At 37.8% G+C, this 144,179-nt stretch overlaps 4 protein-coding genes across 4 annotated transcripts in view; 2 read left to right on the forward strand and 2 right to left on the reverse strand.

The window, feature by feature from the left end:
* The window catches only part of LOC139708457 (small ribosomal subunit protein eS10-like), a 12,130-nt gene extending 10,085 nt beyond the window's left edge, over positions 1-2,045 (forward strand). Inside the window, exons 4-5 of the mRNA XM_071620410.1 lie at positions 86-141; positions 1,936-2,045. Coding sequence (XP_071476511.1) covers positions 86-141; positions 1,936-1,974 — 95 coding nt within the window. The 3' untranslated portion in view covers positions 1,975-2,045. The remainder of the gene's footprint in view (positions 1-85; positions 142-1,935) is intronic.
* A 14,402-nt stretch (positions 2,046-16,447) lies between these two features.
* On the reverse strand, positions 16,448-21,222 carry LOC139708466 (uncharacterized). The gene is made up of 4 exons (XM_071620419.1): positions 21,062-21,222; positions 18,261-18,534; positions 17,705-18,109; positions 16,448-17,077 (listed from the first exon to the last, which is right to left on the reverse strand). The coding sequence occupies exons 1-4, from the start codon at positions 21,220-21,222 to the stop codon at positions 16,448-16,450; spliced, it is 1,470 nt and encodes a 489-aa protein (XP_071476520.1).
* A 37,803-nt stretch (positions 21,223-59,025) lies between these two features.
* LOC139708467 (uncharacterized) lies at positions 59,026-75,199 on the forward strand. The gene is made up of 4 exons (XM_071620420.1): positions 59,026-59,145; positions 60,023-60,091; positions 63,752-66,177; positions 75,157-75,199. The coding sequence occupies exons 1-4, from the start codon at positions 59,026-59,028 to the stop codon at positions 75,197-75,199; spliced, it is 2,658 nt and encodes an 885-aa protein (XP_071476521.1).
* A 40-nt stretch (positions 75,200-75,239) lies between these two features.
* LOC139708468 (melatonin receptor type 1B-B-like) lies at positions 75,240-96,785 on the reverse strand. The gene is made up of 5 exons (XM_071620421.1): positions 96,395-96,785; positions 95,016-95,152; positions 78,521-78,790; positions 75,667-75,924; positions 75,240-75,359 (listed from the first exon to the last, which is right to left on the reverse strand). Exons 1-5 carry the CDS (start codon positions 96,783-96,785, stop codon positions 75,240-75,242), a joined length of 1,176 nt encoding a protein of 391 aa, XP_071476522.1.
* Between the last annotated feature and the right edge of the window lie 47,394 nt (positions 96,786-144,179).

Below are 144,179 nucleotides of genomic sequence, written 5' to 3' on the forward strand. Positions count from 1 at the left end.
TGAGAACGTCCAATATAGGTGCTTATTTCCTGTACCATGTGATTACAGAAAAGCCATATCAAATCCATTTATCCTTCTCTTTCAGGTGGACCAGACAAGAAGGGAGATGCGGGTGCAGGGGCAACTCAAGACTTCCAGTTCGTAAGTGTGTTTTTGAATCATTTCCGGTAATGTGAGGCATTTAACTGGTTGTGGGTTCAAGTTGCTGCTATGGTGCTAGAGCTGAGTGCTCTTTAGTGAGAGGTAAAGCCCTCTAAGAGCTTGTAACAGCTCAGTGGTGAACAGCGCACATAAGTTGTCTGTAGAAGTCACTGTAAAGTAACTGAAGTACTAAAGGTCGTGTTCGAACACTCAAAAGCAAACCAGTGCAATGCGCACCGTACCAATACTGTGCCAGATTTGGAGCATTAGAACGTTCTGTGGAGAAAGCGTACCCCACGAGTTATTTTTAGAGGGAGTCACACATTTTGTAGCAACAGGGTCATTCACCTGGTGTGTTTATAAGCTACAGTTTACAGATGTCCCAAACAAAGGAGTAAAATCTTTGCATTATGACATGCAGTACGTATGTGTTATCCTCTTTCTTCTCATGCCAACTTTTTGTACGGTTTTGATACGCTTTTGGAGCACATTGGGAAGTGGTCCACTTTTGGCTCACTACAGTAAGATACCGTATGCTTTAGTAGAGCACTCTAATGCACCCATAGACATCTAATAGTAGGTTCTGTTACCTCTGTGGTTGCCTTACCACTCTCTGATTTTTGTGTCACTGCTGTAGCTGAGATTGGAAATTCACATTGGAGCAGAAGTAAATGTTAACTGTTTGGAGGATGTGCCGGTTTCTCCTACCAAAGTGATGAAATAGTGTGCATTGATAATAATAACTGTCACTTTTGAAGTGCTAAATTCAGGAGTGTAAAACATTGATACACAACTGAAAATGTTGATTCAGTACTGAAAAATTGAATTAAGTTGTAACAAAGGGTGTGTTTGAGCGCTCTCCTATTTAGAAACAAACTGTAATGTAATGTACAGTCTGTACCGAACCCATGTCAGAGGAGCGCTAGAACGCTCCTAAAGTGTACCGTACCGTATTGTACCGAGCCAAACGTGGACCACTTCCCAATGTACAGCAAAAGCATACCAAAAGATCGCATATGAGAATGCACGTCACATGTATATGTCATAATGTAAAGAAATCATTCTCTTTGCTTGCGACATCTGTAAGTAGTTCAAGGGCACCGGGTAAATGACCTGCTTGCTAAAAAGTATGTGACCCCTTCTAAAAATATCTCATGAGGTAAACTTTCTCAACAGAGCACTCGAACACTCCTAAATTTTGCACAGTTCAGGACGGTACGCTTTAGTTCAGTTCGCTTTGGTTCGCTTTAGAGCACTCGAAAGCTCCCAAAGTTGCTGCAAAGTTGTGTTGACTGGAATATCTCATACAGTGAGGCTGCATAATTGTTTTCTTGAATTATCATTGTTTCTTGTAGGATTGTCATTTTTGATTACATTGATGTCACCTTTGAAGTAAAAGCTGATTTATGTGATACTGTAAAAGTGGATATTTTTGCGCAACTAATGTTTCGCTCTCAGCCGGGTAAGAAGAGTTTTGCACGTTATTAATACCCCAGAATCAAGACATCAAGTACTGAAACGTATGGCAAGCAAAAATATTTGCGTGCTTTTATTTTCGCGCTTGTTTCTGGTTGCGCGAAATGTGCAAAAATTTCAACACTCTGAAAATTTCCGCTTTAACAGTAAACATTTTTGGCTGTTTTAATCTGTCACCTGCTCACTCATGACAGTTGAAGTTGTTCTAGACTTGCGTGTTGCCATCATACAGTGTATATTGTATTTTTGAATGCATTTATTTTTCTATGTTGTGCAAAATGGGTGATTTGTGTTCTTTTGATGTGTTTGACTTTGCAGAAAGGAGGCTTTGGGCGTGGCAGATCACAGCAGTCATAAGCCGCTGTCTCAAGGAATCGCCGATGTATTGTGTTCAGTGATTAAAATCATGTTGTAATATGTAAAACACATATCAGAAGCCATGGCTGTGTCATTGAATCTGTGTCATGCGTCCAAGTTTTATGTCAGGTCAAAACAGCACAGGGCACCTTGCCAAATTGTTTCTGTGATTGTGAGTGCACTGTTTGTGTGTTTTTGCAAGGGATTATGTTTTTTTTTTGCAAGTGATTGTTTTGCCTATCCAGTATTAAAAGTACACATACACATATATTTCTGTATTAGAATGATGTGTGTCTGTCAGTGTGTCTGTTGTTGTTGTTGTTGTGTGTGTGTGTGTGTGGTGTGTTTTTTTTGTGTGTGTTCTTTTTTTTGGGGGGGGGGTGGTTCAAGGATTGATCATCCATTATTGCACCCTGATGAAATTGTACAGGTGACTCCTGGGCCCTGTTGCATAAAAGTTATAATCAAACGCAAGTCAAGAAAATTATAGGCAACTTGATTTTCAGCCAATCAGAATGGAGCATTCGGGACTTAAGTTTGATCCTCTTGACTTGTGTTTGATTGTAACTTTTATGCAGCGGGGCCCTGTTACATCAAGGTCTTTGGAATGACAGTTTTCTTTTGTAATATCAAAATTTTGTTCTAGCAGAACAGATAGAACAAAAAATCCAATGTGTAAACAGAGTTAATATTTTGGTGTGTTGTTAAAGTCATGGAAATAAGAACTTGGTTAGATACAGCATGGCATACATACAAGTACACATTGTACAGTGTTGTAAAATCATTTAGGGAACTGAATTTCATTTTTTTTTTGTAATGAAATTTAGCTACTTGTATTTTCATATTCGTCGTAACAGGAGTGCCCTTTACATGTTTATATGTACTGTATTATATAATTTTCAGAAATACAGTGTATAATGAACCATAATATCAAGTCAATTTAGATGGGATTTTAGGAAGTTTCAAGTCTCAAATCATGTCAATTATGTCACAGAGCACAACAGACACACACACACACACACACATTCCTACACAATGACTACGTGTATTATGCATTCACGAAACATTACAGAAAGTGACATCACATCATAGAGAATTGAGACTTTGAGGCCATATGTGTTGCATCTGGGCCCCATTTCATATAAAGTTGATATGATAGCAACTCTTGCTGGAATGGCAATTGTCATGATAACGACAAGAATCCAAATTCCTGATTGGCTGTTGCTATTGGAAGTTGCCATTCCAGCAAGAGTTGCCATCCCGACATTTTTTATAAAATAGGACCCTGGTTTTAACAAGGTGACAATTATAAATTCATGTGTCTGTTAACATGTGCGAGGTGATTGATACATGTAAATGCATTGGGATATCAACCCAATAGGATGCACATCACATTTGCGTAAGGAAAGACAATACATGCTCTTAATTGAAAGGAACATCGCCTGCAAATATTAATTTAAAAAAAAATAGTTCCCCACCCCCTTCACCCAGAATCATACACGATACACCACCCACTTGTGTTCAATAAACTTGTAACAATTTTCCCTCGTGCAGAAACACTGATAGCCAATAGGTAAAAAGACAACAGCGTACCTCTCCCACAGGATGATTTTCTGTTGAAGTAAAGGAAAACAATACAGAACACTGAACCAATAAAGAAGAGAGTACAAAAACATCAAAAAGATAAATGACTTCAGACACTTTTTGTATAATTCAGTTATTTGCTGTGTTTATTATACTTAATGGTTGTTAAGGCCATTACTCAACTTGACTTTGCACTCCCCAATACAGGTACATACACAATAATATTGTATATGGGAATATTACGTCCTTCGTCTCTATTCTACTTATCAGCATTCTTCTTAGCTATTATGATGATGATGATGATCCACAGCATTTGTATGGCGCCATATATCTGTCACAGAAACATTATTATTATTACTGTTATTATTATTATACATGTATTTATCATTACATTATGTATTCAGGTACATGTATCATAACAGAGTGTGTAATCATCTCTACTTTTCAAACTTTCAAACAACAAATGACATAACTACAAAATTGCACTGTATACAGCATTTATGCACAAAGCCGTAATTCAATCCTGAAAGTCAGTGAATGAGATAACTTGATGCCATAAACTAATGAAAGTGGGACAGGAGAATGTATTCTCGTGGCATCCCCAGCGCTGCAGTTAGAGAAAGCGTTTCTATCACTAGTATTCTCATCTTGCTATTATCACATTTGCACCTCGGATACTAGTATTTAATGCAAATCTGTTATGTTAAAAAAAAAAAAAAACATGATTTGAGTTCGTTAGAATATTAGATGAAGTCAAGGCTCCGTTCTTAAAATAATACCATAATCTAATGTATATTTCAACAAATTTGTTTAGAAATCAAGGGACGCATCGAACGAGTGACAAAAAAAAAACAAAAAACTAGAAGGAAATCTTTACTATGACAAGCACCTTGAGACCAAAAGATAAAGTGTGTGTTGACATGAAAAGGTTTTAAAGCTTTTTAAACATTACACTGTATCGTATATACATATACTAGCATGAATGATTAATACAACTGCTTGACTTGTGCAATTTGTTTAGGTATGTTATAGTCGGCTAGCAAACAGTCCTTACTGTAACAATAAATTGTATATTATTATACACTGTGCATTGCATCTGTACTGTACACGAACCAGCACACTCGGCAAGATTTGCTCATGTACCGTATTATTTATAAAACACGTTTACACATATTCAGGGGCGGATCCAGGAATTCCGTGAAGAGGGGGCGCGTTTACAATGTACAAATTAAAGGGGGGCGCACGCACCCCTCCCCCATTTTTTTTTCTTTTTATTTCTTTTGTTTCAACAAAAAATAGGGGGGGGGAGGGGCGTGCGCCGGTTGCGGTCCTCCCTGGATCCGCCCCTGCATATTGACAGAAGTATTCTACTGCGTATTTTGAAGAATCTCTCTATTCCAAGTTCTCACCCGTCCTTCAGTTTCCAGGCAACCCAATAGGTTCATAACGCTGGACATAACGTTTGCATCAAGAAGATCAACGCAAGAAAGTTCACCTGCGAAGATTTATTCGAAGTTCAACTAGAAAATACATGTACAATAGTTCCTCATTCCCACAAACACGGACCACCCACTGGTGTTCAATAAAGTTGGAAGCATTTCTTTCCCATTATAGTAGAAACACTAACAACGACACATCACAAAGCAACGTTCCCTGTCCGCAGGGGGTCATTTTCTTTTGTCTGTTTTATAGCACGACAAAAGAACATACGATAGTAGGCCTACACTTGTGTTTCAATTCAATACAACGGAGTGATTAGTTTTCATTTCATTTCATCGTGTCTCGAGTCACAACTCTACTTGATCATTGACAACCCAGTTCCCCCTTCATTTTCATTGCAAAAACAAAACAAACAAAAAACAAAAACAAATCATAAAGATAAAATATTCAGTTATTTAATGTGTGTTTATTACACTTTCATTAACTTTGATCGTTAACTCTGATCGACTTGACATTGGACACATAGTGTACATTTTATATTATGCACAATTTACTGTAAATTACACATCCCCTGGTCTCTCTCTGTCTTTGTTCCTTGGCCTTGTAGTCGTTTGTTTGTTTGTTTTTCGTTGTTTTGTTTTGTTTTCTTGGTTGTTTGGTTTTTGTTTGTTTTGTTTTTATGTTTGTTTTATTGTTGTGTTTTTTTTTTTTGGAGGGGGGGGTATTTGCACAGGCATATAGGCGAGTACAATGTATATAGGCCTATATAACCTTATAACATCTTTCCTTTTCAAACTTTCTACATTTAACACTTAACTTTTTACTGTACATTATTTATGCACAATTCTAAAAATGAGTGGACAAGATTACTTGGTGTCAGAATAAACTGATGAAAGTGTGGTGGGAGGCATGAATATTCTGGCATCCTGGGCGCTGTCCAAATTCTCATCTTGCTATTGTTACATTGGAACCTCTGAATAGAGCTTTAATTCATGGGAATTTAGTTAATGTAGCATTATTAGTAGAACACATCAGTGAAAGTTTGAGAAAAATCGAACAATCCGCTCAAAATCTATGATTTTTAAAGTATCTGCGCAGTCACTGCTGGATGAGTAGACGACTACATTCTATGATATGTTACATGCGTAGAACGATAAAGGAAAATACACTGTATAAAGAGAATTTCACAAAATCTCAGTTTTGAAAAAAGTGCACGTATCCTTCACTTGTCACTTAATTCCCTGCCTTCTGAAGGAGGCAAGTCAAGTGTTCTTTTATTATGTGAGAAAAGTGAAAATAATGTGTTGCATCTTCTGTATATGTTCTTTCTCTCGTTCTACAAAGTCATGTGACGTCATAAGCTGTAGTAGTCTTCTCATCCAGCAGTGACTGAGCAGAAACTTCAAAAATTCACAACTTTTGAACGGATTGTCCGATTTTCTTGATACTCTCACTGATGTGTTCTACTAGTGTTGCTCAGGCGTTCACTCAATCCACATGTCTGTGAAGGATACTGTAATGTATAGGGTCTATGTATGTTGGGCTATATACATAAAATGTGTGTGTATGTGTGTGTGTGTGTGTGTGTGTGTGTGTGTGTGTGCGTGTGTGTGTGTGTGTGTGTGTGTGTGTCTAATATATAAGTGGATTTCGTGAGAATACGGGTATTCCTGCAACTGAAAGTGACATTAGGGCTGAAATCGAAAGACAAGTTTTGATTCCACCTATATAGCGGAATGTAATAAAAATAAAAATGTGTAAGCGTTACACCGTATACAGATGCAACATCGAAAACTTGTATGTCTTCTAGAACTATAGATGATCATAATCAATGTACAATTAGACAGCATGATCAAAACCACTCGTAATGATTTTCAGATGAACAGGTGTTTATAAAAGTTTTATCAATAGCAGAAAGAAATTGCACGTAATGTTTTGCCTTCTAAATTACTGCCTAAATTTGGCCTTTGACTATGATAATTATGTGGCCCGGTATCACAAAACCAACAAAAAGTCGCCAGACATGGATTTATACTGAAGGGCAGATTCTAAAATGACGTATAATTCAATTCAAATGGACTCTCCAACTTATCTAAATACATGTACTGGAAAGAAAGCACACACACTCTGAAAAAGTGTGAACTGAGAAAAGAGGCTCTGAATTACTGGGTCTATAAGTGCTTTGATTACTAATCTTTACCAAGCCCTGCTAGCTGCGCGATGAAAGGCACGAAAAGCAGGATGTAAACCATAGGCAGCTGGAGCAATAACAATGAAGGGATTATCAGATTAAGCTGAAATTGGGCATGTTCAATTAACACATTCTCTCCATGACTAATGTCAACTTTCAAAGCAGTAATCTCATCCTCTCAAAAGTTATTAGACTTGAAAATGAAGAGTGTGCAAAGGATTTCAAGAAATGAAAAGGGGCCTCTAAGACATACCTGATCATTCTACTCTCCCGCAAGAACCGGAGTTTCCCATTCATGTTATGATTCCAAACTAAAGATTAAGGTAGAAGGAGAATAGCTCTTTCAGAAAATATGAAAAACTCCAAATTGACTCCGTTGACCCATTTTTACCTTTTTTTTTCTTTTTTTTTTAGTCCTCACGTGAAATCAAGGGGTGCGACTTTTTGTTGGATTTGTGATGCACGGTTACATACGGGCCTAAACACAGGCATGCATATCTGACATTCTGATATTGAATATTCAAGCTTTGTACTATTCGGGTTTTTTTTTTTTCCAAAGACCTTTTTTTTCTCGTACCACTTACATCACATTCAGACAAAATCAAATGAATAGAACATCATAGCTTCATCACACAAGTTTTTGTTTGATTTTTTTTTTTGTCTGATATTTTCTTTTTAAGCTAATGCCGGGTGTAGGCTACAACGAGAACAGTAAACGTGCGAAAACAGCTACACGTGGAGGAATTTGTCAAACTGCAATGCAAAAAAAAGGGGGGGCTGCGATTTTGTTGGGAAAAGCACGTATCTCGAGAAAATCACTGATATTTTCAAGAGAAAAAAATATTAATGCGTGTGTTTGTGTGTGTGTGTGTGTGTGAGTACTAAGATAATTGTATGGCTTATACAAGCAGATAAGAATGTGTCAAAAAGAATAAGTCGAAAGAGATAGAAAGGATATCAGTATTTGCAAAAGTTTGAAATGTTATTTTTCTCAAATATCTAAAAGTGCCCAGCAGATTTATAACGTACATACATACATACATACATACATATATATCTATTCAACTTTCGGCCTTACAAGGTATAGTCCTCTAGCACGTGCAGTTGAGAAGAAACTTGACCCAGTAATAAGAGAATGCTGCATGGTGACGTTGTCGAGATTGGATCCACGATTTATCGTCGAAACGCCAAAATTGGCTATATCCATCCAGTAGAGGGCACCCTCGAAAAACTGTGCGTCATAAAGGAACTTCCACGTGGTAAATGGGGGAGGTGTGACCTCCACTTGTGTCCCGTCGGGTAAGTAGAAGATGTTGAAGGCTAAAGTGGCCAGTGTTCTTTCGTTGGCGGAATTATTGTATGAAACGTAGAACAACCACTGTCCTAAAAGAGCACAGCGAAAGAGAGAGAGAGAGAGAGAGAGAGAGAGAGACGGAGAGAGAGAGAGACAAATGGAGAGTCAATTTATCATTCACAACCTGTTTATCACACTCATGAAATTCTTCCGTCGAGATGTTTTTTATTGCAACTGATACAAAATTGCACTGTCGGGCTAGGTGGTCCAGTGGAGATGACGCCTGTCCGCAAATCAGGAGATCGTAGGTTCGGGAATAAGTGTAATTAAGTATGCCATATCCGACACTTAAAATCATAATCATTCAACCAGACCTAGCTAACATTAAGTGGGTGATGTTTGTTCATCCGAAAAGAATCTTATTTCATGTTAGGATTAATGATGACTGTCATCACCGTGGGGGTGGTAAATCGGAATTCATTATCGACTTTTGTATGAGTTTTATTCACGTTCAAATTCAAATAATTTTGCATAATCAAAAAGCTATTAAAACACTCATTAAACCTGTCGCGCACCTGTTGTGTCAATGGTCAATACGTCGCAACAATGGGAGACCTGGACCACAAGGTCGTGTTCTTCATCTCTTAGCAAACTCTTCTTGAAGATGCCCTCCTCCGTGCTCCAGTACAGGTACCTAAACATACAGTAGAGATTAAGATATGTGTTGCTGCTACATACTTAGCAATGATGCGGACTGGCATTTGTGTGTGCGTAGATTTTGGTTTGGTCACCAAATAGAGGGCGCACCTCAGGGTTGTTCTTCTTCTTCTTCTTCTTCTTCTTCTTCTTCTTCTCATGATCATGATGATGATGATAACGATGATGATGATGATGATGATAATGATGATGATTAATAGTACTATTATTATTAATATTATTATTTTCATTGTTATTTTCTTTATTATCATAATAAGTTAGATGGCATACGATTCGTGTGCGGAATATTGACGCCATCTACGTACGTTCTACGTTCTGTTTGGCGCCTGTTCTCGTTTTACTTCTCATGAGGGATCCTAAGTGATTAGTCCCGCGTCAGTGAAATGTTCCTCCCACCTGAGGAAGAACATATTCCGGAAAAAGTTCTGCAATATTTCTGCAATACGTTGCAGAAGTAGCTATGAAGTAGCAAACACTAGCCGCCATAAGCTTTTATAGTTAAGAAAGGAGTGCATGTTGGAAGAATAAAATGCACACTGTTTATGTTTGTTCAACTGAGAGACCAAACCATATCATGACATCAAGTGAGGACGATTGAAGTATTGTGGTCTTAATGCTAAATACTAAAAGTCAATTCAATTTTCATTCCCATCAACAAAAAGTAACAATAATAATGCAAAATTTTCATCTTGTCAACAAAAAAAAAATGCATATCATGCATGAAATATACTACAAAAACATATCATACAAATATGTATGTATCGGTAAAACGATGCACACTTTGCAATTATTGAAGCGAGAATAAATGAAGCGATTGAAAATCCGAGTAACAAAAGGCATTAGAATGTACCTTCCTCAGACTGAGCACAATATTATGTTTCCCTTCAAATACAATGTCTTCTGTTTATAATCGTACGTCAGTACTCGCATGGAATGATGCAAGTTACTCTCAGTCTTCTAAAAAAGCATTTCAAAGTTATGCTCGGTCCAGCATTGTCAAGGGATCAGGGGTGCATTGATAACTTACAGATGGTTGTGCATTTGATATTCGTCAAGCTTCACAGAGATTGTGTCTTAACAATGTTTCTCCACTCCCTGACTTCAAACACGCATTATGACAGCTAGATCTCGTCTTTGCCGATGCCGGGAAGACAAGATCTAGAATTTTGCCTCATGGCCTTCCCGGATCCTATATAGGAGATCGAGAAGCCGAGATAATGATAAATGTGCATGTATATCTCGCCTTAACTTGCCTCGTCGCACCCGAGTAGTCGAGATGACAAGATCTTTGCCTTTGCCTTTTCGTCTTCTCGGACCCGAAAATATCGAAAAGGCAAAGGAATTAACTTAGTAACAGTTTAAAGATTCTTGTCAGTTGGGGACTCGATCCGAGCTCCTTTATTTCAATTCATATGCACCAAAATCTGAGCCATCGCACCATTATATAAAGTAGTGAAAAATGGACAGGAAGAATCCATTCCCTCTATACTTTTACCCAGCATACAAGAAGAAGAGAAGAAGAAGAGAAAGAGGAGGAGGAGAAGAAGAAGAAGAAATTCTCTTTGCCGACTTGGCCTTGAATCTAGTTTACATGAAAATGTTGAAGGGGTAAAGATGTCAACAATCACACAATGCGGAACATGAATAGTCATAATTCGCAAATTTCATGTCTGTTTTTTTTTTCAGTATAAGAAGTTTAGCTTACAGGGCTTTGTGCACGATGGTTCCGTTAGTCAGTAGTTCTTATTACTGCCATATGAAATTATATAGAGTAGAAAGTCACTTTAAATGTTAAGCTTTCATCACTTAGGAGGAAATCCAGTTGAAATATATAAGTTGGTCTGATAACAAAGAGTAAAATATTATGAGTTCAACGGTATAGTTTTGATCGAATTCAGATGAAAAATGAGGAAGCTATGACATTTTGAAGTTTCGCTATTTTGGGGGAAACAGTTCTTGAACAGTCAATATGAATATGTAAATGGCGAAGTGAGCATGTCATTCCCTCACAACTTACCACATAGTTTGTACATAAAATTTTGAAATTTCCAGTTTTTCATTCAAACGCAGTTATGTCAGAGGGTCAAATCCTCGTACCTAACCGATCACTATTCCGAAGTTATTCAACCAGGAATAACACCATGTTTCAGACTTCAGTGACAGAAACATTGAATTTTCATCATTTCTTTTTTTTGTGTGTACACGATCAGTTGAAAATTGTGAAGGTATGACATGGTTGGCTCACTTATTTGCATATTCATATCCATCGTACAAGAACTGTTTTGCAAAAATTAGCAAACTTCAAAATGTCATAACTTCCTTATTTTTCATCCGATTTCAGTCAAATCTTTATCGTTGAACTCGTAACATTTCACTCTTTTTTACCAGACTAAATTATATTTGGGCTGGATTTCCCCTTTAACTTCTCCGAAATAACCCGACTTACCGTCCATTCTCATCCACTACCAAAGCACGCGGGGAACGTATTCCAGATACAATTAGGTTCTGCGAGAAATCAAGCTCATTTAAAGAAGAGATTGTGTTGTTCTTAGGAGATGAGAAGCAAATAGTAGATGAGATCTTGTCAATGGTAATCCAGTCAAGTCCTGAGGCGATAATGATAAACATAAGTATAAACATGATAAACAACGTAATTAAAAATAAACGCACCAAAATGCACATATAGTGTAAAGGAATCAATGTTAAACTCTAAATATCAAGGTAATGTTTTTATGTAACTCCTCATAAAAGTGTGCATTAATCTCCATTTTTATCTTTCGTTTGATATAAACATTCATCATCATCACAGAAATATCAAGTAGGCCTACGGTACATTAATGTCAGAATATCATCACGTGAATGTCAAATATTTCAGTAAATTGAATAAAGAACCTATTCTTAGTCAACCAGGTTTTGTTACAACGAAAATGATGCCAGTGTTGTGAGCTTGTCCTAAGTGATGGGCAACGCAGAAACGTAATTTTACAATAAAACTCATAACAAGACAGAAATAAAGAAGAATAAAAAGTAAAATGAATGATAAAAAGAGAGGAAAAACTGCCGCTATGAAGATGGGGTAAATGATTCATCTAAATCTTACTTCACCTTTAATAGGTGATTCATAACTTTTTTTTCAAGTTCATGTATAGCTTTCTGCAATTTCTTCATGAACTAATTAACTTAAAAAGGGAAAATAATATATAATTAAAATAAGATGAAATTTGGGGTACGTTTTGACATCGTAATATGGATAACGCAGGCTTGTCAAAATCAAATTTGATTTGTATATTTCCTTGCAAAATTTTTAATAAGGTCGCAGGTGTTGACAAAAACAGTAAAACCTAAAAGCGTGTCAACGCTGAAAGAAATCTATGATATAATGTGACCGTACATCATAAAACCTATTACAAAAATAATGTCGCACCGCCTGATTTTCGTGAGGACTCAAAATAGGTGAAAGGGGTCTTTCCAGTCAGTCTTTAGTTCTTCATATTTTCTGAAAGAGCAATCATTCTTCTACATTACACTAAAGGTGGGATCATAAAACGAATGGGCAGTTGTCTTTTTATTAGTTTTTCTAGAACATTTATTTTGTAAAAATAGTATGATTAGCAATGTCTCGGAGGCCCCCTTTCATTTCTTAAAATTCCCTTACGCAATCTTCATTTTCATCTCTAATAACTTCTAAAAGGAAAACCCTACAGCTTTGAAAGTCAATATTCAGCTGATTTTAGTAATGGATAGATAGAATTTCAGCTGAATCCCTTCATGTATTGATGCTATGGCGTTTTACATTCTTTCCTTTGTCTTTCTTCAGTGCACAGCTAGCGCGGCTTGTTAAGATCAAGTGCTTGTAGGCCTCTCCGTACACACTATAGAGTGTGTGCTTTTTTTCAAAAGATAGGTTTGGAAAGTCCATTTCCCTATTTATTGATTTATATATCATTTTCAAACGTAAAGTTTGCTCTTTCACAATTTGTCCTTAGCGAAAAACCCATGACTGGTGACTTTTTCGTTGGTTACATAGAGAGTCACATATTATGTATAAAAGAGGTGTAATTGAATACCTAAATATAAAAACGACCCAATTCCAAATTTGGCTATTGTCTTTGGAGACCCTTTACGGGTTAATGCAAAGATAGATAATCAGTCAAATTAATGTTTTACTTAATTATAAATGAGTATAAATAACATTCCACTGACTGAAAAAAAAATGAAAAATTAGGAAATTATTTAATGGTTTCTATTTTTTTTCTTCTAAATTTTCTGTAATGGACTTGCCCCCAACCCCCCCCCCCCCCCCCAAAAAAAAGGAATGTATATGAAAAGAATAAAACATACTTTTCCCTTTAGTCAAGAAAATACGCTCGGTGTCGTTGTTAAAGAGACTGGCTCGCCATATTCCATAATTGGGATATTGTATTCCTGTCCAGTAAATGTTTTCCCGCCAAATGTTAGCGGTGATATCAAACGGCTGAACGATCACATCCCGAAAGATGCTGATCATTGACGAATTCACCTTCCAGATTCTTTTTCCTTTGAAGTCTGCGATGAATACCAGAACACCTGTTTAGATGATAGATAAAAACAAAATAGAAGGAAAAATGTCTGGAATCCTGATATCACTTAATTATTTCATAATCCAAGTGAATAACTGAAATACATGAACGTGAGAAACTCATTATGCAGCAACATAGGAGTACAAAACAGGAGAAAAATCTAATCGAATCATATCATTTTACTATGAGTAGGAGATAAACGTATCCATATTTCATAGGCTGGATTAGGCTACCACGCACGGTAGCAACCTGCTTGGATTACTGGAGAAGTCTATTGGGCTGGACACAAAGCCCGAGAGATCCCCGAGCGATGCCCTGTCGATTTCCTATCGGTCACCGGTCGATTTCAGGTCAAAACTTGGCAAAATTGGGTGATCTCTACGTGCAGAGACTGGGCAGTGGCGGAATGAAGATACACCGACAACCGGACGTTTTTATTCTATTTTGTTTGTTTATCTATTTTTTCAAGAAACCGCTGGCTGGTCAGCCAGTGATGAGCAGGACATCTGCCGGTGTCCCGTGGGCTTATAGCCAGTGGCCCGCAGGTCCGAGCCTCCTGGGTATAGATGTGACTGCCACTTGGCCATCAACAACAACGCGTTTGCTTGGACAGGCCAACGAGGTCTGCTACACCGCGGATTCCAACCTCAACGATTACGACAGCGAAATTCAAAAGCCCAACACCTTTGCGATGATAAACTGTGAAACCATAGATTTTTGGATATTGTGATGAATATCTGTATTGTATTAAATTTGTATAATTTGTCACGTGGGAGAGACATGACTTGTGTGCAAAGTTCATAAGGCCTGTATACGAAATGACTTTCCTTCAATCATAAAGGGACCCTAAACCCAGAGGGAAATGTGGGTTGAGTGAAAGCAGCAACATTAGTAGAACACATCAGTGAAAGTATGAGGAAAATCAGACAGTCGATGCAAAAATTATGAATTTGTAAAATTTTGGTGTTGGAAACGCTGGATGAGGAGATTACTTATAGATATTATAACGTCATGTGTGGACAACAATATCAAGACAATATAAAGGAAGTTCCAGAAAAGTCACTTTTCTAGCATAATGGAACTTGACTAACCGCTTTTAGAAAGCAGAGGGAATAATTGCTACCCTTATGTCAGTATCAAGTTGATGGAATGTGTAATGTTCATGAAAAATGAATTTTTGTATGAAAATGAGTTTCTTTGCTTTTGTCATTGACATTTGATTATTTCTTTGCAACTGATTGACAAATTGCCCTACATCGACGTCAATAAGCACTGAATTGATCATTGTTTTAGTAGTAGCCATGATAACAAAATCATGGGTGTACATTTTCGAGCTGGATTCGAACCTACGACCTCCTGATCTCTGGAGAGGCGTCATCTCCACTAGACCATCGAGCTTCCGCCCGACAGCAAGTGTTGGTTCCAATCCTTATAGCATGCAGCGGATATTGCATAATTATTGAAATTATGAAAATGAGTTTCTTTGCTTTTGTCATTGACATTTGATTATTTCTTTGCAACTGATTGACAAATTGCCCTACATCGACGTAAATAAGCTCTGACTTGATCAGTGTGTTAGTAGTAACCACGTCCGGAGATCAGGAGGTCGTAGGTTCGAATCCTGCTCGAGTATGAACGCCTGTGATCTTTTTTTTTTTTAATCATGGCTACTACTAAAACACTGATCAATTCAATGCTTATTTACGTCGATGTAGAGCAATTTATCAATCAGTTGCAATGAAAAACATCTCGACGGAAGAATTTCATGAATTTGAATAATCATTTCTTGTTCTTATTAAAAAATAGTCAGTCTTCTTCTTCTTCCAGTCTGGTACAGTCCGCCACTGACGTATTATCGTACCTTATGCTTGTCAAGTGCTGGGTGTACAGTGTGCCGGTAAAAATCCTCTATAATTTTCTATGTGCAGCTAAAAACAAGACGAAAGCTCATCGGAGCTTTACAAGTTGCACCTCCTTCTTGAAGATCTCCAAGGAGGTGCAGCTAATGGTGGAAGGTGGTAGGGAGTTCCACAGCCGAATAGCATCTGGGTAGAACGTGGTTTGAAACAAGTGAGTTCTAGCAAATGGAAACTGAAGCTTTTGTGGGTTTCCGCGTGTTGACTGTCCTGCAACTGGTATGAAGTAGGTGACTGGAAGAGCTACCAGACCATTGAGAATGCTCTACATCATGTAGACTTTCTACTGTGCTCCCCTTTCTTGAAGAGTGGTCCACTGCAGTTTATTGAGCATGGCAGTAACACTACTATCTCTGTGATAGTCACCCAGGACGAAACGTGCACTGCGGCGTTGCACCATATCCAGCTTTCTGATGTTCTCTTGTGTGGATGGGTCCCAGACTACCGAGGCATATTCAAACACAGGGCGAACTAGGGTCTTGTATAATAATGCCTTTGTCTTTGGTGGGCAGGCTCTCACATTTCTCTGCAAGAAGCCCGGGACTGAGTTGGCTTTCTTGGTGGTGGCATTTACATGGTAATTCCATTTCATGTTGTTTTGAATGTTAACTCCTTAGTACTTTGCAGTTTCTGTGACTTGTAGACGCTCTCCATGAAAGAAGTATGGAAAGGAGGTTCTGGATGACGCTCTTTTATCGGAGACATGCATGACCAGGCACTTTTGCGGGTGAAGTTGCATTAGCCAGTCTGCCTCCCAATCTTGAAGTGCGTCTCAATCCTTTTGCAAGCAGTCCGCGTCCTCCTTACTTGCCACATTCCTGTACACTCTTGCTGCAGTCATCACAAATAATCTTACCAATGACTCAGATGATACGCGATCAAGAAGATCATTGATGTACAGTAGGAAGAGGAGGGGTCCAATGACACTCCCTTGGGGGACGCCTGATGGCACAGAAGAGGTATGAGATGTGCATCCATCAAGTACCACCCTTTGTGATCGGTCAGTAAGGAATTCTTTAATCCAGTTGTGGGTGTTACCCCGGATTCCATAGAACTGAATCTTATGTAGGAGTCTTCCTTGCGGGATCATATCAAAAGCCTTCGAGAGTTCTAACAGGATCATGTCTATCTGGTTCCTTGAATCAATGCTGTTGGAGAGGTCATGAATGGTGTGAAGCAGCTGAGATGTGCAAGATCGCCTCTTCCGGAAACCATGTTGAGTTTCAGAAAGAATCTGGTGGTTGTCAAGGTGATCTAGAATATTGCTGCAGACTATGTGTTCCAAAGTTTTGCAGACAATAGAGGTAAATGACACTGGACGGTAATTGACTGCTTTGCACCTCTCACCCTTTTTGAATATTGGAACGACAGCAGCTTTCTTCCAGTCCTCAGGAACGTCTCCCTGAGATAAAGATGCATGGAATAACAAACATAATGCTGGTGTTATTTCCAAAGATAGCTCCTTCAGCAGTTGAGCAGAGAGTCTGTCTGGTCCAGTATCCTTATGTATCTGGAGGGTAGAAAGTAGTTTGAAGACACCAGCTGGAGATATCTGATTCTTGTTTCATGTCTGGAAATGGACTTGGTCCCTTGTCTTTCATGGCTGACAAATCTTCATCCTTGTTGAACACTGATGTGAATTGTTGATTGAGAATGTTGGCCTTCTTGGTGCTATCTGAGTGTATCTTTCCTTGGATATGTCTTTCAGAGAAGCTTCTCCAGCGCTATCATTCCTTTTACTATTGACAAAACTCCAAAATCTTTTGGAGTTTGGAGAGGAGTCAAGACTAATGATGTTACTGATGTACTCGTTGTAAGCCTGTCGGGACGATTTCTTGATTTCCTGGTATTTGTAGAAGTCCTGCTGTCTCCCAGTTGCTTTAGCACGATTAAATGCCTTCTGTTTTCTTCTAGACAAACGTTTAACTGCTCTCGTGACCCAGGGCTGACCAGATGTTGTTTTTGCTGGTACATGGGTATCCAACAAGTTCAGCAGGCTAGTCTTGAAAGAATTCCACATCTCATGTACCGAGCTCTGTTCACAATATTTGATCAGGAAATCTTGCTGAAACAGTCGGCAGTCCCTTTTCATGTCAGAAAGATTGGCCTTTTTCCACAGGTATATCTTCTTCTTCACTGGCTTGCATCGTTTGGCTGATACATCAGAATCAATGCTGACAATGTCATGATCTCCGAGTCCTGGTAGCAGAGTGCATTTGTTGATCAGCGTCGGCCTGTTGGTTAGGAAGAGATCAAGTGTGCTGTCTCCATGTGCTGGGGAGGAAACCATCTGCTGCATGTTGCAGTTCTCGATCATGTCCAGAAACCTGTTGTTGAGAGGAACCGGATTGCTGTGGCCACTGACACTCAGGTCTTCCCAATTGATGTCAGGCAGGTTAAAGTCGCCCCCTATCCACAAGACAACCTTTTTGTTCTGAAGAGATAGTTGCTCGATCGTAGAGCATACTTATGTTATCCATATACTGTACGTCACTGCTTGGTGGGCGATACACTGCACCTACGACTAGACTAACGCCTTCACCAAATGACAGTTTGTTGTAAACTTGTTCTCCTTCGTCACATACCTTGATGATGTTATACACAAGGTCACGTCGTACAGCAATCAGGACGCCACCGTACCCATCCTGCCGATCTTTTCGAACAACATTGTAATTTGGCGGGAAGATCTCAGATGTGTAAACAGAGCTGTTCAGCCAAGTTTCGGTCCCAATGATGATACTGGGTTCAGTTGATTCAATCAGTACTGCTAATTCCTCCTTCTTGTTCTTTAAACTCTGGAAGTTCACATTGAGTATTTTCATGTTGCACAGTTGTTGACCTTGCTTGGGTTCCTGCTTCCTGCAGCGAATAGGGGAAGATGAATGCTGCGGAGAACCAAGACTAGTAGTAGCTGAAGAGGAAGAAGTGTTGCGTGTGTCACTCATGTCTGCCTTATCATTCAGCAGATCCAATCCTTCGATACTGTTTGATGTTTCGATAGGTGTGTGCTCAAAAAGGCTACTGGAAAACTGTGGGAGGCCGCATTTAGCACAGTGCCAAGACACTTGTGACCCTTGGAGGGCATCATACACCTGTGTTGACATGCCCATGCATTCTACATGATACCATCCATCACAGTCGTCACCGGCTACCCCGCGTTGCTTCCATTTAACTGCCCGAGAACATATCTGGCAAGGATATTTGGGCATCTTCGGGCCAGGATTTAGTTCGACATCCGAGGCAATAGAGATGAGAAGGAAAATAAGATACAGGAGGCTGTGATTCTTACCATGTTCAGAGGCAGAAATAATGCACACTCTTACTTTACAGCCTGGAGCACAAGCTGACAAGTGGAGACTTTCCTGGAGCCAACTGTTGGTACTAGTTGAAGGGTGGGAAGTATAGTGTAGCTGTACCAGCCTTGAAGTTGAAGTGATGGAGTCCTGCTTCTCTTCTACACTAGTTTTAAGTATCACATGGTTGTAATGGATGTTGACAGTTGTAGATGACAAAAAGAGCCAAAGGAGATAATCTACGAGGCCTGACATGATGATGTCCTGCAGGTTGAAGCTACCAGTAGGACTCTGTGGCTCTGGTGCAAGATTTCATCCAACTCTCAGTCTCACGCCATGACAAAGTCAAGTGAGATGGAAAATACCAACAACATCAATATAAAAATCAATTCAAATGAACTATGTATGAACCTGTATCTCATGTCCAACAAATAGTTGCAGTATCCATGCACCTGCACATGTAGAACACAAAGGCAGGATTAGCTGTCTTCACGCTAAATTCACAGGCTCAAAGGGGCAGTATCCAAATGTGTGGTAGCTGGCCTCTTGATTCAAATTGACGCGAGGGAGTATGTATGGGACCAGAGTTGATGCTCTGCTTGCTGAAATCCATGTCCAGGTGAAAAATACAATCCACGAAAATCTAGGAAATCCTACTGAAATGATCCATGAGATACCATCCCTGTGTTTCTTTAAATGCTTTCCAACAAGGTTTGATAATTATATCCCTCAATACTCCATAAAAACACAAACAAGTGAGATTTATGACAACAAATACCAAAACCACTGCACACTCAGCACTGACGTAACACTCTAGTTGCAGTTGACGGCAACCGCTCGGTTAAATCGGTGCCCAAATGGTTGCCGCCAGCAGCAGCTGGGCACCGAATGCATTTCGGATGGAGTGAAAAGCGAGCAGGCGCCACCGTAATTTGAACTCCGCGGCAAAACTTCATCAGCAACGGAGTGATCCCCTAAAAGTTTACGAGGAATCAAAACAACTGCCTTCTTTCAAACCTTATGACTGAGACTTATATCAGCTGATAATGTGTCTTAATGTTGTAAAAAAGAAAAATTCAAAAGTAGGTGTTCATTAAACTCTTTTATTTTCTGCTCCGTCCTTTAAAGAAAATATGAATCACTTAAGATATTTTAATTTTCTTTTTCCGAGTAAGCAAATGCAAACTTGAAGCAGTTTCTACATTTTCTTTGCGAGGCAAATGCTATCAAATTGGGTTTTTTTTTTCAGTGCCATTTCCATTGTAGAAAGAGCTAGAAATGTCTATGCGACTGGTGTGCCTCAGCAATCATGGTAATATTGCGTGGTTCTCGCATGGTCCAGAGTACATCTTGACAACGTAAGACGACAGTTTCACATAATACACACACACACACACACAAAATGAAATCACATGTTTGTCACTAATATGTTCCGGATTTACATTCCTTGAAAAACCGACGAAGAAGGGACGGTAGGCATTATGTTATTGTGCTTTGTATTACGGCAAAAAGCTAGATCAAGGGGATGACTTTTACTGGATAAAGGAGGTATCTTTGCGAAAATTGATAAAATTTATATAGCTTTGACAATAGATTTATTGGGACAATCATATCATAAGTTGTTACTTTTGAATACGGAAAGACCAAGTATTCTCCAGTTAAAGCAAAGAATGAGTATGAGGAGTGACGGTTGTTAACTGTATAGCGTCACCAAATGCGCCAAATCTTGACGAAAACATCAATTTTCGTAAAGTCCAATATCACACTTCTATCTGACTGAGAGACGTTTGTAAACCAATTTCCCCTTAAGTTCCAGTTCGTTTGAATTCGTTACTAATTGACGAGATCTACACGTCCATATCGACCTCCGATTCTGCATGATCGATATAGAATCTGTTCATGTGGGGCCTACTCCAGTGAACAAAGTCAACACACCGTTTGTGTTTAGGAAAAATTCGCTGACTGCCAAATTCTAATAAAGCATTAGTTGTTGACTCCAAGACATTAGATGGTTAGAGGATAGTGCATTAATCAGCGAATTATCTGACCCCGAATATCTCCTGTTGAATACTTTACCTTTTAATGGGTCTGACATTGTTGGGGTTGCATCTCCGATTGATTCTGATGTCACGCCAGTGTGTGCCACGTCCTCTGAGGTAGCCTCACTCGTAACAAGATTTGTTGGAGGAGCATTCCTCGACGTCGCTTCGATGGTATCCACGCCCTTTCGAGAGGTATTCCCGATCGTATCCATGATCGTTGGTGACGCAGTCTTCACCGTATCTATGTTCGTATGGTATAGAGTGTCGATCGCTGCCACGCTCGTTGGGGAGATGGTCCCCGCTGAGGTAGACTTGAACCTGCCTACACTTGTTGACGTATGCCTAGATACCGGGCTAAGCTCTACTCATTCACAAGAAAAAGTTGAAATAAAAACTGATACCTATATATAGAGAAAAAAGATTAGTCATACGTATTTCTGTGTTTTTTAAATATCCATCACATGGTGCTGCCTGCTCGCACTCTTTACCCATCTTCAATTATTCTTCTTTCTCATTGTATCGTCTTGTGTGTCGAGTTACAGTATCTCATTAGTAGTGGTGGTTTTTTTTTTTTTTTGCCTCTGGATATTCTCTAGTTTGTACAGTTTATACTTTCCGTTGACACACACGTACTTTTGGACATAATTTCATTGTGGCATTGACATCCTCGCTCATTATTAAAAAGCTGGTGGTGTACACAGTACACGGCACAAAGTGTCAGTTTGTGTTTGATGTGTTTGCTTGTTTGTTTGTTTGGCTGTTTGCTTGCCAGCTTGCTTTGGTTACGTAGCTTGTGTGTCAAATAGAAAATATCAAAATTCTGACAAAAGGCATGCCAGCATGAGATTCTTTTACAAGGAAACAAGTTTAATAGTAAAACCTAAACAACGTTTTGTACCCGCAAATAAAAAGTGAGTGTATATTACATTATATATATATATATATATATATATATATATATATAGAAGTATTGGAAGAAGTTCACTCGGTTGACAGCAGGTTCATCCGTATTTATTGCTTCTCGGAGTTTCATGCCACCTCCATGAGGCGCAATCATCAGGCAATCATCATGCGCCTCATGGAGGTGGCATGAAACTCCGAGTAGCAATAAATACGGATGAACCTGCTGTCAACCGAGTGAACTTCTTCAAATACTTTTATCTAAAGCTTTTCCTTTGAGGATATCGAGCACTCTTCAAAGAAGGATAGAATCACCAAGTGTATATATATATATATATATATGTGTGTGTGTGTGTGTGTGCGTGCGTGTGTGTGCGTGTGTGTGTAATTTCCTTCAGGGCATGCATTTGCGTATGCATTTGTTAAGGTGGGAACATGATGTATACCGAGGATGATATGTGATTTTCTTTTTCTGTCTTGATTTTGCCGTATCTGCGAGTTATTATCACATCGTTTTCGTTTGTTTTTTTTTCCCTCTCTATTGCTTCTGCCTTTTCCATATCATTTCCACATTATGACTAGGATGTATTTTATTGTATGGGAAATAAAATGACATTTACACGGCTGAGTTATTCAAGTGTAAAAAAAAAAAACCTGAGGGCTGAGGGCACGGGGAGGGTGGAGGGAGTGCATGCTGGAGTTGTGTGGGTGTGTCTGTGTGCATGTATGTATGTTTTCTCGCAAATGGCCTCGTTTTCTCTTTTTTTTTTTAGTCGAGAAGCAATGAAATTTGCCCCGTTTTGTGTGTTTTTTTAAGCAAATTATCTATTATGTTCCCGTTTTGCGGGCTATTTGCGAGAATATGTGTTTAAAAAAACAAAAAGCGTATTTCGTTTCCTTCGTTAAAAGAGTTACGATGTAAGTTTGACATTAGTTTGCACAATGTTGGTGTTAGTGCATTTTGTGCTTATATAGTGTAAGATTGACGTTATTTTGTACAATGTTTGTGTATAATGCAGTTTGTCTTTGCATGATGTTTTGTTTTGTTTCTGTGAACGTTTCTGTTTCTGTGATATGAAATTGAACGAAATTCGAATAAAGACTTATAAAAAAAAAGTTTTCAAAATCTAAGCAATGTGAAATTGATAAAATTACTTGACACTAAAAAAAAACAAAAAGTGAGTTTGTATAGAAGGTGTTACAAGCGGTATCTTTATAGCAATGCACATAAAAGAGGGGTACAATTCTTTGAGAACTCAGCTCAACCCCTCCCCCCCCCCCCCAAAAAAAAAAAAAAAAAACCTCTAAGCTGCAATGATCCACATGCAATGTCCATTTCTATTAACTTGTATTAAAAAAGTCACTTCTGTTGTTAGGTAGTCTTTATACAGTCACCAGACTGTGATGATTTTTTTTTTGACGACACCTTTTAAAGTAATGTTTATATCGATTTTTTTATTTGTTTGTTTGTTTGTTTGTTTGTTTGTTTGTTTGTTTGTTTGTTTGTTTGTGGTGTGTTTGTGTGAATGTGTGCAGGGTATAGTCTATGCACATTATGTGATGTTTTTGTGGTTCTAGAGGCCGATGATTGCCTGCTCATAACACATTATGGGCATGCCAAGTTAACATGAAATAAAGTGCTGAGATCCTCTCCTCCCACTTTACCTCTCTACCTATCTTTCTCTCTCTTTCTCATGAACAAAATGTTTGATATAACACGTAAAATCAAGAATGAGCCATACAAAGACAATGTTTTCGACCGGAAGAATTACCGTCAGGGTGGTGAGACAAATGATGAATGCTTCTACCGTGAAACATGCTGGAGTACCAACTAGCACCAAGAAATAGGCATCAAGAATGCGAATACCTGTGCAATTGATACCCTCTGCTCCATCAGGGCAGTGACAGGTGTAGTCAGTAACTGTCTCTTCGCACCATCCATTCCCACACGGGTTCTTGCTGCAATCTTGAGAACAGAGAAAGGGCGATAGAACCTGTTGTCGAAATGCGCGTGAGACTTCATTATATAAAAGCAAGGTCATTTCGTTAAAAACAAAGACAAAAATTATTCAGATCATTTAATTGATCTTTAGTGCTTGTATGTGTGTGCTTCTATTTTGTATTCTTTTCTATTGCAAATATGACTTCTTCACATTCTAGGTGTCATAGAACTTGCCTACTTCACTACAAGGAAATAATGGTATGTATATTTGTTTTACAGTGTATAATAAATGTTTAACAATTTTGTTATGTCGTCATGAAATTCACTTCTTTATTCTCACTATTTTTTTTTAATGTCAAATCTTATGCTGTAAGCTCACACTCTCAGTCTTCGGACTTTTGATGAGAAACAATAAATACCGAATTGAATTGAATTTAATTGAATTGAATTGAATTGAAATGAATTGAAAGTCAGATAGAATGTAAAAGTTATATTGCTAATAGTGGTTTTCCACTCGTTTTCTTCTCTTTTTTTTTTCTTTTTTTTTCTTTTCTTCTCATGATCTATGACGTTGTATGGGTAATGAGACGACACACGAAATAAATTGTCGCATAGAAATGTGCTTATATTGTGGCCACTAGGTAGGGAGATGTAAGGTCTAGGAGGATACATTTGTTTTTCTGAAAGACCACGAGTAGAAAGAATCAGTTTTTAGGTACTTGGATTGAGTTGCATGATAAGGTTTCACCAGTTGCATAACAAGATGTAGAATAACAAGCTCATTAATAGTGCAATGCAAGAAAAAAGTCAATTCACTACAGTTATCTGATATAGGGCTTAGGTGAATCTCACGAACAAAAATGACAGGAGAAGAATGGACAATAGGTGTATACAGCGTTGTTTCGTGTCCTTGAGAATGTTATACAGCTGACTTGAAATAGAAATGAATGAATAATGACCGTGGAATCACTTTCGAAAAGAAATCTTGGTCATCTTTTAGTAGGCGGTACGAATCTTACCCGGTATTCTACAGAAACGACGACCCTCCGGAATACTTGGTCTGTTCCTTCTCTTACAGTCGAGGCGGGCTATGAAAGATGGGTATGGCATTAACTTCGGGATGGTTCCATTTGTACAACCCTTGCCCATCGGGAGGGTGTAATTCAGACCGTAGCCATCGGAGCACGAATATCTACGCCCTTCATGAGCTCTGGCGGACACTGCAGCTGTTAGAGAATAATATTATACATCCGTTGATATATTAATGATATGTATATATTATAGATATAGCCGTAGATATCGTTATATACATCTGTATACATCATAATTATATTTATACCGTCAGCAAAAAGAAAGGAAAGTAAACACTTTTTCAAGTTTATATTTCTCATAGAATATTTGACTAAAACTTAATGATTATACCATATTGAAGGTAATTTAATTGGCTATCAGCTTGATAGGTCAATATAAAGGGAAACTTTACGCATGAGTGAACACCTTTGTTTTTCTCTTCCAAGGCACAAAAGTAAAAATTGCAAAACTGAACAAGTTGTCATTCATGCATAAGTGCTCTTCCATATAGCAATAAGAACAAAAGACAAATTTAACGCAATCAGATACATGAAATAAGTTGCCAAAATAAACCTCTGATCTCTATGACATCTTTGAAGTCCAAGATAGCAATAAAGGCCAAAAAATAAGGGAGAAAATGAAGAATCTTGGGTCAAACCCAAATTCAAATAAAATAAGAGAAGCAATATTAACAAACATGGTTGAAATTTGAATTTGTTTTCAAATTAGGGAAATTGTAAATGATATCTGGTTTTTAAATCTTTTTATCACATGAATTCTTAATTACTAAATGAAAATAATAAAATAAAGGAATTCTGTTTATTCAATCATCTTTATGCCAGTTTACTCCCTATATCGTTGAAGTTTAAGCCGACAGAAAATTTTTATTTTCCCCCTTTAGTTTCCCACTTTGTTTTTGTTTGAGGTTATAAAGAGAGAGATAAAGAGAACAAAAACCTGATTTTGCTATTTCATTCATGTCTCTCATTGTGTTAAACTGGCTTTTTGTTGTCAGTGTTAATGAAAGACAACATGTCAAATTTTACAATTTTTACTTTTGTGCCTTGGAGGGCAAGAATGAATGTGTTCACTCATGCTCAATTCACTCAAGTTTCCCTTTGTATTAACCTACTAGCTTGATAGCCAATTAAATTACCTTTGATATGATATATAATACATTGATTTTCATCAAAATCTTCTGTGAAAAATATGAACTCGAAAAAGTGTTTACTTTCTTTTCTTTTTCTTTTTTTCTGAGTGTATACCAATACAAGTGTTTGTGGTATGTGCGTGGGGTGTTTATATAACGAGCATACTTAGTAATTGGTAAAAATATGTATACATCAATAGAAATGATAATCTGAATGATAACTGCTTATGTTTCTTATTCTTGCAACTCTGATTTTGATGGTTCTTAATTAATCTTGTTGAATATTGCCAGCTTATAGACTAGACACGATCCCTCCTGAACTATATAACAGGTTCACGATCTAGGTCTGACACCTCTTACCTAACACACACACACGCAAGTCTAGACGCTCAAAAAACACCAAGTATTGTTATCATAATCTACATTGTTTTATAGCTTCTTTTCAAGGTGATATCATTTTGTTCATGATATTGTGTAGCATTTTTCCCAATACCACCATGGTTGCCATAATAATCATTAGTGGACCTTCGAATATTATGCGATTTATAATTTTTCACGCTCTGATCATTTACGATTGAGATTATGCCCACCTTTATATCTTATTTACCATCTCTATGTCTACATACCATTAACTCTTTATGTGTCACGTTCGCACGTCCAACTCAGTCGACGGCGTGCCAACTTTGCATAATATTCTGCTCAAACGCACCAATTCGCCCAATCTGATCAATAAATCGCCAAATGCCGCGGTACAACGAAAGCGTTTCTCGCGCTTCCATTCCTCTCACATATAGCTTGCTTTTTATGTAGTGATTGATTATCAAGAGGTGTTCTCTACCCCTGGATTTGAGGTAATTTCTAAGTTTCTGTCACTGTTTTGTGTGCAAAAGTCATGCCTTTGCAGTAATGCAGCTACTGTGGTCATGTGAAAGAAAAACAATGATAGATTTGTCATACAATAATACATCTAAGCAAAAGCTTGACAATTTTACTCTACAACTTTACTCACTATTTGTCTAGATCAACAGAAATCTATAGAAGTTACATAGACTTGAAAAACAGAATGTTTTCTCAAAGCATGAAACCGGTATGAGTGTCTCAGAATAATGTGCCACAAAGGGGGTTCCCACCACGGCACAGGAAGAGTTAAACCATCATGAGACATATTCAACAATCAATATTAACGTCAGTGTTGTCATTGTTTCCATTGCAAATCTGACGAAGGGCCCAGACCCGAGAATTAATTAAACGGGTTAGTGCAAACACATGTCGACTCCCAATGGCATCCCATCTATCTGTTGTCACTACACAAAAGTTTAAGAGGAATGAAACCCAAATATATACTGGTCATGTAGGCCCTATGCGGGATTTGTGATTGCTAATTAAATATTGTAGTAGAGCGGCATAGCTTGAAAAATTAGAGGAATTGTGCATTTTATGATAAAAGCACCAAATTTTGCACACATGTTGACAATTACATTTGAAATAAATTCAGATATTGGGCCATCGTAAATAGCGCCCTCAACGACCATGGCAGCCATTTTTCGAAATGGCCGCCATAAATGCCAGTTTTCGTATAAATCTACACATTTCAGAAGGGAAAATCAATAAGATTTTGCAAACGAGTGGGAAATAACATTCAAAATAAATTTGGATATTGGGCCACCGCAAATTGCGCCCTCGACGGCCTTGGCAGCCATTTTTCAAAATGGCCGCCATAAATGCCATTTTTCACCAAAAAATAAAAATTTCAGAAGGGAAAATCAGTAAGATTTTGCAAGCGAGTGGTAAATAACATTCAAAATAAATTCAGATATTGACCCATCGTAAATAGCGCCCTCAACGGCCATAGCAGCCATTTTTGAAAATGGCCGCCATAAATGCCATTTTCCTAAAAAATTTACAAATATCAGAAGGGAAAATCAATAAGATTTTGCAAACGTGTCGGAAATAACATTCAAAATAAATTCGGATATTGGGCCATCGCAAATTGCGCCCTCAACGGCCATGGCAGGGATTTTTCAAAATGGCCACCATAAATGCCAGTTTTCGTAAAATTTTACAAATTTCAGAAGGGAAAATCAATTAGATTTTGCAAACTAGTGGGAAATAACATTCAAAATAAATTTAAATATTGGGCCATCGCAAATTGCGCCCTCAACGGCCATGGCAGCCATTTTTTTAAATGGTCGCCATAAATGCAATATTTCGCAAAAAAAAATAGAATTTCAGAAGGGAAAATCAACAAGATTTTGCAAACGAGTGGGAAATAAAATTCAAAATTAATATAGATGTTGGGCCATCGCAAATTGCGCCCTCAACGCCAATGGCGGCCATGTTTAAAATTGGCTGCCATAAATACCACCTTTTTCTCTGAATTTACTTATTCCAGAAGGAAAAGTCAATAAACTCTTGCACTCAATTTAGAAATTTCGTTTGAAATATATCTTGCGCTTATGTATTACATTATTGTAAATAGCGCCCTCAATGGCCATTGGAGCCATTTTTCGAAATGGCCACCATGGATTCCATTATTTTTTATTTCCTGATTTCATAAAAAGTTAATAAGATTTTGCACACAATTTGAAAATTATGTTTGAAGTAAATATTTGTATTAGATTATTATAATACTGTCCTCAACGGCCATGGCCGCCATACTCCAAAGTGGCTGTCATTGTCATAATCATTTTGTTTTAAAAAATGGTAATTTCAGAAAGAAAAATCAACAAATGTGTATATAAATTGAAAGTCATGTTTAAAATCAAACAATATATCTAGATTGCATTAACTCTAGAAATAAACGAAATAAAACGAAATGAAATAAACGGTCAATTCCTCAAAGAATGACATGCTCTTTCATATTTCATAAGAGGTTTCTCATATCTCACCATGTTAGAAACCTGAAATTAGGTCTCAACCAAAACAGTACGATCCCTTTAAGACAGATACGAAAAAATGGGCATTCATTTTACGAAAAAAGTTAATTTACTTGCTTTGCCTCCATAAAAACATATACTTTTGATATCCATACTGTTAGCCGTCACACACGAAATACTGCAATTAGAACTAGAATGAAAACATGAATTTAGAACTAACCCATCAATGAAACTTATTTTAAAATCTAAATTTCTTTGAACACCAGATTGCATTTGTTTAGATATAATGGCTGTTTAGCAGTATTCTATTGCTTTCTTCTTCTGGAAAAAGCAAATAAAAAAAGGAGTGTGTGGAAGCTATTTTGACAAAGAGCTGCCGTAGCCGTTGGGGACGATGTTTAAATGGTGGCTCAATATCTTCATTTCAAATTCAAATTGAAATTCAAACTTGAATTTATTTGAATGTCTTTTGTCAATATGCACAAGAAATTGTATTGTCTTCATCTGGCATTATTATATTTTCAAGAAACAAATAGCATCTATAGTAGCCATTTGGAAAATGGCTGCCATGGTCGTTGATGGTGCCATTTGTAATGACCTCATATATTATTTTCTTTTGAATATGATTTTCAACATATGTACAAATTTCATTGATTTTCTCTCTGAAATTAGCAAATCTTTCAAAAAAACAAAAGAAAAACAGAAGCAGACATCCATGTTGATCAGCATGGCCCTTAATTGCGCCTTAAAGAAGACCTTATACTTACATTTATTTTTTAGCATAATTTTCAACTTGTTTGCAACGTCTTATTGACTTTCCCTTCTGACATCAGCAAATTTATGCCAAAAAAGGGGGCATTCATGGCAGCTGTTTTGAAACTTGGCTGCTATGTCTGTTGAGGGTGTACTTTTGGATGGCCTATTATCAAATTCAGTTTGAATGTAATTTTCCACCTTTGTGGAAATTCTGATTGACGTCTGCAACACTTCACGAAAAAAAAAGACATTTATGGTGGCCATTTTGAAAAATGGCTTGCAATGGCTATTGAGGGGGCAATTTGCAATGGCCCAATAAGTTTACTTTTGAATGTAATTTCCCACCTGTTTGCAAAATCTCATTGGCTTTCTCTTCTGATTTTAGTAAATCTTTTCAAAAATATAGCATTTATGGCGGCCATTTTGAAAAATGGCTGTCATGACCGTTGAGGGCGCAATTTCAGATGGTCCAATATCGAGATTTATTTTAAATGTCATTTCCCATTTAGGCCTACTACCAAAATTTCATTGACTTTTCCTTTTGGAATTAGCATTCTTCTTAATGAAAAAGTGGCACCTATGGTGCCCATTTAAAAAAGAAATGTCTGCCATAGCCATTGAGAGCGCAATTTTCAATTGCCCAATATCTGGATTTATTTTGGATGTAATATCCCGCTTGTTTGCAAAAAAGGAAAAAAATAATTGGCTTTCCCTTCTGAAATTTGCATTTCTTAACAAAAAAATATGGCATTTATGGCGGCCAATTTGAAAAAATGGCTACCATGGCCGTTGAGGGCGCAATTTTCGATAGCCTAATATCTAGATATATTTTGAATGAATTACAATTTATGGGCAAAATCGTATCAACTTTTCCCTTCTGAAATTTGCAAAATCATCGAAGAAGTGGCACATTAGACAGCCATTTTGAAAAATGACTGTCATGGACGTTGAGGGCGCAATTAAGAATGGCCAAATATCTAAATTCATTTTGAATGTAATTTCCCACTTGTTTGCAATATCTTACTTGCTTTTCCTTCTGAAGTTAGCAAATATTATGAAAAAAATGGCATTTATGGCGGCCATTTTGAAAATGGCTGCCATGGCCGTTGAGGGCGCTATTTCCGATGGCCCGATATCTAGATTTATTTTGAATGTAATTTCCCATTTGTAACCAAAATCTTATTGACTTTTCTCTCCTAGAATTAGCAAATTTTACGAAAACATGGCATTTATGGCAGCCATTTTTCAAAATGGCTGCCATGGACGTTGAGGGCGCTATTTACGATGGCCCAATATCTAAATTTAATCTGAACGTGATTGTCAACCTGTGTACGAAATTTGGTGCTTTTATCACAAAATGCACAATTGTTCGGCTATGCCGCTCCACTATTGATAGGACACATCATCAAAGTTTGAGGAAAATCGGGCAATCCGTTGAAAAATATGAATGAAAAAACATACATCAGTAGCATTATACGCAGAAGACAGTGCGATTGAAAATGAATTATCTAACCGTCTGTCTTAGGTGGAAGATGAAAACAATCACAACCACCTTGTTTATTGAGGAAACACAAGATAAAATTAGGGTATTAGATAAAATCGTGAAAATAACTCAATGTTTGAACTACATCAGTCACAATTTACCTAAAGAGACGAGCAGTAGCGTACAAACGATGTAAAAAGACGTATTTGCAAGTCCCATTCCGATGTAGTTATCTGTAGAGAATATACATTGGCAGAAATAAATTACTTTGAATATTAACTCTGGTCGATTCAACCACAACACTTCTTTGAATGTGTACCTGTTATAACAGTTAATAGCGTGAGAATCATCTCTAAAACACACACACACACACACACACACACACACACACACACACAGAATCAATATTTCAAACAGATATTAGCAGTCGGAAAGGTAACTCTGAAACCAACAAGAGATAAAAAAATGATGAAAATAACAAGCAGATAACGACAAACATGAAGAGATAAAGAGCTAAAAGGAGAAAGCGGTGATGGGATAGAGATACTAGTTTAGAGAATTTGCGAATTGCCAAGAGTTGTGACTGTAATTGCTGTTTATAAAGTGTGGCTCCCCTAAAACTCTGTGGAAGGGATGGCATTTATAGTATCGGTTGAGATGGGGCTTCAGGTTTCCAACTTTTTTGTAAGACAATGAGAGACCTTTTATGAAATATCAAAGAGCAATCAATTATTCCCAAAGAAATTCAAATTTTATTTGATGAAGATCGGTTTTGAAATGACTGAGATATCAACAACAATAAAAAAGAATGAGATACTAATAAAAGGTGGGACCCACCTTTAATTGAAACCACTTTGTTTTACTTTTTTTTGTGTGTGCATAACATCAGCCATTTACAGTATTTTCAGTAAAGTGAATGAATAGCATCTCCTGGTTGATACATTAGGCTGACATCACACGTTTTTCTTTTCTTTTTTTTTATTCCCTACTGGATTTGCGCTTTCGTCAGTCTCTGGTGAGCGCCACCCTCTTTTCATTTCCAACCTCATTCATTAAAAAAAAAAAAAGCAATTGCCTTGGCAATCGCGATGGGTATAAACAAAGTGTGAGAGTGTTTAATTCTGCTGCTTTGCTTGGGTTAACAGCATCCCACCAATTAATCCATCTCGAAAGCCGTTGCCTAATGCTCAGTCACCATTCAAGAAGGAGAGAAATGAATAAAAGTGTCACGACAAAACATTATATTGACAACAATCCGTAGCGTCATTGGCAGCACATTACAGCAATATGGACAAATCAATATTTCAGAATTAATTTCGAGAGATATACCTACCATGAACATAGAGCAACGCTACCAGACATTTGCCGACAGTAAAAAAAAAAACAAAACAAAACAAAACAAACACATTCAAAAGTAAAAGAATAAAATACATTCTTTTACTCTTTGTTGTCGGTTTAGGTCTTTAACACACTGCAAAAAGTCCGGTTTTAAATAGTGAACACCGAGCTGGTGTTAAATTTTCGGTGCTCATTTTATGGTGTTAAATTAACACCTACGGGTGTAATTTCCAAATTTTAAACTGTTTTTTGAAGAGTTTCTTAGTAACTGCACTTCTTGTTGATTTTTGATTTGAACAAGACGATCAAGAATTTTACAATAAAATACTCGATTTTTGAAAAAAATATGAAAATAAATTTACACCAAAGTAACACCAGCTGGTGTGGTCTCTTATTGAAGCTGGACGGGTGTTAAACCATTGATATTAACACCAACAAATATCAAATCAACACCATGTGATGTCATTTTTTTAATTAATACCAGTACAGTGTCAAAATAACACCAGGTACAGTGTCAAATTAACACCACGAAGTGTCAGGTGAACACTTTTCAACACCATCACAGTGCATTTTTAACACCTGTGGGTGTGGTCCTTTATTGAAGTTTGATCGGTGTTAGATTTAACACCCGCGGTGTTAAATCTAACACCGATGTTTTTACAGTGCAGGTGCCTTTTGATATGTGTATGACAGGGTTTTTTTATCTGTCATTAGAGAAATTGCATTGCATTATTCATTTTGCACACAGCGTTGTTAAGTGCCATCAACAGCTAATCAGTGTATGACAATACATTGATAAGCATTAAACCTTGTCATGACAAGGCAGGGCCGGCGGGAACCCCCCCCCCCCCTCCCATTTTTTTTTTCCTTTTTTGCACTATACCAAGGAATACCTAAGGTGTCACCACTTTGCCCCCTCCCCCACTTTTTTTTTTTAACCCCGGATGTGCGTAAGTGGTACTAGACAGAAATTGCGCTGAAGGCCTTTTTTTTTTTTTGCTTGTTAGCTCATGGAACACGAAAGTGGGACCCCCCCCCCCCACACACACACACACACTTTTGAAAACGTTCCGCCGGCGGTGCAAAGGGTTTATGGCTTTGAACGATGACTATCCACTAGGCAACGGTTTTGTCTGATACTTCTCATATTCAACACATATGGTAACTGAAACACCTTTGATCGCTTTGCCTGAATAATATACTCCTATTAAACGGAAAGAGTTACGGATAGAAAGTACAGAACGTTGCTTCCTTAAAAGCAAAGCTTACCCCCTCCCCCCCCCCCCCCTCCGAAATTTGTACGACTTAATTCAATTTGACTTTAATTGTCAATTTCCCTCTACTTTGCCCTCTGTGCATGCAAAGACAAACAAACAAACAAACAAACAAAACAAGGCCTCGGTTAGAGGCGTCCTGTATGAAAAAGCGAGCGAAACTAATGTTCACTGATGAGGAGTGAATTTCAGGAAAAAATGAATTTAGAGTGAAATCTTATTTCACTCCTTCAAGAGTGAACACTGTCACCTGTTGTTGTTTGTTTCATATTCACACACATATCTCATCGTCATCGTTTTCAAATACGACGTGAATATACCACAACGTAACGATAAATGTGAATTCAGGCACTTCAAATTATTGCACGATACTCATACGTCGTCAATCCAAACGGGAACTCTATATAGTCTGAAAGGAGGATCAGCAGGTAACAAAGAGGGACCGCATTTTAAAACTCCATGAGACGATAACACAATGTACAGTATTGTTTGCTGATGGCTTTATTTGCCAAGTCGTTTATTCTTCTCTTCTCTTTATTTTTCTTTTTTTGGTCATAATAAATATGTTTCACTGAAGTGAAGTCGTTCGAGTGTCAGCTAAGATATTTGACTTTGTCAAATGCGATTAATGAATGTAATCTGCAGTGATAACCATTAAATTCAAAAGGTTGCGTATGTATTTTTCCTCCATCTGATTTGCAAGTATTTATGAAAAAAAAATCCTTAATCAACTATTGTAATCTTTAACTAGAGATCATCAAACGAACGGAAGTCTGTATTTTATGTCAATTTTCTCATCAGCCTGTTCATCTGCACAACATAAAACATACCTGAACATTTTTGTGGACACGGACCAAAAAAAAAAAAAAATGATTTCAAGCAAACTAATAATATCCTGCATAAACATGGAAGTCATTTCATTATTGTGTAGCGATTACAGAACATTTTCTAAGATTTCCAAATCTAAAAATAAATCATATTAAAGGTAGCGTGTGCAGATAATATTTGCATATAATCTAAATTTGTTTCTTCCTTCGGCGAACTGGGGTAGCAATGAACCAACAAAAATGAAAAGGATAAGAGGGTCTTGTATCAGGTGAAATTTCTCTTTCTCGGTCGTGGGCTTATTAATAGTACTGGAAAAGTACATTCCTATTCCGAACGAGAAATCTGACATATTTTTGCAGGTAGACGCTATAACAGGTCAACGTAGTGAATAAAAGGCTTAATTATAACTTTGTGGAGCTTTGATAGGATTAGGAGGTTGTGTTCTACTATTTTAGTCGATGAGGCTTGAAATTGACACGAAACAAGCTATAGCCAAGATGAGACGAATTGTGCTAGATGCAAATTCCTGTCTTGGGAAATTAAAGCATTGACGTGAATACACTTGTGTTTTGTAGCTTTAAGCAAAACAACCTTTGATTATAAAGACTTCAAACGAAGAGGGAGGATAGTCACCGTACAATGTGGTAGAAGGGCGTGGTCGAGAGCTATACGGAGAGCTGTCTGCGCAATCCGGAACAGTCGGAGCTCAAACATACAAGCAATTCCAGTGTAAAATCAAAAGCAAATTCGATCAAAGTCTAACATAGTTGATTGCAAAGGATGGCGCCCTGTTTGACAGCCATTCTCGGTTGTCATAATACACCCCATCATCTTCTACGCGGTAATCCAACGTGTAACGTTAATATGAAGTGTTTAAAAACGTATGAATCCCCTTTGTGGGTACTCCGATGCACCCATTAGACCCAACCCTACCACTATAAAGCAGAATATCAGAATACCCTTTTAACGTTCACGCCCAATGTCATGTGTTTATGAAATCTTAAATCCTTTCACCGGTGTCTATCTTTTGAACGAAAATTTTCAATTAAAATGTCAATATCTGACGTATGCTATATTGAAGTGTAATACGTCAGTGACATAGTGACTGTGGGAACGCGATGCAGCGTTCTTTATAGTCACCATAATCCCAAACCCAGGTGGTGTATCAAAAGGATCCTAGTGCCTCAATTTGAAGCTCTATTGAAATACATTGAAACCAATCCTCTTCTGTACGCCGATGAACCCGTTAGACGCAACCCTACCACTATAAAGCAGAATATCAGAATACCCTTTTATCGTTCACGTTCAATGTCATGTGTTTATGAAATCTTAAATCCTTCCATCGGTGTCTATCTTTTGAACGAACATTTTCAATGAAATGTCAATGTCTGACGTATGCTATATTAAAGTGCAATACGTCAGTGACATAGTGATTGTGGGAACGCTATACAGCGTTCTTTATAGTCACCATAATCCCAAACCCAGGTGGTGTATCAAAAGGATCCTAGTGCCTCAATTTGAAGCTCTATTAAAATATATTGAAGCCAATCCTCTTCAGTTAAGGAAACCTTTCGTACCCATGTCAAATAAAAGAAAAAATAGTGGACAAGTACGATCATCCTTGTTTGCCACAAGAGAGTATAGGGTCACATTTAAATTCCTTGCTGTTCTGATTTAACTGACTTTATTCATAATGCAGATACCTTGAAATTGAGCAAAGATGGGCACATGATAAAGGACATTTTCAAATTCAACTCTGATTGTATAAACTTCCAGTCATTCGTGAGAGCCTCTTAAAGGGATGATATAGTATTGGTGTGGTGAGTAATCAGCTTTTAACTTTTTGCAAGATATTTAGAAACCACTTTATGAAAATGTTTGAGAGCATGATATCTAAGAGGAATTCAAGGTTTATTTGATTAAAAGCAGTCTTGAAATAGCTAAGATAGCCAAAAAGAAAACAAAATAAAACAAAGCCATCCTAATAAAAGGTGGGTCTCACGTTTTATCAGGATCACTTTGTTTTGGAAATCTCAGTTATTTCTATATCTTTTGTGTTTACCAAATAAACTTTGAATTCTTCGAATTATATGCTCTTTCATATTTCATAGGGTGTTTCTCATTATCTTTAAAAAAAAAAAAATCATCATCAAAAACGTTCGAAACGTAAAGCCCCATCTCAACTGAAACTGTATCATCCATTTAAGCCATTGTATGACTACCGATGGGGTTTCTCAGGCTCCGACAGCAACTTTCAGGCTGACTTTGGCGAAATCTTTGACAAGCCCCCCCCCCCCCCCCCAAAAAAAAAAACAAACAAACAAACAAACAAACAAACAAACAACAACAACAACAACAAATACAAAACAAAACAAAACAACACAACACACACACACAAACAAAAACAAAACAAAGCAACAACAACAAGCAAACAAACTAAACAAAATAAAACAAAGCCACAGCCCGAAGATCTTACGAAGGTTCATTGTACAATAAAGATTCATAACTTTGTGTCGCCTTCCAGTGGGGTTCGGGCGTCATCATATGACTTCTGTAGGCATCACGTAGGCATCGCATTTGCTTCCGCTGTCAATCGGCATTATTCAAGTTCGAGGCCAACTTCGTGCGAAATGGAATAACCCATATTTTACTTGACCATTCTGTGTCTGTTTCGGGACAGCACGAGACTCTACTTACAGGATCATATACGCAAACTTAGTCAGAATAGCTGATCAACATGAAGTGCGTAGGTTGACTACCTTTGATTTTAATGAAACCAAAGTTTTCAGTACATAGCAAAATCGCATGACATTAAATGAGCAGCTTACCAGGAACTTTTTTTTTAATTCCTCAAACGATTAAATGGGATTCATGAAGTTCAGTGAATTGTTATTGAAAGCACTTTGTACAACACTCTGCGCAAAATGAATTCTTCAAAATCACTTCTCCTAATGAAAAGATTCATCTGAGGTGAGGAAAAACTTCCAAACTTACAGAAACTGCAAAAAGAAAATAAGAGTATTGATTACGTCTTGTGATGTTTCTAGCTGATACTTGATCTCAGATAAAAAATGAAATACAATGTACGATAATTTATCGTTTTGCCCGAACACACCGAAGCCTTGTGGTATTCTTTGCATGCACATGATTTAAAAGCAGACAAAAGTTGACAATCATACTCCATCCAGTCCTGTGAAGTTCTCCCAAAATGTATTCTGCACCAGTCCCTCTTACCGCTAAAAAATAATCCATGCAATCCTATCGTACTCTGTAATCGACTAGATTTAGTCATACCTTCTTGGATGACAGGTTGAACCCCTCCCATCAGGTTGGTTTCTTATTTGATAATATAATAATGTTATCTTGCCCTTTGCTTTGATTTTTTATTTGTCCTGGGTAAACCCATCTTCTTTCTTATTCGTTAAGAATATCATGTTTTTTTGACGTTTGGTTACAGTACACATTTCATTGATAAGAAGTGTTTTGACGCAACCTCTGCCATTAAAGCAACTCCAATTTTTGTCTTCAGCGCTTTCATAAGTTTGATTATTTGTTTTCAAGGCACACACACACACATACACACACACACACTTAAATGACAAGCTCTTACTGGGCTCTTGCGATCTCCGCGGATGAAAATTAACCACCACGTGCTTACAAAGAAAAAGAATTTTTTTTTTTTTTTATGAAAACAGCCATTCACTTCACAGCTTCCTTTTTTTCTGCAAATCTTTCGGTAAACTAATGTAGATGACAAATTCAGATTCAAATTCATAATTTTCACTGGTCTACACGTGACATTAGTCTCATATTGCTGTCTACGATATTACCATAATTATATTTATGCAAAACAATACAGGCAGACAACGTACAAATAATAGCATCTGTACAATTGGAAATAATGTATTCAACAATGAAAAACACAGAACTATCGTAAGACGTACTGATGAAGATCATTTGTCTGATTCCAACCAACGTGATATAACTTTGTTCTTACCTGTTACTTTCGCCGAATAGATGTGTCCGTCTATTCACTTCCGTTAACAGGGATTGATGCACAGTGTCTACTCCTTAAAGTCCCTGACGGTTTCTTTTGCCGCGATAGCAACATTCAAGTGCCGTCTTTACCACTGTAAGGTATTTTAGTCAACGCAAAAGCTTGTTGTAATCAGCACCAGTTTTTCATGGATTTATGAATGCGTGATTCCACGTTTCCAGAGAATATAACCTGTTGTTCTGCCGTAATTCTGTCGCACCAACGATCGCAAAAGTCGATTAACTTATGACGGTGTCGCAAAACCAATGATGAGTATACTCTTCGAATTAATGGCTGTGAACTACTCTGTCTTGGATTGTTGACATCAACAGGGAGAGCGAAGAAACATAGATATTCATTTCGTGAACGTTTGATTCGTTTTATTTGTTTTGAAGAATAGTTTTTGAAGTCTCCTCATACACTGTGTAGACTTGGAAAAGTTTGACTCTTCAGCACTATTGTATTTGTACGGAGTCTGAAGTAGAGAATAAAGAGAAAACGTGTCATTTGATTTTCACAAATTCTTTTATTAACGAATTTAAATGACACTCCAAGAATACAAAGTTAACTCTTAATGTGCCACTCCCAAAACCCCTAACGTGCCAGAGGTTTTTACCTAACGCCAGAACGTTTCGAAACTAGACTGACCATGAAATTTAAAACCGCCGTATCTCTGAAACTATTGACTGTTTTGACTTGAGTTCTACACAACATATATCAAGAAATGTTTGCTCTTTCTTGTCATGCAGTCAGTTTGCCACACTATCTATCTGAATCTGAAATATTGCAGAAATATTTGATACATCAAAAAAATTATTAGAAATTTTTGTGTAGTATGGAAAAAAAGAGTCAGTCTTGTTTTTTCTTCAATGGAACGCTCCCTTGACTCTGTGAGAAAGTTTAAGAGCAACATTTCCTCTTTCAAATGATAACAAAATTGCCTTCTAGAATTGTATGATTCCAAAGATACTAGCAGTTTATTTTGTCTTAGCAATTTCTCTTTCTGCCTCAGAAATTCATTCCCAAATCTGAGTCCTTTAGTCCCAGATCCTGTATTTGAAACTAAAGTAATTGTCCCGGGCCCTGGAATAGTGTCTTTTGTCCACCTGAGAAGGAAGAACCTGCTAATCCTCCTTTTGTCTACGCGGACCGCGGGCGGGCGTACTCTATTGAAATCGGCAGGCCTTTGTCCACGCGCAATTCCTATGCTAGCGTGGGGACGATTAGTGACGTTCACCAAAACAAAAGGATGAAAGACTTGACCGACGAACTAAAGCTGACCCTCTTTGAGGGAAAAATCAAAGCAGCTTCCCGCAGGACAGCGTCCAAGCGGAACAATGCGAGTGGAACCGCATAGACAATACACCCAGAGTCAATAGCATACACACGCGCGGTTTACCTATGAGACTTTTGATCCATACACATCTCGCAGAGGGTGCCCCCGCTGCGGATTTTCCCGATGTGAAAAAAATACATCTAGCTGAAAAATCGTGTATTTACTCAAAATTTTCCAATGTAAGCATGCTCATATTTTTAGTGGAAACGACGGCTATGCTAATCAGCTACCAGTACATATCATTGGCAGTTGCTTGGTGTAACACATTACGGTACCACAAGAGCTTAGATGATCAATGCTTTTATCGCTGTTCTTAGTCGCCGATCGGCGACCATGGCACATCAGGACTAAGGTCGCCGTTCGGCGACCATGGCACGTTAAGAGTTAATGTGTTCTGAAAACTACTCGGCTGATGTCGTTTGTTGCTGTTGCTATCTCAAGTCACACTAACAGCATGTAAACATGATGTTATTGCCACCCCATGACGAGGAGGTTACGTCGCTCAAGGAACTGACCAATAATGAAGCGTGTACCTCTTTCTCTCTGCGTTCATTGGTCGGTTAAATCATAATGGCATGAATAATTATGTTGCATGGTGTGATCGTAGCCTTTTTTTAAAGGTCTTCGCGCTGTGGTGGCGTTGACAGAGAGCGAAGGAGCCTATAACACAAGCTCGAATGAGATCAGGGAAACTGATTGTTACTCATGAGAAGGAGGAGCTTAGGGCAGACGCAATTCCTATTCATTCATTCTGTTATTCAATTCGACTTATGAATTGTGAGATTTGCAAATTGCACAAGGTGTTTATGCATGATTCAATCCAGTTCATCTATAGCTCATGTCAATGAAAAAAAAAACAGACAAGGAAGCATTATAGAAAGCATACATTTTCGAAGCGTCAACTGTTTGTAAGAAAACTTTAAACACAAGTGAATCATACAATACATCTATAAGGAATAAAGAGAAAAATACATACGTTGCAAAGTTTGCAGAAAGGCAACTTTGATGATGAAAAGAATGATTTATACTTAAAAGCAGCGGTTGATAACGATGACTACCCAATACCTATAATGTGTAAAAAAAAGAAAAAAGAAAAAAAAAAGACGTTGTCCAAAATATGAAGCTCTGTTAAACTTCAATGTAGGTGTTAATGTAACGCAGGTAATATACGTAAAAAATATTGGAACAGTATCTGACTGTTCTTGAGTACAAAAGAAATGCCATCTACCATATTTGCCTTTGCTACTCCTCCACCTTAATTTTTATGTTTTAGTTTTTTTAATTATTTTTTTATTCCTAAAACTTGTATACATATATATATATAATATCTATATATATATATATATATATATATATATATATATATACATATATATAATATATATATATATATATATAATATATATATATACATATAATCTAGCTTTGTTTGATGTTGCTGGTTGCCATGGCAACCAGCATAGAAAGAATTGAATAGACAATATTGTCTAAGGATTACTCTTTAATTTGTATCATTAAGATTAAAAAATGCGAATAACTCAAGCTAGTTTGAAGGACTTCAAGAAGTTTAAGGGTTGACAGTGATTTGATTGAAATAATTCACTGCTGCTTGCAGTGCACATGTATTGTAGAGTTCTAATACGATTTTGTGTTGGCTTTGATTTCACATAAGCATAATTGGGTGATTCAGAAAAAAAAAAATCATTGTTTGATTAATACGTTACCATGAAAACAAGACAACTGGTCTTTGACATTTACCGAGCAAATAGACAAAGATGCATAGAAAACCCCACAAGGCAAAATAACTCATTAAAATGATGTAGTGATGAGGGGTTACGTTAGCAAATACCCGGGTGCATTAGCACCTGCAATTTTCATTGATTTGGAAGCCAAGCACACCTACTTAAACGCATTATGGCAATAATACTCTCAAGCATGAAGGTTACCTCGAAAATATGCATATCTATTTTAAACAAGAGTTATAGAAAATTCCACTGCATATAGGTAAAACAACATATTGAACGATATTGTGATGAAAGGACTGATTATACCCTGACTACTGATTAGCATGTGTAGGTCCATTGATTTGTAAACTATAAGCACAAGTATTTCAACGAACTGATTTTTGTGTTTCTATGGCAACTGTCGTATATGGCATAATCTTTACCTTAAAAACAAAAAAAAATGCACTGCATATAGCAAAGAAGAAACTTTTTCTATGTATTGATTTGTGTTGCGTTTTGATGTGAAATTGCTCTTATTTATCCAACAACAATTTCTGTAATTCAAAACCGTTGCCATAGACCCCACCAGGTTTTAGGATGACAAAATATTCAAATGGTAAACTAAGTTTCAACTTCAAATACACATTTTCAGGTTTTTTTATTATACCTTTATATCAAGTTATGAATATACAAAGGGCCTACAATATATATTATGTAGATGTATTACATTACGTAGATTTTTAGAGTATATACATATACATTATACAATATACATTATTGTCTGTATGTCTTACATGATACATTTATATATTTTCTATTACTTATAATGTTTGATGTATATTTATCACTCATAGGCCTTTTTAGGCCGGCCGTCCGTGTGACGGGTGTGATTTTTAATACAGAATAAACTAAACTAAGCTATACATATTGTAGAGAAAGAGAGAGAGACAGAGAGAGAGAGTTACGGAATGTTAGATAACAAAGGGAACAAACCTGCCGTTACACATGAAACAAAAGAAATATTTTAGTTTGAAGCATCCCTTCATTCCACCAGTCAGTGAGTCATACTCAACCAGTCATTGGTTTGGTTTCCAGACAACCCAATAGAGGTCACTCCAGCAACACATTTTGCATAAAAAAGATCAAAACATGTTCTTTTACATGTTCCAAGTAATGAGAAAACCGTACCAAACCCAACCCCTTTACTCCACACACACACACACAAACACACACACACACACACACACACACACACACACACACTCACACACACACACAAACACATGCCAACAAGACCACCATTCAGTCCAGTGATGTTTATACATATATAATGAAGAGTTTGTTCGCAAAAACCGATAAGTCCATTTTTGAAGATTTTGAAGGACGGTCTCTGTCATAAAGTACAAAATAATACCTTTTAAATGATATATTGGTCACTACAAGTTATGGTCAAAAGAAACAAAAATTTTCTTATTATTCTCTTTATTTTTCTTGACCTTTAATCGCACATATTCTCCATTTGGCAAATATGGACCTATTGGTTTTTGCAAACAAACTCTTCATATATATTATATATATATATATATATATATATATATATATATATATATATATATATATATATATAATTTCTTTTTGTTTTCTTCCAGCAACCGATCTTCATTCAATGAAACGTCAGTAGACTTTTTATATCATCCCAATCACCTTGAAGGTAAATAGGGAAATGGAGTTCTTATGCTTTGGAAGGAAACATCGCGAATATGATAGTAATTCAATCTACAAAATTTGTCAGCTGGATATAATCTAAGAAATTAAGAAATTAACCATGAATCCATCAAAAAAATCATGGGGGACATTACGTCTTCTGGGCTACTGTTTGGGACCCCGTACAGGATGAAATGACTGGCTTTGGTGTTTTGGGTATCTCCGTTGTGTTCTACTTCAATTGCAAATGAAATTGGCCATGACTCTTTTTACACCTCATGCGGGGCAATTCTTGGCTACTGTCTGGGGCCAAATGTAAGAAGAAATAACTGGTTTTCATGTTCTGCATATCTCAATTGTGTACCATTTCCAGCACAAAAGAAAACAGCCATGACATTTTGCTAGAACCATTTGAGGCACTTCTGGGATACTGTCTCGGGCCCCGTACAGGATAAAATAACTGGCTTTGGTGTTTCGGGAATCTCAGCTGTAAATGTTGTGTACTATACTTCCATTGCAAAAGAAATGAGCCATGATTATCATTATTATTTAAGGTAAATAAAACCAGAAGGAGGGGAACACTTCAGGACTACTATTTAGGGCCCCGTACTGGATGACATAGCGTTCCGGGTATCCCTGTTGAGTACTACTTCAATTGCAATAAAATTAGCAATTACTCTTAAAGAGGAATACTGGTAAACCATGTATGGGTTAAGCACCTTTGGGCAACTGTCTTTGGCCCCGTACCATAGGCGCCGGAAGTGGGGGGGGGGGGGGGGGGGGGGGAGGGGCAAAACGCATTTTTGCCCCCCCCCAAAAAAAAAAAAAAAAAAAGCCCCCCCCCAAAAAAAAAATCATAATAATAATAATAATAAAAATAAATGAATAAACAAAGAAAATAAAATAAATATGTATATATATGAATAAAAGGGAAAAAATATGGCTACAAACGGCAGCTTTTGGACTGTAAAATGTCAAAATTTTCAAGCTCGCTCGCTTCGCTCGCTCGCATTGAATCGTTATGCCATTCTACTAATGTTGCTGAAAGTAATTGCCAGTAGTTGCGCCCGATGCCCCCACCCCTTAATTTCCAAAGCGAAAGATAAATATAGCTACAAACGGGAGTTTTGGGACTGTAAAATGTCAAAATTTTCAAGCTCGCTCGCTTCGCTCGCTCGCATCCAGCAGTTGAGCCCTTAATTTCTAAAGCGAAAGATATAGCTACGACGGCAGTTGTTGGACTCTAGAATGTCAAAATTTTCAAGCTCGCTCGCTTCGCTCGCTCGCATTGAATCGTTATGCCACTCTCCTAACGTTGCTGCCAGTAATTGCCAGCAGTTGCGCCCGATGCCCCCCTTAATTTCCAAAGTGAAAGATATAGCTATAAACGGGAGTTTTTGGACTGTAACATGTCAACATTTTCAAGCTCGCTCGCTTCGCTCGCTCGCATTTGTTGCTGCCAGTAATTGCCAGCAGTTGCGCCCGATGCCCCCCTTAATTTCCAAAGCGAAAGATATAGCTACAAACGGGAGTTTTTGGACTGTAAAATGTCAAAATTCTCAAGCTCGCTCGCTTTGCTCGCCCGCATTGAATCGTTATGCCATTCTCCTAATGTTGCTGCCAGTAATTGCCAGCAGTTGCGCCCGATGCGCCGCCCCATTAATTTCCAAAGTGAGAGATATAGCCACAAACCCCAGTTTTGGGACTGTAGAATGTCAAAATTTTCAAGCTTGCTCGCTTCGCTCGCTCGCATTGAATCGTTATGCCATTCTCCTAATGTTGCCGCCAATAATTGTCAGCAGTTGCGCCCGATGCGCCCCCATTTATTTCCAAAGCAAAATACATAGCTACAATTAAAACTCCAGTTTTGGAACTGTAGAATATCAAAATTTTCAAGCTCGCTCGCTTCGCTCGCTCGCATGTTATTGTTATGTCATTCACCTTATGTTGCTGACAGTATATAATTTGTCGATCGTTTCACACCGTCATTCCATAATCCATGTAAGGAAAACTTACAATGTTCCTCAATGACTGCGTTGTTGAATGTATCACATTCCGTAATGTATTGTAGTCCCATTATTGCTTACGCACACACGCACAAGCATACAGACCGTCAAAATTACTTTATGGTTCCCCCCATGTTTCGACCCACCGTACGCCACTTTACATATACATATATATATATATATATATATATATATATATGTATATGTATATATATATATACCTATATATATATATATATATATATATATGTATATATATATATATATATATATATATATATATATACATATATATATATATATATGTATATGTATATATATATATATATATATACGTATATATATATATATATATATAGATGTGTGTGCGTGTGTGTGTGTGTATGTGTATATTGAGTAACATATGTATGGTCTAATCTTGAGCCCCCTCCAATGTTTGCCCCCCCCCCCCCCCCAATCCAAAACTGCTTCCGGCGCGCCTGCCCTGTACTACCTAAAAATACTGGCTTTAGTGTGTCGGGCAATACTCTTGTCAAACGTTCATTGCAAAAGAAACTAACCATGACTCTCCTTAAAAATCATATGGAGTTACTTCTGGTCTACTGTCTGGGGCCCCGTATGCAGCATGTACAAGATGTTGTACAAGACTTTGGTGTATATGGGCATTTCTGTTGTGTACTTCTTCTATTAAAAAAAGGATTTATAGTATTGACTTTTTCAGCTAATTAAAAAGAAAAATCATATGGGGACTCTTAATTGTGGGCTACTGTATATAGGGCCTTGTACAGGATATGATAACTGGCCTTGATGTTTGGCGTATCTCAGCTGTACTAACATAATTGCCCCCCCCATAGATAGATAAATAAATAAATAAATAAATAAATAAATAAATAAATAAATAAATAAATAAATAAATAAATAAATAAATAAATAAATAGTCATGACCCTTTTCAGCTAAACAAAATCATATATGAGATGGCAGTTCTGGGCTACTGTAGGTCCCCGTAAAGGAAAAAATACCTGGCATTTGTGCTTTGGGAATCTTTGTTGAGTACTTCTTCCTTTACAAACAAAGAAAGCAGCAATGACCCTTTCCAGCTGAACAAAAAAAAAAAAAAAAAAAAAAAAAAAACACATTATGGGTGGGGCACTTTGGGGCTATACTGTCTGGAGCCCCGTACAGCATAATACAACTTGCTTTGGTGCTGTGGTTATCACTTTTGCGTGCTACGTCCATTGCAAAAGAAATTAGCCGTATATCAGGATAATGATTGGCTTTGGTGTTTCGGGTATCTCTGTTGTGTACTTTCTCCATTGCAAAAGAAGTTAGCCATGACTCCTTTTAAAATCATTCAGGGGGCACTTCTTGGCTACTGGCTGAGACCCCGCACACACACATACGCACGGACACACACACACACACACACACACACACACACACACACACACACATACACACACACACACACACACGCCACCATCCAGTGGTGTTTAATAAAAAACTTTCTTTTCTTTTCTTTCAGCAGCAGCCGATCTTCATTCAATGCGACTGCCGTGGACTTGAAAATGGTCACAACTTTCTTCAGTGAAAGTTCCAACTCCCCTTACGTTAATTATGCAAAAACATTGGTAATATTACGTCATGATAATGCAACATAGGCCTATCCCTCCCAAGGGTTCATTTTTTTATACGACCCCCATCCCCCCCCCCCAAAAAAAAAATAAAATAAAAAAAGAATGTGAATGGACAGCTCAAGGCAACAGAGAGATTTTATTGGTCTCAACGTGTTTAATCAGACAACCTTCTGAATCGTTCTCCACCATCCCCTTCCCCCTTCACGCAAAGATAACAGAATACTGAACCAATGAGGAAGAGAGTGCAAACACATAGAAAATAGACTAAACATTTTCGTATCATTTAATACGTTTATTTATTTCATTCTTTAATCAACATTAATCGTTAACCTATGATTAATAGTTACTAATAGCATTTCACTAATGTACACATAACAATACATACTTGAATTAAAAGCACATGTGATATCTATATAATATGCATTCCCCCATGAAGTGTCAAAGGGGGAATTATATTTTCGGGTTATCTCTCTGCCCGGCCGTCCTCTTGTCAGTGAACGATTTTGTGGTAATGTAATAAAAAAACCGTTTTTCATATCTACATGAAACTTTGCATGACTCGGCATTACAAAACAAACAAATAGTCGCCAGACATCGATATTTAGTTAAGAGTACATTAAAAAAGAGCAGACTTTGAGTTTTAAAATGATGTATAACTAAATTCACATGAACTTTTCTAACCTATCTAAATATTGGAAAGAAAGCTCACACTGTAGAAAAGTCTTTAGCGAGAAAGGAGTCTTTGAAGTATAGGGTCTATTTAAGCGCTCTAACTAAATATTTAATACCCAGCCTTTCTGTTTACAATGCATAAACCGGGACAAAAAAATATATATATAGGATTTACAACTTCATATCAACAACGGTGAAGAGATTATCAAATTAAGCTGAAATTGTTCATGTTCTATTAGCACATTTTATTCATGACTAATACCAATTTTAAAAGAAGGAGCATTATCCTTTCTAAAGTTATTGGAGTTGAAAGTGAGAAGTGTGTAAAAGGGTTTTTATGAAATGGAAAGGGGACTCTCAAGACCCACCTGTAAATCACACCTTTCAAAAAAAAAAGAAGAAAAAAAGCGTCATAATAAAAAAAAAAACTTCTAAAAATACAGCAAAATTGTTCTTTCACAAAATATGAAAAACTCAAGATTGACTAGGTTGACCCATTTCACCTATTTTGAGTCTTGACACAAAATCAGTGCGAGTGACTTTTTGTTGTTGTTGTTTTGGTTTTTTTTTTAAGATACGCGGTCACATGGGTTATACGAGTGGACGAAGCTGCGCCTATCAACTTTGTGGGCGCATGCGCGTAACGTTTGATATCAAAGTGAAATTCGTTCTCCTGTACTTCTGCAATGCCTTAAAGTTATCATGGACCTACAAACGAATGGACATTCAAAGAATGCAAAAACTTCGAAGTACTAGATCCGAGGCTACCCGCTCACACAAATGACCTTTACTTGCCTGTTTATAGCAAGACATATACTTATCCTTTTCCCTTGCTGTCTGCTTTTACTCTGGAAAAAAAAAAATGTGGGGAAAAGGTGGAAAATGATATTACAGATCATAATCAATTAGCTAAATTGTTAGGTTTCTCTTTTTTTAAGTACCTGCATTTCGCTAATAGAAATGACTGAGTGGTGATATACGAATACATACCACAGCTGCACATGCATTTTCCTTGATTTAAGATTGTTATTAACTTATGCGCATTTGGATTATAGAGTTTTCGAAAGCTGCGCTGTGTTTTGCTCTTGCTTGCTGGCGGCGGAGATCATAAGATCAAAGCAGAGAGGAATGTTTATTTTTTTGTGATACTTTTTGACGTAGACAGAGACATGTATTAACTAACGAAATGATGAATATCCATATGTAGGTCAGAGGTTTATGAAGTTACAAAAGTGCATTCGTGAAACAACATGTGTACGTAATTGTATTACCAGACACAGATTGGGCATGGTAAGCTTCTGCCAATGGCGTCAAAGGACACGTGAAAATAACATAATTTAACGGTCAAGTGTCAAAGGTCAGGGTAATAATTATGCTAATATTCACTATTTACGGCTGAAATTACACTATATTCTCCGTAGGTTGGAAATGACGTGTTATAATATAGATATACACAAAGACTTGCATTTTATACATACATCACCTTACAATGATTCCGTAGGGAAAGATGAAATCCATTTTGTTATATTTTGAAAATGGAACAAAGTATTACCATAACAAAAAATTATGTACATAATAGCGTAGTGTTTTGTGTGAGAAAGCTATTATATGGGTCATGGAGTCAAAAGGAACAAAAGACTGTCCAATTATTGCAAGTAACATCACTTAATGCCAATACTATTATGTACATACTTCTACACTGTAGACTTATTGGGCAAATAACGCGGCATAGTGGAGGCATATCAGTCGCCATAACCACATTTCTAGTTGTTGTTGTTTTTTCCCACAACTACATACACGTACATGTACATTTCTACAGTAGCAACCGAACGACATACAAGTGTAGGCAGGAGCATACCGTACTTATATATACATTCGAAAATCACTGGATATTTAAACACATTACGGTACATGATTCATTCTAACCATCGCAGGTATACTAAAGTCATTGAAAGATGCTTTTTTTTTCGTAGCATTTCATAACCAGATGAATACAGTATCTCATATTCACAACTTGATCACACAAGCTCTTGTTTAGATTGGTTTAATTCTTAAAGGTACATGACATGTGTACAACGGGAAACTGTAACCCAAGACTAAACAGCACGTGGAGGGATAAGATCTTACTCCTCAATGAGTACTTTTGTAAAGCAAACTAAGTGTCGGCGATTTTGATTGGAGCACCAAACTAAGGCCTTACAAGGTATAGGCCTAGAGCACGTGCAGTTGAGGAGAAACTCGACTCAGAAATTAGAGAATGCTGCAACGTGACGTTGTTGAGGGGTCCGGCATTTATAGTGGAAGAGCCAAAATTAGCTTTATCCATCCAATAGAGGGCGCCCTCGAAGAACTGTGCGTCACGAAGATTCTCCCACGTGGTAAATGAGGGCGGTATAACCTCCACTTGTGTCCCGTTGGGTAAGAAGGAGATGTAGAAGGCTAAATTATCCAGTGTCCTTTCGTTGGCTGAATCATTGTATGACACATAGAACAACCATTGTCCTAAAAGAGCACCACGAAAGAGAGAGAGAGAGAGAGAGAGAGAGAGAGAGAGGAGAATGTGAGATTGCGGTTGAAGAACAAATTAGATAGTCCCTTACAAAGAATCGATCAGAGTCGAGTGCGCATATTTTGGAAAACCCAAAAAATTTCCCTGGACTTTTTAGGGCGAACCACTCCCATCCCCCTTAATTTCTAAAGGTAAAACGATTTTTCTTCTTATTTTGAATTTTAGGTCGATTTTATATCCGCGAAAATGCTCAAAAGGATGCAAAAGAGATTTAAAGTTTTCCAAACATTACACCGAGAAAGGATGTACCATATTGCTGACTTTTAATTCTGGAAATGCAATAACTCCGTAGTGTGGGAGAAGGGACACACCCTAGGCCTTTTCTTCACTTCCATCAACCTAGTTCATAGTGAAGACGCACATATTGATCAAAAGGTGACAAATACCATGATTTCATTTTGATAGCGATTTACATTGCATCTGAATTATTATTATTATTTTTTTCTTTTCTTAACGTAGAAATTAAAATCATTCCTGAAAGTGTGTTTCATATTGTTCAATTTCAATTCTAATGATGAAAAAGCTCTCTCGTGTTGAAGAGATTTCTTCCTTCCCACTTACGGTGGTCCATCTCCTTGAATTTATAGTACATAGTGAAAAGGTGCATAAAGCGGATCAAGAGTTGGCAGACGCCATCAACACGATTAGCCATTCAAACATTGTCCCTGAATATTCGTTTTACTTACTTTTAGAATTGAACATTTTACAAAATTCCACCCATTAAGTGTGCGCCATATCGTTCAATTTCAATTCTAAAAAGCAAAAGCTACGTTGCGTGGGAGTCAAATACGAATTTAGTACGTGATACTTTTTATAATCACGGGATTATATTATGCACTTTACTCGGTTGACTGTCGCGCACCTGTTGCGTCAATGGTCAAAGTGTCGCAACAACGGGAGACCTGGACCACGAGGTCGTGTCTTTCATCTCTTAGCAAACTCTTCTTGAAGATTCCTTCATCCGTGCTCCAGTACAGGTACCTATAGAAATACAGTAGAGATAAATGCAAGTGTTGAGGATAGACTGAAAAGAAGATCTGTCATGACTGTATGATGGATAGTGACTTTACAACTGTTTTAAGAGGAATTTACTCAATGAGATCATTTTGATGAGGAGGATTCAGTCGATGCAATAATTATAATCGAGAGGACACATCGGTGAAGTGTGCATGAGGAAAATCTGACCATCTGTTTAAAAGTGGTGAAGTGGTGGTTGTATGTATCTCGATTCATTGCCGGATAAGAAGACACCAATTTGTGATGTCATCGTAGCAGAAGGATTTTAAAAGTAATAATAAGTTGTACAATTCACACATAATTATGACGAGAATTCCACAAAATTGCATTCTTCTGAAATGCACGTATTCACTCGACTGGATCCTGACGTAATTTGGCTTTAAGGGAAAAATTATTCCTTTGCCTTCTGAAACAAAAAGAAGTGCCTTTCTATTACGCTACAAAAAAAAAAGAGAAAATGTTCCCCATATTTTCTTTATAATTGTATCGTTTTACTACTCTTCAGAGACATCACAAACTGCCTTTAGCCTTCTTGTCCACAAATGGATTTTATCAAACTGTAGTTGGCTGTTACTTGGACATGACATGATATCAAAGTCATAGCACCCATTTGATCTTTAACAAGATGTTTGATAACTTAGAAAGTGTCCATCAGATGATACTCAGATGATCTCAGTTATGGCTGAGTGTGATATACAATTTTGTTTTGGATGATTTAGCCTGATATGTGTTGATATCACGAATTGGTGTGATGAAATTAATGTCTATCTTTGAAGTTAGATTTAAGATTGTATTCATGTTCCAATAATCGCTGTACTTCAGAAATACTTGAGCGCACGGGTATAGACTGCCGCGAACAAATTTTCAAACGGTGGCCCAAGATAATCAGACAATGGCTGTGAATCCCATACTGTGGTCCAGGATACTAGGTTAAAGATGAATGCTTTAATAATAACCTTGATAAAGAATCGGTTGTCCGATGTTTATCAAACTATAATGATGTGTCCCAATGATATTTCTCAACTTTACGGCGAAATCACACATAATGACTATAAGATCTCGTCTTTGACTTTGACTTCTGTGATCCGATATGTTGAGAAGACAAGATCTAACATTCTGGTCTCAGGGCTTTCCTGGATCCCAATAGATTAACAAGATAGGAGACTTCCGTTATAACGAACTCCAGACCTCGGAACCGGCAGTTTTCTTTCGTTTATAACAGAGCAATAGCAATAAAGTATATATATATATATAATATATAAAAAACCATACAGATGATTACTGTAGGACCTGAATTTGTACTTCTTTGTATCTATACATTTCGATATAACAGTGTTCGTTATAAGGGGAGTCAGGGGCGGATCCAGGAATTCCGGAAAGAAGGGGCGCCTTGACAGAATCAAATGGGGGGGGGGGGGGGCACGCCCCCCCCCCCCAATTTTATTCTTTTTATTTCTTTTGTTTTAACAAAAAATAAAGGGGAGGCGCGCGCCCGGCGCGCCCCTACCTGGATCCTTGTCTTCTTGTCTTCTCGGAGCCGAAAATATAATATCGAGCACTTGCGAGGAATCAACTCGGTTATAGCAATTATAGGCTTGGAAGTTGGAGTCAGTATAGGATTCGAACGGAGCCATTTTATTGCATGCTGTTGGAACCACAATTTGAGTCACCTAACTATCCTAACAATTTATTAATGAATAAAAAGCACGGAGAGTCCATCCCCCTTCCATTAAGAAGAAGAAAAAGGAGAAGAAGAGTAAAAGAAAATCCTCCTTGTGGTATAGGCCTTATCTACTTTTTTTATTAAAAATGAATATGTCCACACACAAAAAAGCAAATCATGAACAGTCATTATTTGCTTACCTTTTATGAAATTTTGATATTAAAGTTTGCAGATCTGTTTATATAATGTATATATTACTGTTTCTATCAGTCAGTATTCCTTATTGCTGCCAGCTACCATCTATACAGTGGGATATTACTTTAAATTTCGAAATCTTTAATTATTCAACTATACTTCACTCACCGTCCGATCTCATCCACTACCAACGCACGCGGGAAACCTATTCCAGATACAATTATCTTCTGCGAGAAATTAAGTTCACTCAAAGAAGCGATGGTGCCGTTCTTAGGAGATGAGAAGTAAATAGTAGAGGAGATCTTGTCAATGGTAATTCAGTCAAGTCCTGCAACAAAGAAGATACGGCTAAACACAGTAACCAGGACAACAAAAAAATAAATGCACGCGCATGCATAATTGCGTATTAAATAAATATAAGTGTATGAGCAATTGTTATTTTGTAAACCTCTAAATACATACACCCCCCTAGCATGTTTATTTTAATCTCCCTGTGGTCATCATTGTAAGGAAACATACATGTTTGCAGAAACATAATGTATATAGGTGGTCCTTCAAAAAAAAAATCAGTGAAGGTTTAATGTTGAAATGAATTACATAAAGAAAACCTTTTTTACAAGTCACTCTTTTTTGACATGAAATGATACGAGAAACTGCCCTAACTACAATAACTGCGTACTGAGTGATGGACTACGCAGAAATGTAATTTGAATGGAAAAAGTTTGAACAAGCAAGAGGCAAACAAAACTACGGAACAGAAAGAAAGAAACGAAAAGACTGCAGAAGATGAGGTAGCCTTATCCAGTGATCTAAAGTGATATATGTACCGTATGTCAGCCCCCCCCCCCCCGAAAAAAAAAATACAGCGGGAACCTCCGCTGAATCAATCCAAATACAATTTTAGGGTATGAAACTATAACTTATTACCCACATCTTAATAATACAGAAAACCCCTTCCGATTTGCTTCTGTGGTCAAAGAGAAATGAGGATTTTGTAGAGCACATCAGGAATCCCTTCCCTCCAAGTTCTGTCTATTGTGTTTATACATTAATATGCACTTCCAAGAGCATCCATGTGCTAAACTTGGAAGAATAAGACCCATGACATGTTTTACAAATATCCACATTTCTCTGTGATCATTTAACCAAATTCATGGGGTTTTCTGCAAAATATAGGTAAGATGTTATATTTTTAGAGATTGAAATAGCATTCAGAAAGGTTGATCATTTTGGAAGTTATCAATGCGAAAATCCGATTGAATCTTTTCTTCTTCTTCTTCTTCTTCTTCTTCTTTTTTTGTGGGGGGGGGGCATACTGTATACATCATGTTATTCATAGATACGCGCTTTTCCACTCAAGAGAATACGCTCAGTGTCGTTGTTAAAAAGTCTGGCCCGCCATATTCCATGATTTGGGGAGTTGAATCCTGTCCAGTAAATCTTTTCCCGCCACATATTAGCGGTGATGTCAAACGGACGAGGGGTGTAGTTCCGGAAGATGCTGATCCTTGACGAATTCACCTTCCAGATCATATTTCTACCGAAGTCTGCAATGAATACCAGAACACCTGTTTGAATGATAGATGAAAAATGAGAGCGAAAATATTATCACTGAATAATTCAGTGATCTAAGAGAATGTATGGAGTATATGTACGCGAGAGACCCACTGGGAAGCATGAAATGATTGCTATGACACAACGCTTGGAGGTGTTTTACTGCTACATATGTGTTATTGATCATTGCGTCTCTTTGATATTTCACTACAGACTAATCATGGACTTTATGGCAGGTATATTTGACACCCTGTCTATATAATGTACTTTATATAACGCCTGAAGAGATCCTTGTCATTTGATTGGTTGTATGACATTGATCATTCGTCCCTTTTCACTATGACGTCATCATCCGTGCAATTGTGGCTCCATATTTATAGTGCAATTTTGGATCCGTACAATTTTCTCCACTGCACTTTTGCGCGTTTGCAGTGTGTGTATGCGACACCGCGCTAGCGTAAACAGTTTGTAAAGTGCTCAGTGAACACTCTCTCGATCTCAGATTCTCTCTTGTTTTTACATTAATAAAATATCAAAATGAAATGATCTATTTTAGCCGTTACATAAAACAAATAATACATGTTTTTAATTTGTGCAATGGACAGAATATACGTGTAAGGTGAAAGATTTTTTTTTAAATCCATTTAACGAGGCGCAGCAGAGTTGAATGGAACATTTTCGTCTTTCACCTAATTAAATATTTTGTACATTGCACTCATGAACATTCATTATTGGTATACCAATGGCTGATATGGTTATCTACACTTGGTGCAGATCCACTGCGGCAAGTTCTATATTCGTGGTAATGGATTAATCAACAATAAACAAGAAATGATCCTCACATAGGAATACACATAGAGACAAGAGGGATAGAACATTTCAAAGAACTCGTGAATAGACACATGAAGAAACACCGGTTATAGAAGTAGCAAAGAATCGCCTAATCGAGAAAAAAATGATTGCACTTCCCTATTTCTGTTATTTTAGATGTTCTCTGAATCAAATCAAACCTCATGCTCTGATAGTTTTAACATGACATGTTTCACTTGCTGTGCGTAGATAAAATACAGGTCTTATAAACCACAAAGCATTGTCTGGAAAGAGGTCACAGCCTACACCCTGTCTATAGGTTCAGGTAGTGTGTGCCAGCAGTAGTCTTTATTCAACCATTGTTTACTGTTCAGACAGTGACTTGGTCAAGGTCAGTCATATATCCTCCCAGAGAACCAACACTACCACATCCTTGGAAGAATATGATTAATTCTTTTTTTTATCAGACATACAGTACATGTTATTGTAGATCAATGCTATTGAGGGACTAATATTTACAGGAATTATATGTTGAAAACTTGTATCAAGATATAGCTACATTTGAGATGAAAACTATCTTGTGCTTAGAATTTCCCATTTAAAGATATCAAATGTTTATGGTGTTACAGTTGTTCAAATTCGGAAGTAGCGATACTTTCTGTCTTGGGTTGATGTAGACCACTTTGAATATTTTTGTCTGATGTTTTGATGGTGAAATAACTGTGTCTGAAATATGGTGTGCTTGAAATTTTGGATAAGGATTACAAATTGAGGAGCATTTGAGCAGGTGATGATTGATGCCAATAGAAACAGGAAGCGGGTTCATTGAAGAGTAATAAAGCACCTGGCCACACATCGAAGGTGATGATTTCAGTGCTAAACTGTTCAAAACTGACCAAGATGCTGCGGCAACCCTTTTGAAATCTTTCTTCCAGTAATATTTTGGAGGGAGAACAAGTAACGAAAGACTGGACAAAAGGATCATTGTCAAAGAACCCAAGAAAACTGCACCAAACAATTGCACCAACTGGAATAACTCCCCTCCCTGTGCCTGTTTATTTATAGTGAGGTCGTAGAAAGATTATCATACAACGAAAATCGGATGCTGTGGACGGAACTCTGTATCTAGACCAGAAGAAGCAGGTTTCAGGGGGAAAACACACAGGTGTTGCATCGACCAGATGTTCACGCTATATACCCAACATCATCGAACAGTGCACAGATTGGAACGGGCACTGTATGTCAACTTCATTGACTTTCAAAAGGCTTTCGACAGCATCCACAGAGACAATCTTGAACAAATACTTCGACAACATGGAATTAGAAAAATTGAAATGTCCAGCTCATAAAAGGTTTCTAAAAACATGATTCCTGCATTGTTGGAAACAACATCCTAAAATACATCAAGGAGGAAATAGGCGTGAGGGCAAGGATGTGTGATGTCTACCATGTTGTTTAACATATTATGGTCATTGACTGGACAATGATGGATCACAGAAAGAAATCCGCAGGAATCTCTCCTTTGGATGACCTGGACTTTGCAGATGATCTGGCTCTGTTGTCACATTCGCATGGTCACATCCAAGAGAAGACTAACCCTCTGTCTACATTTTCAGGTCAGCTTGGACTGAAAAAGAAACAAAGGAACACTGAAACTACTAGTCTTTAACACTTACAGCCCAAATCCAGTCAAGGCTTATTATTAGTACGAGCTTCCCAAGACAGAACAGTTCACGTTATTATATGGACAGACTGTATACAAGGCAAGAACAGTTATGAGGAGTATGAATAGCATCTGGAAATCACAGCAGTACACACTGAAAACCAAACTGAATATGCACTATAGCTGTGTGCTGTCAACCCTAATGTATGGATCCGAGTGCTGGCTAATGACCAAAAGGTAATGCTGGCAAACTATCGGTATTCCACACCGCATGTCTGCGGCGAATCCTGCGCATCTATTGGCCCAACAAGATCTCCAACCCGCAACCTCTTCCAGCAGTGGCTCAATGAGAAACTGGAGATCCGTTAATCAGCAGGGAGAGATGGAGATGGATTGGACATGTCTTAGGGCACTTCGTTGGACACCTGAGGGAAAAGGGAGATGGAAGAAATAAAACAGACATGGAGAAGAACAGTGGGGATTGAAATATCAGACCACAGACAGTCCTGGGCTTCTCTTCAGGGGAAGGCCAGAAACAGAGATGGGTGGAGAGCCTTCGTTGCTGCCCTACACGACAGGCCAGGGGGTGTGAAGGGTTGACTTGACCTGACCTGAAGTGACCTGACCTGACCTAACAAATCTATTGCAAAATTACGACTCTGCTTTGTATCGGACACCGACGGCAGGAGCGTACACTGGTTGCGTCTTCTGAGATAATTATCTTTTGATGATTACATGTTATTCAATGGAAACTTGGCCTACATAATTATTACTTCCCGTTTTGCTTCTTTTTCACTTAGCCGAAGCCTCTTAATTGGACTGATAAAAAAAAAATTATTATCATAGTAGGGGAGAAAGAAGGAAAGATTTAGTTGAATATTGTGCTATAAAAAGATGAAATATAGATATAGAGAAAAATATGAACATGTTATTAGCATCCGATGATGTGAAACAATATAGCACAACCAGTATGGTAACGTTTTGGCAACCGGAAGACCAAAATGTTTTCCTGTTTCAGTAGTGTGTAGTGAGGAATGAGGAATGGTGGCTATTAACCCTCCGCTTGCCGCATTAATTTCTTGTTCATTCGTATTTGTGTGAGACCAGTGAACATTTAACTCGTTGACACACATCGTGTTAATTGTATAACAGTAAAAAAAAAAAATGGCCGGATCTCGATGGAAATATTAATCTTTATAGAAAGTGCAACATCACACTCCTCTCTGATTGAGCGGTTTTTAAGAATGAATGAAATGGGATGTTGAACGTATATATGAGTCGTTATACCCTCACACACGGGACCTTCATTTAATGTCCAACCCGAGACAGTTTTGATCCCCTACTATACAGGGGACGGCATGATCAAACTCAAAATTGGTCAGCTAGATTCAAGTCCGTTGATTGCGAGGCAGACGCGCTATCAACTCAGCCACATTGTCACCTTGCAGTAACGATTGTGAAACGATGACTTGAGATTGGCTCGACCTTATGGACCTTTATATTGGTCGACATACAATGAGCTCATCTACTCCATGGAATAAAAGTTTGTGTTTGGGAAAATTTCAATGACTGTCAAGTTCTATGGTTGTCGACTCCAAGACATCAGGTGGCCTAAAGGAATTATTGACTTACCTACATCCCGATTATTGTCACATGCTGTGAATGCTTATAGTTACCTGTTAATGGGTCTGATGACATTGTTGGGGTTCCATCTTCCATTGATTCTGATCTCATGCTAGTGTGTGCCACGTCCTTCACGATAGCCTCACTCATAATAAGATTCGTTGGAGAAGGATGCCTCGAAGTTGCCTCGATGGTATCCACGCCCTTTCGAGAGGTATTCCAAGTCGTATCCATGCTCGTTGATGATGTAGTCTCGATCGCAGCCAGTGCCGACGAGTCTTTGAGCGCGGCAACCACGCTCGTCCTTGCGGTAGCCTTGGTCTTGTCTACGCTGGACACCGGTTTTAGCTCTATCAAGTTTCCAAAAAAAAAAAAAGGGAGTTGTAAGAAACGTTATCAATTATAGAAAAAGATCACGTAATTCTGTGTATTTACATGTCCAATATATGATTGTCCCTGCTGAAACTTTATTTATCTTCAAGTTTTCTTTCTCATTGTGTTATCCTGTGTATCGAATTGTTCCACCACGTTTTATTCTTTTTTAGATAGGCTCGCTCTTATTTTCCTTAAGATGTTTTTTCTTATATTTCTATTTCCATTTATTATTATTAATTTGTATGTGTGTGTGTGTGTGTGTGCGTGTGTACCGAGTAAAAAAAAAAGTTTATTTCAAATTTATCTAAGTCCTCCTATTTTGGCAATGATTGTGCACTTTCTTTTGACAAAATTAGCAATATGAAAATAAACTCAACTCACCTATTTGTATTAGAGAACCTTTATTGACGATCTAAATATATTACGAGTTCCAGTGGTGCCGGGGGCTTAAAAGCTATGTTTCATAGCAACAGATGATTTAAAGCCAATGCTTGATGGAAATAATCATTTTCATCCCGCAGGTAAAGTGTATTAACCATTGTTAACTTTTTTTCTCTCTGATTGAACGATACCATGATACAATGGCTTATTCACTATCGCTCATATAAGGTCTTATAACATTAATGACTAGGATGGCGTGATCTCACCGTCAACTGAGATGGGTCGACAAACAATATTGTCATCTATTCCAGGAAGTGAAAATGGCATTGTTTCATTGACAGGGAAAAGTTCGATGACTGTTCCATTCTTCAGTCGGATTGGGCGACAAGGATTCACGTCTATCTGCGACTCAATTCGCGTAAAATTTGCAGACAGGGACGTCGTCTGCCGGAGACATGACAGTTTTCCCGCCAATGCTGCAGGATCTCAGAGAAAGAGAAGTAAGCGGGGCAAGAATCAAGATAAGGAGAAGAATATCGAAGGGGAAAGAAGAAAGGGAAATACAAGACAATCAGGAGGGGAAAAGGAAAGCAGAGTAGAAGACCAATTAGTAGAAGAGACAGAGGAAAGAAAGGGAGAACAGGAATAGAAGTAGCACAAATAAAAAGGGAACAAAAGGAATTTAAAGGGACAGGAATAAAAGCGAGAACAATCAGGATTTAATGGAAAACACAAAGAATTCAAATTCAAGTAATTCTATTCCATATAAAGTAATTCAATTCGATATACACAACGCTTACATGAGGAAAGGATTTTTAAAGAATTTCAAACCAGACAAGCTTCAACAATAAGTTGTATACAATTATAGTACATATATCATCTTTGAATTTCGATAAGTGAACAAACAATTATAATAAGTAACTACAATTTTATTCTTAACTGTAGAATTATGGAAAAGAGTAATTCACAAAAGAATGATAATTCGTAAATATTGTGAATTACTCATAGGAGATAAAGCCACCTCAGGACAACACGCAGGATCCAGCCATGAATCCATGTATGAAAATTTCAACATCATGACGTCAGGCAAAAAAAAAAAAAAGGAGAAAGATGTAAAACAGAGGAAGATGATAGGCAAGTAAAAAAAGAAGAAGAAATGCGAATACGAGTGACAAGTACGAAAAAAATAATTAGTAAAAAAGCAGCAGAAAGGAAATACATAACAATGGGAATGTGAGGATAGGGGAGAAAATGAGAATGACGAGAACAATATGAATAGAAATAGCATAGCAAGAAGGGTAAAAGAGAAGAATACTTAAAACTGATACATTAAAGAACAATGTTTAGGAAAAGTTAAGAAGGAAACGTAAATCAAATAAGATTGAAAAGACATGACGAAGAAGAGAATTGCTTGGGAAAATGATATAAAGTGAAAAGGATAAGTATGTAATACAGGACCTACAAGGAGAAAAATAAGGACACGTCATGAATTGGGAATGTTTCTGTCTGGCAATCGTTTATGTTATTCGTCAGCTGGAGTTTGTATATGTATCTCATTGGATACCGTTCTTTATTCTAATGAGGAACAGTTTTCTTCTCTCTCTGACAACAAAATAATATCCGATATCAACCATGCATGGATTTAAAGGAAATCTAACCCCAAATGTCAGGGTGGTTTAAATGAAAACAGCGATATAAAGCGCATCAGCAATAAAAGTTTGAGGAAAATCAGGCAATCTATTAAAAATTTATGATTTCGGTGCCGCCATTGCTTCATACGAAGATAACTGCAATTAATGACGTCATTTTCGACAACAATGTAAAGAATAATCATATAAGGAGGAGAATCCTCAAAATCTAATTTTTCATGGAAGACACACATTCCATCGACTTGTTACTGACATAAATAAGGGTATTATTCCCCTTCTTTCTGATCCAGATAAAACAAGCGCTCTTTCATTGACCTAGGCGATGACGACACAAAAACTTAAAAAATGTAAAACTTCTGAGTGGTTTGCCTGGCTTTCCGCAAACTTTCACTGATCAATGTGTTTTACTATACTATATAACATTGCTGCTTTCACTCGATCCACATTTACATCTTGGTTTGGATTTCGCTATCTTTTGCTTATTTTATTGAAAGGTTTATTTATTCATATCACATCTCGTAGCCCAAGGGCTAAATTGCGTATGATATTACATAAAACATACTGAGTATACAGTGTACATACAAATTCCAACATTCAGACAATTACAGAGTAAAGCATTTACACTTGTGATGAAAATGAGTGGGAAAATATCATAATTACACAAATCAATAAGTTGAGCATTATCCGATATACATCATGCAAGATAAAACCATATTCCTTATTTATCAAAACAAAAAGAATTATATACAAAAAATACTGTGACGACTGATTTGCCTCTACTCCAATAAAACTACAAAACATCATACACAAAACATCAGGTTTGCATGACTAATAAATAACAGATATTTAGAAACGTGATTGCACAACCCCCAATATAATTAAATCAACTGTTTTTATATTTCATAACAAAATTTCATTCTGACGACGAGATTATCACATAACATATACCCTAGCACTCTCACCCGACCCCTACAAAGCCCCGTAACCCACATTCTTCTTTACACATCATCCAAATAACAACATCAAATTCACAGAATAATTCGTCTAACTGTCCAAAAATATACATAAAGATTTCATATTTTCTCCATTCATGCAATTGTTAAAAAAAAAAGCCTTAGATTAGAGAAACATTTTCTTCATTTTGACAATCACTTTTGTGGATTCAACTTTTCGAGTAGTCATTTCTTTTAATCTAAATCAGTAATTCCAAATGTATATAGAACATGTAAAAGGATTCAGTAAATGCAGCAATACACTTTGGTGCCACTTGTATGAAATGGAATATCGGAATTTTGTTATATATTTGATGGTAAAAATCCGTAGTGATTGTAATTATTATTTTTATCATCTTGAATATGTCAAAGGGTTGTACTGATACACACCAAATTCAATAGATGGAAAGCCATAATGTTAAAAGAGGCAAAAGAAACGTACCTGTCAAGAGAGAAATTGAGACAATAGCATACATTATATTTCTTGTTTTTGCTTTTCTCCCACAGGAACCTTTTCAGGACTTAACTGTCATCAATTTTCCTTTCCATTTTTTTTTCTCCCTCTCAGCAGCATTTCATTCTAGGATCCATACTAGCTCCCTCTGATTTACGTATTGAATTTCAATTTGTTCTTTTCTACTTCTTTTCTTTGTCCCCCCCCCCCCGCCTCTCTCTCTCTCTCTCTCTCTCTCTATCTCCCTTCTATCAACATATTCTCATCTCTCCTCTACTTACCCTTCCTTCGAGGGATTATTCGTCCTTTCTCCATTGATTCCGCATTCCATAGTCACACTGTTCGCCGACTTCGTTTTTCTTCTCTTGGTTTGATGAATCTTTACTGCTCTCTCCTATCTCCATGATTCTCCAACATTCAACTCCTTCCTCTTCCTCTTCCCTTCTATTTCATCTTTCCCCTTCTAACGATGTCCGAACATCCTACTTGATTCTCACACTATTCTTCCTTACCACTCTCTGTGTTCCTTTCTCTACCGTCTCCACTAGTGCAACTTCAACCTCTAGCCCATTACTGTCTCCCACTCTTCACTATCTGCACTCCTCACAACCCCCATATGTCGCTTCCCTCTTCGTTTCTCCTCTTTCTAGGCTCTTCTGCCAAACAGCGATCCGATTAAGGACTACATACACATGGTGTCACCGCAAATCTTTCTTCCTCATTTACTTCACCATGCAAACCTTCAAACAACACATAACCGAGCTCTACGGGGAGCAAACTCAACGATCTTCTCGCCTACTTCAACGGAACCTAGTCAAACAATCTAAACTCTCCAATCATCTCACCTTTCTGAAAAGATGCCGAGATCACAGTATCATCCCTCCTGGTCTACAGCTGAAATCAACCATACATACTCCACGTGCTCGACGTATTCTTCACCAAGCCGGCCTCTCCCTCACCAGAGAACGCATAACCCATACTCGACAAGAACTTCACACAATCGATCAACAAATCAACACCTCACAAACACACTTGTCACAAACACTACATCCTGCTGACCTCCAGAAGATACAGACCTTCAACTCTCACACAGCAAGGACCACATTTCTCCACACCAGAGACAAGCAGATACGGAAGTTCAACACACTACATAACAGCCATACCCGTACATACACACGAGACAAGCCGCCCGCCGCCCGTAACACCGTTGTCAATTTAAGCCAGCACAACCTCACACAAGCCGAACACAACGTGTTATCCCTAGGGCTTAACTTCGCAACACCACCCAAGAAGATTCCTTTCACAGAAATCATACAACAAACGGAACCCAAGCTCAGATACCTGAACAAAGCCGCAGCCGACAACATTCGACTCCTTGTTACTCAAGCTCTCTCCACAGCCAAGCCACCGCAGCCCAACCTCAACAAAGAAGAACGAACAGCGGTGAAGACTCTACAAAGCAACGCATCCATCCATATCATTCAAGCAGACAAAGGCAACGCCACGGTCGTCATGGACAAAACACAATACGAACAAAAGATACAAGACATCCTCCACACCCCCACATACACCGAACTGAAACGTGACCTGACTCCTGCCACCGAGAGGAAACTCAACGCCAAGCTCCTCGAACTTCATCGATCCAATGCCCTTCCTCAACAGCTTTATTTCAGACTCCGTGCCTCTTCCAGCAGATGTCCCATCCTCTTCGGGCAACCCAAAATTCACAAGCCATCAGTGCCTCTCCGCCCCATCATTTCTACACGAGGTTCCCCCTGCTACGAAACAGCCAAACACCTGTCAGACATTCTACAGCCACTCGTTGGCAACACAGAACACCACATTAACAATTCCAAACACTTCATTGACATTCTCTCTCAAACCACCATCAACCCTACAGACACCCTCGTCAGCTTTGATGTAGAATCACTCTTCACCAGCGTTCCTGTCAACGAAGCCTGTGACATCATCAAACAACGTCTCACCGATGACCCTTCTCTTTCTTCCAGAACACAACTCACACCACAACAGATACACGACCTCCTCCTCACATGTCTCAATTCTACCTCCTTCCGATGGAGGGACACACACTACAAACAGCAACAAGGCGCAGCCATGGGCTCCCCCCTCTCACCGATCATTGCCAACATCTACATGGAACATTTCGAAAGCCACGCACTAGCCACAGCACAACACAAACCTTCACTCTGGCTCCGGTATGTCGACGACATCTTCACCATCTGGCCACACCAAGCAGATCAACTGGACGACTTCCTCTCACACCTCAACGAACAACACTCCAACATCTCATTCACAGTGGAAACGGAACACAATCATTCTCTCCCCTTCCTCGATGTTCTCGTCACAAAGACCAACGCTGGCACTTTCTCTCACCAGGTCTACCGCAAACCCACTCACACTCACAGATATCTTCACTACCGCTCCTTCCATCATCCAGCAGTCCGCCAGTCAGTACCGAACGCTCTCGTCCGACGTGCTCATCAAATCAGCGACAAAGAACATCTTCGACAAGAACTCGAACATATCACAGACACACTCACCACTATCAACCAATACCCCAAGCACAAAATCAACACTCAGGCACCTTCTCATCCCAACCAAGCAGCCAAGGAACAGCCCATCACAACTGTAAATCTTCCCTACCTCGGCGCCACCTCGCACAAACTACAACGCATCTTCAAGTCCGCCAACATCCAGGTCCGTCATACATCTTCCAACAAACTTCACAATTCATTGCACTCACACAAAGACAAGCACCCCAAACACAAACAACCAGGTGTCTACCGTATCCCTTGCGAATGCGGCAAAGTCTACATAGGTGAAACAGGGAGATCGCTAGAGACCAGACTGAAAGAACACAAAACATGCTACAGACGTTCGGAATGGGAAAAGTCAGCCATCGTGAAACACGCTCAACAGTCGGAACATCGCATCAACTGGGAAGACAGCAAACTCATCACATCCATCAAAAACTGGAACACACGACGCATCAGAGAAGCCATAGAAATTCACACACACGACACTGTTACACAGGATACTGGACTCCACATCAACATCTGGCTCCCTCTCATCAACAAACCATCGAACACCAGCAATGACAACAACAACAACACACTCTCTCCACAGCACATTCCCCCCTCTACTTCTTCCTCTCATATCTCTTCCCCCACCTCTTCACAACAGCGCCCACGACGTCAACCGCGCCTCCCACCCACGACCACACCTATCGCTGGTTCGAGAAGACGCCCTCACCGACACAAGTCATCCACACCACCGGCGTCCACCCCAACCACTAACCCGGACTCCAATCTCCGGCCACGACCTACTAACAGCCAAGTTAGCTCTCACAGATATACTCCGCCATCAACACACTCCGAGAACAATAGAACGCATCAACGACCGCAACACTCCACCAACAGCCGACGCTCAGCTCGCCTGCGAGCCCGCCTCAACCGACCACTTCCTTCTAGGTCCGCATTCTCCATATATAGCCCGCCTCTTCTCCGATCACGCTTCACTTCTGACGAAGGACAGTCAATCTGCCCGAAACGTCAAGTTCCTCGGTTCTCCTAGTTATTCTTATAACTAGATTTCTTGCGCTACTTTCACTAGCACCTTTACTCAGTGTTTCATTTCTCTTTCCTCTCTCTCTCTCTCTTACACTTTTGTCTGTTTCTACACTACTTATCTTTTCTTTTCTTTTCTGTTCTCTTCTCTTCTTTCTTCTTTTTGTTTTATTTCTTCCTTCCATACAACCCAACGGTCCTTTTCAGGACCACTACTTAATTTACACATTTCTCCACAGGTTATTTCTCTTGTCTTCTCTCCTCAGGTCTACACTTTAACCTCATTTTGATTTCTTATTTTTGCTTTTCTCCCACAGGAACCTTTTCAGGACTTAACTGTCATCAATTTTCCTTTCCATTTTTTTGTTCTCCCTCTCAGCAGCATTTCATTCTAGGATCCATACTAGCTCCCTCTGATTTACGTATTGAATTTCAATTTGTTCTTTTCTACTTCTTTTCTTTGTCCCCCCCCCCCCCGCCTCTCTCTCTCTCTCTCTCTCTATCTCCCTTCTATCAACATATTCTCATCTCTCCTCTACTTACCCTTCCTTCGAGGGATTATTCGTCCTTTCTCCATTGATTCCGCATTCCATAGTCACACTGTTCGCCGACTTCGTTTTTCTTCTCTTGGTTTGATGAATCTTTACTGCTCTCTCCTATCTCCATGATTCTCCAACATTCAACTCCTTCCTCTTCCTCTTCCCTTCTATTTCATCTTTCCCCTTCTAACGATGTCCGAACATCCTACTTGATTCTCACACTATTCTTCCTTACCACTCTCTGTGTTCCTTTCTCTACCGTCTCCACTAGTGCAACTTCAACCTCTAGCCCATTACTGTCTCCCACTCTTCACTTTCTGCCCTCCTCACAACCCCCATATGTCGCTTCCCTCTTCGTTTCTCCTCTTTCTAGGCTCTTCTGCCAAACAGCGATCCGATTAAGGACTACATACACATGGTGTCACCGCAAATCTTTCTTCCTCAATAGCATACATGTTTCGCTGACTGAGCTGTTTGTTGTTGCTGTAAGAAATAAAAGCAAAATCCAACAGAAAGAGTGCAATATCCAGTATTATTTCGTTTCATTTCGCTTATTTGTTTCCATACCAAAATAATACAAACAATTGCCAAGTAGCATGAACAGTTTATACGAGAAGGTCAAAATGACATGAAGACTGATAGAAATACAAACAATGATATTACAAAAGTGTAGTTTATGTACTGTCGCACCTACAAACACATAATTATAAAGATTCACGTGATTTACAGAGTTGATCACCATTATCATACCATTGTAACAGATCAGCAAACATCTACAGGGATTATAATAATAAAGTCTTCTTTATCCAGGGTAGCCTCTTCAGTGTTGCCACTGTTCAATCAGACGGCCTTGCATTTTCCCTCTACCATGAGAGGGATCTATACATTTTCGCTTTCATTCGTTTGTATAATTCCAGCGCACTCAATCTCGAAATTATACCACACCAAGCATGGCCGACATCAGAATGGAATTGCTTCACCGTAAACAGGTAAAAAGAATGATGATTTTAGCTACAAAAAAAAAAAAAATCAATCAATTAGTAAATGTCATACCTTTTAACGTTGGGCACATATCGGAAGGCTTGCTGGAACTAATTGAGTTGTCAGTTTACTGACTGCAGCATTGCTGTCGTTTTTGCCTGTGTAATACCCAGAGAACCTCAAGTCGAAGCCTCTGCAGGTTGTTGGATTTCTTTTTATCATTATTATTTTTCGCCATCCACTCATGGTTACTAGTAGACTGAATAAACTGCGTTTGGTTTCACAAAAACAATGACGACGTCAACTGACAAAAAGTTACCCGTTGAGGACGGACTGATTTTGCTACAACACGCATTTCCCACAGACAACTGCCCGAGAATACTCGGGACTCGTCCTCAATGGGTTAAGTGCAATTACCAACGGTTTATCATTGCAACTCTAACTCAAAGTTACTGCGCGAAATTACTGCAAACATATCTTTTTTTTTCGGGAAGCTCGTGGCTTTCTCCAATCAAAGCTATGCATTAGATACCCCCTCATTTGAATTCTTGCGTCACCTGAAGTTGACGCAAGATGATATCGGTGATGGTGGTAACCAGCAGGATAATAAGAATGGTACCAGTAATAAAAATGATAATGATAATGATAACAACAATAACAACGGATAGAAAGAAACGTTAGCCTTGAAATGGTATCAATGTTTTTAGAAATAGACAGTACAACGTAGTGGAAATGCTCGTTCCATAAACCAAGTCAAAGTTTCATCTGGAAGTACGCCCTAAGAATTAGAATTTTTTTCTAATGGAAAGTTATCGATGTCAATCTTAATATGTATCAGCGTTTCTGTATTATTAGAATGGATATCAAATGCATGCATCGAGTCTTTATTATATTTAAAGAAAAAAATCATCGGATTTAAACCAATTTGATCCCTTATCAATTTCAAAATTGCAAGCATCATTTAAATATGTAAGACCTCACAATGAGAATAAGATATGTCAATAGTATTGTCAGCAAATAAAATCAAAAGATAATAGGAAATGAAAATTGATGATAATATTAATTATCATTGACAAAGTGAAGAAATATTAACGGGCCCATGTAAGATTGAGCCTTGAGGAACATCGGTTTGGAAAAAAGACAATCATAATCAAACCCATTGAAAGGAACATACTGTTTTCTGTTGGTTAATTAATCTTTGAACCATAACAATAATTGACCCCGAAAACGAGAATTTTCCATTGTAAGACAGCGCTCAAGGCGCTATCAACCAGAGCAAAAAGGCTGAAAATGCATATACCATAAATGAAGGAGAAGATGAAAAAGAAGACATGAATGTCTGTCTTCAAAACGCACTGTCAAACAAATAGGATTTCAGGTCAATCCTTAAAGACGTTATGGAGCTGGAGTCTTTCAGCTCACGTGGAAGAGAATTCCACCGGAGTATGTAAGAGACCAGAATCAGGAGCTGTTCCATCAATGGCATGATAAACCAGAGTACGTATTTCAAACCTAATAGCTCCTTTGCAGGCAATCAATGAATCCTGTTTCAGCAATTCTATGTTGCACTTGGGTTCTTTACGCTATAAAAACTCGTCAAATGATTTATGGCAACATAAACAATATTCACAAAATAACGACATTGGTAATTGAATATTAACTTCAAACCACACTATATCACCAGTAAGTCGTCGTGCCTGCTTTATTCTTCGAAAAGGATTGAATATAATCTTCAGCTTAACCTGAATGTGCCAAGAGGACAGTATCAAACGACAGGAACGTTACACCTTTTTTTTCTCATTTTCCAGTTCGTACTAGAAATATCGTTACGTCTTTAAAGTGAAGTGCAATTTTTTGCATGCATATGCGATGAAAAGCAAGGATTGATCATTAATAGCCTGCACACAGTTGCAACAAATTTGCATGATATGTAAAGTTGTAGACATTAAGTACATGCAATTTCATACTGCAGAAGTTTTTCCTCACCAAGAGCACCCCGATGGAGCCAGACATATTGAATGCACACAGGCCTACCCGTATACACACAAGTATATCGTATATAACAATTCTAACACAACTATAAACAATCACGGAACACAAAATTTTATGTGAATAATGTGAGAGCTGTATTCATATTCTGAAGAAAAAAGAAAAAAGAACTTAAAGTCTATTTTGTAACTCACGTCATTGAAGGTTGGTTGAATTTTGCCACTCAAAACTACACAATCGGCAATGTGAAAGATCTTACCTTCAGAAGAAGATCACAGCGGCCAGGATGTGATATCATACAACCATGGGGATAGGTTCGTCTCGAAATGAAAGTTATCTCCACACAGCTCAAGCAATATCAGTGTACTGCGTTGTATAGCTTCTCCAGCAATATGTCAATATACGCACAACAAAGTTACAGGCGCAGGATCCGCACCGATTCACGCGTAGGTGACCATTTAATCACTCGCAGTGGGCTGGTTAAGAGAAAGTTGGGAGGGTCTACCACACACGTGACTCTTGTCACACCTCCCCCCCCCCCCCCGGGGGGGGGGGGGGGTGTTCTGGCACACACTCCTGTGACATCCCACCCCCATGGGTCTGGCAAACACTCCTGTCTCACCTCATCCCCGGGTCTGTTAAACACTTCTGTCAAACCCCACCCCCTGGGTCTGGCACACACTCCAACCTGTCCCACTCCATCCCACCCCACCCCCTGGGTCTGGCAAACACTCCTGTCACACCCTAGTTTGCAGGCACAAACCCTTGTTGGTCGTAAAGGAGTCTGCGCCAAGACTACTATATGCACCACTTCGGCACTGTCCCATAGGCCCTGTGTTTTAGCTTCTCCCAACAAGCCGCAGTGTAGTGGTGCGTGTATTAGTCTTGGCGCACGCAGACTCCTACATACGACCAACAAGGGTTTGTGCCTGCAAACTAGTCACACCCCACCACACCCCACCCCCTGGGTCTGGCAAACACTCCTGTCACACCGTCCCCACCACACCCCCACGGTATTACTATTAGCACCATAAAATAACCATGATATGGCATTCCCTCATTACTACAGGTACCATAAAATAACCATGGATATAGGCCTATATATATAGCAAATATACCATAGCACCACAGTGGTATTACTACCTATAGAATGACCATGGAAATGCCATGTAATGACCATCATGCCGTAGTATAACCACGGCATCACGGTATTTTATAACTGAATAATTATGTAGAGTATAGTAACAATTAGAAACGAAGAAATAAAAAGTTTATATGTATATATATATATATATATATATATATATATATATATATATTATACACATTTATATATCTAATTGATTGGCCCGGATGCGTTTTAAGGAAAACGACTTCCACAATAAAATAGTAGGCCTACTGTAATCACAACTTGCCAGGAAAATCGCTCGGAGAGACAGAATACAATTTTTGTGGGTCCCTCATTGCTACCATTAGGCATTTACACTATTAAAATTGCCATCATTATCATTGTAACAACTACTGTTGTTGTTATCATTATCATTATTAGATTATCAATACCATTTAATTCTACAAAACTAATAACTCTGAAGATTTCAATGTTCCCTCTTAGTCTATATGTGCCTCGGCAAGGAAAGTTAGATAATCAGTCTACATGACCGTTGCTTTTTATGGCTGACTATCAAAGCTTCAAGCGTGTCACATTAGTCTGGGTTAAGTTGTGCAATATCATGTATCTTTTTTAAATATCAATAAAACATACCGATTCTATTAAAGCTTGCAATAAGCCATTTCATAATTGTACTTTGCGCATGATCAGAAAAAGGTAATTTGTACTATTGTAACAGCATGCTGTGTTTAAATCTGCGATTTAGTAATTATTCATGTAATTCTTATAAAGGGTACTTGCCTGCACATCCACCTGGCAGCAACAAAGTGATGTTGTTGTTGTTGTTGCTTTTGTTGTTGTTGTTGTTGTTTTGTCCATTTTGATAGAAAACATTGGTGGTGTATTCGATGCAGACAACATGCGTTTTCACATCAGTCCGATGAAAATCCAGGCTCAAGATTTTTTTTTTTCCGATCGCAAATTAGTGCGCTATTTGATTTTCTATTCACATCAGCTCGAAGAGAATTACCCCGATTTATTCTTTCCGAGCTAATTCGAAAGCTGAGCATGCGCAAACATGGTCGGTAGAGCACGCGCCTTCGAAAAATTACACGCGATTTGTGTGCAGGTTGCCTCGATCGATCGAGTCACAAACGCTAGGCATGATGGGATGCATTGCACTATTTAAATATCTTGAGGCGAATTAACAATATCAAATAGCTCGTGAGTTCGCACATCATCCCGCTATTTCAAAAACTTCCCGAGTTTGGGTTGAGAAATTTTCTCGAGCTTAGCTTTTAACTTGGCTCTCTAATTCGAATTCATATTATCAAATAGCAGTCAATTTCGTCATCGGGTTATGGAAATCCAAGCTCCAGGTTCTGGAAGTATATATATATATATATATATATATATATATATATATATATATATATTTATATTGTAGTTGTACCGCGTATTGGCAGTACTAGAAATAGCAATAATAAAGTCACAACAGAGGAATGCAGGGAATGCATTAATAGCCAATCTTGATTTAATGAATACTCTGAATTTTCGAGGATCCTTCCTCTTCTTCAGGGATGACAGTGCGAATTTTCACAATGTATCAGAGATACTTTCAGGTATTATTATTTTGTATTTTTATTCCATATTTTTCAAAGTATCAGAGATAGTTTATGTTCTGTTCTGTTCTCAGTAGCTTGAATCTCAAAACTTTCAAGCGGATGTAATTCTTACTCGAATTCAAAATTCCACAACATGGCGGCAGCACATTCATTTACAATAAAGCTTAAAGCCTACTGTTAATAAAACTTGTATCTATCTGCACTCACTCCATTCATGCGGACTCCAATGAAGAACAAGTATAATTCATTGAATCAAAAGGAAGAGAACGAACTGAATATGCGTCTTTCCCTTGTCATCTTTATTTCTGAATACTTTCTTTTGACATATACACCCTGTGCTGCTTTGGTATAGTTTGATTCAGAAATAGTACAGACCGAAAAAAAAAAAACGAACAACGAAACATTCCACTCGGCCTGTCACAATGTGTACTCCTGCTGTAACCAACACTAACTCCCCACTTTATATAACAGATTATACATTTTGTGCATGTGGGTTGAGTGGAGGGAGTAATTATTGTAGTTGTAAAAACAAACAAACAAACAAGTTCCCTATATTTCTTTGTTGTACATACAGCGAATCCGTTAATGTATAACAAGAAGTATCGGTATAAAGTTCAAGGTATACCTCTTCGATAGTGCAGTGCGCATCCCACTGGACCACAAAACCTAATTACAGAAGATTTCATGTAATTTAACATCAAGAAGTGCATAAATCGATAGCGCCTTTATGAATTTGTGGAATTTATCAGGGTCCATGAGCAGCGAAACCAATGCTCTGGAAAACCCCAAACATTTGAACAAGGATTATAACATACGCGATAAGAGGCTCACATAGTCCGGTAACGTATCAATGTAATTCCATTACAATTCCACAGTTTATTACAGCTTCACCTGCTGTGTATAATCTATGTAATACTATGCATTACTGTCATGTTCCACTCCAATGACCACCCGATTGCATTCTTATGTGAAGCTGCCACGCCATCATCCGTTTTCACTGGGATTTTGAAAACTTTAATTCTGATTCCTCATTACAATCATTATGAATTCGGTAAATCTGCACCCAGTATAATATATTTATAGCTCTTCAATAATGCCAAAATCTGAAAATCGTTCTCAGGTCTCCTTTCAAGGTAATCAAATTTAAAGTCGATAGTCACTGATACCAGCTGCAACGACACTCAAACAACACTTAAAAAGGAAGATCCATCCCAAAAATAAATCGACATCAAAAAACAGAGAACAAAATTCCCTACAGAATGAAACAAAAAATGGCGAAACTTTTCTTGACTAGTCCTTATGAATATTCAAATGAGCGAATTGATGATGTCATACCTTCAAATTTTGCATGTATGTTATATATGAAATTCAGAAAAACTGCTATTTATAGCTTATACAACTAAATGCCTGTTCTCTTTCTTTTGAAGTTTATTTATTTTGGATGGATTTCCTCTTTGTACTCGAGTGTTTTTCCTTAAAAACAACTGAGAAGATGGATGGATGGATAGCTCAATAGCTGGTTTTCACTAGGTCCAGCTGTATGTAAGGTGTGACCACTTCACCGGGTTCAAAGCCCTGCTCTTTGCGATGACTAATGAACCGGGATCTTTTACGTGCTTGAGTTGTGACTCCTCTCACACGGGACCTCAATTTTATGTCCTGTCCGAGGGACAGAGTATTATTTTGCCTCTTACTAGAGGGGACGATGTGATTACACACGACATTCATGATAATCGAGTCGATAAATTATTTACAATTTCTTCTTTTTTTGGCAAGTTCAAAATACTAATTGTTCGGAAAACAACCAATGTGCAAATTAATGTGCAGAGAGAACCGCAATGTTAATTTATTTTCACTTAATAAGATATGCATACATAAAATGTGACAACGGCATGACAAGTATAACATGACAATGTGACAGACAAACAAACAAAGCAAACAAACAACCAAATATATCAAGTGAAGGGGTGAGTGAGAAGGCAATGGGCCTTATTTAAAACTAACCCCGAAAAAGTAAATACGTTGTACAGCGTTATGTCTCTTCTTTCTATAAACTATAACTGAGAAAAACGTTGGCACACACACACACACGCACACACACACACACACACTCACACATACACACACATGCATACACAGACTAAAACATACACCAGCACATTAACAATACACAAGATGAAATTTTTACAAACACACCCCTATCATGCTAATCTCTTATAAATTCAGAAGATGATATTGGTAACTTCAAGAATACCTTTCAAGTAAAATACGCTTGAAAGCTTTCTTAACACTTATCTCAGAAGAAGTGGTAATTGACAATGAGACATCACTCTAACAAATCACGAAGGCATTCCACTGAAAATGGTAACCGAACCAAATGAAATCCACTTATTTGGTGTCAATTTCATTAGGTGCATGGGTAAAATTGACCCCCTTAATTGGTAGTAACCCAACATCACACAGGGATTAAGATAAAACCCATGACAAAAATATAGAACGTAACTGTATAGCCATATTAGGTCAATAGGAATTCATGGATGCTGTGTACAAAAAAAAAGAATTCTCCTATTTCGATTTGAATTAATTATCAATCAAACACCAAATATGTTCATGTCACGTGTTTGTTCACCTGACCGGTCAGGTGGCACGTCACATGGTGTGGTAAGGCCTCTTATGATGCATAAAGAATATCACTCTGCAATTTGGACAGCTGGTGAATCGGGGCTAGGACTTCGTCGCAGCGGCTGTGGAGCCTTCCACCGCCTGCGACTCGCCGATCCCAACGGTGGTGCGACAGCATCTGACTCGATCCAGGAAAAGCAGTTTCTTGTATCCATGTCGATACTACAAACGCGGGAGAAAAACCAAAGAAGCGTGTTATCAATTCTTTTCTGCTACCATCAATTCAAAATCCCCCTTGAAAATAGGAAGTGAAAAAACACACGTACAAGTATAAAGAAAAGTTTCAAGCTGACGTCACAACATAAATGAAGCACTAGGAGGGCACGCTGTTAAAACATCAAAGGACATGGGGTTATGGAACATGATTGTATGTGTGTTTGTGTGTGTGTGTGTGTGTGTGTGTGTGTGTGTGTGTGTGTGTGTGTTTCTCTCTCCGTCTCTCTTTATGAGTTTTCGTCTTCGTACTCACCCGGCGATTGGAGATACCGTAGAGAATGCTGTTGAGGCTGGAATTGAGGTGAGCGAGAATAACGGCCCCGACATAGAGCTCCTTCGGGTAGACGTTGTGGACGTCAGTGAGGACGACTACGGCGTACGGTGTCCAGCACGTGAGGAACACAAGGAAGATGATGAAGACGGTAACCATGAGGCGGCGGTCGGCCTTCGAGATTTGGGGTAGCTGGTTAGCCGGATTGGCGCCACGGGTCTGCGCGTCCCAGCTGCGAATCTGTCGATGTCATAATTATGTTGACGTGTGGTTATGTTTGTTCGTTTGGTTTTATTTCTCTTTTTTTATTTCGAATCACACCAAACAACAGAATACATATATTAAAAAAATATATTATTACACGACGCATAAGTTTAGCATGCTCTCTTACAAATTAAGTCAAAATACATGCATACATTATGAGCATACAAGTATTCGATGTATGAGTCGTATAGCATAGTATCACATCGATGTTCAGAAGGAATTCGTGAAAATAACAACTGTAAATGAGCTGAATGATGATTAATTATTCATTCTGAACATGTAATGTCGTTTGAATAACCAAATTAAAAAAAAAAACAGAGAAAGGGATCTAAACGCATTGATTTGGGAATTGTGTATTTCTTTAGACATTGTACGAACAGAAAAGCAGGAGACCGCGATCATTTAAGATATAAATATTAGAAGAAGAATCATACGAACGAAAGATGTGTGACTAACAACATATTTATTTAAAGAAAAAAAAATGTGTGGAGTTGTTCGCAAACAATTGAAAATTTGTCACTTAAAGCATATGACTATGTTTTCGATGTTTATTTTAATTTCATGGCTCCTAATGCAGATTAGAGAATTAGCCAAAAAAAAAAAAGACATAGATTTCTCCAATCAATTACAGAAGCTTTTTTCTGGTGTTACATAGGTTGCAAATCAGTGCTCCCATAACAATTTGGGGTACTTGCCTTTTCTTTTTTAAAACTGCATTGTGTTTCCTGGTTCTAAATCATGTGGGTCCCTATAGGATTACCAAATCTCCCGGTCTGGTATGTTTGTTTGTCTGTTTGTTTATTTGTTTGTTCGTTTTTTTTGGTCGACAAGGCTCATAGAAATCATTACTTTCCTTAAACTATATCGTGATGATCGAGATCAGATCTAAATTCAAATTCAAATTCAAACTTTATTTTCACTTTTTTTTTCAACAGAATGTGCAAGAAACATTATGATAAATTTGACATGCAAGTCGTTGAAAATATACATAGCCAGACAGGGATAACAACATGTTAGAATGTCTCCATGATTAGTACAAAAAAAGAAACATACACTCTATATAATACACTCTGCGAAAAAAGGGAAGGCACCCACTCAAAAGACTATGCTTGTATCATGTGGGTACACTGTAAAAACATCGGTGTTAGATTTAACACCACGGGTGTTAAATCTAACACCGATCAAACTTCAATAGAGGACCACACCCACAGGTGTTGAAAGTGCACTGTGATGGTGTTGAAAAGTGTTCACCTGACACTTCGTGGTGTTAATTTGACACTGTACCTGGTGTTATTTTGACACTGTACCTGGTGTTATTTTGACACTGTACTGGTGTTAATTCAAAAATGACACCACATGGTGTTGATTTGATATTTGTTGGTGTCAATATCAATGGTTTAACACCCGTCCAGCTTCAATAAGAGACCACACCAGCTGGTGTTACTGTGGTGTAAATTTATTTTCACATTTTTTCAAAAATCTAGTATTTTAATGTAAAATTCTTGATCGTCTTGTTTAAATTAAAAATCAGCAAGAAGTGCAGTTACTAAGAAACTCTTCAAAAAACAGTTTTATATTTGGAAATGACACCCGGAGGTGTTAATTTAACACCATAAATGAGCACCGAAAATTTAACACCAGCTCGGTGTTCACTATTTAACACCGGACTTCTTGCAGTGTACATCTGGGGGAAAGGGAAGAAGGGGAGTTACTTGCAACATTGATGGTAACTTTCTTGTCCTTGACAAAATTATCTGTTAATTGCAGCTTCTTCTCTGTCTTTGTATGAACATCTATAACTGTGTGACACACAAAGCATCACACAAGCAAATACGAAAAATGCACATGCCTGCACATGCACGACCCCCCCCCCCCCCCCCATGAGGTACCATCACATTATTTTATGCACAAATCACATAATTATCCCAACTCGAGGGCAATCAAAGTCAAGTATACATAATAGATCCAGTGAGTGGCAACAATATCAGTAGCACCTTTACTGAACTTTGCAGAAAACCAGACAATCCCTTCAAAAGTTATGAATTGTTGCAGTTTTGATTTAAAACCCATGTTTCCTTATTGAATCAAATGTACTGCATTATTTGTATTATATGTAACGATAAATGTTTCACAAAGATTTTTTGTTACGCATGCAGTATAAAACTGCACTTTTGTGTTGCTCCTTTGTCATTTGGCTTTGTTTTCTTTAAATTTGTCACATACATTTAATTCATTTTTGGTTTGGTTTGATTTGATTTGATTTGAGAAGTAAAATAAATATGAACGAACGAACGAACGAATGTCAGACACGATTTGTTCTTCTACTTCTTTATGCCAATTATTGGGTGAGGGGGTGGCACAATAATGAAAATGATTCATTAATTTCAGAATACAAAATTTTCTTTCGTGTATCGTTCACAACACACATAGGCCTAGTGTTCTTGTTTTGTTGTTGTTGTTGTGGGTTGTTTTTTTTTCAGGTGTAGATTCTTTTATAGGGCTTTTGAGACAAAGAGAAAAATCAACGATGTGGTAGACTGTCCAGGACAAGAGAGATTGCTTTAATACGTACCCTCTCCTCGCTTTCTTTTACAAACTTGTAGACCTTGATGTAGCAGAAGAGCACCATGCAGAGAGGAATGACCACGCCCATGGCCACAAAGTAGACGGTGTAGCCATAGTGGTGGATGCGGTCGAAGGAGCATCCCATCTTCTTTTCGTCGAAGATGTGGGCGCCGAGCCCGACGTAGTTTGGGAGGTCGATGAAGAAGCAGAGGACCCAGAGGAACAGCGTCATAATAATGGTGTTGCGACGCGTGTAGATGGTACCATAATACTTTGACTGGGGATAGCACAAAGAACAACAGCAACAACTTCACTCTGTGACCATGGTGAAATTGTAACCCTCTCTGCGCCTATGAGTCACATGTGCACAAATTTCATACACAAACATGATGGCCAGGAAATTATAAAGTAGGCTCCGATGGTTAACCCCTGTAAACACATGGGCGTCACGGGGGGGGGGGGGATGTTTTGGTGCGAACGCATCCTCCCCCCCCCCCTCTCCTTCAAAAGAGAGCGGGAAAGTGGCCCTTTTTTTTTGGAGGGGGTGGCAGCTGTCGAATCACAAAGTTGCGCTGAAGCCCCCCCCCCTTTTTTTTTTTGTCGCTTGTTAGCTGATGAGCCGAAAGTGGAAGCAGAAATGCACCCCCTCCCCGAAAAAAGCTGGTGACGGCGGCCATAAAACACATTAAAAAAAAAAAAACATTTGAAAGAATAATTGGAAATATAAAATGTATTGGAATTAACAACCTTGCTTACAAGCTATACGAATGGTCACGTGACAATAAAAGCCAAAGCACAGCTCTCCAATCATTCATACTCTGAACAATGTCTCCAGCATTTAAAAATGACAATCTTGTAGGGTAGCGTTGATCAAAAAAGTCCCATGCATCAATTTTAGGAAATTATGCTTTGATTTGAGCTATCAAAAATCCCCGATATCAATATGTGCGGAAATGTACATTTTAAAGGCGCCATCTATTGACCCCTGGCGGAGGAATGATATACAAAAAGCTGAAATTGGTTCGGGAACTCTTTTTTTTTTTTTGTTACAGACATCGCGTGCACGATTTTTCCCCTACACTGACTGAATTTCGCTACTTGCCGTCAATCATTCTATTTTAAACGTTGCTTGACACTACAGATTATGCATTAATTCCTTCAGTCAATTATTCCACTTCATGCTCTTTTCAACTTTGTTGTTGTTGTCAATCTTCCAAAGTGCGCATTGCTATTCTGGTTTCATACATAGGTTGATTATTCTTTCATGATCTTATAAGTATTCTTACAAAATGATAAAACAATGATTGATGCTTTCAAATTCAAAAGAATTTATGAGGATTTTTCGGCATGGAATATGATTATATTACAAACGAAATACAGTCATTTCTTTTTGTCTACAAGACGATAGAACATACAGTGTGTACATCCAAATATAAAACTGAGATAATAAAGAATAAGAGAACAGGTCATTTGGGAGCCACTCGGGATAACGTGAATCAAATGATCTGACTGAATTATAGCACATGTATTGGGAGTGTGAAATGATAGAGAACCAAACAGAAAGATCTCCACAAAAGTACTTTTTTCATCTTCATTTTCATCTTCAGATTAAGACATGAGACCTGCTTCAAGGCATGCTAGCTTGTTCAATCACGCCTTTGAGTTGGGTCTTGCCTCTCTCTCTCTCTCTCTCTCTCTCTCTCTCTCGCTGTGTATGTGTATGTGTGTGTGTGTCTGTCTGTCTGTCTGTCTGTCTGTCTCTCTGTCTCAGACTCTATCTCTGTCTCTCTGTATAAAGTTACTTTTCTTACAGGTATAATCATAGATCGTTATCTCGCAGAGCCTTGAGCATCTTCACTATATACGGAGTTGACGCATTAGAATCTCTCGGTAATCATTAAACGTTGTTTATTAGTCCAACTGATGTATGCCTGCTTCACTCTTGATGACCATTCCACTCATTAGCGAGAACGTTTACCTCCGCTACGCGTATTTCGTTGATATCAGCATTTTATTTTGTCTTTACTGTTTCTTTCCATACACTCTGTTCATACGAAGAAGTCATACGTCTTTTCGTCATTATCTCTTTTTTTTCTTCTTCTTCTTCTTTTTGATAGATTCACATAATATTATGTTCCCTTTTCTTCTCTCTCCACGTTGTTTCTCTAACTCAACGTGGTTATTTTTTTTTTCCGTTTCAAGTACTCATCTTTTTGTTTTTACAGTTAACACGTCATTGCTCATTTTCCTGTATTATGTATAGCTCACAAGCATGCACTTATCTATGTTCCCCTCATAAATGTATATATTTTCTCTGTATTTTCAATCCGATTCTGTCGGATTTTCTTTTTTTTGGGGGGGAGGGAGGTCATTTTTCACTAGTCTTATGCCGTGTTGATTCTAATCGTGCCTCATTTTTTGACTCCCTGCGATACATAACATAATATGTGATTGCTCTCAATATAATTTTTTTTTTCGTTTATATCATTTAAACCTAGTAGCAACTTCGCAGTGTTCCTTTCTAGTAGATTATGGCACAGTATAACATTCGTTGTTATTGGTTACATTGCATCATGTCCTTATTTCTCTTCTATTCCTAATTCAATGTAACCTTTATTCGACAATAGCACACTGTATCATGTCTATTTGTGCGTGAAATGTGAATACATTACTGTAATCTATAACCATGTACACGTGTATGTATTTATTGTGAGTTTGATCTGGCAAGCCTGGTATTGGAAGGTTTCTATCACCCTCTCTTTCTTGCTCTTTCTGTCTTTCCTATTATCCCCCTTATCCACGAGCATCATGTTAGACCCCCCCCCCCTTCTCTTATTGCATTAACGTATTGTATCATCGGTTGCCAAAGGGTCAAGCTTATAGCTTATTATTGGCGACCGTTCTGTATGGTAATTCATAACACATGTACTGTAATTGTGTCACAAATGTATTTGTAATCAAAATTGTTGAAATTGTAGAAACGAGCTATAATGAGGAGTTTCATATTTGCATATATTATGTTTGATTACGTTGATTAAAAAAAGATGTAAATGATGCCATACGGAGAATGAATTAATCAAATCAAATCAAATCATCACGTGTTCGTATGAAAATCTCGCTATGTAGCGCAGCTGTGCTCTATACCAAAACATTTACATCTTGGCTATGGAGTTATCTGCCCAGTGATATGGGGCGGGGACGTATCCAATACGTACATTGTTGGTATAAGGGTAGGCCCCATTCACATAATGCTCTGCGTCCGGCGTTACGTCCAAAAGAGTCATTTTTTTCTGCGGACTCTCGCGGATCTCTTGCCGTCACCAGAAATTTTTTACAAAACATACGGGGGGAAATGCGGATGATACGGACAGATATGACCAAATGCGAATACTTGTGTCCACTTGCGTATATTCTTACGAATTGGCACGTAGTTTGTTCTTTCAACTTGCGTAAACTTCCGAATAGTTCTGAACACAAGCGGACTTTACAGAGAGTTGCGGATATTTTCGGATAGTTACGGATAGTTACAGATTGTTACACATAACTATAGACAATATGGTTTTCTTCTGACGATCCCTGCCAAGTCAGTGTATTATGACAGCAAGTTTATCACATATTGCACTGTCTTATATTGTACACTGTGGAAAACTGAAATTGAATTACGTACAAGTTGTGAAAAACTTTCGTATTCCTTTAATTTGCTTTACGATAATAAAAGATGAGATTTTGAACTTGAAGTTTGAATTTTATTTGTGCAACTCAAATATGAAGTAACATCATAAATGTAAAGAATACATAACATAATCATACCACAGATAAAATACAATATAGATCGATAAAATTAAACATTAGAGTAAGAAAATATTACTTACAGTCATGGAATAGACAAACTGTGGTTACGCTGTCATTGTGCAGTGATATTCATGAGTTACTGGGTTATTGTTAAGGAGATTGTTATAATAAAGCAATGCTTATTAAATTTCCAGAAAGAAAAAGACATTAGGACTTTCGAACACCCCTCCCACACCCAAATACAATATATATATATATATATATATATATATATATATATACATGTATATATAAAAGTGGGTAAGACTATAGAGAAATATTAAAATTTTTCTCATTTTCTATAGCTTATCGCTGTCCAACACCTTCCCCGGCCAGAAAAGTGAATGAAATGCTGTCACCCCATCTCCTACCAAAAAATATTGCCTTTTTCAAAAAATATACATTCAAAGAGTGCAAGAAAAAAAAAGTTCACCACCAATTAAGGGTCAACCGATGTCTTGTGTATATGGGGGCCACCTAGAATAACCATTTGTGGGAGAAATTTCATAACTTGACCATGCGGTTCTGCCTCTCCACTGCTCCGACTGTGTTGTGGCATTCCTTCATGTAAATGCGCTGCAGCTTGGCAACACGAGTTGTGTGGCTTCCCACGAGTCTCTGTGTTCCCATGCGAGTGGAAAACGGAAAACGTCGAAGGACGTAATCGTCCACAGCATCCGTAACTGTCCACAAATATCCGTAAGCGGACGAAAGTGTTGTGATACGTTGACTTGCGGTTACTTTCGGATACTTACGGTGGAGGTAAACGAACGCAAACGGACGGGAGGTAAAACTTTTTGCGGATGGTCTGCGTCCAAGCTACGGATAGTTACGTTCAGTTACGGATAATTACGTTTGGTTACGGTTAATTGCGTAAGTCTGCATCCGTGGAGTCCCTCTGCGAAATTTTGAACATTTCAAAATTTCGCAGGCTTGTTGCCGTCATTTTACGTTTCTTTACGGGTGAGGTACGGACAGCTACGTCTACATACGTCCCAGCGGATGCCTGTGTCCACGCTGCGTCCCCCTGCGTCCACTCATCCGTATCTATCCGCGGCGGACGTAACCCATCGTAAAGCACTGTGTGACTGGGGCATTAAAGCCTGCCGTAAAGACCTCTTTTTGCGTTATGGCACAGGTAGACGCAGTAAGCTCGCCGTACCTGGCCGCAAGTCTGCTCACCACTACACGGCTAGCTGTACGTAATATAGACAAGAGTTTAGATCATCGTTATATTTTGCACGAAATCAGTATCAGATCTAATAGGGTCTAGACCTATGGAAAACGCATTACGATCAAGAGGATTAACTATAACAATTTGAGAGTGCATAATTATGTTTTGTTGATGCACCAGTACTGGACTAGAACTCGAAATACTAATTTATCATTCATAACCGAGCCCGCAAACAAAATTACAATCGGAATATTCAGTACTTGTCATTCTACAATCCAGTATAGTGCAGATAGAGCATGCACTAATTGTATAATATTGACCGTTATTATGTAGGACTGTAGATACTCGTCAACATTTGCTCTATTTCTTTCTTTTTTTGATATTTTGCTGTTGTTGCGCCCGAAACTTATTTTTGGACTGGATTTCACCTTTAAGCTGTATGTCAATAGATCCCAGCATCCGATCAAGGTGTTCACTAACCATAACCCTTTGAAATTTCGGGAACTTTCTCAGGAAACGCAACATAAAAACCAAAGACTGACGATCAGAGCTGGATTTGAGCATTCCTATTGTGTAGTCCATCTTTGCTCCTATTTCGGGACAGGGTGTGATGTCTTCATTAGCGGTTCCTCTCCTGCACGTCCCGGATGTGTGCCAGACATAATCACCGCATTCCGTTTACTCGTGCAATTTCCTCTTTGAAACATCACCAGTAAACATCACCGAGGACGCCGCCTCAAGCAGGATAAAAACGTTTTTCTTCATCTTTTCTTCATCTTTGCGCCAGCGCGACGACCTCTAATAGAAAGACAAAAGCATCCACGGATTGACGGGACTCTCAAGGGGAGAGGTAATGAGAGGACCGCTGGACGTGTCTGTGCAGCTCATTTTTCTGTTTGAGGTGTTACGTAACTGTAACATAGCTCCACCTGTATCATGCGCATAAATGTATAAAATTGCAAAAATAAGTTAGTCTGATAAAAAAGAGGTAGTGTCGTGGGAAAAAAAAGGTATAAGTTATGTGAATGAAAGTACCTTGATGAGAATCAAACTATAAAGGGAAAAAGATATTGATGTACGACGTCCCGGACGTGTGCCAGACAAAATCACCACATTTTGTTTACTCGTGTAATTTGCTCTTTGAAACATCACCAGTAAACATCACCGAGGACGCCGCCTCAAGCAGAATAAAAACGTTTTTCTTCATCTTTGCGACGACCTTTAATAGAAAGACAGAAGCATCCACGGATTGACCGTCGGATCAGACGAGACACTTAAGGGGAGAGGTAAAAAAGAGTAAAATATCACGAGTTCAACGGTTAAAATTTGACTGAAATCGGATCAAAAATATGGAAGTTATGAAATTTTGAAGCTTTGCTAATTCCTGCAAAACAGTTCATGTAATGGTACTGTGGATATGCATATGCAAAGGGAGTGAGCTGACATGTCATAACCTCACAATTTTCCATTGATCTTGTACCAAAAAACAAAAAACGAACTAGAAATGTCGCTAATGCGACTGGTATGCCTCCGCCATAATGCATGATTCTCCTAATAGGTCTATAGTACATGTAGACAATGTGTGATTATATTTTCACAAAATTGGCAAAATATTAAAATGACAAGTTTGTCACAAATGTGTTGAATGTTCACCTTCCTTGACCTAGATTTAATTGGATGAATAGGAGAGCATGTATTTGGGGATTTCAGGACTTTAACTTGACTTTGACCCATTCATAAGTTTATGCATTGAGTAATTTTCAAGGTATGAAGAAAAAGTGCAATTTCTGTATTAAAAAGTTCATTGTTACCATTTTCACCTGGCCTTTGACCCTAAAATTAATAGGATAATCACTGTCAGGCACAACATGCATAAATATGTAGTAAGTTTCAAGATAACTTGAGACACTTCTGAGATATGGAGGAAAAAGTTAGTTCAGCACTTTCCCTTGATCTTTGACCTTTTGACCTTTGAGGCAAACAAAAAAAAAAAGAAGAAAAAAGAAAGCTTCCAGAGAATCTCTATTAGGTTATACATGCATACACCAAGTGTAAAAAAAAAATAATAATCCTGCTAGCATTGCATAAATATGAGGGAAATAGTAAAATTGTGAAGTGTTGCCCTTGACCTTTGACCCCTGACCTTTGACCCATGAACCCTAACTTCTCTAGATAATCACTGCCAGTCAGTACATGTATATACTATGTTCCATGAAGATACCTTGAACAATTTCCAAGATACGGAGAAAAAAGTGAAGTTTTAATATTTTTACTTGACCTTTTGACCTTTGACCTCATGATCCTAAACTTTCACCAGAGAATCCTAATTGGGTAATACATGTATATACTAAGTTTCAAGAAAATATCTTCAGGCATTGCATAGATATGGTGGAAATACTGAAATTTTACGTATCTGACCTTGACCTTTTGACCTTTGACCTTGAGCATGTGCACCCAAAAGTTGATAGGCACAACTTCACCCCCTAATACACATACATGCCAAGTTTCATTAGGATACCTCGAAAGGTTTTTTAGTTACGCTGTCCACAAAATTCATTACGGACGGAAGGACGGACGGACGGACGGACAACCCGAAAACATAATGCCTCCGGCACCACTTCGTGGCGGAGGCATAAAAATGACGAAAATTCAGTGTTTCTGTCATTGAAGTCTGATACATGATGCTATTCCTGGTGGATTTACTTCAGAATAGTAATCACTTAGATATAATTAGGATTTGAGCCTCGGGCATAATTGCGTTTGAATGAAAAACTGGAAATTTCAAAATTTCATCTACAAACTACATGAACTATATGGCAAGTTGTGAGGGGGTTACATACTTACTTTGCCATTTGCATATTATTATTCATATTGACCGTTCAAGAACTGCATGTTTCACCAAAAATTGGGGAAACTTTAAGATGTCATAACTTACTCATTTTTCATCCGATTTTGATCAAATTTTACCGTTGAACTCGAGATATTTTACTCTTTCTTATCAGATTAGCTTATATTCGTACTGGATTTCCCCTTTAAGCTATCTTATGAGACTATGACCGCCGATAGGATTTCTATGGCTTCGGAAGCAACTCCTTGAGCGGCGGCAAAATCTTCGGCAAAAAAAAAAATGAGAAAAATTTAAAAAATAGCTCAAAGATCTTGCGAAGATGCATTTTATGATAAAGATTCATATCTCCATGTAGCCTTCAACATGTGGTTCGCATGTCATTGTGTAATCTTCTGTAGGCATCATACTTGCTTCGTCTGTTGAATGGCTTTTAACTAATTGAAGATCTGAGTGAACTTCGTGTGAAATTGAAATGTCCATATTCAGGACAGTGTGGAGCCACACTGAAGACCTGTTTTGACAGACTCTTATTCAGGTATTTCCTCCTCGTCGCCTGGAAACAATACATGTGTATCGTTGATTCCTTTGATCAGTATATCATTGTCGTTTTGTTTAAACGCTAAATATCATTGTGATTATTATACTATAATTGTTAAACTTTTTTATTTTTTCGATTATGTTGTCGGATACATGTGTTGTCATTTGACATGCGAATTATGATTTCATTGAAAAAAAAAATGCAGAAATAAAATCAAACTGAACTGAACTGAACTGAACCTTATACCGCGACCGCTAATGTCGCGACAATGTCCGGAGAACAAAATTCCTGTAAAGTTCCAATAAAACCGCAGGAGAGAGAGAGAGAGAGAGGGGGGGGGGGGGGTTTACTGTGAGTTTTAACCGAATCACACCGAATGGAAGACCAGCTAGTGCAGCGTAATATGGGCTATCCATATCCTTATCTTGATAGAAAATGAAAATAAAAACAACCCAAACTGCCATGTTATAGCATACACAAGCTTGGCTTAATTATAACTATGATACTTGATCTCTCTACGACCATCATAAAGAGAGGTAGAAATACCTTTAAGTATAGTTATTCCACCAATCACAAATGCGATGCACTACGAGAAAACTAAATAAATTACGCACTGCAAAATATTCATCTTAGACAGCTTGATTCTGACAGGTAATGCAAGATTGCTTGATTCTAATAAGTAAAGCGAGAATGAGTTTTCAACCTAATCTTCTCTTTTTAAAAAAATCGCAGCATTCTTTTTCTTAAAGTATAATTGTTTCATTTATGTTAAGTAGTGGTCGGTTGCACATGAGAATGTTTATGTGAATTGCTTCAGAGCCTCACTTTTTGTTGCAACAGTACTATATATAGGCTCTAAGAGGCTTAGCTTGTTCCGCATTGCTATGTTCTTGCTCATTTAACTTTGATCTCCCGCTCTAGCAACAGTTGCCATGGCAACACGCTTCCACAGTGTTGAAAGAGCAAGAGGGGCCAGTCAATGCATTTTGTTTTCTTCTTCTTCTTCTTCTTCTTCTTCTTCTTCTTCTTCTTCTTCTTCTTCACTTCCTTCAAAATGTCGCCACCGTCGCAGCATCTTTGAACCTTGAATTCCGAGACCTTCCTCACACAGCCCTATTTGTCATGCAAACACAGAGCTAGGAAATTTGTCCCTCCTAGCAAAGTATGCAGCAAAGTCCAACGAGTGATTGCAAGCAGGGGAAGTGTCGAGTCGCGTTTGTTTTACTATGACATCGCTGAATACAGCCGTTGAAGAAGAAATCAGACAAAATACGGTCTTTAAAGGGATACCTCTGGGTCTGTGAGCTCGGCAATACCTTAATTCATTCAATTATTTTTATCAATTCATTTTCATTTCCAAACAATATACATGGGTAATACAACCGTTGTAGCATATTATTACGTAAGGGAAGGAAATCCTGGTGGCCAAAAAAGCATGTCACACATTCTGACACCAAAACAAATCACCACCACCAATGATATCAAACTTAAAGTAACAAAAACTTTATTCTTCCCTCGCCTCACACGGCATCGTCCCAGTCTCGTCCGGATCCATCTTTTTCCAACGTGGTCCAACAGGCCACACCCACTTCGTACAAATGCATAATCATGACACATAAATATAATGTCACGAGAATTGATACTAATAATACACAAGCAGAACACAAGCACAACACGAGCACCATCTCCTGCAGCAAAAATCCCCCAAAGGCTTCGTAGGTTACAAAAAGGAGAAAAGACAGGGGCGGGAGAGAAGAGAGGCGATTGAAGTGAGATTTAACATTTTGTGGGCTGATGGTTGATTCAAGTGACTATCGTGTTACCACAATTGCAACAGTGTTAGCCCAATGTCGCATAGTGGCGCGTGCATTGTAACACGAAGCTGTTACATTACGGCGGACACGCGAACACAGTGGGTAACATTAGATAAATGAGGATACGCCACAAAATGCATGATTCAGTCATTTCGTCTTACTGACTACTAGTACCTAGATCGGGTGTCTCGCTACCACTGCATTGTCGTTTCGGCGTTTTAGGAGACCATATTTGTATTTTGCCAATTTAAGGTGTTCTGCAGACACTTAATACTCCGCCAGTGACATTGCTCAGCGCTCATACACATTCTTTTTGTTCCTTGAGTGCTGTAACTATGGTCTTGTCTGCTCTTGTGCATCCAAATAATAGTGTCTCGTGAGTGTGTATCTTGTGTGTGTGTGCGTGTGTAATGTGTGCGTATGTGTGCGAGAGTGAGAGTTATCTATGTTGAAAAGAGATTAATTGCAGTATAAATTGTATGACAAATCGATTTGTTTGTGCTTTGAATTGCATTTGTACCGTTCCTGTTACTCCCAGAATGGTTTGGGGATTGGGATTTATGAATGATTTGAATGAAACCAATAAATATCAATGAAAACACACACAAAAAAGTGTGCATGCTCGGATTCGTGTTAATGTGAAAGGGGTAGGAATGTTGAAATAAAGATTTCAATCTGACCTGTAAAGGTGTAAACTCTGCTGACTTGTCCACCCTTTAAAGGGTGTGTACAGTTCTGGTCGAGGTGAAGATTTATCTTTTAACGTTTTGTGAGATATTCAGAAACCACTCTATGAGATGTCAACGAGCATGCAGTTCTAAGGGGTATCAAAAGTTTATTCGATGAAAATCGGTTTTGAAATGGCTGAGATATCCAAAAACAAGGTGAAACAAAGAGATACTAATAAAGTTGGGGCATGTCGCCTTTCATTATTAGCACTTTTTGGGATATCTCAGCCATTTGAAAACCAATTTTCATCAAATAAACGTTGAATCCTTCATAAAATTACATGCTCTTTCATATTTCATAAGAGGCTTTTCATTATCTCATCTAGGAATGTTCAAAACATGAATCCCTACCTCAACCAGTACTGTACAGTCCCTTTAAAGCATTACTAGTATATAGTTATCATCAAAAGACAGTTTGGGGTTGTTGGTTTTTTTTTAATTTCAAAATGGGGGAATTAAAGTCAAGTGACAAAACGAGGAGCAAAATGATGTTGACGACACAGATAAGATAAGGTAAAGGTAGAACGGTTCACGGTGCCAACCGAGATGACCAGCAATATCCATCCATGCAGACGGGTCTATCACGTGAACTATTTTTGTTATCACGTGGGGAGGGGGGGGGGGGGGGGAGAGAAAAAAAGGCGGTCATACACAACGGCATGAAAATCTCTATTATGTTATCTCAGATCAACCCGACTTCTAGAGCTGCGCGCACCTCCCCTAAGAAGCGATTAGGAATTTTCTGAAGAATAATTGGCTGATTGAAATGAAATATATAACCTGAGCACATGCTATCTGCTTCAGTGCCAGAAACACTCCTAAAAGAACAATTGCATTGATACGTTACCTCGTCACATGCATGGATCGTGATCGCTGATGTCATCAACAATTTTTTTTTTTTCATCATCATCTTCTTCTTCTACTTCTTGAGCGCCATAATGATCCGCTCGCGTTGGTTGACTTCTATCAATTAGGTCCGTAGTGACATATACAGGACAAAGCAACGCGAGGGTAATCAAGAGCTAGGATCGTGTTTCAGAATCTAGACATTATGAAAGATATGAATCAATGTTATAAGCCAATACGTTCTGCGCAAAGTTTGGTTACACAGTTATTATAGTGTCTCGTTCCTCCCCGAGCGGCATTTTGTTAACTGTGTACACAACACGTGCGTAATAATGGCAGACGTTAATATGAAGTAAGTTTATTTCGGTATGATTTCATAGCAGTGTGTATATAAGTGAATAAAGAATAATTACATGCATATTTCAAGGGGTACTTTATTATAGCTGGTTGATGACGCGTTCTTTCCATCCCTCCACCCCCTCCCCCGAAAACAAACGTCTTGATAAATTAGCGCCAGATGATGCAATTAGGCATATATCTTGTTATATTATGTAATAGCGTTCAAAAAAAATAGCCGAGAGAAGGACAAGATCGTTATATGAAGTACAGAAAAAATGCCATAATATTGTCAGCCTTTTAATTTCGTGGCGCAAAGATTATAATATTAAATATTATTTCATACTATATGATATGGAGTAAATTTGAAATGTTATTCTTTTTTTATTTCTTTTGAACCTCTAGTAATATATTCACATCCAATTGCTTAACTTTGAATACTCCTCGTGTAGAAGAATTCATGAGTTCTTGATACCCAGTAAATATCACGGCATTGGATAAAGGAGGCTCTGCGTGATGAAGTGACATTATCAATTTTCTTAATGGTAGATTTTTTAGTGCTTAATCATTAGCCCACAAACATGCGTTTTAACAGTGTCCTTCATTTCTTACCACTTACTGTGACTACTAGTGATACATTGAAGAGTACAGTAAGAGACAAGTATCACGGCCTAACACGTACTGCATTGATTGGAAGGGAAAGGCAATTAAAGTGATATGACATGTCTTAATACTTGAAGCTGTTTGTATCTTTCTGCTCAGCAGAAAGATATATTGAAATATGTCCCCATATGTTTGCAATAATCCGTCCATAGTCTAAAAGTCTTCTCAGACTGGGGGAGGCAATACAACAGAACACCAACGCAATGGTTTCCATCTCCTCGCGCGCAAACACTATAGCAGACGCTCTTTCTCGAATACATGTAGTATTTGGTTAGCACTAAAGCCACAAGGGCTTATTCTCATAGTCACAGTTCCATGATGAACAGACTTTTCATCGCAGTCAACCAAGGTTACACTCTCTTCAAAGCTCAGAAATAATGACGAACAAGTAAGTCTGTAAATGCAGCTCTTCAGAGGCGAATCGATGATCTCTGCGCAAAAAGAAAGAAAGAAAAGTATAGACGAGGACGTGATAAAAGCGACAGCTTTACATTTCCACAAACATGCCTGTAGACCTTGGTTGTACATCCCCGTGAAATTGATGTAGAACCAAAGCATATCTCATTTCTTTGGCAGGCCATGTGAAACCGGAAGTCTGAGAAGCACAAGTAGCTCAAAACCTACGACTAAAAAGTGATCTGCATAAAGACTTAACTCCAGCAAAATGTCAGACAGATATCTTCTTACGTAGATAAAAGGGTATGTAAAAGGGTTTCACGGGTTTTTTTTTTTCCTGTGTCGAGGTGAACAGCAAAACAAAGGGGCAAGAGAAAGGTTGTTATATCTCACACACCTGCGACATCTTTAGATTAGAAACTTCTGATTGAGACTTATGTAAGATGACATCGCGATCAAGATTGAAGAGAATCGACGTATCAAACACATTGAGAAGGTTTCCATGGTGCTTTTTTCTCTCTCATTCGTTTCTTCTGGCAAGGACGAGCTTCTCTCCAAGTCGGAGGACAATAATGACAATAATAATAATAAGGTCTTATTTATCCTGGCCTCTTCCAGCTTCATTCTCGGGCCCATGTTTTTTATGGGTATACGGATTGCCACTTATTACCGACGACGATTCTTTTATTTGAGGAAAACGTGGCAAAGTCCATCCTTTGATGCTGGCTTTTGTATTAGCTATAAAAAAAAAGATACAGAATCTTATTCAGCCACTGAAGAATAAAGAGATGAAGGATATAGGCCCACCATTATTTTTTTTCACGCTCTCGAGATTACTGTGTGAGGTCTTGCAGTGTAGCTCAAGACTTGAAAGGTTAAAAGAAGTGGACAAGAGCCGAATGCGTAATCATAGCGCGCGATATGCTGTTTTTAACACTATTTTCTTTTTATTTATTTCTTTCAGCTATTTCGATCTCCATGAGATGAAGCAAAGTTCTGGTTTCCACCAGCGATTTCAATGCATTCTTTCTTCTCATTCCTTTCAGATCGATGCAGAATTTTGCGACACTGTAGAGGGTGGAATACTTCGTCAGAGGAGTTATCACAAAAAGTATATCGTATAAAGAAGATAGAGTGATGTGTTTGGAAAGGTAGAAGAGTGAAAGGCAGATAACAGATCACTTCTGCAGATCCAGGTCACCACACAATGCCGTTTATCGATCTACTCCCTAAGTTACCACTGACACCCCATCCCCATTCCAATATACCAACTTCCCCACTCCTCCCCCACTCCTCCCCCACCCCTCTCCTACCCACACCCTCTCCTCTCCCACCCCTTTCCTCTCCATACGTTCTCCTTTGCTTCTCAACTACTGAATCTACCCTAATATTGATAATAAGTTACTGTTAATGTTATGTATCCCTCACCCCCCCCCCCCCCCTCCAATCGCAAATGTGTATAACACTACATGCATCAGTCATCTATACGATACTTCTCAACACCAGTAAAGTGTGGATCAATCAGTTCTTCAGTATGTGGTCCTGATTCCGGTGAAAGAATCGGGACTTCCCGCTGGTTAGAAAAAAAAAGTCCTGCGAAGTATAAAGGAAATGTATGTGAGATTTCCCTGGCAGAAATCTATTACATTCAATGTGAAGTCCGTTCAGTGGCGCCATCTCAAAGATTCGAGTTAAGGGAAGTCGGGGGGTCTTCAGGGGACTTCACAAAAGGATGATTGTATACAGTTCTGGTTGCTATGGGTCTTCAGGTTTCCAATTTTTTTGGTAAGATAACGAGAAAAAAAATCTTATGAAACATGAAAATGCATACAATTCTATGAGAAATTCAAAATCGATTTGATGAACATCGGTTTAGAAAGGGCTGAAATATCCAAAAACAAAGACCTTTTATTAGGACAACTTTGTTTTGCTTTTTTTTATAAATATCTTAGCCATTTCAAAAAAACATTTTCAACAATAAACTTTGAATTCATCTTCCGAAATATTGTATGATTTTTCATCTTTTTTACGTGGCTTCTAATTATCTCGAAAAATTTAAAATCTGAATTCCCCATTTCAACCAAAACTATACCAAATTCATGAATTTCTTTCAGTTTTTCTTTTTATATATATAGCAACTGATAAGCAAATTGCCCCACATTGACGTAAATAAGCACTGAATTGATAAGTGTTTTAGTAGTACCCATGGCAAAACCGTACCATCCGCTAGACAGCAGGGATTTCAAATACAATCGGAGATGATGAACTCTATCTGTCTACGAGACCTAGGCCATCGTCACCATCTAATCACTTCGACTCATCCAAACCTTACAATATCAAGGTGAAATTAAAGCGATTCAAATGAAATGCATAGCGTCTAAGCGAGATTTCTGTCAGCCTTGAATTATCAATGCTGTAAAAGTCGTTAGTGGAAAAAAATCTCTATAAACTGTGTACAGTGCTTTCAGAAAACGTTTGATGAGCGCGACCTAATACATGTCACGACAGTTATATTAGATTTTCCATTTTTTGATCCAATAAAAAGTCATTTGAACGGGCTGAGACAGACGGAGAGAGAGAAAAAAAAAAGAGATAGAGAATATTTTGAAATTATCGTTTAAAATAAAATGCGAGATTAAAATTGATACCGATTGCTACGTAAACATTTTTACCGTAGGTCTTTGATGTAATGTAAATCTCCTGAATCAATTCCAATTTAGTGCGCTTTGGAGTCATACACACATACGTTCACACACACGCGCACACACACACACACACACACACACACAAACACACAAACACACAAATACACAAAGACACACACACACAGACACACACACACACACATATATATATATATATATATATATATATATATATATATATACATATATATGTATATATTTGTATGAAGAGTTTTTTGTCAAAAACCGATAAGTCCATATTTGCCAAATGGAGATATTTGCGATTAAAGGTCAAGAATAATAAAGAGAATAATAAGAAAATGTTTGCTTCTTTTGACCATGACTTCAAAAATGTACCTTTATATGTAGTGATCAATATATCATTTAAAAGGTATTATTTTGTACTTTATGACAGAGACCGTACTTCAAAATCTTCAAAAAAGGGTTTATCGGTTTTTGCGAACAAACTCTTCATATATATATATATATATATATATATATATATATATACGTATATATATTATACATTTTGTATTTGTATAAAGAGACCTTATGCCTATAGGTATAAGAACATACTTATGTCATATTCGAATTGATATCAAGGGTATTATAAAATAATCTATAAAATCTGTGTTGTACCAGACCTGTGTGATGCAGACGAATCGGTTGATGCTGATGAAACATATGCTCCACATGGAGCAGGTGCAGCTTACGATGCAGACCGACGCAGCTAGATTGCAGAGCACGGATTTTCCCTGGAACCACTGGGGGTGAAAGTTCCCTGCGAGGGATGGCGACAAAGGGACCGGTATAACGTCAAAGGCCAACACAGCATAAAGTTGCACACGTGTATTACTCCTTGCTGAATACAGTAGTTAAGGGCATTATTTACCATATGCAGATAAAACAAAAAATCTAGCTTGAGTACTTCAAAATAGTTCTAAAATGTGAGTTATAGGGATAGAAGCAACCAACCTAAAATCAATATAGTCAGTATAACCGATGTAAAGTATTGTTTAATATACAAAATATGAACAATAGTTATAATAAAAATCGCTTCTAGAATAAACCGCCTTCAGTTATGGTTTATTGAGAAAAATAGTGATATCTCCTCATATTTTAGGCTTGGATGTGAAATGTTTATATGGTAGGATTTTTTTGTGATACAACTGACCCACATATATTATACATCAAATGTGATAACTAAAACATTTTCATATCACTGTTCCCAACCTGTCAATAGTAAATGGTACCTGTTGGAATCTTAATCCCAAACATAAATGTGTATTTAGTGAAAGCAGCAACATAAGTAGGACGCATCAACGAATTTTTAAATCGTTTCTAAAGTTATGAATTTTTAAAGTTTTACCGCCGTTATCACTGGATAAGAAGACTTCTACTAGTTATGTGTGGACAACAATATTAAGAGAAATGTTAACAAAATTTAAACATTTCAGTTTTCTATCAGCACTCTTCTCACCTCTTTCAAATAGAAGGGGAAATGTTATAACCATTAACCTTCGTCAGAAGCAAGTCGATGGAATTGTACTTTTTATGATAAATGACATTTCATTGATGAAATTCTCTATATTGTTATCCACACATTGACGTCATCATGGTCATCATGAACCGCAGTAGTTTTCTTTTCCAGTGATGACAGCATCAAAACTTTAAAAGTGTATAACTTTTGAATTGACTCTATGCGATCTACTCAAACTTCGCTGATGTGTTCTGTCCGTATCAAGGCAATAAACCCCCGAGGAAAATTACCACCGGCTAAATACTGGTTAGTGATAAGGTTAGAGTAAAGATTAGGATTAGGGTTAGGTTCAGGGCTAGAGTTTAGGTTATAGGGTTAGGATTACTACTACTACTACTACTGCATTATACGACTACTACTACTACTACTACTACTGATACTACTACTACTACTATACTACTACTAGACTTTAATATTCGCATACGTATGTTGGGTGTGCAGGTTTGACATGTGATCTCTCCATTTGGGATGTGTATCGCTTACCGAGGATATAGGAGAGGTCCACGAAGGACGTAACGCAAAAATCTGCAATGGCGAGGTTAAAGATGAAGATGTTGGCCACGGTGTTACGTAACTTCCGGTCAATGAGGATGGCGCCCATCACAAGGATGTTGCCCACGTTGCCCCAAACCATGCAAGTGATGAATGCCGCAATCAACACTTTTTGAACCACGCCCCTCTCCGCCTCGTCGCTCCCGACGTCCGTCCCGTTCGCTCCAGGAGGGCCCGAGTCTTCCATTGCCATGGCAACGGTTGGGGATGTGGCAAACCACGGAGGAGTGGAGGTGTCTGTGAAGGAGTCTGCCGGGGTCGTCTGGACAGAGAGCGGACTGAGGAAGTGAGTAGCTGGGTAGAGCGACGTAGAGAGATCCATGATCTAACCGAAGTATATGCCCGCATCACTGCACAAAAACCAATGCGAGGCACCGGTGCTGAATAGTAAAGGAAAAGGAGAGGACAGTTTTAGGTGTTTGATGGCGGGGGGGGGGGGGGGGGGGGGGCGGGAGAGAGAATACAAAGAGAAATTGAGAAATAGATAGATAGAGGGAAGGAGGGAAAGGGATAATATGATAGGGAGGGAAAGAGATAATTTGATAATTTCATGTCTTATCATTTAGTTTACGATTCATATCAAATTTTATGTATTTCCAACTGATCAAATAAAGTGATGGTGTAATAGCATACTTTCTACGTTGTACTCTTTGTTGTATGTCGGATGCAAAATGAATGAAACTGCACTAAAATGAACTGGTTTTGTGTGTGTGTGTGTGTGTGTGTGTGTGTGTGTGTTTTGTGTATGTATGTGTATACGAACGAAGGATAAAGAAGGGATATAGAGACACATACAAAGGATCAAATCTTTCAGTATCAAGGGCAAAAATTATCAATAGCCTTTAATTACTACTGAAAAAATATAACATCATTTTATGGAAATTCACTAATTCAATTCAATTCAATTCAATTCAATAGTGTATTAAGCTTTGTTAATCGATAGAATGGGTTTTTTGTTCTCTTTTTCTTCTCCTCGAGTTCTGATTTGTTTTTCAGGCTGGATAAGAACCCGTAACCTCCCGTTTACAGGGCCTTGGGAATTACCCACCACATTTTGTTTATTTCCGGTGTCGTGTTTTTTTTTTTTATTCATTCGTCATAAGTACATCACAAAGACTTTTTTTAATTATTATTAGTTATCTCCAATAAAAAGCAAACAAATTTTGTTTAGCTTCTAGCTGTAAAAAAATGGACTAACGGGTCTACAAGCATTTTGCTCTTCCTTCGTTTTATACCAATTTTCAACGAAAGAGCTCCAGAGTACGTTGCGGAGAGTCTCGTGCGACATTCTCATTCTAGCCGCACTCATCTTTCATCGTCAGATACACCGTCACTCAACCGCGCACGAACAAACTAATTGGCGTTGCAGATGATTCCCTACTGCACCAAGGCTGGCTCCCTCCTCTTCTGAAATCTTTACCAACGCTGGATTACATCACAATAATACTTATTCATTCTAAAATCCCTATTATGTAAGCACTGGACTCGCACTGTCACTGGCTGTTAATATGTATTCATTTTATATCCCATGACGACCAGGGATGATATCTCAAAGCCCTTTGTATCCAGTGGAAAAGGCGCTATAAAGATAATAAACATTAACTATTATTCAATCGGATGATCTGTGACCATATTTGCCAAAAGCAACATTCGGCATAAAGTTGATGTGTGATGATTCGTGATATAACCCATCAGCCCAATTCGTCAATGCTTTGTTTCTCTTTGCTAGACATAATTGTAAGCTTGACCGATGCTCATATATATATATATATATATATATATATATATATATATATATATACACTATATAAACCTACCACGCTCTTTCTGCTCCTCCGGTAATTATCTTAAGTATACTTCATCTCCACTGATTTTTCCCACAGGAATTCAAGGTCTGGCGGAGACTTGATAGTCCATTGTTTACCTTGTGACGTCTCAAACGGTATAATTATGTGGGGAAAATAACATTTTTTTTTTTTTCACTAATTGCAGTTTTTATATCTCGGGGCTATTCCTATCTCCATTATGTGATTATCCGGTATTATGTCATCTTGTCATTTCAACTTCTTTCCTCCTACTCCTTCTTTCTACTTTGCTTTGCTGAAACGTGATGTTTAGATACAACATGTAATGACTATTTTCTTTTTCACAAACCTAAGGCAAAATTTCTTGCCCCGAGGTCCAAAGGTCCTTACTTAGAACATAAAAGCGTTTTTAAAGCCACGGCAGAGAAGTAAGGTCAACAAACACATTTTCCTTCCTCACTTTATCGGCGATAGAACTATTTCTGATACCAAATCTTTTTCTATTTGACTGATGAGGTTTCATGTTTGTTAATGATTGTCGACGAAGTAAAAAACAAAAATGTCTGGAGCGCGCGAAAATGTACGTCGTTTAGTCTGTTTGTGCGTGCTACCTTTTCAAGCCCACTTGTTTCTGGTGCAGTCATGAACTTCAAAATGTTTTTTATCAAACACTGTTGAAATCTCCTCAGGGAAGTCAAAAACTATCCGAGGTGACAGAATGTAAGTGTGTGCTGCTCCGAAATTTTGGAATAATCTTCCACTATAATTATATATAAGGCAACAGCAGCTAAAGCTAATGGGTTTGCTTAAGACCATGCAGGTAAAAAAAAAAAAAAAAATCTTCTGCAAAATGATAAGGTTTCAATTATGAATACATGTCATGACTCCCATTTTTTAATGAGATGTAAAGTATGTTATGATAGTATAAGCATAATTCATTTTTGTTGTTATTATTATTATTGTTATGATGATGATGATGATGATGATGGTGATTATTATCATCATTATCATTATCATTATTACCATTTTCTTCATTACAATTACCATCATCATTATCATTGTTATTATCATTATTATCATTATTATCATTATTATCATTATTATTATTATTATCATCATCATCATCATCATCATCAAAAAAAGTTTTTAGCAAGATAAGATGACGCCTCTTATGAGAGTTCATTCTGTTGGAAGATGTAATACAGTACGAAGGCCGATTTGTAGAAACAAAAAACCCCAAAAATGCTTTCCATAGAAAAACCAATGTTCCAAGGTATCGAAACCGAGTTTCATTGCAATTCTTTGCGATGTTTCATAATCATATATTTGCTCTATGAGATGTACATGGATGGAAAGATATACTTATCTTCTTTCATTTGATGCACAACTCATTGTTCATCATTCATGCATGACTGAGAAAGACGAATAGACAGTAATGCTACTAAATTTTCATTTGCACGAGCACATGACAACGTTGAATGAGTTTTCCAGGTTTTTTCGGCAATCTTTTGCAAAAAAATACAATTATAGCCTTAATATCCATTCTTTTTGCTTCCAATATGACATCTCATGCGTAAAAAAAAATGACCAACGCTTGCTCGAGAAAACTTAATTTGAAAATATACTTCCATTTTACCCAGAAAGATAGATAGTAAATAAGGAGCCAATTAGTTTTCCCGACGCCTGCCCGACTTGGCAGATGACAATGACCTTCACGCTTCAATGAATATACACAAACATGAAGGCAGGGGGTATTACAGGAGACCTCCGGATGATTTTCAGATTTTTACATTTGAACAACCTATAAATTAGTTATACTGAGGACAGAGTTTCAGAATTTATGATAGTTGGGATGAAGAATATGAATATTTTTCGAATTTATAACAAATTGCAATGAACAAGGATGATGACATAGTAGCAGAGTCACCATGCACGAGTTGGGGCTCAAGGAAGCAGCACAAAAGAAGAAGGCATGCATAGATTATACACAGGTGAACTCACAAGCAAGCATTATTGTAATGGAATTACACTACTACATTTCTGAAATATGTGAGCCTCCTATACATCATCATCCAAAATTCTCTCTGCTCACGAACTGCAATAAATTCCACAAAGCTATACATGATTTTAATAATTTCACACCATGTGGTATATAAATCAACAGATTTATGTACTTTACATGGTGTGAAATTATCAAAATCATTTGGAATGCCCCTTTAAAATGATTGATACAGACGGTTCGGAATAGGGTCGTAAATTAGCACTTGATCATGTTAGAAGCGCTAGTTCAGTGATAAATAAAGTGATGTAGGCCTACCCTCTCTTTCTGCTTCGCCTCCCCCTTCAAAAACTTCAAAACCCTGTCAGTGATAAAGGATGAACCACTCGTGAGGGAAATGTAGCCTGAGATAAGTTTGAGGTACAAAATCATCAAAATGTGTACCACTGTTGCAACGTTGATTTCTGATAGCCATTGGACTTCATGCAGCCTGAGAATACACACGATAGTAGTAGTCCATGGGCCAAGACCCGAAAAATGGGTTGTTGGTACCATCTGAGGTGGCACAACCTTTTTGGTGTCATTTTGTTTGTCGGGCATAGATATGCTTATCAAGCTATGATAGCATTTCCAAATGAGTAGCTTAGTTATAATAAATGAATTTTTAACCAAGTTGGTCTCGTATTTATATCCCTATACTTCTGAATCGAAACTAAACCGCTACACAAAGAAGAGCACTGCCTTCTGTATGTCCACAGGTGTTCTGTTGTAAACGCGGTGGGCTTAGTCTTGATTCAAGGCAGCGAAGGGAATATCCAAAGGGTTATAATGTCCACAGCTGTCACGCGGTGCGCTTAGTTCTTTATCTAGACCAATGTACCGTTATCATATCTAAAGTTCCTCATAAAAGGGATTATCTATACTGTTTTTATACCACCCTATCAACGAATACATCAGTTTTAAACAAAAATCACTCTGTTCATTTACAATGTTATTTATTATAATGTCTTGTAGTGTACCGGTACATTGTTTTTGCATTATCTTTCATTGTTGGAGGGAAATAAAGCGACATTGGCGTGGTATCAGCGTTTTCACCGTAGCGTTTTCGCCGGAAAATGATAAATAATTGAAAGATACGGTAAAATTCACGAGGAATTGCTTTTGTTGTTGTTGTTGTTTTTAGATAAAAGGATATACACTGTATCATACGCTTTGGACATTCCCTTCGCCGTCTAAAATAAAGACTAAGCGCTGTGGACATCATAACCTTTGGATATTCCCTTCGCTGCCTTGAATAAAGACTAAGCGCACCGCGTTTACAACAGAACACCTGTGAACATACCATAGAGCTGCATTTTACAGCTCTATGGAACATACAGAAGACAGTGCTCTTCTTTGTATGGCGGTTAGTTTCGATTCAGAAGTATAGGGATATAACAACGAGATCAAATTGGTTAAAAATTCATTTACTATGACTAAGCTACTCATTTGGAAATGCTATCATAGCTTGATAAGCATATCTATGCCCGACAAACAAAATGACACCAAAAAGGTTTTGCCACCTCAGATGGTACCAATATCTGGCCTGGCCCATGGACTATAGTCTCCAATTATTGGTTAAGTCTCATAGCTTATTCTCAATAAATGACAACAAAGGGCTTTCCGTCTCATACATCATTCTTTGTATCCTCCCCCCCCCCCCCCCCCCCCCGAGCAACATTCACTGTAGCACTGTCGTTGTTTTGTGTGAATTCAATCATGTCAATGGCGCGGGCGAGCCTATCGTCTAATGCTAAGTCGGGAGGGCTGAATGCTTGTTTTTCGTCTATCCGTAGAATTGGTAGAAATGGAGCATGTTTTTATGCAAATTTTTTACAAGCATGCGTTATTCATATTTGACGCATAAGATCTCCAACGAAAGAAGAAAATATGGATATTTAGGTTATGAATTTTGTTTTTCGGAAACGTAACGTTACAAGTCTGAAGATATCACTTGAAATCACCATTTGCTCGTGCAAATGAAAATTTGATAGCACCACTGTTCGTTGTTCTAACTCAGTTATGCATGAACGATGAACATTTAAGGGATGGTACAGTATTGCGGAAGATGAAAAGTGGGCTTTTAAAGGAGATGGCTAGTAACTGATCAATGGGAATCAGTGGGAATGCTGGGGGATGATTGTTCCAATCCTTTTGGGATTCATTTAAGAGTACATTATGATTATATCTATTGTTGTGTGAAAATTATTTGCTTCAGAATGGTCTCATATTCAAGTAATGTGCAGTTTAATGTTTCCAGGTTAGCATGCCTGTACAGTGACGGGGCATTAAACTGCACATTACTTGAATATGAGACCGTTCTGAAGCAAACAATTTTCACACAACAATAGATATAAACAAAATGTACTCTTAAATGCTGATGTATCTACTAAAACAATCATGCACAGATAAACCAAATTAACTACAAAATCATCCTGATCATTCAATACACACACACCCACATATTCACAAACACACATACATACATACACACAACAAAAGTAATTACACAGAGATCTCTAGACCTTTCTGCAGTGCAAAATGAAATGCTTACCAGTAACGGAGATTCCCGTCTGCCTGCCTGTCTTTGTCTGTGTTGCTCTTCCAAAATCCTAGGAGCCACTAAAACTGTCAGGGATCATACCTGCGAGGTGATACATTGGAAAAAAGCAAATGCAACTCGTGCACTTGATGACATAACGCGAGATTCGTATAGATCTCCAATTCAATAAATCGGCCGCTGCGCAGCGGAGATGCGCATTGACATGCATGGCTCGTTAATATTTCAAGTCATTATTAACAGGGTGAAGGATTTAACGTTTCGCACGAAATGATTTTCCCCGCAGAATTCACAATCGTGATCTGTTTCCCTAACCAGTTACAAAACGTTATGCAACCAGTCTGTTGGTTTTCTATGTCGAGAGATCTTCTGTCCCTCCTGATCTTGTCCCTTTATTGCGACGGGTAGTAGGAGTCAGTGTGATCATGGCAATAATTAATTTTCGCCTTTATTTGCTTTGCTATGAAACGCCTCACCATGTATTCCTCGGGGCCTTGTTCTTTATACCTCCGTCATGTCCGCCAGGGAGCGTCACCGGGGAAATTGCTCTCGTGTTAATTGTCCGTCCGTAATGAATTAGAGGAATGCATAACTTCAAAAACGGTTTGAAGTATCCTAACGAAACTTGGCAAATGTATGTATGAGTGGACGAAGCAGTGCTTTTCAATTTCTGGATGATCAAGGTAAAAGGTCAAGGTCAAATTCTAAAACTGCATTCTATTTCCCTCCATATCTATGCAATGCCAGATGGTACTTTCTTGAAACTTAGTGCATTCATGAATTACTTCTATAGGAAAGTTTTAAGGCCAGGTTGAAATGTTAAAATTCTCCTACAGTATATATGTAATGCTGAAATCACACTTTTTATGCGTCCGCCACGAAGTGTCGCCGTAGGCATTATACTTTGATATCTAGATTTAGATTCTCAACACTTCTTTTCAAGATAAATTGACATTTTTTTAAGATTTCGACTCTTGATTGATTTTATTTCTGCCTTTATTTTTCATGCACAAATGTAACACAAAGTCAATTAAACAATAAATGTATTGGCAATATCTTTATGAAATATACGACTATTCATCATAACATACAATGAAGTTTTGGGATTCTTTAATGCATACTCGAACTAAAGAATCGTATAATCTGCTGCTCAAAAGACAAATTACGGAACTCTATTGAACTGTAGGAGAATGTCATAAAAAAGTTTGAATAAAAAAAGAAATGAATGAATAAACGTTTGCATAATTATGCTAAGAGATTGCTTTAACTTGTTTGGAATGAAAAGGGCGCCTAGAAATGATTTCAGCCTTCAGGGTGACAGAAATATTTGTAAAACGTTTGCTTTCGCATTAATATATAACATCATGGGTTATAGAGTCTTATGATGCTTCCCAAAACTATCATCATGTCATGTTTAGTGTGGAGTAGCATTATAGCATTATAGCAAAGGATGGCAGTCTTGTATATATTAAATCTGGTACATTCAATATAATAACAATTATAACGATATTGATATGATATAGGGTACAATGATATAGTATGAAGTAATATAATGATACTTACGGTGATAACAAAGCATTATATTATAATATGACATCATAAATCGATAAGCCATGATGCAGTGATATGATATGCACATTAAGACACAATTTGAGCATATTGTATAAAATCTCGAAGTTTTCATAATGTAAATTTGTGTATGTCAGTTTTTAATGTTACTTACATATCGTGATACATGTGATCTTGCTCTCATACGACAGTCATAAGTTTGAACAATCAGTGTGTTTTTCCTTTCAGCATGAATGAACATTAAGGTCGACACTTAAATATTCTGATATTATATCATATGTATTATTATAGTAATTGTTTTTGCATCCCACGCTGTAGAAACTATCAAAATCAAAGGTACCAGAGGATGTCTTTAAAGGTCGTCGCAAAGCAATGCTGATTTGACATACTCCCGCTGCTGCTATTTATCTGGAACAAGGACCATACGTCACAATATACAATAATCGCATTCTCATCTTGATTGATCGGCATTCAGGGAAGCAACGCGTGTCACGGATACATTGTGTTGCAATCTACAATTCAAGGCAATGGGATGTATGAAAGGAAAGACGCTCTTGACTGAAAATGGCATAAATCACACTGACAATGATATGATAATGATGACGTCGTGATTACAGCTACAATGATAGCAGCAATGAAAGATGCAACTCTTCTTTCACTTTCATGAAATTTGTTTATCAGATCCTCCTATCTTTGAATATTATTGTTACCTTTGTACGTATACGTATCTTTCATCGTCATATTATGAGCATGACAATGAAATGGAATTCTATACTTTTCTTAATTTTCTTTATATATATATATATATATATATATATATGTATATATGTATATATATATATATATATATATATGTATATATATATATATATATATGTATGTATATATATATATATATATACGTTTGCAGATAACGTCCATTTCTATGTACTCTTTCTATAACAGTATGATTAGTATAGATTTACCGGGCATATTTTCCTCACCCTTTCATTTAATTTCATCAGCTTTCATTTCAATTTCGTCCTCACGGGCATACTATGTTCACATCTGTGTCTGATTTCGAGTTCAAATCGTCAGATCGTCAAGCAAATTTAGAAATTAAGTAGTCGATTGTCACTGAATTATCTGTCGGCCGCTAATGATAATGATAATGAATAACATTGATATAGCGCTAAATATTGATGTTTCTAAGCCCGTCAATCCGGAAAAAAAAAATAGTATAATGTTGAGGTGAAATACAGCAATATGTACATATAACGACAGCAACAACAACAACATAATTAAGATTGAGTAAACAGATAAGTCTTCAACAAGCTAGAGAGTTATGACTGGAAATGTAAACCCAAATTTTGCCTGAAACCAGTTATGAACAGCTGAGTTTGAGAGAAATTGGGCATGGGACTCAAATGTACTGAGTATTTAAAGTCTCGGTACCGACATCACTGGATAAGGAGACTACTACAGGTCATGACGTCATGTATAGACAACAATATAATGAAGATATAAGGAGAATTTTCTGAATTATTTTCATTTTTTCTTGAAGAGTAGACATTCCATTAATTTGTTACTGACATAAGTTAATGGTGATATTGTTCCCCAGCTTTCTGATAGAGGTAAGTCACGTGCTCTTTCATCATTCTAGAAAAAAAAGAGAGAAAATGTTGATGATACGTTATTATATTCTCCTACACTGTTAGAACGCTGTGTAAAATTTCGTTGTTTAAAATATTGTTGTTTAAAATTCTAAACAATGTTGTTTAAATATAGAAAATTGGAGCTTGATTGCCTTAAACAGCGGTTGTTTAAAAACAATTCGTAATGATTGTCCAAACAATTAAACATCGTTGTTTAGAAATTGATGGGCAAAAGTCATGTGATAGTCATGAACCAATCAGCGGGCTTGCATGTATATCCTTCGTTTCATCCGATCGCCGCCGGTCGGGCGGCCACCGCGCCTCACACACACACACGTACGTACGTCACACGTTTATGTACGTATAGCTATGGACCGCGGCTATTCATCATGATGGACGGCGGTGACGATGACTGCAATGCAGCTATATGGAGTCACGAACATTCTCAGCAAATGGGGTCTAGCTATGGAAGAACTTTGCCAGTCATTCCAAGGTATTTATTTATTTAACTGATATAGTTACATCGCTTCATGCCCATCTGTAATTTGCATGATGTATGAAGCTAGTCACGGCTCACGCTTTGGGTTCTTGGCCGGGCTGCGCTACGCCTCGCCTTCATGCATGTAACGTTAGATCTATGCAAACTGGCACGTTAAGTTTAAGGTCGTCTGTACCGGTAACATTATGTTTTTCAACCAACTCGTGCTTGTATAAACACTTGCATAATTCAATCCTTACATACATTTTCAAAACTTCACATAAAATACGAATTTCTTTTACAAAAACTAATCATCTAAATCAGCGTACGGAATATTCCCATTGACACAGTACAGTAGCCTATTCGTTTCTAATCTAAGTTGTAATAGTAAGACTATACAGGCACCGTATCACATCACGCACAATATAGGCGCAGTGTCCGAGTTCGATGATGTAGAAATCTAACAAGTTAGTTAGGCATAGGGTCTAACGTGACGGTTAGGGCCTAGCTAGGCAATGCTAGGGCCTAGTCTAGTCAAGGGCTAGGGCCTATATTTTAGACTGCTAGTGCTAGCTAAGTTTAATTACACAATGACCTGTCTCGATCATTTACCTCATAATTTAGAACTTATGGTCGGCTGTATGATAGCCCTACTACATCGACTACCCTCTTGTAATAAGCCGACCGTGTATTAATTGGCGCACTGAACGCTTAGGGTTAGTACGCACTTCACTGCACGCAAAGCACATAAAAATGGATTGGCTTTGACTGTCGATGAGGATGGTGTGGGAAAACGCGAAAATTCACCGTTCATTAACAAAGTTAATGGTTTTAATGAAGGACAAAATTTCGAATGAATCTTTTCACCGAATCGTAATGTAATGTCTATGGAAGTTTCTAAAAAGCTTCGTACAATACGGTATTCAATACAACTCGGTTTGCGTGCATTGTCAATGCAAAAACAGCGGTCGATCTCAATAAGGAGCGTTACTGCGGGGAGCTGAAACGAGGCCACGCAAGTTCGACGGCGATATTTTCGCACTGAAACTTCGAATCGAAAAGGGAACAAAGGCATTTGATAGCCTAGCTCTGGATTTTCTCAATCACGCAGGTCAAGTTTTTTGCATGAATTTCAGTGTTAAATATTCTTATCAAGCAAATAAACATTGGGCGGTCGATGAGTAGTAGGTCCAACCGTACAACCAAAATCTGCTGTAAACATAACGAACCCCCTAAAATCCAATACTAAAGTGCAAGTTAAGTTCTGCTACTTTTGCTGGAGCAATTCATTCTTTACTGAGCATCATTGCCATCAATGATGCTCGATGAATTAAGGTCTACGTAAGCTTCCAGTAGAAAAAAAGGCCTAGAACCCCTATAGAAAATGAAGATAAAGACAGAAAACAGATTGTGGTGTTTTTAACGCACAATATAGTCTATGCACCACACGTAAACTTAATGCCTGTAGTAATAATATACTGGTACCTTAGTAGAGTTCTATTTGTTTCGTATAGGTAGGTGGTTTGGGACCAATTTTTGGCACTTTTGTCACTTTCGAATAAGTTTCTATGCAAAGTTAAAGGAGCTTTCTTCTCACTGTCAAGATTTCCATGCCAAACGAAGCACATTGTGCAAATTCACACAAACTTGTGAGAAAAATGTTTATAGAATGAACATTTTTGCAGAAGCTAATGATCATGCATAATTCACTCCGTCATTTATGTTTTTGTTATTAACTTGAGTATTATATTTTTTTCCATTTGGTTTAAATAGCATTCTTTCTGGGCCACCCTTAATATGATTACAAATGCAATCTTGTTCCCTAATTTGTACAGATCAAGCAAGACTTCAGCCAGGAGATCATGGCTGAAGACAGGATGTTTGCAGCATGGCCATGTATGCTGACAAAGTACTCTAGTATGGGGAATCAAGATGTCCATCGTAGCAAACGCTGCTTATTCGTCACACGGGTGACACCGATGGCCTTTCCCAAGGTACAGTATTGCTCTGTGTAGAGATTCTAATCTACAGCCCCAGTACCACCCTTTCCTTTTTTGCGTTTAAGTTGAGGTGAATTTATTAACAGCATTAACAAAATACTTACAGTATGTACATGACTATAAAAAAAAAATTGTTAGACCGAGAAATTCATTCAATGCATGTTAATTAATTTCTAAGACTTTCGCAAAAACCTGCAAAAACTGAAGTGGATCTGTAATTTCAAAGCCAATATCAAAGAGATCATCCGGGCTCTTGATGACTCGGCTTTGTCCATCATTCAACTTGCATGTCATGTTCCCGTATTTGGTTTTGTTGCCGATTCGACATCATGAGCTTCCTTGGCATTTATCATGCACTGATCGAGTGACACATAGCATGCCTTTAGATCTTCATTGATGTACACACTTTTCATGTTCTCTTTTCCTTTCAGACTAGAATGCCCAGAATACAGTTTGTTCCTTTTGTTTGCAATAAAGTGGACTTTGATCTGCCTGCTCTTTCCTTCTTGCCTTTTCCCCAAGATGAGGACAAGATCACGAAGATGAGATGTCCTCTTTCCAAATGTCTAAGCCAACTTCCTTGGCAACATTTGACTCGCCCTCAGTAAGCTCTTCCTCTGTCTCCTCAGCCCCCTCTGGCAGGCCAGTCAGGCAGAGATTGTCCCTCCTTAGCTCATGTTGGACCTCGTCCTGCTGGAACTGAATCCTCAAGAGATGACATGTGGATTCAGAACATCTTTAATTGTGCTCATACAAGCTTCTTTCGCTCCTTGTATCACATGCGGTAGTGCAGCTTTAATGACTGTAACTACAGCTTGGACAATTATTTGGGAGAGGCTGTCTCCTGCCCCTCTCTCACATTATAGCACCCCACGGCCACACAGTTCATGTACACTCGTCTGAAACTTCTGGACGGTTTGTCCTTGCCTCCTTCATCTACCATTCCCCTTTTCTTCTCCACTGCCTGATCAACTCACATGATAATCAAGCTTTTGTCATTATAGGATAACATTAACAGAGAAGTCTTTTATGAACTATTAAAGTTTTTGCTTTCTTTTTCCTACTACTTGGAATAAAAATCACTGGACCTTGAACATCCCTTGCTCTTGCTAATCTAATTAAGATATATGCGTATTAACTGATCTTGCTTTATGCAATGCCAGAATATGACATGAACCTCCTGCAAAAGCCCAAATGTCATTCATATTGAAATAGTCTTTGTTAAGCACTTAACAGTAGTGCAAGATTATTCTTATTAAGGCACTGGCTGTCAACACCATTCAACTTTCTTTCATCCAAGTTCATGGTAACTCTGATTGCTGCTTTGTAGAATAGCATAATGATTATTACAGCATTATAATTCTAATGCTTGGCCTTACAAGTTTGGCTCTACTCATCCACAATTACTTGCCCGTCTTGGTAGTAAATGCCGTTGCCAGAATCAGTCCCTCATTCAAAATGTGTAGTATTTTCTACAATACCCTCCAAACAACTTTAAAACAGCCCCCCCCCCCCCCCTCCTCACAGTTAGTAATCCTGGTTGCAATCAAGTACAATATAAGTACATAAGCTAGCATCTGAATATGAGCTGATACTTGTCAGCATTTCTCTTTATCAGCCTTGATTGTGTTAATATTTTTAAAGGGTATATTTGTACTTATCATTCAAAATACTCCCCCTGTGTCATACATTTTGCTCCACAGAGGAAAAAGAGACGCTTGCATTCAGCATGCTGCCGCTAGTTTGCCGAGGCTGGACTGCGAGGGTGTGGGGCAAGTGCTCCTTTCAGGAGTCGTTGGAGTTATTCTACGACTTTCAACCTGTAAGTACCTAACTGTTTGGAGGCTAATCTTCTAAAACAAGTGATGTATTGCCCTCTTATTGAAATGATGAGATGGACTTTGACATTGCAATACAAAATATAAAAATCATCAAGCTGTGGTCCATAGTTACAGAAATTCCCAGTTTATGCTGTTTCATTTGTTAGTTTAGTCTATGGATTCTACATATTTATGCAAATTTACTATGTTGCTAATGTATGCTGTGAATCACAATAATTTTTTTTAATGAAAAAAAAATCTTATATTACATAGTCAACATACATATTTATTTTATTTTGTGTTTGACTGCTCAATCACACACTTGTCCAATTATGTCCTTTTCATTTTGATAAAAAGGGGAAAAAATTCGCATGAAAAGCAAAATTGGTCCCAAATGTCGCCAACAAGGAATATTCCATTCATCAATAAATATTGCACTTGACCTATGGTATCATTATATTCAGCAAGATGCTGGAAATATATCACATACCACTCATATACATCCAATGTGATACAGGGTGTCCCCCCCCCCCCCCCCCCCCATACCAAAAAGAAAAAAGACCTCGCATACTCCTTAATGTTCCTACAATGTAAGTGGACAAAATTGTTATACTACTAGTATTGGAAAGAGTAACTTACCCAAAATAATGAAATGCAATTCAGAAGTAGTTTTTGTTTGATAATACTTTTTGCCTGGGCTTGCCAGCAATAAAATTAATTGCCTTTCAGAAGTTCCCATAGGCCACACAGTTGAAAATTCATTCAGCCAGGTCATGGTTAGCCCTTGCAAGAATAGAAAATGTAATACATGGATGTTATATACTACATAAAATACCCAATTTAGGGTATATGTTTGCAAATGAAATGTTGCAGAATTTGGCCAGGCACTTTATTATGAACTCTACCTTGAACATTGGAGAGGTGTGGGAAATATATCTGTTCTGATGGACTTCATTATACCAATGCCTCAACCCAACACTTCTGCGTAGATTATTTCAAGATTTTATCGAGATGTATATGCATGTTTCTTTTCCACTTCCATTTCATTTTACAGGAGGGCACAGACCTGGCTTTCTACATTGGACAAATTGACAGGAAGCAGAGACCACAGCCCTTCATCTTGCTGATGGGAGGATCCTGGAAGAAGCCACTGCAAACCTTTGTCATTAGGAAGTTTTCGCTACACGACGCGAAGACCGAGAATACGAGGAAGCGATCACTTGTGACAGTCCCCGTACTCTGACTCCCATCCACATATCTATGCAGTTTCGCTTTCCTGTACAGGACGGAGGCATGGGGACAAGATCGCTGATTGGTTGGCTGACTGGCTGGCTCACTCCTGCCCAGCATCGGGACCGAACGCTATTTTGGCCAAGTACCGTACTCGTTTTCCCCCGGACGGGACGTTCCTCGGATTTGATCATGTGCAGAAGCAAATTTCGCACACGACACGCTTAACTCCCGGCCGCGTTGTGCTTGCGAAAACTCCCTATTGTAGAGAGACAGGGATTCTTGTTTCCAACTTTGACAAAGGCTGTGGACTGTGCATTCAAAGTGCATTATGTCCTAGATGTAGAGTACCAGGCTCAATGTTTTGCTGCCTGGCAGTTCTTGGAGACAGTTGTGTACAAAACGCCTGGTAAAGTGACGTCCAATTCTGTGAGAGAGATCAGGACATACCTGAACTCTTCAAATCAGGAAGATTAGATGCGTAGAATGAGATTTTCATGGTCATCAGAAGTTTAATTGACAAAGTTGACTTTTAGGTCATTCGTCAAAGCAAAGGTTTGGTATCTATGTTTTATTTGTTTATAACTCAATAAGTAATGGATACATGTCACATGGAAAGATCAAAGGTCATGAGAAGATTGTTCTATTAGTGGGTAATGTTGGCCCTTGAAAACTTGTGGTAAAGATAGGTTAGAAATGAATTAAAAAGGGTATTTTGCATAGTAGTGACTTAATGAAATATTGGGAAAGATCTTCACAGGTTTATACTGAAGCATGACAGTCAATTTTCAGAAATATAGCAATTGTGAAATTAAAACCTCATATCTGTTGAGCATCATGGAGGTCACACTCTGTACTGAATGTGGCCTTCATAAAATTCAAGATGAACTGTTTCGTAGAATGTATATTTCCATTATGAATTTATTTCATTGTATATAGAGTAATCTTCATTATTGCCATCTCTATCACAGGAGTGACAGAGATGATCTTTGCTGGACAGATGTGCTGTACTTGGCACATCCCAGTTATGAAAAAAAAAAAACTGTATGTGTTGGTAGCAGGTATGACTTCTCAAATTACACTAGTAAACAGGAGTAAGTTTCATTATAATTACAATGTACTGTATATGTTATTTGGTCTGTTCAGATATGCTGAATATAGGTATGGAGTAGAATTTTCACAAGAGATAAAACTTATTTCTTAATGTGAATGGTTTCTCCATCTGCAGTATATTTACAGTCATCATTGTACTGTCAAGGAAATATAATCTAATAACCCCTGACTTACTATTGCAGATGTTCCCCAAAAGCATTGCGACTGAAATGATTCAAAATGTTGTTACATCAAATTGAACATTGTTAAAAATGATCTAGTTAATAGAGAAGCTGTGTAGTGCAATACCTTCAGTAATATTTTCTTAGTGGGGCAACAAAGTACAATATTGGGACAGAAAAGCAAATCCTTAGAGGGCCATTCCCTTAAGCTTCGCTTATGAGATTTCCAAGCGCATGTAATAGTGACAAACACTTCAAGAACAAAGTCAGTGGTTCTAAGAAAATCAGATAATTATTCCAGGAAATAAGACTCATTCAGGATTTATCTTGTCTTGTCAGGGTATGATCACTATAAAACTGGATAATGTGTCTGTAAGGTGTGCATTGGACTGTAAAAGCATTCTGAAAAATTACATTCTCTGTGTACTGTTCATTCAGTTAGCCCTTTTGGACCCATCTGAGGGCAACTGATGGTCCCCATGCACCCACACAATATGAGAAATGAAGCAACAAAATATTCAATGTGGCACAGGTATAGATAATCTCAAGCTGAACACATCCATGTTATGCATAATGATTAATTCTTTAATTATTGCATGTTTCAAATTCAATTTGCCATTGCAGTTTAGTTGAAATATTGTGAAATGTGATTTTTACGGCGTTAAGCGCCCCATTTGTATGTAAGTGGAATCAAAATGTACATTTGACAATACACTAAGCTTTAAATGAGTCGAGGTCAATTCAGCTGGAAAATCACTTAACTCAAGCATAACAAAAGCTCGTGATTTTTCCTCTGCAGTCAAACTGCATATTTTTACTAAATCCGCGCAAGTCAGCACATTTTTCTCGGTTCTCGAGAACTTCGACTTATCAAAGGTTAACTGTAAAAGAAGAATTGTTACTCTGTATATATTCTGAAAATGGATGAGACAATTCTTGATTGGCTCAATTTGTTATTTGTAATATGTTTGCACATCGATGGACAGATTGACCGATTGAAGGTTTTCTAATGATATGCTGTCAGTGATATAGACAGTGAAAATGTGCTGAAATATATAATCGGCCAAAAAATAAACATTTGTGCTATTGTGCTTATATACAAGTGAGTTGTACAGTAATATGGGATTAAGAAGTGTTTAAATTCTAAACATGAATATTTAATATTTGCTTTAAACAACCCAGTTGTATAAAATTACTTTTAAACAACCCGGTTGTATAAAATGACTTTTAAACAACAGTTGTTTAGAGTTTTAAACAACTTTTTTTAAACAACTCAGTTGTATAAAATTACATTTAAACAACAGTTGTTTAGACTTTTAAACAACTTTTTTTAAACAACCCAGTTGTATAAAATGACTTTTAAACAACAGTTGTTTAAATTTTTAAACAACTTTTTTAAACAACCCAGTTGTTTAAATTTCTTTTAAACAACAGTTGTTTAGAATTTTTAAACAACAAAGGGTTAAAAGTTTAAACAACTACGTGTTGTTTAATTTTTAAACAACAGTTGAGCGATTCACCGGTTAACTTGTGGTTGTTTAAAATTTTAAACAACCTTGTTGATTTTTTTCTAACAGTGTAATATTGTTGTTGCTTACATGACGTCATGAACTGTAGTAGCCTCTAGATGTGAAGTCTACATTAGAGGAAAACAACAACAACCCACGAACATATTTAATGCTTTAACCTTATCTTTGTCGTTATCACTTTAATTCAATGGCATGATTTTTCTCTGTAGGCCTACATGTTTGTCCAAGGCACAAGCTCATAAGTCAGAGCGGCGTCTGGCCAATTTGCAGCCTGCTCGGTCGTCGTGAAAACTTGGTCATCGCCCAACGATTTTTGGAAAAGTCGAGCGGGCTGTAAAGCCTCAGTGTCTGCTAACGATGCCCAAGCGATGCCCTGTCGATTTTATTCTGGTCGGTCGCCGGTCGATCTTAGGTCAAAACGTGGAGAAATCGGGGGATCTTCTGGTACCGAATGCATTCGATTATAAAGTCAATAATTAAAGCATCAGGGCCCCGTTTTGTCAAAAAATAAAATCGATTTTAAATTTCCTTATCACACAGGCTGCCATAGACTTACAGTTGAAATCAACTATATAATAAATTTTAACCCTTCATAAAACAGGGCCCTGATCGAATATTTGGGAGATGATCTGAGTGGACGTTTGATGAAAATGAGTGCTATTAGACGAAATCTTGCTCTTGCTGTCTCGTTATCAGCTACCGCGGACGGCGAAATGGAATTGGAATCGACGAAAACTGGTGATAAACTAAAAGCATGAAACTGAATCACAATGTTTTAAACTTGATCGATAAACGACGAAACATGCGCATATTGCGGAATATCCTGAACGATATTAAAAACTTTTTTTTTTTGTTTTAATCGATTGAAAAGATAGAAAGACGTACATGTATAGACCAGTATAGTAGACTATAATAGGAGGGGGCGGGGAAGGGGTGAGAAGGACAAAGGAGGAACAGAAAATACTTTGCTCCAGTAATGCAATCTTCGTAGTACTAGGAATCCATGACATAACGATTGTTAAAATGGCTTCCTTTACGATCTTAGTTTCGTTGTAGATGACATCATTCTGAAGAAAAAAAAAAGTCACTTTCTCCTGCTAATTCTGCTAAGGCCAAAAAAAAAAAAAAAAAATTGTTGCATTGGCGTAACCCGCCCGACCCTAAAAATTCCGCCGACCCCATGTTTTTTTATTTTTATTTTTTTGCTATCGATATCAAATATCTTGTTGATTGCGATCGCGATCGCACAAACCCGGAAGTGGAAACGGCTCTGGGGATATCGGATGTACGAGGGAGAGATCGAGCGCCTCGCATAAGCCTTCCTTGCGTCATCTGTTTCCAACACGGACACGTACTCTAACAAGATTTATTCAGTGTATACGTAGCATTCGGACTGCGATGTATTGTGCACAGTTTTGCCATAGGTTTCTTGTGTGGAGAACTTACACGAATCTGTATATGTGGGACTGTAATAGAGATCGCCGTGTGCGATGAAAAGATCGTACATATGGGTCAATTTGCATCTATCTTATCTAAGTCAAAATAGTAAAATATGAAGTGAAAACATTCAGGATAGGGATTTCAACATCTTTGAATTCTGTGAAGGGGTATAATTCCAGTAATATCGGCCTCATAAATGATTTGTAGAATAGATGAACACAGCACATTCGGTGCAGCAGTTGTAACTGTTTACTGAGCTGAGCACGAGTTTTACACGTAAAATGCAGGTAGCAAAAAAAAAAAAAAAAAAAAAAAAAAAAAAATCCGCCCGACCGACCCTATTTGAAAATCTCATGTTACGCCAATGCAACATTTTTTTTTTTTTTTTGGCCTAATCTGTTCTCAGCGTGATTAGCGGTATGAGAAAATGGTTGAGTACAGTATATGGCTTCTCAGAATCCGCATGATTGCTACATTAGGCCTATCACAAAACCTAATGATGATGTCGTTCAGACAAGAAACTGAGATGAAAGTTAATTTCCGTTTCAAAACAAGATGTAACAAAAAGAAATGTCTGAAGCCCTGATTTCTACGTAAAAGAACGTCAGTGTATGCGTGCGCGTTGCAGGACTTCGTCATGCTCTCTGCGAAGAAGGAAAGTGAAGTGGGTTCGTTAACGTGCAATTATAAACCTGACAGGAACGGACCTAGCTTTTTGATAAGGTCAGGGAGGGGAGGGGGATGATGGAGTGACCCAAGGACACTCCTCTTGACAAATCAGCTGACAAGCTACAAAGAAAACTCTGGCAAAGTTGCGCTGAGCCTAAGAAAGAGTCCGAGGAACATAGGACAAAGTCTAAGTAGTGTTTTTCTATCGCATTTTCACATGGCAAGCCGGGGCCGCAACCCGGGGCCTAACCCGCCCCATTCTCCTTAATCCGCCACTATTTGACTGTGATTATCTATTCCCGTACAATTTCTTTATTCCAAACATCTTCCATTTCAGGACTCTCATTCTTTCCGGAAGCACTTTGAATTTGAGAATGATGCGTCACCTAAACTTTCAAGCTAAATTTGGCGAATAACTTAAGTTTAAGCAACGATTGAGCAGACGAAGCTACATCCTAAAAGTTGTCGACGCCAAAAACCAGGCACCGTCGAGGAACCTATCAAGTTTACCCGCAGCTCTCTTCAATCTTTTGAATTGTTTCTATCGACAATGATATCGGCATTTCAGCATCTACTAGGAAAATACCAAATGGAATTGGAAAGTTTAGAAATGTGTTTATGGTGAGTAATTTTCATGATGTAACCGTACAAAACAAAAATAGCAAAATACAAAGTCTCTCATATTGGCAAACGAACATGGTCCAGACGGACAGACAGACAGGCACACTTATATATATATATATATATATATATATATATATACACACACACACGCAACTTCCTGTAAAAAAAAAAAAAAATCTCTTTTTTTTTATATTGTCACCGATGCCGACACGATAAATCATTGAAATCACTCGACACATTTTATCTAAATTTACTGGCGTGGCCAAGTCGGATTTCTTCTCAAAGTGGTTTAACAAACGGTAACCTTTCTATAGATTAGCGTCTGTTGACACTACTATTCGGTCTGAAAATCTTGTTGCAAGCAAGGCGGCTACCACTGTTGTCCGCAATAACAGCGACCAATCAAGTAAGGACAAGATAATTACGTCAGAGAAAGCCTGGATCAGAGTTCCTTTAAAGGGATGGTACAGTATCGGTGGAGATGAGAATTGGGCTTTTAACTTTTTGCGAGATACCGAGAAAACACTTATGATATAGTACAGAACATACCATTTTAAGATGAATTTTATTTGATGAAAATCGGGTTTGGAACGACTGAAACATCCCAAAACAAAGTAAAACAAAGCGATCATAATAAAGTGTGGGTCCCACACTTTATTAGAATCGCTCTTTTTTGGATAACTCAGCCATTTCAAAACCAATTTTCATCAAATAAACGTTGAATTCCTCAAAGAATTACATGCTCTTTCATATTTCATAAGAGGTTTCTCATTATCTCACCAAAAAAGAAAGGCTCAAGATTTCATCTTCGACCCTTTCGAATTTACTTGAAGTACTTCGACAGGGTTTACCAAGAAACTCGTCCGGATGATACAGTTTGCCACACAGGACAATGACTTGTTTTGAAGTATTTGAGATCAAAGACATAAAATGATTTCGACGGTATGCATACGAGTCTTTTTTTTTTCTAGTTCCTGAAGCGCCCTCCCCATTTTAGTAGTGGGTAGACAGAATGTTGTGATGATCGATTGTGTCCTAGCAATCGTATTTTCCAACATGCTGCTCGCGTTTCACTTTATAATAGTGCGGATGATCATCGGTGGACGTAACTCTGGCCCCATTTATCGATTATTGATAATTGATTATAGAAAAAAAGAATCTGTAGCAACCACGATCGGTTGTGCTCTGAGACTGTAGTACTTCCGGCAAACTTTTTTTTTTGTTGGTTAGTATTTCGTATGTTCGTTGATTCTTGTGTAGCGCGCTGCTCCTGCAGGTAATGGAAATAAAGGTCGAGAAGTGTTGGTAATATGTTTATGCTATATGTAATGTAATGTAATGGAATGGAATGGAATGGAATGGAATGGAATGTACTTAGCAATTCTAGTGCAAATGAATTTTTTCATTGCACGTTGTTTTTTTTTTCTTTTTTTTGGGGGGGGGGCGGTGGGCGAGAGGTCTAGGGTTGGTTATGAAGTCAATTTCTGGTTTCGGGCCCAAAAGTTAATAACTTTTTGTAGCCTTCACCAGGTATAATGTCGCTAAAAAGAATGTATCTAGCCTAACGTTTTATTGATTATCAGTGATTCAAATTGTAATCATTAAACCTGCCTGCAAACAAAGCTGGTTACCAGTCATAGTACCATAACTGGTGTTGAATTGTGCACAGATCTCAGTCTTACTGATAAGATCACACCTCATGTAGAAGTCATCATGTGTAATGATTTTAATCAGTCAAATCAAGCCCTATAACATACTCGATTGTACCAAGAAACCATCATTAAAAGGATTTCACTCGCCCAGATGTGGCTATTAATGATGTAAATGTACCAAAGATTGGTCTGTAAAATTATTATTGCCCTGAAAGTAAGATTATGTTTGTTTGTTTGTTTGTTTGTTTGTTTTGATATAGGAAATATGAAGATATGTGCTACGCCAGGAGAGCTCGCTGCAGTAACATATTCCTGAATGGGTTTGTAATAACAGGAAATGAAGCAAACTTGTGTTTCATAATAGTCATGCAAATTGTCATTGAAACATAGCTTTTTCTTTCATAAAACTGAAAGAATATTTTGTGGGCAATTACAGAATAAAGTACGTTTTAATATTTCATTATATTTTCCTCTTATTTTTGTATGATATAGATTATCATAAAAGTCTTGTCCTGGCAAGTTTATACCTTGAGGCTTTAAAAACTATGATGCCGAGATACATTATAGATGTTACTGTGAGCTGTATTTGTAAATCATTTATATTGTGATTGAGTTTGTAGTATAAGAGAAGTGTTTTTGATTTTGGTATAAGATTAGTGTATTGATGCAGAGTACACATTTGCGCACTTTTGTCTTCTCCTTTAAGGTATCAGTAGTGCTCTACAAGACTGCATCTTAACAATCTGGGGGGTTTGACAATATGAAATTTCATCTGTTAAAGGACAAGTTCACCTTCATATACATGTGGATTGCGTGAATGCAACAATATTAGTAGAACAAATCAGTGAAAGTTTGGGGAAAATCGGACAATCCGTTTAAAAGTTATGAATTTTTAAAGTATCTGCGCAGTTACTGCTGAATGTGAAGACTGCTACAGTGTATGATGTCACAGCTTACAATATATAAAGAAAATAAAAAGAGAATTTCACAAAATTTCACTTCTTGAAAAAAGTGTACATTTCCTCACCTTGTCACAGACGTATGTTTCATTTCATTTCATTTCAATTTATTTTCATATTTCTCACATATATCACAATAAAGTATATAAATACGAAAATTATACAAAACATAATTCAGATGAGACTTCATCAGAATGTACAGAAGTTTGATTTGGTATAAACACGAGGTCTGTATGCATGCGAATTACACTGTGGTCATAATGCGAAAAAAAAAAAAATATGATGGGGCCTGCGTAAAAGCATTAGCTTGTACAGCCGCAGGTCCCGTGAGTAATCAGATTAGGGGAAGTTTAAAGTACGGATGTTTTTTTAAGACCAACTATATCTGGGGAAACCGATTAAAACAAACAAAACAAAAAATCCAATTAAATATATATCACTAAATAAAAATACAGAAAAACAGAAAGCTGAAAGGTCACATGTTGCAGCAGTGAACAACAACTGCAGAGATTCAAGGGGTGTGTTGCAGAGTATAGAAAATGGCGTAACTGTATGTCATAAATACATAAGTAGAAGGTGGGATAATGAGATTTGTCGTGAATGTAAACAATACCGAAAGCTCAGGAGTAACATTCCAGCATGGGTCCTAAAACCAAGCATTCCGTGTGACCATAGTAACCGACAGCTGTCACGCGCGAGAGTTTCGATAACCGAGTGGAACAATAGGTGCATGAACAGCGCAATAGGCAGACTGTTCAAAAATAGTGTTCATGGTTAGGATCCCGCCGGACTAAGGTGGGATAGACAAGGGGTAACAGTAAAGAGCAACAAGAACTATACACTATGCATGCCGTACAATGTAGCTGCTAAGAAGATATTGCTTCAGTTTTCGTTTGAATGAGGTTACAGTGGTACAACTTACAAGTTCCATAGGGAGTTCGTTCCAATATTTGGGCCCAGCGAACATAATGGTTTTTTTCGCGAAAATTGTTCGGGTACGTGGAAGGTGATATGCGTAACGTTGACGAGTTGGATAATCATGAACTGTATAATTTCTTGTAAACATTTGGGAAAATACGTCCGGTAATTGGCCAGTTGAAAATTGAAACATAAACAGGCCGACGTTGTAATAAAATAACTCGGGAATTTTCAAAATTTTATTACTTACAAAAAGTTCGTTCGTGTGGGATAAATATCCAGTGTGGTTAACAATTCTAACAGCTCGTTTTTGTACAAGAAATAACGAATCGATAAGGTTTTTAGAAGCATTTCCCCACGCCAGAATCCCATAGTTGAGATAGGGAGATATCAAAGTTAAATATATGCTCTGTAGAATATTACTTGGAAAATAATAGCTAAGTTTGTTAAGAACCCCGGTGTTTCTAGCAATAATTCTGCTTACATAATTAACATGGGTTCTCCAAGATAAATCACTATCGATATGAAGACCCAAAAATTTTGTATTGTTGACCTGTGACAGATCAATGTTGTTTATCTTGACAGAGAGAGGTAACACAGGTAGCGAATTACTGAATAACATATACTGAGTTTTATCAATGTTTAAGGATAATTTGTTCGCAAAAATCCAAGATTGGACAGAAACAAGTTCTTTATTTATTATGTTTATAAGCGCATCAGGATTTTGATGAGAGAAGAACAAATTTGTATCATCTGCAAAGCAAACGAAGGAGAGAATCTTAGAGGAGTTCTGGATATCATTAATATATAAAATAAAAAGAAGTGGGCCTAACAAGGAACCCTGTGGAACACCACAAGAAATCAGTTTTGGTTGGGAATCGTGACCGTGAATACTTACAAATTGTTTTCTATTCGTTAAATAATCAGTGAACCATTCTAGCGCCCTTCCCCGAATTCCGTAATGATTTAACTTATAAAGTAAAATGTCATGGTCTATTGTATCAAATGCCTTGGAGAAGTCAAGGAAAACACCGACAGTGTGAGAAACATCATCTATAGCATGAGCTATCTTATCAATAAACTTGAGTAATGCGTGAGTTGTACTATGTTTTTTCCGAAATCCAAATTGAGATTCAGTAAATATTTTTGCCTGAAGAAAAAAATTAAGGGTGCGTTTATACACAAGTCTTTCGAGTATCTTTGAAAAAGAAGTTAAAAGAGAAATGGGGCGATAATTATTGACACGGTCTTTTCGCCCTTTTTTAAAAATGGGAACAACTCTGGCTACTTTCATTTTTTGAGGAACTTTACCAGTAGACAAAGATTGATTGAAAATATAAGTAAGAGGCGAGATTATTTCATGAATCACATTTTTTACCAAGAAGTTTGTGATTCCATCATATCCCGAACTTTTTTTATTATTTAACTTATCAACAATCTTTATTATTTCATCTTCGACAATTGGGACAAAAAATAAAGATTCCATATTCCTACTACCCAGGAAAGAGTGAAATTCTCGCTGTGCTTCAGGAATTCTATCAGCCAGATTTGGCCCAATGTTTACAAAAAAATCATTAAAAACTTCAGCTATATCTATGGGGTCATCAATACGAACATCATCCTCTTGAATATAACTAGGCACGTTATTATCAGTATTACGTTTCAACGCTCGGTTTATCACCCTCCACGTACCCTTCATATCAAATTTACATTTGTCGAATTGATTCATAAAATACATCCGTTTGGCTGACCGTAATGCAGAAGTGAGGATATTACGATACTGAGTATATCTGGACTTGTTTGTAACTGTGGGTACTTTGCGATATTTATGATAAAGTTTATTTTTCTTATTGATTGATTTTAAAAGTGATTTTGTAGCCCATGGCTGCCGGGGTACTTTTTTATGATTTGAGTTAGAGAATTTACGACAAGGGATAGCAATATTAAGCTGAGTTATCAAAATATCTATAAAAATATCAAAAGATAGATTTACGTCATTTTGATTATATACAATCGACCAATCAACGAGTTTCAACCTTTCTCTAAAACTATTCAGGTTCGAGTCTGACATAACACGAAAACCGGATTTTTTTTGCACACTGTCAGCAAGAGGGTGGATACTACCAATAAGTGCATACACAGGAAAATGATCAGAGATATCCGTAACAACAATACCAGATGAAATATCAGAAAATGACTTGTTAACAAATATATTATCTATTAAAGTAGAAGAGAGGTCGGTGATTCTTGTAGGTCTCCTTATGAGAGGAATAAAAGACTTAGACAACAGTTGATTAAGAAACTCTTGGCAATTATGATTATCATAATTTAAAAGATTTGAATTAAAATCACCCATAAGAAAACATAATTTATTCTTGAAATAGTTATTCGACAAAATACCGTGGATTAATTCACCGAATTCAGTAAAATTAGAGTTTGGTGGCCTATAAATTTCTCCAACAATTACATTTCCTTTATTTGGTACTTTTATCTCAATGAAAATACTTTCAAAAAATTCTGTCATAAAACTGAACTCTTCTAATAACCGATGGTTTAAATTTTCTGTTACATAAAAACCAACTCCACCTCCTTTCTTGCACGGTCTATTATTTGTAATCAGTTTGAATCTATCAATATGAAGCAATGAAGAAGGAGACACCTCCTGTAACCATGTTTCACTGAGGCCGATGACACCAAATGTGAATCGTAATTCATCAATGAATAAGCGAAGTTGATCAAAATGTTGGTTTAAACTCCTAATATTAAAATGAGAAAAAAAGATTTGATTTGGGTCCGAATTGGATAATGTAATGACATCTTTTTCTAAGCAGTAACTTGTAGAAAACATGTGAGGTGGAATATCATTAGGATCAAAATCAAGTTTTAATTCATCGGTTTCTGTGGTTGAAAAAAATTTTAAGTCAGAATTATCACCGTTCTCATTATTTGTAAGGGTTACAGAACTTTCACCTTCCAATGACCGAACATCTACAAAAGCATTACTCATATTCATTGTGATAAAACTCAAAGCAATTCATCCTATTTTCGTTGGGAAATGTAACAGAATGTACAGCAATGTTGGGCAAGCCATATTGCCGTTGACCTGGACACAAAATGGTAGAAGACACGTAAACATGTTTGTCTTTGAGACATACATGCACCTGGACAGTTGATGCCGACATTGGAAAAACATGTTTATGCAAGAAGGAGGAAAAATACACCAGCGTGAATGCATGGAATTCGGAAATGCGAATAACAAGTGAACAATTAAGAAGTACTGGGGCACTGCAAATGCGAATGGAATGTGACACTAGGTGGGATAATGTATGAAACAATTTTCCATAGGTAAATATGAGAACATAGGGATGCATAGGTTCAACCTGTGCGGGTGACACTTCGGTACGTTCAATTAAAAATTGTAAACATGTGACCTTCCTTAAGGGCAAATGTGCACATTTGGCGTTGCCAATGAATACAAGGATGAAACATTTAAACATCAATGCAGAGACAAACGAAAAAATAAGCATGTACATCACTAGCTCTACCTTAGAGCACTTCACTAATGATAGTAGAGTGACAAAAAATATCAAACTACACATTTCTTTCGAAGATATCGACAGCCAACCCACCCTCCTCTCTTAATCCATTATATAAAATAAATTTTTAAAATCTAATTATCCAGGTTTATGGTAAGATTCATTATGTAGTACATAGCGGTATCAAAAGAAATATCACAACCCCCTCCAAAAGAGGGACTCATGTGAATACATTATACCTTGTGCATGTCACACGAGTTTAAAACATGGAGGGAATATACTCCGGTAGCCGTGGAAGAAAAATGTACTATACCAATGCATGCCTTGAACATGCAAGTTATGGGAGACTTTCCTTTCCAAAAGGAGCAAAAACAGACAACGAATACATAATGCTAATAACACGCAGTTATTAAACCTTCAGTTAATCGTTGCTTAAATCACCCGAAAGGCTCCTGACCTACACACACAATACATGGAGTCGCAGCTAGGCCGCCAAACTCGCAACCCCCGCAAGCAAAGCCTGGTTCTAAAACAACATGGCGGTCGGTCTACTTCTCCGACCTGTAACCGATGCACATATCGGTAAAATATCAAAATACAATTTATCAATACAAAGTTGTGAGTCATTTCTTTTCACTATTGTAACAGTAATAATGTGGGTATCATCATCACCTTTGTATACAATTATAGCCAGAAAGCATAAAACACTAATACGGTGTATTGTTAAGAACTCAGAAATGGCAGAGGTTAAGTGCAAAATGCGTGAATGAAAAAAACGAAATAAATGAAAGGATATTACTCATGATATAAATTCCAGTCCGACGCAGCTTTTTCTTTCCATTTTAACACAACCTTGATTCATTATGTAGTACATAGCGGTATCAAAAAGAAATATCACAACCCCCTCCAAAAAAGGGACTCATTACATTATACCTTGTGCATGTCACATGAGTTTAAAACATGGAGGGAATATACTCCGGTAGGCGTGGAAGAAAAATGTACTATACAAATGCATGCCTTGAACATGTAAGTTATGGGAGTCTTTCCTTTCTAAGAGGAGCAAAAACAGACAACGAATACATAATGCAAATAACTTGAAGTTATTAAACCTTCAGTTAATCGTTGCTTAAATCACCCGAAGGCTCCAGCTAGAGTTAATGTAGGTTTAAAACATGGAGGGAATATACTCCGGTAGGCGTGAAAGAAAAATGTACTATACAAATGCATGCCTTGAACATGCAAGTTATGGGAGTCTTTCCTTTCTAAGAGGAGTAAAAACAGACAACGAATAGATAATGCTAATAACTTGCAGTTATTAAACCTTCAGTTAATCGTTGCTTAAATCACCCGAAAGGCTCCAGACCTACACACACAATACATGGAGTCTTCTCCGACCCGTAACCGATGCACATATCGGTAAAATATCAAAATACAATTTATCAATACAAAGTTGTGAGTCATTTCTTTTCCCTATTTTAACAGTAATAATGTGGGTATCATCATCACCTTTGTATACAATTATAGCCAGAGAGTATAAAACACTAACACGGTGTATTGTTATAAGAACTCAGAACTGGCAGAGTTTAAGTGCAGAATGCATGAATGAAAAAGACGAAATAAATGAAAGGATATTACTCATGATATAGATTCCAGTCCGACGCAGCTTTTTCTTTCCATTTTAGCACAACCTTGGTTCCAGCGAGAAGTATTTTTGTAGAGACACCTTTCTGCTTTCGTAGGTCGTAGGCAATCTTCGCGAGCTCACCTCTCCGAGCTTTTAGACTGGGAGGCAGGTCGGTACGCACGGTAATTCTGCGGTTGGAGAGTCCTGGGTCATCGCCAGCCCGCGGTTGACGCTGCCGTGTCTCGAACGCGTTGAGAACGAGGTTCCTGTCACGCATGAACACAAATCTGGCGATGATAGCTCTCGGGGGAGGGTCGCGGGATGGGCCTCCAGAGGCCTGGTTGGAACCAAAGTCGCGGCGAGGAAGCCGGTGGGCATTGGCTAGCTGGATGCCATCAGCATCGGTCGCGCTGAACCCAAGATGAATGAAGGCGTCACGAAGAACCCGGTCAATTTGTTCGTTCGGTGTTTCCGTTACTCCGTAGAATAGGAGGTTACTCCGTCGGCCATGAATTTCCATGGCGGTCAGCTTATCGTTGAGTTTGGAGATCTCGTCCGCCATCTTGTTCACGATATCTGGAAGCTTCCTCTGTTCAATTTCGATTATTTTATCGGAGTTCATTGAAACCGAGGCTTCCAGTTCCGTGAGCTTGCCATTAATTGCAGTAACTTCTAGCTTTAGGGCGTCCAGTTTTTCGCAGACTGAAGCGGATGAGCGGGAAATAGACCGTTGAATGTCAGCTAGAGTTAGGTTAGAAGCGTCACATGGCGTTTCAGTGGTATCATTGTGAGAGCTGCTATCACTTGCGGGCGGGGCGGGTTGGTTGGCATGTGGTGCCCTAGACTTCTCCTTCGGGCGTGTAGAACGGGTAGGCATGCGGTCTGGGCGGTCAGCCATGTTGGGAGTAAACGTAACAAAATGTTCAAATAAATGAACGAAAATTTGCAGAAGTGATGAGTTCTTCGTTATATGGACTATCAAAATCAGCAGATGACAGAAATGCAGTTCTGTTAATCCATGTTACGTTGCCAGTAGAGTAGTGCCTGCATTCCAAGCGTAAAACGAAGGGCGGTGGCCGTCGGTCGGAGAGCGCTACGAATAAACGTCCTCCCCCATTGGAGTCGATGAATGGAATGTTAAGGGTAATATTATTCTTCTTGCCTTCTAAAAGAGCTGAATCTAAAAGAACTTTTATTTAAAGTGAGGAAAGTGAAAATATGTTGAATTTTCTTAATATTTTCTTTATATCGTTGTACTCATGAATGTGACATCACAATCTAAAGTAGTCTTCTCATCCAGCCTTCACTGAGCAGAAACTTCAAAAGTTCATAACTTTTGAACGGATTGTCTGATTTTCCTGAAACTTTCACTGATGTGTTCTACTAATATTGCTACATTCACTAAACACACATGTCTGTGAAGGTGAACTTGTTCTTTAAAGCGGATCAAAGTATGCAGGAATCAGGCCATAACCTAGAAAGCTTGCCATTTTCATGAAATCTTCTGTATTTCTGTTTCTTCACAACGAGTGAATTAATTATTGGAAATAACTCTTTCTGTAAACTGTATTAGAGCTACTAGACAATGTGACAGCACTGGAAGGAAACTCACCACGGAGTGTTCACAGTGTGAAGACTGGATGGAAATCACCATATAGTGTACACAGTGGTGAGTCTGGATGTAAAACTACCGCAGAGTACTCACAGTGTGGTAACTGTATGGAAAATCTCCACAGAGTGTACACGGTGTGGTGTTTGAATGTTTGGTTGGAGAACTCACAGAGTGAAATATACTACATTGTGCTGCAGAGAGATCACTGTGTGAAAGGTAACGGTGTGGCAGTAGAGGTCACTGTGTGAAAGATACCATAGTGTGGCAGGAAATTCACTAGGTGAAAAATACACTGTGTGGCTGAACAGCCATTGTGTGAAAGATACCACAGAGCTTTAAAATTTTGACATTTTACACTCCAAAAACTGCCGTTTGTAGCTTTATTTTTCGCTTATGTTTGTCCCACTTTTTATGGGTGAACCATCCCCCCCCCCCCCCCATCGACGCCTCTGCATATGAGGGAGCTTTTGTTAAGTGAAAGATCCGCTGCACACTCTTTGATAAAGTAGGGAAATATACGTCATTCTCAAAAGTGTACTTATCGAAAGGGATCCAGTATAGCGGAGCTTTTGCATGTTTATGATTGCAATTCTCCATTGCAATTGTTCATTAAGAAAGTTCGAGATTTGTCCTCATCTCGGGAATTGCTTGGGGGATAAATGATTTGTCTGCCTAAACACAAATGCCCCTTTGCCCCCCCCCCCTCCCCTCCCCCCCCCTCCCCCCTCCCCCCCTCCCCCCCCCCCCTCCCCCCCCCCCCCCCGAGATAGATTCGACGCCCCTGATCTTCCCTGGGTATGGCCATAAATGTACTTAGTATCCTGACTGAGTCATCAGTCACTGTCGTTTCTCATGAATGACTCAGGAAATGGAGGGGTTTCAATTATGACAATATAGTTTTTGTTATTGTTTGTTTGTTTTCGTACATATTTTGCAGATGGTCCCAAGTTACTCGCGTCATAGCATATACTGACGTTGTCAACGTCTGAGCCATATAACCTTACAGTGTATGTCCATGTTACTTTCTTCGCGAGCGAGCGAAGCGAGCGAGCGCTTGAGAAAATTATGTATACATTTTCCTACAAGATAGAATACTGTTCAGCTCTGTTACCTGTCTGAAGGCCGGCGTACAAACGTCATGCAATATGCCAAAATTGATACAATCACATTTCTGCTTCCTCCATTTTTTTCCAAAATTCAGGGGGGGATGATTGTACAGGCCATCCCCCCCTCCTCCATTTCAGGGGGGATATATCCCCCCATCCCCCCCCCCGGGATTTACGCCCATGTAATGAATAACATTGATATAGCGCTAAATATTGATGTTTCTAAGTCCGTCAATCCGGAAAAAAATAGTATGATGTTGAGGTGAAATACAGCAATATGTACATAACGACAGCAACAACAACAACATAATTAAGATTGAGTAAACAGATAAGTCTTCAACAAGCTAGAGAGTTATGACTGGAAATGTAAACCCAAATTTTGCCTGAAACCAGTTATGAACAGCTGAGTTTGAGAGAAATTGGGCATGGGACTCAAATGTACTGAATATTTAAAGTCTCGGTACCGACATCACTGGATAAGGAGACTACTACAGGTCATGACGTCATGTATAGACAACAATATAACGAAAATATAAGGAGAATTTTCTGAATTATTTTCATTTTTTTCTTGAAGAGTAGACATTCCACTAATTTGTTACTGACATAAGTTAATGGTATTCCCCCAGCTTTCTGATAGAGGTAAGTCTCGTGCTCTTTCATCATTCTAGAAAAAAAAAGAGAGAAAATGTTGATGATACGTTATATTCTTGTAATATTGTTGTTTGTTTGTTTGAAAAGATTTTATTTTCTGCATTTCATATTTTCTTTCAGAATACAAAAATAACAAAGGCAGGTTCAATTACACAAATACAATTCTGAAAATTATTGACATATTACATAGTAAGTCATATTTTGTATATAAAGACAAATGAAACGCATGCCGTCAATCCCTCGTTTGAGGCGAGTCCCCAACCGGGGTGTACCCAAAGTGGGGTGCGTATATTTGTCGTTTGGGAGTTGGGAGTCGAAGTACTTGTACCAGGGAGGTGGAAGAAATGGCCCTGCTTGTCCATTGCAAATAAACTTTCTGCTCAGGCGTGACAAACCTGGAGGCCAAGCCAGGGTTTGATGACTCCAGCAGCTGTCGTATTACGTAAGAGCATGATAAGGATATCTGCCTGTGGCAGACCATTCAAAGTGAACTCAATTTTCTCTATCCTTTTTAAAGTTTTCAATTTTATATTCTATTGAGAAATTCTATGGTCATCCATTTTACATTTCGAACGAAAAAAATTGACCCGTAAATAACGAAAATACAGGAATAAGAAGGAGAGCATTGCCAGTTTGCCGGTGCTATTTGGCAGTGAGTTACAACGGGGAGGTGAGACTACTCCCTGGTTACAATCAGCCTGCTGACTGGATCGTTGAGAAAGCAGCTGTCGTATTACGTAAGAGCATGATAAGGATATCTGCCTGTGGCAGACCATTCAAAGTGAACTCAATTTTCTCTATCCTTTTTAAAGTTTTCAATTTTATATTCTATTGAGAAATTCTATGGTCATCCATTTTACATTTCGAACGAAAAAAATTGACCCGTAAATAACGAAAATACAGGAATAAGAAGGAGAGCATTGCCAGTTTGCCGGTGCTGACAATGTGCTATTTGGCAGTGAGTTACAACGGGGAGGTGAGACTACCTCCCTGGTTACAATCAGCCTGCTGACTGGATCATTGAGAAAGAGAGAGAGAGGGAGAGAGAGAGAGAGGGAGAGCGAGGGGGAGAGAGGGAGGGAGAGGGGGGAGAGATGGGGGAGGGAGAAGGGGAGAGCAAAATGGAATGACAATAGTTCCGGTCACTACAGTACAGGCATGCTCTGTCTGCATACGCTGAATGTCTACACTCACACACACACACGTACACACACACACGCACCATGGAGCTACATGGCCCATGCCAAAACCAAAACAATCTCCTCCTCTCGCGGTGCCCCCCCCCCCCCCCCCCTCCTGTGGCGCTGTGGCGATGACTGATGCTTAGATTAGGCCAGGGTCAAGAAACAGGTGTTTTATATCTTTGACTTTAAGTCATTGATTGCCAAGATATGCACTGGCATTATTTACTGGGGTGTAGCCTCTTCAAACGAGAGATTTGCGTCATGCGTTAAATAACATACAAAATGTTTATATGGCCAATAATGACTTGATTCACAGTACAATATATAATATATACATATAATGCAGAGGGCCGCCGTTATAAGCCGTGCTTGAACAGACGGACAGCCAGAGTTAAATTACCATTTTTTATTGTAGTACTTGAACACTAATACGGATGGGCCATGTTAAAATGCGTGTAAATCCAGTTTTATACAATTACTTGGTAAACAGGAGTGGTGCCTGTGAGTGCGTGTGCAGGTGATGAAGCGCGAAAGTGTTGATGGTCAGCACTTCTAAGAAAATGATTGAATATGTTATAATATGGGCGAAGGGTCAAGCAGCAAAGTAAAAGAAAGGGAAAAGGGGGTGGACCAAAATATTGCCTTGTTGTTGAGTATAAGAGGTACATGTTTAATGATTACTGTACCGTATGATATTGTGCCAAGAAATATTTCTTTGTATTTGCCTTAAAGGAATAGAGAGATGTGCACTGTTTTATGTGGAGAGGGAGTGAATTCCAAATATCAGGCCCGTTATGCCGAATTGATTTTTGAGCTAATAGGAGTTTAGGGTTATTCAAATGGAAATCATTACGATGGCGCGTGGGGTAAGCATGGACATCCCTGTTAAGGGAAAATGCGTTGTGGAAGAGTGGGAGTAGATTTTGCGTGTATTTGAACATAAATATTGCTGTTTGAAATTTGTGTATATCGTCAACTTTAAGAACTTTTAGTCTAAGGAATAATGGATCAGTATGTTCTAAATAATGTGAGTTAGTACATATTCTTATTGCCTTTTTCTGTAAAAGAAAAATAACATTTACTTTGGTTTTATTACAGTTTCCCCAGACAACATTACAATAATTAATATACGGTAAGATTAATGCATTGTATAACATAGTGAGTACTTTTTCCGTTACAAAATATTTTAATCTCCGAAGTATTCCAATGACTTTAGATATTAATGTGGTTATATTATCAATGTGGTTATTCCAATTTAAATTGGAGTCAAGGGTTACCCCTAAGAACTTGGTTGATTTTTTTCCAATAATGGGCATACCATCAATAATAATGTTATTAGGCATTATCGGTTGCAAATGTGAAGTATTGAAGTTTATGAAACACGTTTTATCTATATTTAATGATAATTTATTGCATTTAAACCATGTAGAAATTTTTGCAAGCTCAGAATTAAGTATATCCACTAGTGTGTTTAAACAGTTGTGAGAGTAGAAGACACTGGTATCGTCCGCGAATAATACATAGGTGAGAAGGGTTGAGGAATTTATAATATCGTTAATATATATAAGAAAAAGTAGAGGTCCTAAAATGGATCCCTGTGGTACACCGCAAGTAATATATGACTTAAACGAGGTACTTGAATGAAATGCTACGTATTGCTGACGTTGGGATAAATAATCTCGGAACCAGGAAAGAACTATTCCTCTTATGCCATAATTATGTAGCTTTTTTAATAAAATTCCATGGTCTATTGTATCAAAGGCCTTGCTCAGGTCCATAAAAACTCCTATCACGTGCTGTTTGTTCGCAATAGAATCGATAATTTTGTCACAAGTTTGAATGATTGCAAAATCTGCAGAAAAACCTTTTCGAAAACCAAATTGGTTAGGATTTAAAATGTGGTTATCAACTAGAAACTTATACAAACGTTCATGTGCAATCTTTTCAAGGATTTTGGAAATGACGGGCAATAATGAAATTGGACGATAATTCTTTATTTGGGACGCATCATCTTTTTTGTGAATAGGGATTACTTTCGCAATCTTTAAAGAATTTGGGAAGATCCCAGTAGATAATGATAAGTTACAGATATGTACTATGGGGGTTACTAAAAAATATATTATTTGTTTTAGTAAGTGCATACTTAATCCATCGTGGCCACATGATCTACTCGACTTAAAAGATCGAACAATATTCAGTATTTCATTTTCATTCGTGGGAGTAAAAAATAAAGAATTATTATTACTTTCAGGAAGGTAATCTGTAAAATTTCTAGCGTTTGGAAGTATTGTTGAGGCGAGATTGGGGCCTATGTTGGTAAAGAACTTATTAAAACAATTTGCAATGATTTCAGGGTCGTTAACATCTTGGTCATTTTCGGAAATAACGGTCGGGAGTTCTTTCTTTTTATTCTTAATAAGGTCATTGATAGTTCGCCACAGTTTGGTTTTACTGTCCTTATTTGATTCTAATATGTCTGAATAATATCGCTTTCGAGATGCCCGGATTAATGTGGTTAATGTATTTCGATATGTTCTGTATTTTGCTTTGTTCTGTGGTTCTGTTGTTGCTTACATGACGTCATGAACTGTAGTAGCCTCTAGATGTGAAGTCTACATTAGAGGAAAACAACAACAACCCACGAACATATTTAATGCTTTAACCTTATCTTTGTCGTTGTCACTTGATTCAATTGCATTATTTTTTCACTGTAGGTCTACATGTTTGTCCAAGGCACAAGCTCATAACTTAGAGCGGCGTCTGGCCAATTTGCAGCCTGCTCGGTCGCCGTAAAAACTTAGTCATCGCCCAACGATTTTGGAAAAGTCGAGCGGGCTGTAAAGCCTCAGTATCTGCTAACGATGCCCAAGCGATGCCCTGTTGATTTTATTCTGGTCGGTCGCCGGTCGATCTTAGGTCAAAACGTGGAGAAATCGGGGGATCTTCTGGTACCGAATGCATTCGATTATAAAGTCAATAATTAAAGCATCAGGGCCCCGTTTTGTCAAAAAATAAAATCGATTTTAAATTTCCTTACCACACAGGCTGCCATAGACTTACAGGTGAAATCAACTATATAATAAATTTTAACCCTTCATAAAACAGGGCCCTGATCGAATATCTGGGAGATGATCTGAGTGGACGTTTGATGAAAATGAGTGCTATTAGACGAAATCTTGCTCTTGCTGTCTCGTTATCAGCTACCGCGGACGGCGAAATGGAATTGGAATCGACGAAAACTGATGATAAACTAAAAGCATGAAACTGAATCACAATGTTTTAAACTTGATCGATAAACGACGAAACATGCGCATATTTCGGAATATCCTGAACGATATTAAAAACTTTGTTTTTGTTTTAATCGATTGAAAAGATAGAAAGACGTACATGTATAGACCAGTATAGTAGACTATAATAGGAGGGGGCGGGGAAGGGGTGAGAAGGACAAAGGAGGAACAGAAAATACTTTGCTCCAGTAATGCAATCTTCGTAGTACTAGGAATCCATGACATAACGATTGTTAAAATGGCTTCCTTTACGATCTTAGTTTCGTTGTAGATGACATCATTCTGAAGAAAAAAAAAGTCACTTTCTCCTGCTAATTCTGCTTAGGCCAAAAAAAAAAAATTGTTGCATTGGCGTAACCCGCCCGACCCTAAAAATTCCGCCGACCCCATGTTTTTTTTATTATTTTTTTTTTGCTATCGATATCAAATATCTTGTTGATTGCGATCGCGATCGCACAAACCCGGAAGTGGAAACGGCTCTGGGGATATCGGATGTACGAGGGAGAGATCGAGCGCCTCGCATAAGCCTTCCTTGCGTCATCTGTTTCCAACATGGACACGTACTCTAACAAGATTTATTCAGTGTATACGTAGCATTCAGACTGCGATGTATTGTGCACAGTTTTGCCATAGGTTTCTTGTGTGGAGAACTTACACGAATCTGTATATGTGGGACTGTAATAGAGATCGCCGTGTGCGATGAAAAGATCGTACATATGGGTCAATTTGCATCTATCTTATCTAAGTCAAAATAGTAAAATATGAAGTGAAAACATTCAGGATAGGGATTTCAACATCTTTAAATTCTGTGAAGGGGTATAATTCCAGTAATATCGGCCTCATAAATGATTTGTAGAATAGATGAACACAGCACATTCGGTGCAGCAGTTGTAACTGTTTACTGAGCTGAGCACGAGTTTTACACGTAAAATGCAGGTAGCAAAAAAAAAAAAAAAAAAAAAAAAAAAAAAAAAAAAATCCGCCCGACCGACCCTATTTGAAAATCTCATGTTACGCCAATGCAACAATTTTTTTTTTTTTTTTGGCCTAATCTGTTCTCAGCGTGATTAGCGGTATGAGAAAATGGTTGAGTACAGTATATGGCTTCTCAGAATCCGCATGATTGCTACATTAGGCCTATCACAAAACCTAATGATGATGTCGTTCAGACAAGAAACTGAGATGAAAGTTAATTTCCGTTTCAAAACAAGATGTAACAAAAAGAAATGTCTGAAGCCCTGATTTCTACGTAAAAGAACGTCAGTGTATGCGTGCGCGTTGCAGGACTTCGTCATGCTCTCTGCGAAGAAGGAAAGTGAAGTGGGTTCGTTAACGTGCAATTAAACCTGACAGGAACGGACCTAGCTTTTTGATAAGGTCAGGGAGGGTAGGGGGATGATGGAGTGACCCAAGGACACTCCTCTTGACAAATCAGCTGACAAGCTACAAAGAAAACTCTGGCAAAGTTGCGCTGAGCCTAAGAAAGAGTCCGAGGAACATAGGACAAAGTCTAAGTAGTGTTTTTCTATCGCATTTTCACATGGCAAGCCGGGGCCGCAACCGGGGCCTAACCCGCCCCATTCTCCTTAATCTGCCACTATTTGACTGTGATTATCTATTCCCGTACAATTTCTTTATTCCAAACATCTTCCATTTCAGGACTCTCATTCTTTCCGGAAGCACTTTGAATTTGAGAATGATGCGTCACCTAAACTTTCAAGCTAAATTTGGCGAATAACTTAAGTTTAAGCAACGATTGAGCAGACGAAGCTACATCCTAAAAGTTGTCGACGCCAAAAACCAGGCACCGTCGAGGAACCTATCAAGTTTACCCGCAGCTCTCTTCAATCTTTTGAATTGTTTCTATCGACAATGATATCGGCATTTCAGCATCTACTAGGAAAATACCAAATGGAATTGGAAAGTTTAGAAATGTGTTTATGGTGAGTAATTTTCATGATGTAACCGTACAAAACAAAAATAGCAAAATACAAAGTCTCTCATATTGGCAAACGAACATGGTCCAGACGGACAGACAGACAGGCACACTTATATATATATATATATATATATATATATATATATATATATACACGCAACTTCCTGTAAAAAAAAAAATCTCTTTTTTTTATATTGTCACCGATGCCGACACGATAAATCATTGAAATCACTCGACACATTTTATCTAAATTTGCTGGCGTGACCAAGTCGGATTTCTTCTCAAAGTGGTTTAACAAACTGTAACCTTTCTATAGATAAGCGTCTGTTGACACTACTATTCGGTCTGAAAATCTTGTTGCAAGCAAGGCGGCTACCACTGTTGTCCGCAATAACAGCGACCAATCAAGTAAGGACAAGAGAATTACGTCAGAGAAAGCCTGGATCAGAGTTGTTTTGAAGTATTTGAGATCAAAGACATAAAGTAATTTCGACGGTATGCATACGAGTCTTTTTTTTCTAATTCCTGAAGCGCCACCCCCATTTTAGTAGTGGGTAGACAGAATGACGACCAATCAAGTAAGGACAAGATAATTACGTCAGAGAAAGCCTGGATCAGAGTTCCTTTAAAGGGATGGTACAGTATCGGTGGAGATGAGAATTGGGCTTTTAACTTTTTGCGAGATACCGAGAAAACACTTATGATATAGTACAGAACATACCATTTTAAGATGAATTTTATTTGATGAAAATCGGGTTTGGAACGACTGAAACATCCCAAAACAAAGTAAAACAAAGCGATCATAATAAAGTGTGGGTCCCACACTTTATTAGAATCGCTCTTTTTTGGATAACTCAGCCATTTCAAAACCAATTTTCATCAAATAAACGTTGAATTCCTCAAAGAATTACATGCTCTTTCATATTTCATAAGAGGTTTCTCATTATCTCACCAAAAAAGAAAGGCTCAAGATTTCATCTTCGACCCTTTCGAATTTACTTGAAGTACTTCGACAGGGTTTACCAAGAAACTCGTCCGGATGATACAGTTTGCCACACAGGACAATGACTTGTTTTGAAGTATTTGAGATCAAAGACATAAAATGATTTCGACGGTATGCATACGAGTCTTTTTTTTTTCTAGTTCCTGAAGCGCCCTCCCCATTTTAGTAGTGGGTAGACAGAATGTTGTGATGATCGATTGTGTCCTAGCAATCGTATTTTCCAACATGCTGCTCGCGTTTCACTTTATAATAGTGCGGATGATCATCGGTGGACGTAACTCTGGCCCCATTTATCGATTATTGATAATTGATTATAGAAAAAAAGAATCTGTAGCAACCACGATCGGTTGTGCTCTGAGACTGTAGTACTTCCGGCAAACTTTTTTTTTTGTTGGTTAGTATTTCGTATGTTCGTTGATTCTTGTGTAGCGCGCTGCTCCTGCAGGTAATGGAAATAAAGGTCGAGAAGTGTTGGTAATATGTTTATGCTATATGTAATGTAATGTAATGGAATGGAATGGAATGGAATGGAATGGAATGTACTTAGCAATTCTAGTGCAAATGAATTTTTTCATTGCACGTTGTTTTTTTTTTCTTTTTTTGGGGGGGGGGGGCGGTGGGCGAGAGGTCTAGGGTTGGTTATGAAGTCAATTTCTGGTTTCGGGCCCAAAAGTTAATAACTTTTTGTAGCCTTCACCAGGTATAATGTCGCTAAAAAGAATGTATCTAGCCTAACGTTTTATTGATTATCAGTGATTCAAATTGTAATCATTAAACCTGCCTGCAAACAAAGCTGGTTACCAGTCATAGTACCATAACTGGTGTTGAATTGTGCACAGATCTCAGTCTTACTGATAAGATCACACCTCATGTAGAAGTCATCATGTGTAATGATTTTAATCAGTCAAATCAAGCCCTATAACATACTCGATTGTACCAAGAAACCATCATTAAAAGGATTTCACTCGCCCAGATGTGGCTATTAATGATGTAAATGTACCAAAGATTGGTCTGTAAAATTATTATTGCCCTGAAAGTAAGATTATGTTTGTTTGTTTGTTTGTTTGTTTGTTTTGATATAGGAAATATGAAGATATGTGCTACGCCAGGAGAGCTCGCTGCAGTAACATATTCCTGAATGGGTTTGTAATAACAGGAAATGAAGCAAACTTGTGTTTCATAATAGTCATGCAAATTGTCATTGAAACATAGCTTTTTCTTTCATAAAACTGAAAGAATATTTTGTGGGCAATTACAGAATAAAGTACGTTTTAATATTTCATTATATTTTCCTCTTATTTTTGTATGATATAGATTATCATAAAAGTCTTGTCCTGGCAAGTTTATACCTTGAGGCTTTAAAAACTATGATGCCGAGATACATTATAGATGTTACTGTGAGCTGTATTTGTAAATCATTTATATTGTGATTGAGTTTGTAGTATAAGAGAAGTGTTTTTGATTTTGGTATAAGATTAGTGTATTGATGCAGAGTACACATTTGCGCACTTTTGTCTTCTCCTTTAAGGTATCAGTAGTGCTCTACAAGACTGCATCTTAACAATCTGGGGGGTTTGACAATATGAAATTTCATCTGTTAAAGGACAAGTTCACCTTCATATACATGTGGATTGCGTGAATGCAACAATATTAGTAGAACAAATCAGTGAAAGTTTGGGGAAAATCGGACAATCCGTTTAAAAGTTATGAATTTTTAAAGTATCTGCGCAGTTACTGCTGAATGTGAAGACTGCTACAGTGTATGATGTCACAGCTTACAATATATAAAGAAAATAAAAAGAGAATTTCACAAAATTTCACTTCTTGAAAAAAGTGTACATTTCCTCACCTTGTCACAGACGTATGTTTCATTTCATTTCATTTCAATTTATTTTCATATTTCTCACATATATCACAATAAAGTATATAAATACGAAAATTATACAAAACATAATTCAGATGAGACTTCATCAGAATGTACAGAAGTTTGATTTGGTATAAACACGAGGTCTGTATGCATGCGAATTACACTGTGGTCATAATGCGAAAAAAAAAAAAATATGATGGGGCCTGCGTAAAAGCATTAGCTTGTACAGCCGCAGGTCCCGTGAGTAATCAGATTAGGGGAAGTTTAAAGTACGGATGTTTTTTTAAGACCAACTATATCTGGGGAAACCGATTAAAACAAACAAAACAAAAAATCCAATTAAATATATATCACTAAATAAAAATACAGAAAAACAGAAAGCTGAAAGGTCACATGTTGCAGCAGTGAACAACAACTGCAGAGATTCAAGGGGTGTGTTGCAGAGTATAGAAAATGGCGTAACTGTATGTCATAAATACATAAGTAGAAGGTGGGATAATGAGATTTGTCGTGAATGTAAACAATACCGAAAGCTCAGGAGTAACATTCCAGCATGGGTCCTAAAACCAAGCATTCCGTGTGACCATAGTAACCGACAGCTGTCACGCGCGAGAGTTTCGATAACCGAGTGGAACAATAGGTGCATGAACAGCGCAATAGGCAGACTGTTCAAAAATAGTGTTCATGGTTAGGATCCCGCCGGACTAAGGTGGGATAGACAAGGGGTAACAGTAAAGAGCAACAAGAACTATACACTATGCATGCCGTACAATGTAGCTGCTAAGAAGATATTGCTTCAGTTTTCGTTTGAATGAGGTTACAGTGGTACAACTTACAAGTTCCATAGGGAGTTCGTTCCAATATTTGGGCCCAGCGAACATAATGGTTTTTTTCGCGAAAATTGTTCGGGTACGTGGAAGGTGATATGCGTAACGTTGACGAGTTGGATAATCATGAACTGTATAATTTCTTGTAAACATTTGGGAAAATACGTCCGGTAATTGGCCAGTTGAAAATTGAAACATAAACAGGCCGACGTTGTAATAAAATAACTCGGGAATTTTCAAAATTTTATTACTTACAAAAAGTTCGTTCGTGTGGGATAAATATCCAGTGTGGTTAACAATTCTAACAGCTCGTTTTTGTACAAGAAATAACGAATCGATAAGGTTTTTAGAAGCATTTCCCCACGCCAGAATCCCATAGTTGAGATAGGGAGATATCAAAGTTAAATATATGCTCTGTAGAATATTACTTGGAAAATAATAGCTAAGTTTGTTAAGAACCCCGGTGTTTCTAGCAATAATTCTGCTTACATAATTAACATGGGTTCTCCAAGATAAATCACTATCGATATGAAGACCCAAAAATTTTGTATTGTTGACCTGTGACAGATCAATGTTGTTTATCTTGACAGAGAGAGGTAACACAGGTAGCGAATTACTGAATAACATATACTGAGTTTTATCAATGTTTAAGGATAATTTGTTCGCAAAAATCCAAGATTGGACAGAAACAAGTTCTTTATTTATTATGTTTATAAGCGCATCAGGATTTTGATGAGAGAAGAACAAATTTGTATCATCTGCAAAGCAAACGAAGGAGAGAATCTTAGAGGAGTTCTGGATATCATTAATATATAAAATAAAAAGAAGTGGGCCTAACAAGGAACCCTGTGGAACACCACAAGAAATCAGTTTTGGTTGGGAATCGTGACCGTGAATACTTACAAATTGTTTTCTATTCGTTAAATAATCAGTGAACCATTCTAGCGCCCTTCCCCGAATTCCGTAATGATTTAACTTATAAAGTAAAATGTCATGGTCTATTGTATCAAATGCCTTGGAGAAGTCAAGGAAAACACCGACAGTGTGAGAAACATCATCTATAGCATGAGCTATCTTATCAATAAACTTGAGTAATGCGTGAGTTGTACTATGTTTTTTCCGAAATCCAAATTGAGATTCAGTAAATATTTTTGCCTGAAGAAAAAAATTAAGGGTGCGTTTATACACAAGTCTTTCGAGTATCTTTGAAAAAGAAGTTAAAAGAGAAATGGGGCGATAATTATTGACACGGTCTTTTCGCCCTTTTTTAAAAATGGGAACAACTCTGGCTACTTTCATTTTTTGAGGAACTTTACCAGTAGACAAAGATTGATTGAAAATATAAGTAAGAGGCGAGATTATTTCATGAATCACATTTTTTACCAAGAAGTTTGTGATTCCATCATATCCCGAACTTTTTTTATTATTTAACTTATCAACAATCTTTATTATTTCATCTTCGACAATTGGGACAAAAAATAAAGATTCCATATTCCTACTACCCAGGAAAGAGTGAAATTCTCGCTGTGCTTCAGGAATTCTATCAGCCAGATTTGGCCCAATGTTTACAAAAAAATCATTAAAAACTTCAGCTATATCTATGGGGTCATCAATACGAACATCATCCTCTTGAATATAACTAGGCACGTTATTATCAGTATTACGTTTCAACGCTCGGTTTATCACCCTCCACGTACCCTTCATATCAAATTTACATTTGTCGAATTGATTCATAAAATACATCCGTTTGGCTGACCGTAATGCAGAAGTGAGGATATTACGATACTGAGTATATCTGGACTTGTTTGTAACTGTGGGTACTTTGCGATATTTATGATAAAGTTTATTTTTCTTATTGATTGATTTTAAAAGTGATTTTGTAGCCCATGGCTGCCGGGGTACTTTTTTATGATTTGAGTTAGAGAATTTACGACAAGGGATAGCAATATTAAGCTGAGTTATCAAAATATCTATAAAAATATCAAAAGATAGATTTACGTCATTTTGATTATATACAATCGACCAATCAACGAGTTTCAACCTTTCTCTAAAACTATTCAGGTTCGAGTCTGACATAACACGAAAACCGGATTTTTTTTGCACACTGTCAGCAAGAGGGTGGATACTACCAATAAGTGCATACACAGGAAAATGATCAGAGATATCCGTAACAACAATACCAGATGAAATATCAGAAAATGACTTGTTAACAAATATATTATCTATTAAAGTAGAAGAGAGGTCGGTGATTCTTGTAGGTCTCCTTATGAGAGGAATAAAAGACTTAGACAACAGTTGATTAAGAAACTCTTGGCAATTATGATTATCATAATTTAAAAGATTTGAATTAAAATCACCCATAAGAAAACATAATTTATTCTTGAAATAGTTATTCGACAAAATACCGTGGATTAATTCACCGAATTCAGTAAAATTAGAGTTTGGTGGCCTATAAATTTCTCCAACAATTACATTTCCTTTATTTGGTACTTTTATCTCAATGAAAATACTTTCAAAAAATTCTGTCATAAAACTGAACTCTTCTAATAACCGATGGTTTAAATTTTCTGTTACATAAAAACCAACTCCACCTCCTTTCTTGCACGGTCTATTATTTGTAATCAGTTTGAATCTATCAATATGAAGCAATGAAGAAGGAGACACCTCCTGTAACCATGTTTCACTGAGGCCGATGACACCAAATGTGAATCGTAATTCATCAATGAATAAGCGAAGTTGATCAAAATGTTGGTTTAAACTCCTAATATTAAAATGAGAAAAAAAGATTTGATTTGGGTCCGAATTGGATAATGTAATGACATCTTTTTCTAAGCAGTAACTTGTAGAAAACATGTGAGGTGGAATATCATTAGGATCAAAATCAAGTTTTAATTCATCGGTTTCTGTGGTTGAAAAAAATTTTAAGTCAGAATTATCACCGTTCTCATTATTTGTAAGGGTTACAGAACTTTCACCTTCCAATGACCGAACATCTACAAAAGCATTACTCATATTCATTGTGATAAAACTCAAAGCAATTCATCCTATTTTCGTTGGGAAATGTAACAGAATGTACAGCAATGTTGGGCAAGCCATATTGCCGTTGACCTGGACACAAAATGGTAGAAGACACGTAAACATGTTTGTCTTTGAGACATACATGCACCTGGACAGTTGATGCCGACATTGGAAAAACATGTTTATGCAAGAAGGAGGAAAAATACACCAGCGTGAATGCATGGAATTCGGAAATGCGAATAACAAGTGAACAATTAAGAAGTACTGGGGCACTGCAAATGCGAATGGAATGTGACACTAGGTGGGATAATGTATGAAACAATTTTCCATAGGTAAATATGAGAACATAGGGATGCATAGGTTCAACCTGTGCGGGTGACACTTCGGTACGTTCAATTAAAAATTGTAAACATGTGACCTTCCTTAAGGGCAAATGTGCACATTTGGCGTTGCCAATGAATACAAGGATGAAACATTTAAACATCAATGCAGAGACAAACGAAAAAATAAGCATGTACATCACTAGCTCTACCTTAGAGCACTTCACTAATGATAGTAGAGTGACAAAAAATATCAAACTACACATTTCTTTCGAAGATATCGACAGCCAACCCACCCTCCTCTCTTAATCCATTATATAAAATAAATTTTTAAAATCTAATTATCCAGGTTTATGGTAAGATTCATTATGTAGTACATAGCGGTATCAAAAGAAATATCACAACCCCCTCCAAAAGAGGGACTCATGTGAATACATTATACCTTGTGCATGTCACACGAGTTTAAAACATGGAGGGAATATACTCCGGTAGCCGTGGAAGAAAAATGTACTATACCAATGCATGCCTTGAACATGCAAGTTATGGGAGACTTTCCTTTCCAAAAGGAGCAAAAACAGACAACGAATACATAATGCTAATAACACGCAGTTATTAAACCTTCAGTTAATCGTTGCTTAAATCACCCGAAAGGCTCCTGACCTACACACACAATACATGGAGTCGCAGCTAGGCCGCCAAACTCGCAACCCCCGCAAGCAAAGCCTGGTTCTAAAACAACATGGCGGTCGGTCTACTTCTCCGACCTGTAACCGATGCACATATCGGTAAAATATCAAAATACAATTTATCAATACAAAGTTGTGAGTCATTTCTTTTCACTATTGTAACAGTAATAATGTGGGTATCATCATCACCTTTGTATACAATTATAGCCAGAAAGCATAAAACACTAATACGGTGTATTGTTAAGAACTCAGAAATGGCAGAGGTTAAGTGCAAAATGCGTGAATGAAAAAAACGAAATAAATGAAAGGATATTACTCATGATATAAATTCCAGTCCGACGCAGCTTTTTCTTTCCATTTTAACACAACCTTGATTCATTATGTAGTACATAGCGGTATCAAAAAGAAATATCACAACCCCCTCCAAAAAAGGGACTCATTACATTATACCTTGTGCATGTCACATGAGTTTAAAACATGGAGGGAATATACTCCGGTAGGCGTGGAAGAAAAATGTACTATACAAATGCATGCCTTGAACATGTAAGTTATGGGAGTCTTTCCTTTCTAAGAGGAGCAAAAACAGACAACGAATACATAATGCAAATAACTTGAAGTTATTAAACCTTCAGTTAATCGTTGCTTAAATCACCCGAAGGCTCCAGCTAGAGTTAATGTAGGTTTAAAACATGGAGGGAATATACTCCGGTAGGCGTGAAAGAAAAATGTACTATACAAATGCATGCCTTGAACATGCAAGTTATGGGAGTCTTTCCTTTCTAAGAGGAGTAAAAACAGACAACGAATAGATAATGCTAATAACTTGCAGTTATTAAACCTTCAGTTAATCGTTGCTT

The sequence above is a fragment of the Diadema antillarum genome, unplaced genomic scaffold (genome assembly GCF_040938485.1).
Source record: "Diadema antillarum isolate AM-2024a unplaced genomic scaffold, OU_Dant_1.0 seq00001338_RagTag, whole genome shotgun sequence".
Classification (NCBI taxonomy): domain Eukaryota; kingdom Metazoa; phylum Echinodermata; class Echinoidea; order Diadematoida; family Diadematidae; genus Diadema; species Diadema antillarum.

Excerpts from the sequence above, each read along its gene's own strand:
- LOC139708466 (XM_071620419.1), bottom strand. The coding sequence starts at position 21,222 with ATGGATACGATCGGGAATACCTCTCGAAAGGGCGTGGATACCATCGAA. Across the intron at positions 18,535-21,061 it reads GGAGATGCAACCCCAACAAT|GAAGCAGGAACCCAAGCAAG; the intron begins GTCAGACCCATT and ends TATTCGCTGCAG. Across the intron at positions 17,078-17,704 it reads AATATTGTGAACAGAGCTCG|GGAGACGTTCCTGAGGACTG; the intron begins GTACATGAGATG and ends TCTTTATCTCAG.
- LOC139708468 (XM_071620421.1), bottom strand. The coding sequence starts at position 96,785 with ATGGATCTCTCTACGTCGCTCTACCCAGCTACTCACTTCCTCAGTCCG. Across the intron at positions 95,153-96,394 it reads GGACCTCTCCTATATCCTCG|GGAACTTTCACCCCCAGTGG; the intron begins GTAAGCGATACA and ends CATCCCTCGCAG. Across the intron at positions 78,791-95,015 it reads GATTCGTCTGCATCACACAG|TCAAAGTATTATGGTACCAT; the intron begins GTCTGGTACAAC and ends TGCTATCCCCAG.
- LOC139708467 (XM_071620420.1), top strand. The coding sequence starts at position 59,026 with ATGGTATCCACGCCCTTTCGAGAGGTATTCCAAGTCGTATCCATGCTC. Across the intron at positions 59,146-60,022 it reads CAACCACGCTCGTCCTTGCG|ACAGGGACGTCGTCTGCCGG; the intron begins GTAGCCTTGGTC and ends TAAAATTTGCAG. Across the intron at positions 60,092-63,751 it reads AGGATCTCAGAGAAAGAGAA|AAGATACAGACCTTCAACTC; the intron begins GTAAGCGGGGCA and ends GCTGACCTCCAG.